General features: G+C 32.2%; 4 protein-coding genes and 2 long non-coding RNA genes across 6 annotated transcripts; all 6 read right to left on the minus strand.

The window, feature by feature from the left end:
* Nucleotides 1–46,648: 46,648 nt before the first annotated feature.
* LOC143203025 (G-protein coupled receptor Mth) lies at nt 46,649–62,575 on the minus strand. The gene is made up of 9 exons (XM_076415119.1): nt 62,184–62,575; nt 61,100–61,389; nt 58,489–58,687; nt 56,673–56,908; nt 55,381–55,459; nt 53,032–53,216; nt 49,982–50,159; nt 48,211–48,350; nt 46,649–46,888 (listed from the first exon to the last, which is right to left on the minus strand). The coding sequence occupies exons 1-9, from the start codon at nt 62,546–62,548 to the stop codon at nt 46,746–46,748; spliced, it is 1,815 nt and encodes a 604-aa protein (XP_076271234.1). The 5' UTR covers nt 62,549–62,575; the 3' UTR covers nt 46,649–46,745.
* Nucleotides 62,576–62,854: 279 nt separating this feature from the next.
* Nucleotides 62,855–63,414, minus strand: LOC143203032 (complex III assembly factor LYRM7). The gene has a single exon (XM_076415130.1). The coding sequence runs from the start codon at nt 63,405–63,407 to the stop codon at nt 62,976–62,978; it is 432 nt and encodes a 143-aa protein (XP_076271245.1). The 5' UTR covers nt 63,408–63,414; the 3' UTR covers nt 62,855–62,975.
* A 763-nt stretch (nt 63,415–64,177) lies between these two features.
* Nucleotides 64,178–84,373, minus strand: LOC143203024 (G-protein coupled receptor Mth). The gene is made up of 7 exons (XM_076415118.1): nt 83,581–84,373; nt 75,660–76,100; nt 73,188–73,266; nt 70,887–71,074; nt 67,323–67,497; nt 64,559–64,701; nt 64,178–64,511 (listed from the first exon to the last, which is right to left on the minus strand). The coding sequence occupies exons 1-7, from the start codon at nt 84,257–84,259 to the stop codon at nt 64,345–64,347; spliced, it is 1,872 nt and encodes a 623-aa protein (XP_076271233.1). The 5' UTR covers nt 84,260–84,373; the 3' UTR covers nt 64,178–64,344.
* Nucleotides 77,708–78,113, minus strand: LOC143203034 (uncharacterized). The gene is made up of 2 exons (XR_013007271.1): nt 77,975–78,113; nt 77,708–77,915 (listed from the first exon to the last, which is right to left on the minus strand). It is a non-coding gene; the product is annotated as an uncharacterized LOC143203034 (long non-coding RNA).
* Nucleotides 84,374–89,778: 5,405 nt separating the features above from the next.
* On the minus strand, nt 89,779–118,399 carry LOC143203185 (putative G-protein coupled receptor Mth-like 6). The gene is made up of 8 exons (XM_076415319.1): nt 118,334–118,399; nt 111,415–112,222; nt 97,823–98,260; nt 93,783–93,861; nt 93,392–93,579; nt 92,022–92,193; nt 91,812–91,957; nt 89,779–90,212 (listed from the first exon to the last, which is right to left on the minus strand). Exons 1-8 carry the CDS (start codon nt 118,397–118,399, stop codon nt 90,028–90,030), a joined length of 2,082 nt encoding a protein of 693 aa, XP_076271434.1. The 3' UTR covers nt 89,779–90,027.
* A 385-nt stretch (nt 118,400–118,784) lies between these two features.
* LOC143203274 (uncharacterized) lies at nt 118,785–121,127 on the minus strand. The gene is made up of 2 exons (XR_013007300.1): nt 120,913–121,127; nt 118,785–118,940 (listed from the first exon to the last, which is right to left on the minus strand). It is a non-coding gene; the product is annotated as an uncharacterized LOC143203274 (long non-coding RNA).
* Nucleotides 121,128–121,896: the final 769 nt, after the last annotated feature.

The following is a 121,896-nucleotide window of genomic DNA, read 5'->3' on the forward strand; positions in this document are numbered from 1 at the left end:
ATATTCGATCTGCTCTGCTGCAAGTTAGCCATGTTGCCAAATGTCTGCAAAATTCTTCAAAACCCTAGCGAATACCAAAATATTTAAATTACACGGCAACACTACAACGTGCTGACATCATTAATTTACGTTGTTTTACTAGACTACCAGTTTTATATAAAATTTTGGTCATATTCTAGTTCCTTGAGGAAACTTCGTAAATGATAATATGAACACTAAATGGTACCAAGAAAAACAAATGAAATTATAAATAATCCACTTCCAATAATAGATCAAATATGGTTTTAAAAATATATTAATGATAATATTAATGACATTCTGATCTGACAATTGTTGATTTCTTATATAAGTTTTATGTAGCATACTTCCTAGAATCCATCCAAAGTTATTTTATACATACGTCATCAATATGTTTAATGTATTGCCTGTTGCAATTTGTCGATTCGTTTCAAGATCTGATTGACGTTAGCTCTATCAGAGATTAAATATATGAAATGTATAAACACAGTGAATATTGGATAGAGTGTATAATTATTTTTTACTTCCTTAAGCCATAAGAAACAGCTGCTTTTGATTTGTTTGATCAATATCCCTAGGTAGAAATAAAGAGACAAAAAGTGTCCAAAAAAAAACCAAAAAAAACATTGGGACGAATGGCTAAGGACGATGGTTTTATGTTGTTATTGAAAAACTATATACTTGCTAATAGATAAAAAAAATACAGAGGATTACGAAAAATACAAGGACTATGGAAAAAATCAAGTAGAAACTTGCCAATACTCTTTTATGGATTATTCAGCCATTTAAATATTATGTTAATAATAAGAGGTTAATAAGTTAACCTATTATTTTTGAAAATGTCTGGAAGGTTATTTCATAAAAATATTATGAATCCAATCTATTCGCCAGACTGCGAACAAAAAGATGAAATGTTCAAGTTCCACTTTTCATTTAAGTTCAGGATATTGAAACCACTAGAGACACGTTGCAATATTTCGTGCTCTCCAAGTTTTCATATTAATAATATTTAAAGTTTTCTACCTTGTTCGGTTTTAAAACTTATGCGTTCCCGAAAAGATTGAGCAAAAGTTCTCGAGGAAATGGCGAAATCTAATTAATTTCAGCGATAGACGACACTAACGTCTTCGCCGACAACTTACAGCCGGAACAATTATTTGGATTCCCCGAGATTTTTCGGAGATTTATCCGTTCGAAAGATCGAAAAAATGGAGGTTTCCTTCTGGACGGTCTATCGAGGAAAAAGGCACAAAATTGGAATCTTAATAAATGCGAACTCATTAAAAGCTACATTGAAAAAATGTACAGTAAAATTTAATTTAGGTCTAACAAATACTTTATGTCACATTAATGATTCAGTTGAATATTAATTATATACAAATTTTATATAAAGTTTGGACTTTTATTACAAAATTAATGTTAACATTTTATGAAACAATTTATAGCAATATCGATATATATTTATATTTTCAGACTTCCAAAATATTGTTTTCGCCCATACAGATTTTTAATGAAAATTAAAATATAAAAAGCTTTTTTATAGCGATAAATGTCTTTACAGCTTCAGCATTTAAGTTCTGTTATAGACCATCTGTTGTTTTTGTTGGTATGGTAAATATAGGAAATCGTATTGCACAATGTAAAAGATTTATGTGCAAAGATATATGTGTAATTGTTCAGAATTTATATGAGCATTTGGTTAAAATGTGTCAGGAGAGAAAGAATAGTAACTGTTTTGCAGGTATGGTAAATTAATTAAGGAGAATACAGTGATTAAATCTACTTTTATTAAGAAAGGTATATATAAGGAAACGCTGTACCGAAGGACTGTCTAATTAAAGTTAAATGTATTAGTTGGATATAACAGGTTAATTGAAAATTCCCCGCCCTACCATAGTAAAACATATTTTGTGGAAATTTTTTTCGTTCAACATAATTCCCTTCAAGAGTGATACACTGATTATAGCAACCCTCAAACTTTTCGCTACCATTTTTGTAGTGCGATTTGTCCTCTGCTTCAAAATAGGCCTCAGTTTCGGCGATCGAGGTGATCATTCGACGAAAATTTCGTCCCAGCGAGCATTCTTTTGAGATCTGAGAATAGGAAACAGTCGCTGGGGGCCAGATCTGTAGAACATAATAGATGAAAAGCCATTCGAAGTCCAATGCATGGATTTTTCCCGTCGTTTTCACTGACCTGTGACACGATTCATTGTCTTGGTGATGCAGCACTTTCTTTTTCTTCAAATGCGGCCGTTTTTCGGCGATTTCGTCCTTCAAACGGTCCAATAACGCTATATAATAGTCGCCGTTGATGGTTCTTCCTCTTTCAAGGTGGTTAATGGAAATTATACAATACGTATTGCAAAATGCATACGCCATACCCTTGCCAGCCAACTGTTTGCACACGCTTTGGAGCGGGTTCATCGTGTGCAGTCCACTCGGATGACTGTCGATTGGACTTCGGGGTGAAATGATGGAGCCATGTTCCATCCATTGTCACATATCGACGCAAAACTCGGGTTTTTTACACTTGATCATCTTCAAACACTGCTCCGAATCATCAACTTGTCGTTGTTTTTGGTCAAAAGTGAGCTCGCGCGGCACCCACTTTGCACAGAGCTTTCTCATACCAAATATTCGTGAATGATATGATGTACACGTTCACTTGATATCTTTAGAGTGTCTGCTATTTCATTCAATTTCAATTTTCGGTTATTCAAAATCATTTAGTGTATTCTTTTAGTGTTTTCGTCGGTAACAACCTCTTTTGCGCGTCCACTGCGTTCACCGTTTTCGGTTCTCATTTCACAACGTCTGAACTTACCAATCAATCCTTAATGGTTGGTTCAAAAAGCAATATTTTATCAACACGCGAAATTCCTTTTTATCCATTTTTTTCACAATAACAGAAGTCGCTTCACTCAAAATGCTATAATTCACAAACTAATGACCCGACAGCTCTCAAATTTATATACGCATTTTTTGAGGGTTAGGGCTAACTAAAAAACATATGGATTTAATTCTAGTAGCGCCATCTATGTGTCAGACCGGGGACTTTTCAATTGACCTGTTACGATTTTTAATTAGGTTGATTAAGCTTCCAGAGCTTTAACTCTAATTGGTGGTATGGAAAAGAGTCCAGTGTAAATATAATCAGACACAAACCTAACCTACAAAGTATTTTAACTGTGTACTTAATTGTAGTTTTAAGTCTTTAGATAATGTTTGCACTATATTTACTATAATGTTAAATTATATTTAATAATAGTATTTTTGTACAATTATTTTATTTAGATTAGAATTTTGTTGCATGTCAAAGCCAAACTGTACTAAAACTCAGAGTTGATACGGCAACATAGCGACGTTTTGACGTCATAAATTTAGATGCCGTATGTACGAAATAACTTTGGATAGACTATAAATGATTCTCCTTAACATTATCTTCAGTATTTTCATTTTAATTTAGGAAATACATACTGATATATTTTTTCTACTCTGGTAATGTTTGTGTACTGATGAAGATTGAATAGAACAATAATGTTAAATTAATTTTTTATGATTATTTTAAGGCTTTACTAAGCATATTTAGCGTAAGATATAAAACGAAATCCTATCTAAACTCGTAAAGTTCCTTAATATTGATTAAGAGACATAAATAAAAATGAAAACCGGACAAATTACAGACAGAAAACGTAGAAATTCCACGAACATATAAACTACAACAAAGGACCTGCAATAAACCACAAAAAACAACCCAATATATAAACCATTCATCGATCAACACGAAATTTCAATAAGTAAACAAGTACGGCATCGGTGTTTCGATTTATTTTTTCAGCCCGATACAAAGTTTTTTCCGCGATAAGCGACGAAGTAAACAAACCCTATCACAAGGTTGGCCATGCATGAGAGGTCTCGACCCATGCCTCCCTCGTATCCGCGGCCTGAGCGAAAAAAGAGTCGGTAAAAATTTCGCTGGCGGTAGATTCGATTTATCCGTTTTAAATGTTTATCATTTGAATAGTGTGGGTGTGTTTGATTGAATTTTGTTTCGATAACATTTTTACACTTATACTTATTGTTAATTATATCTTGTATCGCAAGATGTAGAACTAATTTGTTTGGTATTAAGTTAACTTCCCTTAGGGTATATAAATGTGTCTTATATAATACTAGCGACCCGCCCCGGCTTCGCACGGTTGCAATGCTGATACTAAATTAAATACACTACAGAAAAAATATGAACGTTGTATATAAAAACATAGCGGCCCGCTCCGACTTTGCACGGGCATAAAATATATATGCCTATGTCACTCAATGAAAACATGATTAAAATCGATCCAGTATTTTTGGTTCATTCATTACTGCCCTTGGCCTGCACGCATTAAATTTGGAGTAAAACAATTCCTCTTCCCCTATACTTACTATGAAGATTTCCTGCTATCTTTGGAATATCTAAATTCATACAATTTTTATTACATTACACATTTTTAAACGCAAATTTTAAATTTGTAATATCTCCAAAAATATTTGTTTAATTTACATGCTGTAAGGAACCATATTGATCTATATTAATTGCACACTGTATTTAAGGTAGTTAATTCGATAAGGATTAATGCCGTATTGCTTAAAATAGCTTCGTAAATAAGCCATTTTCTCACGTAAAAAGTAAACAATAAAAATGGTTAATGTGGGTTATCCCTAAAAGATAAACATATACCATCGCGGACTTTTTTGTAGACCTTTTTATGGTGTACAATACTGTAGTACATTAATTTGATCTAACTCGTAGGGTTAGGCAGCGTTTTTGCTAATTGCTAAATAAGCCTAAAAAAATAGGTTAATTTACGACATCACGTTAGAAACCTCTAAAATTAGCAATGTTGCCTTAGTATATTATGCATGTATTATACATATAAACCTTCCTCTTGAATCACTCTATCTATTGAAAAAAACCGCATCAAAATCCGTTGCGTAGTTTTAAAGATTTAAGCGCACATAGGGATATAGGGACAGAAAAGGCGACTTTGTTTTATACTATGTAGTGATATTATAAAAAACATAAGTAATATATTATAATAAATATATTAATATAGATATATGAATATAAATTACAATTATATAATAACGTGACACAGTATAATTTTTTAAAAATATATTTTAAAGTCTCCTTTTTACCAATGTGGGTTTATTGACAGGATACAGGTCTATTGAGGACTGGGCCTACAGTTTAACATGGGCTCCGAACCACGGTCCTCAGCATTAAGCCAACCGACTGGCGAGTGACCAACTTAAAAATCATTCGAGAAGACATCCGGCCTTGCCCAGCCTGGTTACTGGCGTGACTGGGATCTATAAATTTTTCTATAAAAGTTTCCTTTTTCGAAAAAAGGTTTAAGTTAATAAATTAAATCAAATTAGTAATACTATTTAATTCTTATAGATATTTTCTCCGAGAAAATAAACGAGCTTCGTAATACTGACCCTTTTTTTCTTAACTAGTAAGACTTATTTTAACTTTCAAAACAAGACTTTAAATGTTATCAACGTTTTGGGACGTTCTAAATATATATCATCGTAAATAAGTACCTTAAAGGCTTGACAAAACTTCTATTATTCAATCTGAAACCTCAAAATATACGTTCTAAACAAAAACAGGACAGAACTTTCTTTTGGCGTGGTAGCTTCCTTCGGATAAAATACTGTTGATGAAATATTAGATTGAAAAATTAGTGTATCTAAGAAAAAGCATTAGTTTTTGGTTACAGTTTTATCAAAACCCAAAAGGATAACGTTGATATCGAAACTGACAGTGACAGCGTTTGAAAATGTTACCATAGCAACGACTGTTATTTCCAGCCGTTACCATGGTAATCAAGCCACCCTGACAGATATACGTCAGTTTAATTTTTATGTATTTAAAAAACGTTAAAAACTCTTAAATTTACATAATTGATTTAGAAAAAACGGTACACGTCGTTAATCAAGAAACATTTCATTTTTCAGTCAATATTGATAAACACATTTCGGCAAATAATTCTAACGGGCCCCGGTTGATCCCGAAAGACTGCCGCGTTATTTTCTTCGCGCCGATTGGTTATTCTAAAATGGCCGTAGCACTTTAATTAAATTAAAACCGAACGGTTTGTCTTTTAGTTGTTTGCTTTATTCCGTTGTAAAAGCTCTGGTAATTAAAATGGCGATTCGATTCCCATTAAAGGTTTTACTTGGAAGTCACTGGTAATTTCTGTTCAAGTTTTACTAATTAACTTTTAATATAGCCGGGCGTTTTTTTTTTAATTTAATATAATTATTGTTTTAATTGAACCAATTAATTAGAATTTACTCAATATTGACGCTGTGTTGAGGGCTTTTTGTAATCATGAATGTTTAATCACATATAATCACACACACTTCCTTCGAATCGATCTGTCGATGGGAACCATAGAGTAGTATAGTCAATTCAAAATAGTAGCGAGATGGGAAACGTCGCAGTGTTGCCGCAGTGTTTACTCGAGTTTTAGTGCATTTAGGCTCTGACATTAACCAGTTTTTAATATAAATAAAATAAATGAACAAATATTCTATTAAATAAAATTTATTTTAACACTGTAGTACATCAAATGCATTTATTATCGAAGGCATAATGCATAATTATCGAAATTATCGAATTATTTTATATCGAACAATAATTTATAGGTTAGAATTGTTTTATTATATACTAGCGACCCGCCCCGGCTTCGCACGGGTGCAATGCTGATACTAAATTAAATACACTACAGAAAAAATATGAACGTTGTATATAAAAACATAGCGGCCCGCTCCGACTTTGCACAGGCATAAAATATATATGCCTATGTCACTCAATGAAAACATGATTAAAATCGATCCAGTATTTTTGGTTCATTCATTACTGCCCTTGGCCTGCACGCATTAAATTTGGAGTAAAACAATTCCTCTTCGCCTATACTTACTATGAAGATTTCCTGCTATCTTTGGAATATTTAAATTCATACAATTTTTATTACATTACACATTTTTAAACGCAAATTTTAAATTTGTAATATCTCCGAAAATATTCGTTTAATTTACATGCTGTAAGGAACCATATTGATCTATATTAATTGCACACTGTATTTAAGGTACTTAATTCGATAAGGATTAATGCCGTATTGCTTAAAATAGCTTCGTAAATAAGCCATTTTCTCACGTAAAAAGTAAACAATAAAAATGGTTAATGTGGGTTATCCCTAAAAGATAAACATATACCATCGCGGACTTTTTTATAGACCTTTTTATGGTGTACAATACTGTAGTACATTAATTTGATCTAACTCGTAGGGTTAGGCAGCGTTTTTGCTAATTGCTAAATAAGCCTAAAAAATAGGTTAATTTACGACATCACGTTAGAAACCTCTAAAATTAGCAATGTTGCCTCAGTATATTATGCACGTATTATACATATAAACCTTCCTCTTGAATCACTCTATCTATTGAAAAAAACCGCATCAAAATCCGTTGCGTAGTTTTAAAGATTTAAGTTCACATAGGGATATAGGGACAGAAAAGGCGACTTTGTTTTATACTATGTAGTGATAGTACCTTTTTTCCACTAGTATCGGTAGGGTTCTAAACGCGTTTTTGTATGTAGTGGTATCCCCCGAAGTCCTAATCCACTTAATTAACAATTGTATATCTGTATTTTACTTTCATTAGAGAGCATATTTATGCTTTACGCTTAGTTCATGTTTCTTTTGATGCAATGTATCCTTGTAAAGTTATTATGATTGTACTACATTTCTTTTTAGTTTGTCCTGTTACTATCTGTATACATCACTTTTGATTAAACTACATTTATTCACTGCATCCTCCTTAATGCATTTGCCATATTTGCAAAACCATTAGTGTTATTTCTCTATTCATACATGTTAACCAAACGTTCAATTATATTCTGAACAACAACAAACATGTTCATAAAAGTTTGACCCTCTATAATACAATTCCCTACAATTAAAGTATATTAATTGTATACTGAAGTTTAGTGGTTTCCTCTTTCATCACCCTGTCCTGGCAATCGTCAGCATTGAATCATAAAACAACATTCATAAAGTTTTCTTCAATCACAGTCACTTTCAGAAATACTAATGAAGTTAATAACCAAGCTGTTTATTTCCAATCTATAAAAAACTTGCTCAAGATTCTACCATTTGTCAATTTCTTCTTCTATGTGTCTGATCGAGCTCATACAAATCATCTCTGGAAGTTCCCTTCGTGGGTTATCTTTACACCACTTGAATCATAGATTATCCAACAATGTATGAACGGATGTTCTACATCTCTCAAATAGCTGTATATCATTTGGATCTTTGTGGATACTTTCCAGACTAAGAATTTTCTCTGAAATAATTGTATTAAATTATGTTTCGATTGAAAGAACTACTTACTGTTTTATACATTTCGTATATTTGATCTCTGAAACACCAAGATTGATCTTGATTCATCACCTGTTTCGCATTAACACGGTTTCTTTTTGCCGAATTATTGTGTTTTATTTTTTGAGATATTTTAGTGACCGTGTCCTTACTAATATAAACTGCAGCGATTTCAAATTTATTAAAACAAAGGGTTAAAACAATGTTTGTCGGTTTATAACCCGTAATTATAATATTTTGAAGAATTTACAGAAGTTTGGCAAACGAAAAAAAAAGGACGATATTGTCTGACTGTAAAACGAATTTACAAATTTAGACAGACTATAGAGATAATACTTTACGATGGTGACTCAACAAGCGTCCAGTTCTGGATAATCCTGGTATGAGCACAAGATTTGAATTTGCAGCATTGCCAGTTGTTGAAAATTATACGCAGACTTGAATAATATAAAATAAATAGAATAAATTAGCTTGAATTCACAAGTTAACCTAATATTTTAATTGAGACCCATGTAAAAATGTTTCATATTTCGTTTTAAAATAATTTTGCAATGAAAAAAAAAAAGATATTTGGTCTGGAATTCACAAATTAACTTAAAATCTCACTTAAAACTCAAATTCAACTAGCTTTACTGTCTGTTATTTTAAGTTTATATATTATATTTAAGTTATTTGAACTTTTATAAACATATTTAAGTTTAATAGAAAAAAGAGAAAATAAAACAAATATGTAAGGTAACAAATATAATTTATTTGTTAATATTTAAAAACACAAGTATACCTTTGTATTTAAAATTAGTCAATAATACATCTTACTAGCGACCCGCCCCGGCTTCGCACGGGTGCAATGCTGATACTAAATTAAATACACTACAGAATAAATATGAACGTTGTATATAAAAACATAGCGGCCGGCTCCGACTTTGCACGGGCATAAAATATATATGCCTATGTCACTCAATGAAAACATGATTAAAATCGATCCAGTATTTTTGGTTCATTCATTACTGCCCTTGGCCTGCACGCATTAAATTTGGAGTAAAACAATTCCTCTTCCCCTATACTTACTATGAAGATTTCCTGCTATCTTTGGAATATCTAAATTCATACAATTTTTATTACATTACACATTTTTAAACGCAAATTTTAAATTTGTAATATCTCCGAAAATATTTGTTTAATTTACATGCTGTAAGGAACCATATTGATCTATATTAATTGCACACTGTATTTAAGGTACTTAATTCGATAAGGATTAATGCCGCATTGCTTAAAATAGCTTCGTAAATAAACCATTTTCTCACGTAAAAAGTAAACAATAAAAATGGTTAATGTGGGTTATCCCTAAAAGATAAACATATACCATCGCGGATTTTTTTGTAGACCTTTTTATGGTGTACAATACTGTAGTACATTAATTTGATCTAACTCGTAGGGTTAGGCAGCGTTTTTGCTAATTGCTAAATAAGCCTAAAAGAATAGGTTAATTTACGACATCACGTTAGAAACCTCTAAAATTAGCAATGTTGCCTTAGTATATTATGCATGTATTATACATATAAACCTTCCTCTTGAATCACTCTATCTATTGAAAAAAACCGCATCAAAATCCGTTGCGTAGTTTTAAAGATTTAAGCGCACATAGGGATATAGGGACAGAAAAGGCGACATTGTTTTATACTATGTAGTGGTACGGCGCGCGCTTAACTACGTGAAATCTAATTGGATTGCTTACTGAATATTATATACGTTTTTATGAGTCAATAAATATAGTCTTTTCAACTTGCCACTGTTTAAATGAGCTCGGATTTCATCCAATACAGCGACCATGGGAATTTTAGCAGATAGTTTGGCTGCAACTATATTTTTAATTGATTCTAGTAACTTTCACCTCTCACCCTTTCATAGTATTAATTTTTTACCAAAGCAGGTTGGGATTTATCTTAAAAATCTTCAGGTGAGTGAGCAGTGAGAAATTTGGTATAAGATTGAATCCAATTTACAAAATTAAAATAGAAATTCGTTGGATATGCGCCTGGATTGTATGTCTGTTTAGTGTGTATAAAATTATAATGTGTTGTATATAAAATAGTGCATAAAACAGTGTTCACAAATCAGCGATTTATCCATTACTGCCTACCAAATAAAGTACAAACAGCAAAATTCTTAACCTTACAAAATAAAACACCTACCATTAACAGGAACAAATCGAAAATGGCTGTTGCAGACCGTTGGATTCTACCTCTCGATTGTTTGTATATGGCAACGTCGCAAAATCAGAAGGAAACTATCGAAGTTTACGGAATATTGCTTAAGATTCGCCAGAAATAGTCACTATTGTGATTGTGACTGAAATAATAATTTTGAAAATAACGTTAGAACTCATATGACTGACATGTTTGGGTATTTCAGATACGCTAACTCTAAAACGTGATAGAATATTGAACAAAATTAACTAAAACATACTATCCGTATAATACTTAAGCACAAAAATGAATAATTGTAGATAATAAGACTTAACAGGTTATTTTTTTATTATGTTTTAATAATTTGTTATGTGGTTAATATATTTTTTAGTTAGCCCTAACCCTCAAAAGATGCGTGTATAAATTTGACAGCTGTCGGATCATTAGTTTGTGAATTATAGCATTTTGAGCGAAGCAGCTTTTGTTACTGTGAAAAAAAATGGATAAAAAGGAATTTCGCGTGTTGATAAAATATTGCTTTTTGAAAGGAAATAATACAGTTGAAGCAAAAACTTGCCTTGATGCCGAGTTTCCAGACACTGCCCTAGGAAAATCAACCATCAAGGATTGGTATGCTAAGTTTAGACGTAGTGAAAAGAGCACCGAAGATGGTGAACGTAGTGGATGACCAAAAGAGGTTGTAACCGACGAAAACATTTTAAAAGTCCACAAAATGGTTTTGAATTACTGTAAATTGAAATTGAATGAAATAGCAGTCGCTATAAAGATATCAACTGACTGTCTACATAATATCATTCATGAATATCACTTTTCATCAAAAACAACGACGAGTTGATGATTCGGAACAGTGTTTGAAGATGATCAAGCATAATAAACCCGAATTTTTGAGTCGATATGTGACAATGAATGAAACATCGCTCCATCATTTCACTCCGAAGTCCAATCGACAGTCATCCGAGTGGATTGCACACGATGAACCCGCTCCAAAGCGTGGAAAACACAACAATCGTCTGGTATGGTTATGGCGTCTGTATTTTTGGATCAACAGCGACTATTACATAGCGTTATTGGACCGTTTGAAGGACGAAATCGCCGAAACACGGCCGCATTTGAAGAAAAAGAAAGTGCTGCTTCACCAAAACAATGAACGGTGTCACAAGTCAGTGAAAACGATGGCAAAATCCATAAATTGGTGCTTTGAATTGCTTTCTCATGTATTCTCCAGATCTAGCCCACAGCGACTATTTGATGAAAAGAATGCTGGCTGGGTAGAAATTTTCGTCGAATGAAGAGGTGATCGATGAAACTGTGACCTATTTTGAAGCAAAGGACAAATCATACTACAAAAATCGAAAAGTTGGAGGGTCCCTATAATCACTGTGCCACCGTTGAAGGGAATTATGTTGAATAAAAAAAACTAATTTTACTATTTTAAAATGTGTTTTACTATGGTAGGCCGGGGACTTTTCAATTGACCTGTTAATCGTAACGAATGGTAGCACATTCTTCAGGTGGGAGTTCTCCGACTATAAGAAGAACATTATTGCAATTAAGTGTCCTATATTTTCCAAGATATATCAGAAATTCTATTAATGGCAAATATACTGAATTGTATGATAATAATTTGAAGATACAGATGCAAATGTATTTCACAGGGCTATTAAAATGTTATTTTTACATAGTTTATAGTAACTACAACTTAAAAGAGTTTAAATTATAAACCTTTGATGATGGATGTTTGAATTTCTTAAACTTCTAACAGCTTTGAACTAAATTACCTTGTAATGTTTGGATAAATTAAATACACAAATTGTAATTTTGAACTTTATTTTAATAATAGCCTTACAAACGTACAAGAGCTCATACAACTAAAATACGTGATGAGGTATTTTACAAAATTTATACTAGCCTTTAAAATTGGCGATTTATAAAACTGCTTTTATATTTCATAGAAGCGTGCTAAGTTAACCGAAAACCTCTGACAAAAACGCGTCCTTTTTCCCAACTAAACGTCCGCTGCTATCAGCTGCATTCATCTCCAATAACACAAAACTTAATTTAATCAACAACATTTCCCTGCTTGCCATAGTTAAGAAGCGTAGCCAGCCGCTTTAGCGTCCAGCCGACATCGCCGAAGAACAAGAAGAAATAGGAAGAGGCGAAAAAAAAGAGCTAAATTCCCTTTTTGATCCAGAACGCAGCTCGCTTTAGTTTCGGAATCCTTTTGGCTGGAAGTAATCCCGCTCGCTAAACAAACTTTCTATCTTAGGTTCGCAATCCCTCGCAAATCTACGAAAGCTCGTGAACGTTAAAGAGGTTTAGTGTAATTGGAAAACATATTTTAATCTTTTGTCACAGCATTACGCTGTCCCTTTTTGGAGAGTTGAATATGTTAAGCCAGATCGCGTCAAACTCCGAAGCCAAACTAACTGTGGGATTTCCAGACTGTCTTGGTGTGTCGATGAGAACAGAAACCAAACTATTTGTGACCTTATTATATCTATGGTGTTGATAAAAAATTATTCGAATTAATGTTTTTAGACAAAATATATCCAATGTAAAAAAGTAAAACTTATTTTCACTTTCAAAAGAAGACTTTAAATGTTATCAATGCTTTGGGATATTCTAAATACATATCATCGTAATTAAGTATCGTAAAAGCTTAACGAAACTTCTATTATTCAATCTGATACCTCAAAATATACGTTCTGAACAAAAACATAATAGAACTTTCTTTGGCTTGGTAGATTCCCTTGGATAATGAATATTAAGGTACAATAAGAAAAAGCATTAGTTTTTGGTTATTGCTTTATCAAAACCCGTAAAGATAACATTGATATCGAAACTGACAGTGATAATGTTTGAAAATATTGTTCATAGTAACGACTGTTATTTCCAGCTGTTACCATGGTAATCATGTCACTCTGTCAGATATACGTCAGTAGTAAAAATGTTAAAAACTGTGGGATTTCCAGACTGCCTTGGTGTGTCGATGAGAACAACCAAATTATTGATAGTGACATTTATGTCTATGGTGTTGATAAAAAATAATTCCAATGATCGTTTAAGTTTGTAGAAAAAATGAAAAGGTCCTGCATAAAAAAATCCTATTTCCCTTTCTAGCATTTGTCAAGTAAATATATTTTATATGTAAACTATTTCATCCTTGGTATTTGTATGCACAAAATTTAACAATAATAACTATTCAATATAAAACTATCAAGTCTTTGAAGGCAGAGATACAACAGGACTTGATATGGACAGTAAAAATATAGAGCGGACTGGTATAAGAATAGAGCAATTAAGATTGAAATGAGGCTGAGGAACAGGATTCATTATAAGAATGAAGCGAAATTGAGAAGTAATATAATAATTCAAGGATTAGTTGTGAAGATAAAGAATGACACTCAGCCTTTCCAATTTCAACAGCCATCATTCAGCAAAGTAGCCGCAATGCCTGACGATGCAATCTGTTCTGTTGTGATGGTAACTTGATCAGAATCAACGATGTTATGTATTAAATGAATCAATGGTGTTCTATATTACGGTGACATGTGTCCATTGTTATTTTGAGTAGACTAACAGGTCAATTGAAAAGTCCCAGGCCTACCGTAGTAAAACACATTTCTTTGGCAAATTCTTTTTATTCAACACAATTCACTTCAAGGGTGATTTCTTCCCAGCAAGCATTCTTTTGAGATCTCAGAACAGGACATAGTCGCTGGGGGCCAGATCTGGAGAATTCGGTGGATAAGGAAGCCCCAATTCATGGATTTTGCCATCGTTTTCACTGACTTGTGACACGGTACATTATCTTTGCACAGACCATTCTCATACCAAAATATTCGTGAATGATACGATGTACACGTTCAGTTGATATCTTTAGACTGTCTGCTATTTCATTCAATTTCAATTTACGGTCATTCAAAATCATTGTATTTTCCACGCTTTGGAGCGGGTTCATCGTGTGCAATCCACTCGGATGACTGTCGATTGGACTTGGGAGTGAAATGATGGAGCGATGTTTCATTAATTGTCACATATCAACGCAAAAATTCGTGTTTATTATGCTTGATCATCTTCAAACACTGTTCCGAATCATCAACTCGTCGTTGTTTTTGATGAAAAGTGATATTCATGAATGATATTATGTAGACAGTCAGTTGATATCTTTATAGCGTCTGCTCTTTTATTCAATTTCAACTTACAGTCATTCAAAACCATTTTGTTTATTTTTAAAATGTTTTCGTCGGTTACAACCTCTTTTGGTCATCCACTACGTTCACCATCTTCGGTGATCTTTTCACCACGTCTAAACTTAGCATACCAATCCTTGATGGTTGATTTTCCTGGGGCAGTGTCCGGAAACTCGGCATCAAGCCAAGTTTTTGATTGAACTATATTTTTCCCCTTCAAAAAGCAATATTTTATCAACAGACGAAATTCCTTTTTATCCATTTTTGTCACAATAAGAAAAGTTGTTTCACTCAAAATGCTATAATTCACAAACTAATGATCCGACAGCTGTCAAATTTATACACGCATCTTTTGTACGCACTTTTTTGCATGGACTAAAAAACATATGGATTTTATTTTAGTAACGCCATCTATGTATCAGGCCGGGGACTTTTTAGTTGATTTGTTATATGACAAAAATAATATCGACTGCATTCGTTCACTTATATATATTAAAATTTTATAAATAACATTTTATTAATAATTTTTGAATGATTTTGTTTTACTTTATTAATACAATATTATTTTCATGTCGATTTACTTCTGAAAAATTGTTTCATAACGTAAATATATAATTCCGCACCAAAAACAAATGGCGGTTTTTAAATGTTGATTCAGAACGTGGCCCGTTAATAAATAATAATAATAAATCGCGTAATTAAACTTGCGCGAATGTGTTTCGAATAAACAACCATCAAATAAATACGAAAAACCGTCGGCCGTTCCGGGACGGGGAAATAATCGAAAAAATATCCACCCCGTTCCGAATGAAATATTTTAGTTTTATACGTTCGCTATTTGGTTTTCGGTTTTCGCGTTTTATTTTTATGTCGGAACATCGTTCGCCGATGAATTTTGATATCGGCCGCGAAAAAATATTCGGGGTTCTGCCGAATAAATTTGCTTGTTTAGCAACCGATGATGCACTGGCGGCGTTTCGAGAGGATCATCCGCCACCAACCGGGAGTTCGGTTAGTTGATTTCGGTTTATGTTTTTTGTCTGGTCACGCGTTTTTTTATTTTCAGGATTTTTCCATTTGTCGTTCTTGTTTTAATGGTAATCGCGTGTAATGGGCATGAGGACAGTATCCAAAAAATCACAGAAATAATGGTTTATAATACGGTTGATAACTCCGACCGTTCTGTTTATTGGCGTGGCCACTGAGAAGAAAATGGGCTTCATCGCTCATTACCAATTTAGACGAAACATGTCTTAACACACCATCCTTTCGTTGTCATATCATATGATTATATCTAATGCTATGCTACGAATTAATTACTTCCCTAGTATCTGGAAGGTAGCTAAAATATTAATGATACTTAAACCAGGAAAAATACCAGAAGATGTGACCTCCTACCGTCCTATAAGTTTATTACCAATAATCTCAAAGTTTTCGAGAAATTATACATAAAAAAGCTAAACTATATAATAGAAAAAAGAAAAATTATTCCAGATCATCAGTTTGGCTTTCGCAATAAGCATGGAACTATAGAACAAGTGCATAGACTTGTAAACAAAATAAACGCTGACCTAAATGCCAAAAGATATTGTTCGGCTGCTTTCCTAAACATATTTCAGGCTTTTGACAAAGTATGGCAGACGAGCTTGCAGGTTAAACTAAAGAAACTTCTCCCTCATCCGGACTATCAGCTACTAAAATCGTATCTCACTGACAGACATTTTATTGTAAATCAAGGCGATGAACATACCGAATTAAATCCCATATATTCAGGAGTTCCGCAAGGTAGTGTACTGGGTCCAGTACTGTATCTTCTGTATACGGCTGATATGCCCACCACAAAAATAACTACCGTGGCAACAAATGCAGACGATACAGCAATCTTAGCATTCCATGAAGATCCAGTCACAGCATCAATAAACCTACAAACCCACCTGGAGCAAATACAATTATGGTTGAAGACATGGCGCATTAAAGCCAATGAATCAAAATCCACGCATATAACGTTTACCCTGCGTAGAAGAACATGTCCACCAGTGAATATCAATCATCTTCAACTCCCCCAAGCAGAGCATGTTAAATATCTTGGTATGCATTTAGATCGACGCCTAACCTGGAAGAAGCACATACTCTCTAAACGGAAACAACTGGGACTAAAATTATATCAAATGTATTGGCTCATTGGGCGCAAATCCAAGTTATCATTAGATAACAAGGTATTGCTGTATGAGTCTATACTCAAGCCCATTTGGACATATGGAATTCAACTAAGGGGTACCGCCAGCAAATCTAATATATCCATCATTCAACGGTTCCAAAATAAGGTGTTGCGTGCAATTGTTGATGCTCCGTACTATATTTCAAATAAAGTGATACAACGCGATATTCCTCTAGAACCTATAACGAGTGTAATTCAACGTGTTTGTGTGAAGTACTTCGAAAGAGTGTCAGTGCATCCCAATGTACTCGCTAATCAGCTAAATATGCGACGTGATAGTGAAGTGTGTAGACTAAAACGTTTAACACCACCTGATCTGATTACTGGACATATGTAGACTTTAGAATAAGCATTAGAATAAGACTAATTAATTAAGATAATATTTTATACAGAAGATTGCTAATGAAGTGATTTTCTACATGCCATGTATATGTAATATAGACAGAAGAAATACTTATTGCCAATAGTGCAGATTGTGGATTCACGAAGAGTAATAAAAAAAAATATCATATGGAATATCAAATTTATGGATTTACCTTCCGGTTCAAATTTTGCGGTACAACGTTGTCAGATTTTGATATTAAAACTTACACGTCTACAGTTGATTTACGTACAACAGAAACAGCGTTGGTCAGGTCCAATGAAAATAGAGCATAAAAAAAAACATTTGTTTATATAATTTGTTTCCGCTATTCCTGGTTGCTTGATTTGAATGTATTTCGTATTATCGGAATTTATTTATTTATATTACACAAATATTTTAAGCATAATTTAATGAAATCGAACGGAACGACGCATACACTGACATCAAGTGAAGTGATTCTGAAAATCTGAAGGGATTGAAAGGGACTTATCTGTTATTAGGTGTTCTAAATTGGTTAAACTATTAATTAGCAAACCTCTACTATCAACGGTAAGGACCAATTTTGGTGGGAATAATCACAATTAATTAGTTACAAGATTAAGTAGTCTTGTATAATAAATAGTCGATACTGATGCATTTAGGAATTCCTTAAAATGTACATAAACCCTTTGTAATTGTTGCCACTTCATGGCAGATTTTTTTTTCAGGCACGGGGTGTGAAATTCAATATTTTTATCATAAAATGTATGAATTTTTCAAGCCTCGAATAAGCGCAATGCTAAAGGCGACAGGACTGTCCTCGTACTGTTGCGAGAATCGCGGGTTCGAATCCTGCTTGGGCATGGTCGTAAAATGTATGAGTGTGATTGTTTAACATTTGTGATTCTTTTGGGCAAGACTGTAAAGTCCGACGAAGAAAATGATCCCAGTCACGCTAGTAACCAAGCTGGGTACGGCCGGATGTCTTTTGGGGTAACAATAAATTCTATAACAATTTAATATATATTTTCGTTTTTCTTTCGACCCAAAATACTTATATTTTGGGAAATTTATTAGATTTATTATTATTTTACGCTAAATCGAATAATGCTATTATAATTTTTATACATCTTTTGGTTTTTAAGTTATGCAACGAAAAGTGAATTTTTGAAAAACGAAGAGGTTTCTGTTTATCTCTCATATATTAAAAGAATATTAATTTTACGGCAATATAATATGTATTTTTGTAGATTTCCTCTCAGAATACGTATATTTAACCAGTTTAGTTTCTATATAAGAGATGATAAATTTTGGTATTTTTTTCCTGTATATAGTCGAAAAATTCTCCATTTTTTCCAATTTTCAGTAATTTTAGTTGAAACATTTATACATTATTGAAAATTACAGGGTTTATAAACAATTATACGCTGAATTCAATTTAAATTCTTGTTCCCTTGGCCTCATAATACGTATATTTTGACAGTCACATTTCCACCCAAGAGAAAAAATGTTTTATGTATGTAATTGGCGATTTTTGGATATTTTCAATATTTTTTTGTCATTTTGATGGAAATAAATATACATTATTGAAAATTATAGGTATTATAAAAAATTCTATAACAAATCGAATGGTGGTATTACAATTTTTCATAATATGCAGGTTTCAAGAGGTAAAATGGAAAATAAATTTTAAAAAAACATATGGTTTTTTTATATTATATATATGAAATATTTTAAATTCTAGACCAGAATAATATGGATTTTAATTTTTTTTGTCTCAATTTTTTATTGTTATTATGGATATTTTTGCTGTCACATTTATTCAATTAATTATACATAAATTCTAGGTCAATTCGACAAGTCAAGTATATATACAAAGTAGAGTAACAGGTCAATTGAAAAGTCCCCGGGCTATCAGAGTAAAATACGTTTTTTGGCAAAATTAGTTTTTTTTATTTAACATAATTCCGTTCAATATAATTGCGTTCATTCGACGAAAATTTCTTGAGAACAGGAAATAGTCCCTGGTGGCCAGATCTGGAGAATACGGTGGATGAAGAAGCAATTCGAAACCCAATTCTCAATTTTTGCCATCGTTTTCACTGATTTGACGCCATAACCTTACCAGCCGACTGTTTAGAGCGGGTTTATCGTGTGTAATCTACTCGGAGTGAAATTATAGAGATATGTTTCATCCATTGTCACACATCGATGCAAAAACTCGGGATTATTACGCTTGATCATCTTCAAACACTGTCCACACGCATCTTTTGAGGGTTAAGGCTAACTAAAAACATGTAGATTTAATTCTAGTAGCGCCATCTATGTGTCAGGCGGTGGACTTTTAAATTGACCTGTTATCACATATTTGAAAAATTATGGTCACAAATCCTTCCCTCGAAAAATCCAAAGAAAAATCGAACCCTCTAAGGTTGGAAGATCTTCCAACTTATACAATATATAATTTGATTAATGACCCCCAATCATCAGTTAATGGAAAATAACCGAAATATTATCTAATGTTTCTAGATACATTAGCGTGCCGCTCTAGTTGTTCTTTGTCGGCCCGACAAGCGAGGACAATTTCGAAAAAGTTTAAATGCCGTAATCAATTTCGGCTTCGGCTGAACTGACAGATCATTTCTCCCCTGTTGTGAGAACGTAAGGGTTCCCTCTTGACGCCCACGCCGACATCCCAACAGGTACGGTAGGTCTAGGGCGACAGGAAGAATGAACGAGAGAGAAAGACAGGAAAGGGAGAAGGGTCGAGGAAGGAGGTGAAAAGATTTTTCTTCCTCTCCCGCTAGACAGAGAAAGGGCGGACTAGGTAACGGCACGTCTTCCCGCGACCAATCCGGTCCCGGACCCATGTCGAAATAAATTCAATTATTTATTAATTTGAATAATACCAATTTGGCGTTCGCGGGACCGTTCGACGAGGACTAGTTCGGGATGAAATTTTTAACGTGCCGAAACGCCAGACCGGGACAAGGCCGCTAGTTAAGAGATAATTATTCGGGTCATAATTGCGGGGCTGCTGAAGGCGGAGATATCCTTTAGTTGCACCTGTGGACGTTTGGGTTCAACTAGACGTTCTCTGACGAAGTATTAATGAGAAAACTTAATGTAATAGTATATCTACGTCGTTATCTGTTATTATGTAGAACTACCATTACTTACTCATCTATATATTATTCATTAATTAATAAAAGGTTTCTGAAAAATAAAATATCACTACATAGTATAAAACAAAGTCGCCTTTTCTGTCCCTATATCCCTATGTACGCTTAAATCTTTAAAACTACGCAACGGATTTTGATGCGGTTTTTTTCAATAGATAGAGTGATTCAAGAGGAAGGTTTATATGTATAATACATGCATAATATACTAAGGCAACATTGCTAATTTTAGAGGTTTCTAACGTGATGTCGTAAATTAACCTATTTTTTTAGGCTTATTTAGCAATTAGCAAAAACGCTGCCTAACCCTACGAGTTAGATCAAATTAATGTACTACAGTATTGTACACCATAAAAAGGTCTACAAAAAAATCCGCGATGGTATATGTTTATCTTTTAGGGATAACCCACATTAACCATTTTTATTGTTTACTTTTTACGTGAGAAAATGGCTTATTTACGAAGCTATTTTAAGCAATACGGCATTAATCCTTATCGAATTAAGTACCTTAAATACAGTGTGCAATTAATATAGATCAATATGGTTCCTTACAGCACGTAAATTAAACAAATATTTTCGGAGATATTACAAATTTAAAATTTGCGTTTAAAAATGTGTAATGTAATAAAAATTGTATGAATTTAGATATTCCAAAGATAGCAGGAAATCTTCATAGTAAGTATAGGGGAAGAGGAATTGTTTTACTCCAAATTTAATGCGTGCAGGCCAAGGGCAGTAATGAATGAACCAAAAATACTGGATCGATTTTAATCATGTTTTCATTGAGTGACATAGGCATATATATTTTATGCCCGTGCAAAGTCGGAGCGGGCCGCTATGTTTTTATATACAACGTTCATATTTTTTCTGTAGCGTATTTAATTTAGTATCAGCATTGCACCCGTGCGAAGCCGGGGCGGGTCGCTAGTATCTAATAAAAAAAAGTATTGGCATTTTAACACTGATTTACAAGACCTAAAACTTTTATTATGGCCAAATCAATAAAACAAATGGTTCAACAGTAACATAGAATTTTTATATTATATTTCAAACATATTAAGACTTTAGTTTTTCGATTTCCTTTTTACAAATTATAATTATATCAATGTAATTCTTTACTATTATCACTAAAATAGGTTTATAATATTTCTTTTGGATCTTTAGTACATATAACATCACATAAAAAAAACAGTTCTAATGTTATATAGAAGGTGTTTTACCATAATGACATTCCTGTTATCTGTAATCAAAAAGTTTTCTGAAATATCAAAAGAAAAATTAAACGTATCTGTCCAATTATTTGGTAATTTATAATAAACTAATTCAACAAAAATACTTCTTTTTATATATAAATAATAGTTTTTAGAATAAGATCCATGTTAATTAAAAAACGTTTAAACAAGTTTATCGATAATGTAACAAGATAAAACGTGCATCATATTAAGACATGTTATGAATTCTTGTTTAACTAATTTTCTTGTCATATATTATGTAATGTAAAGGGTTTTACACATGTAGAAGAAAATTTCTTCCTAGCGAGCATTCTTTTGAGATCTGAGAATAGGAAATAGTCGCTGGGGGCCAGATCTGGAGGAAGACGGTGGATGAGGAAGCAATTTCAAGCTCAATTCATGGATTTTTACACGGTGCATTGTCTTGGTGAAGCAGCGTTTTCTTTTACTTCAAATACGGCCGTTTTTCGGTAATATAATAGTCGCTGTTGATGGTCCTTCCATTTTCAAGGTAGTCAATGAAAATTATTCCATGCACATCCCAAAATACAGCTGCCATAACCTTGTCAGCCGACTGTTGCGTTTTACCACGCTTTGGAACGGGTTCATCGTGTGCAGTCCACTCGGATGACTGTCAATTGGACTTCAGAGTGAAACGATGGAACCATGTTTCATCTATTGTCACATATCGACGTAAAAACTCGGGTTTATTACACTTGATCATCTTCAAACACTGCTCCGAATTTTTGGTCAAAAGTGAGCTCGCACGGCATTGCACAGAGCTTTCTCATACCCAAATATTCGTGAACGATATGATGTACACGTTCACTTGATATCTTTAGAGTGTGCTTTTTCATTCAATTTCAATTTACGGTCATTCAAAATCATTTTGTGGATTTTTTAAATATTTTTGTCGGTAACAACCCCTTTTTCTTCGATGCTCATTTCACCACATCTAAACTTAGCATACCAAACCTTGATAGTTGATTTTCTTGGGGCAGTGTCCGGAAACTCGGCATTAAGCCAAATTTCTCCTTCAACCGTATTTCTTACCTTTAAAAAGCAATATTTTATAAACACAAAATTCCTTTTTATCTAAAGTTGCTTCACTTAAAATGTGATAATTCACAAACAAATCATCTGACAGCTGTAATATTTATACACATATCTTTTGAGGGTTAGGCAAACTAAAAAACATATGGATTTAATTCTAGTAGTGCCATCTATTTGTCGGCAGGGGCCTTTGAAATTGACCTATTAATTGGCATCATTGTTATAGTTACCCTTACATCCGGAGAATAAAAATTTCAACCATAACTACATAATAAAGTTAAATGTGTCGCTCAAATATCCAATCAACTCTATCGCTGACCGTCAAATAACGATTGATAATACTTTTTATAAAGTACAATGCACCAATTTTGCAAAATGAAAGTTCAAAGTTATATAAAATCATTGAATACCTATTTCGTTCAGCGTCAAATATATTTATTGTTATAACGTAAAAATATTCTTTTGTATGTACAAAGTCGGAATTAAGCTCCCATCTACTGACTTACTCTGGTTAACAAAGAGCGAGTTTAAAGAAAAGTTTAATTCTCACTAATTTATACAACACTAGTTCTTTCCGCTCTCTAAAGTTTTGATTTCATTTAAATAAAACTTGTTCCGTTTCTATGGCGTTCAAAGTAGAAAAACTTCTGGCGAGAATGCAAATCGTCCTTTCCATCCAGTTCCAACAGTCGGTCCAAACGTTCATTATAGCCGAATTAATGCTACACTGCATTCTTAACAAGCGAGAAATTTGTATGTACGGATTGCACTAAGTATCTTTGAAATCTCGATTAAATTTATGAGTTTTCCCAAGTGTTAATTGGCCCTCTCTTCTGGTTGCTCCTCATGCATTTATTGGACTTGCAACTACGTCAAAGTTGTACTAATTAATGCTCTAGTAGAAAATACTATACGCATAACTTTGAAGCCGCGTTACTTAACGTAACACAGGTTTATTCAGAATGTATAAAATATTAATATTTTTTGCGTAGTATTTAGAATACAAGCGGACTCAATAGATATTTATAAATACAATAAGATGAACACAACAACATGCAATTAGTAATTCTATTGTAATATGTTATCTCTCTACTTATCGCCATAACTAATGTGCAACTTATAACATAGGATAAAAATTTAAAGGACAGCGCGATATTAAAAATATCTTTAAGGTCATAGTACCATCAGCATAAAGTTTATCATTTATATGAGAATATAATATCAGGTAGACTATGTTCGTTATTGATATACTAACGTCAAAATAAGTTACTGACTAATAATTTCCTAGGTACATCGCTGGAAAGCATACATTTATTTGCCACATCTGGCAAAAATATTTTATAAATCGTAACTTTATAATATATATGTTAGATTATATAGCGTAATACAATAGTAGTAATTTTGTCAATAATAATCATCAAACAATGAATGTGTCTTGATTCGCAATGAGCATATATATATGCCATTACTATTATTAGCTTTAAATAATAATTATTAACAAATAAATACTTTAATTAACGAACTACTTATATAACCATATATAATAGAATAATATTAATAAAAATAATAAAATATATCTTCTCAATTCCTCAACAAGTAATAAATTAGTTCAATGTTAAAATAGAACAACAATTATTATTTTTATAAATAAACACTAACTGTAATAACCCGTAAAAGTATTTATTATGTAAAATTACTCATAATATAACAAGATAATACGTGCATCATATTAAAATAAGTTATGAATTGTTATTTATTTATTTAGTTTTAGTTATTTAGATTATATTTCGTGATACCTACATTCTTGGTATCTGCATTCAAATATTTCCTAGAATGTCAAAATAAAATAATCAAAAGTATCTCATACATATCAATTCTATTATATCATCATTTGAAAGCCAAAATAAAACACCAATGATTCTACTTATACATATATTGAAGGTTTTAGAATAAGAGCAATATTAATTAAAAAATATTAAACAAGTTTATCGATAATGCAAGAAGATAAAACGTGCATCATATTAAGACATATTATGAACTTTTGTTTACCAATATTTCTTGTAATATATTATGTAATGCAAATAATTTTACATATGTAAATAACAGTCCTACTGTTACGAAGATGTCGGTTTACTATACTAAGATTCTTGTTATCTGTAATCAAAAATTTTCTAAAATGTCAAAATTAAAAACATCAAACATATCCTCAAAAAATACCTTTATTTCAAATCAATGCTTCTATTTATATATAAATAATATTTTTTGTATTAGAGCAATATTAATTAAAAATCGATTGATTAAGTTTCCTTAAAATTTAACAAGATAAAACGTTCGTCATATTAATAGATGTTATGAATTCTTGTTTACTTCAGATTTTTTGTTATACATACATGTAATTTAAAGTGTTTTACATATATAAATAATACTAATGTAGTTATTTGGATTATATTTCGTCATACCCACATTCTTGTTATCTGCATTCAAATATTTCCTAGAATGTCAAAATAAAAAAATCAAAAGTATCTCATACATATCAATTCTATTATATCATCATTTGAACGCCAAAATAAAACAACAATGACTCTATTTATACATATATTGTAGGTTTTAGAATAAGAGCAATATTAATTAAAAAATATTAAACAAGTTTATCGATAATCCAATAAGATAAAACGTGCATCATATTAAGACATATTATGAACACTTGTTTACCAATATTTCTTGTAATATATTATGTAATGCAAATAATTTTACATATGCAAATAACAGTCCTACTGTTATATAGATGACGGTTTACCATTCTGAGATTCCTGTTATCTGTAATCAAAAATTTTCTAAAATGTCAAAATTAAAAACATCAAACATATCTTCAAAAAAATACCTCTATTTCAAATCAATGCTTCTATTTATATATAAATAATATTTTTTAGTATTAGAACAATATTAATTAAAAATCGATTAATTAAGTTTCCTTAAAATTTAACAAGATAAAACGTTCGTCATATTAATAGATGTTATGAATTCTTGTTTACTTCAGATTTCTTGTTATACATACATGTAATTTAAAGTGTTTTACATATATATATGATATTAATGTAGTTATTTAGATTATATTTCGTCATACCCACATTCTTGTAATCTGCATTCAAATATTTCCTAGAATGTCAAAATAAAAAATCAAAAGTATCTCATACATATCAATTCTATTATATCATCATTTGAACGCCAAAATAAAACACCTATTATTCTATATATATATATATATATATATATATATATATATATATATATATATATATATATATATATATATATATATATATATATATATATATTGAAGGTTTTAGAATAAGAGCAATATTAATTAAAAATCGATTAATTAAGTTTCCTTAAAATTTAACAAGATAAAACGTTCGTCATATTAATAGATGTTATGAATTCTTGTTTACTTCAGATTTCTTGTTACACAAACATGTAATTTAAAGTGTTTTACATATATAAATAATATTAATATAGTTATTTAGATTATATTTCGTCATACCCACATTCTTGTTATCTGCATTCAAATATTTCCTAGAATGTCAAAATAAAAAAATCAAAAGTATCTCATACATATCAATTCTACTATATCATCATTTGAACGCCAAAATAAAAGAAAAATGATTCTATTTATACATATATTGTAGGTTTTAGAATAAGAGCAATATTAATTAAAAAATATTAAATAAATTTATCGATAATGCAACAAGATAAAACGTGCATCATATTAAGACATATTATGAACTTTTGTTTACCAATATTTCTTGTAATATATTATGTAATGCAAATAATTTTACATATGTAAATAACAGTCCTACTGTTACATAGATGACGGTTTACTATACTGAGATTCTTGTTATCTGTAATCAAAAACTTTCTAAAATGTCAAAATTAAAAACATCAAACATATCTTGAAAAAAATGCCTCTATTTCAAATCAATGCTTCTATTTATATATAAATAATATTTTTTAGTATTAGAGCAATATTAATTGAAAATCGAGTAATTAAGTTTCCTTAAAATTTAACAAGATAAAACGTTCGTCATATTAATAGATGTTATGAATTCTTGTTTACTTCAGATTTCTTGTTATATATACATGTAATTTAAAGTGTTTTACATATATATATGATATTAACGTAGTTATTTAGATTATATTTCGTCATACCCACATTCTTGTAATCTGCATTCAAATATTTCCTAGAATGTCAAAATAAAAAATCAAAAGTATCTCATACATATCAATTCTATTATATCATCATTTGAACGCCAAAATAAAACACCTATTATTCTATATATATATATATATATATATATATATATATATATATTGAAGGTTTTAGAATAAGAGCAATATTAATTAAAAATCGATTAATTAAGTTTCCTTAAAATTTAACAAGATAAAACGTTCGTCATATTAATAGATGTTATGAATTCTTGTTTACTTCAGATTTCTTGTTACACAAACATGTAATTTAAAGTGTTTTACATATATAAATAATATTAATATAGTTATTTAGATTATATTTCGTCATACCCACATTCTTGTTATCTGCATTCAAATATTTCCTAGAATGTCAAAATAAAAAAATCAAAAGTATCTCATACATATTAATTCTACTATATCATCATTTGAACGCCAAAATAAAACAACAATGATTCTATTTATACATATATTGAAGGTTTTAGAATAAGAGCAATATTAATTAAAAAATATTAAACAAGCTTATCGATAATGTAACAAGATAAAACGTGCATCATATTAAGACATATTATGAACTCTTGTTTAGCTATATTTCTTGTAATATATTATGTAATGCAAATAATTTTACATATGTAAATAACAGTTCTACTGTTATATAGATGACGGTTTACCATACTGAGATTCTTGTTATCTGTAATCAAAAATTTTCTAAAATATCAAAATTAAAAACATCAAACATATCTTCAAAAAAAATGCCTCTATTTCAAATCAATGCTTCTATTTATATATAAATAATATTTTTTAGTATTAGAGCAATATTAATTAAAAATCGATTAATTAAGTTTCCTTAAAATTTAACAAGAAGAAACGTTCGTCATATTAACAGATGTTATGAATTCTTGTTTACTTCATATTTCTTGTTATATATTATGTAATCTATAGGTTTAGCATATGTAAATAATAGTTCTAAAGCTATTTACAAGACATATTACCATGCCAGCATATTTGTTATTTATATTTAAAACTTTTCCGACTGTAGGACCAGCAATAACAAACTTACCTTCTCAATTCCCGGATAAGTAAACGCAAACCGTCCAAACACAAATCCTCAATTGTCACATAATCGCCGCGTAAAATAAATGATTCTCCGCTTCCCCTCTCGCGAGGCCGAATTGATCACGTCAAAAACGAAATCGGCCGTCGGGGCCGGGAGACACGATCTCGGACGCGACGTCGTCGTCGTCGTGGCCGCGAGATGGCGTCGAGGTCGACTCGCACTTGTTCGCGTTTCTTCGGCCGAATCGCGACTGCCGCATCGCCCGGGCTGGTCCAGGATGCTGAGTATGTCTCGTTCATGTCCCGTGACTGCGCGACGACTGCGCACACCGCCGATCGATATTATGTCAGGCACCACGACACTCGCAGTCTCCTTGTGGACATTGACGGGCTGAGAAGTAATGGATTTTTTCTTTTCAAATGAAAAGAAGAAGAAGAGGAACGGCGATGGTGGGGGAGGGGGGGGCGTGGGAAGGACAAGAAAACAGAGGTGCCACTCGACGGGCGCAGAGGAGCTTTTAAAAAGAGGTCCGGGGGCGATTTCCTCGTCCGTAACTGGTTGTTTGCGTGGTCTGTTTGTCTCGCCACTTCAAGCTGACCGATGTAAAGTTAACCCTTTCAATGTGCTAGATTGTGGTCGACTCTTCAAAGCTCAGCTGCATTTTTTGTTTATATTTCCTCAATAGATCGCCTTTCTCTTCTTTAATGACAACGCAACAATATATTTCACATACCAGGTGATCGGGAAAGTGCATTATCTCTTATAGTTTCCGAGATATGGACATCGACCTCTGACAATATTGGCTCTGCTTCTAAATTGGGCCAGAATTGTAAAATGGTCTTATGAATTAGCGATTTCGTTCCAATTCACATTCCAAGTAATATTCGGCATGCTAATTACGTTACCGATTGCCAAATTGCATTATCTCTTATAGATTCCGAGATATGGACTATCGACATCTTACAATATTGGCTCTGCTTCTAACTTGGGCCAGAATTGTAAAATGGTCTTATGAATTAGCGATTTCGTTCCAATTCACATTCCAAGTAACATTCGGCATGCTAATTACGTTGCCGATTGCCAAATTGCATCATCTCTTATAGTTTCCGAGATATGGACTATCGACATCTTACAATATTGGCTCTGCTTCTAACTTGGGCCAGAATTGTAAAATGGTCTTACGAATTAGCGATTTCGTTCCAATTCACATTCCAAGTAATATTCGGCATGCTAATTACGTTGCCGATTGCCAAATTGCATCATCTCTTATAGTTTCCGAGATATGGACTATCGACATCTTACAATATTGGCTCTGCTTCTAACTTGGGCCAGAATTGTAAAATGGTCTTACGAATTAGCGATTTCGTTCCAATTCACATTCCAAGTAATATTCGGCATGCTAATTACATTGCCCGTTTCCTTTCTTCGGAAAAAAAATTGCGCAATTTTCAAGAAAACGCTAAAATTTATTGTTCACCTATATCTCTAGGCATAACTCAGGATTTTGGCAAAGTATGGCATACGGGATTGTAGGTTTAATTAAAGAAACTTCTCCATCGCCCGCATAATGATCGATCTTACCATAGAGATCGTCATTTTACTGTAAAACAAGGCGAATTATATGCAATATGTTCAGGTGTTCCGCAAGGTAGTGTACTGTATGACATACCTATAACAAAAATAACCAATGTGGCAATAGGCCAACTGAAAAGTCTCCGGCCTGACACATATATGGCATTAGTAGAATTATATCCATATGTTTTATGCTAACCCTCAAAAGATGCGTGTATAAACTTGACAACTGTCGGATTATTAGTTTGTGAATTATAGCATTTTTAGTGAAGCAGCTTTTGTCATTTGTGAAAAAATGGATAAAAAAGAATTTCACGTGTTGATAAAATATTGCTTCTTGAAAGGCAAAAATACAGTTGAAACAAAAATTTCGCTTGATGCCGAGTTTCTGGACACTGCCCCAGAAAAATCAAGCATCAAGGATTAGTAGGCTAAGCTTAGACGTTTTGAAATGAGCACCGAAGATGGCGAACGCAGTGGACGTCCAAAAGAGTTTGTTACCGACGAAAACATTAAAAAATCCACAAAATGATTTTGAATGACCGTAATTTAATATTGAATGAAATAGTAGACATTATAAATATATCAACTGAACGTATGCATCATATCATTGATGAATATTTGGATATGAGAAAGCTCTGTGCAAAGTGGGCGCCGAGCGAACTCACTTTAGACCAAAAACAACGACGACGAGTTTATGCGTAATAAACCAGAGTTACAATGATGACAATGGGTGAAACACGGCTCCATCATTTCACTCCGAAGTTCAATCGACAGACATTCGAGTGGACTGCGTACGATTCACCTGCTCCAAAGCACGGGAAAATGCAACAGTCGACTGGCAAGTTTATGGCGTCTGTATTTTGGAATGCGCATAGAATAATTTTGATTTTCTACGTTAAAAAAAATAAATATTATTGTAATGTATGATTTTAATAGTTCAGTGCGTTGTTTTGGTAGCATTTTGTGTAGTTTATGAACAAGGCCTTCATGCCAAACCTTATCGAAGGCTTGTGCTACATCTAAGAATATAGCTGAGCATACTTTTTGATTTTCGTAGGCTTTTTTCATAACATCTGTTGTTCTGTGGACCTGGTCAATTGTTGAGTGCTTGTTAATAAACCCAAACTGGTGTGTTGGTATTAGGTTTTTTCTATCTATGACCAGTTTTATTCTTTTCAACAGGAATTTTTTAAAAACCTTAGATATTACTGGCAGTAGTGATATGGGTCTATAAGATTTTATTTCGTTTGGTGACTTCCCAGGTTTTGGGGATGTCATCTGATAAAGATGCCATCCGATGATGAAGCCATAATATTTTGACAAAACATCTGTCGGTGAGCACGCGAAGACTTTTATTTCAGCAACAATCAAGGCAGTCGCTATTACTATTGTCGAAAATTATCATAGATAGATCTAGCTGATACGAATTTCACCAGATCATCTAATTCTAAATAAAAAAACCACTGTTACAGATATATTATATTGAACAATAAACAATACATGAAACTAAGCAAATTTTAATCACGCCACTATTTAAAATAACACCATCTTACGCATGCAATAAAAGCAAGACCAAGACAAGTGTTGCGGTTTTCGAATGCATTTTAAATAACTTGTTTGCTCTAGGATATTACGTGGTGAATTTTTAAAAACCCATTAGGGCCGTTCGTTATTTTTCACGGCGCAATAAAAGTTTGCCTTTAGAAAATATAATGGGTTCTTTTATTTAGCTGAATAGTCGAAAAAAAAGAAGAACAAGAAAAAAACACTGAAAAGATTTCAGGTTCGTAGCTTTGGAACGGTGAGCTTTGCGTCAATGCGAAGCTGTTTACCATGGTAAACAACGAAAAGCTCCGGCCCTGAATGGGAGAAAATTCATTCGAGCATCTTAAACTGTTATGTTTACTTAATATCAGGCGTATAATTATACATTATTTAAATTATTGTATATGGTTTTTAATTCGTTTCGAAATATATAAACATGTAACTCTATACTCTGAGTTCAACTATACTCTATTCAAAGTTATTTTGTTCATACGTCATCTAAATTTGTGACGTGAAATGACGTCGCAATGTTGCCGCATCAACTCCGGGTTTTAGCTTAGTTGGGCTTTGATATACAACAAAATTCTAATCCAAATAAAGTAATTGAACAAAAATATTGTCAAATATAATTTATTTTAAAATTATAGTACATCTAAAAACTACAGTTAATTATACAGCCCCAATAGTCCGTAAGTCCTGATTCTAAAGCGAATTTACAAATTACGACAGGCAATACATTAAACATCTTGATGACGTATGTATAAAAAACTTTGAATAGATTATATGTTGGTTTAATTAGCATTTGCTTCTGTAAAACTTTCTTAATGATATAAAAAGACTAAGAAAAATGAGTTGGTTTAGTTTTTTTACAGAAATATGAAATAGGAACAATGTATTGTGGAGTTTTAGTTCGAATTGTTTTATAAAGAATCTTATACAAAGTTCTGATCCTATCGTTTTAACATGCACTTTACACTTGTTCTTGGCGTTCAATGTCATGCCTATATATAGTTATTTGTATAGTAGTATTGTATGGAACTAGTCTAGAACCAATTATGACTAGCAGGTAGTATTTTTTTGTATATGAAATCGACCTGTGTACTTCGTTCATTCAATTTTATTCACCACTCCTTATTTCATACTGTAATGTTATTTGCAGCTAGTTGACCTAGATCATCAAAGCAAATGTGTCAATTGTTACTCCTTCACATTCCGATATTTACATCAATATCGGTTCAAAGACAATTCTTTATGGTACACACAAATAAATGTGTGTTAAATTTCAATATTCCTTACACGATCCTATTTTAAAATAAACATAACAAACGTAGATTATCTTTTTTAAAGACTTTACAATCGGGCTCACAGAATAATAGATATTATTAAAAAATCCTACGAAGGTAAAAAAGTATTCTCAGCTATATTCTTGGATGTAGCACAAGCCTTCGATAAATTTTGGCATGAAGGCCTTGTCCATAAACTACAGAAAATATTACCAAAATAACACACCGATCTATTAAAATCGTACATAACAACCAGAATGTCTAGAGTTAAACAAGAAGAAGCTTACTCTACAATAAAAGAAGCTAAAGCAGGTGTACCACAAGAAAGTGTACTGGGGTCAATGCTTTATCTATTCCACACTTGTGATATATCACAAATGGATAATATTACGATGGCTACATTTCCTGATGATACTGTGATTATAGCTGACGGGGACAATAGTGAGGAAGCCTCACGAAAATTACAACAGGCAAGTGACAATATAAATAATTGAATACAAGCTTGCAAAATAACAATTAAGGAAAGTAAATCTGTGCATGTGCAATTCACCTATAAACAGACAAGCACCGATACCATTAAATGATACTATCATTCTATATAGCAGCAACGCTAAATATCTCAAAGTCAAAGTCCTGAGAGGTATTGTGGGCGCACCCAAATACTATAGGACTGATTACCTACATCAATACCTTCAGATACCCACAGTCAGGCAAGACATCAAGAGAATTGCAGGGGGCATGTGGAAAGACTCCATTTTCATGAGAATATTGAAGAACTGCTTTTAGATACCACCAGAACAGGACACAGACTCAGAAGAATCAAACCATCTGATTTTGTGTAATGTTGTGTAGTGAGGTGCATATGATAAAAATACAGCAGTGACATGTATAAACATTATTTCTTCAGAGACTGAGATAAGGGCGATAAGTCCTCCTAGATATATACCTAGGTTTAAGTTATCATAAAGACAAATTGTAGGTTAGACGGAAACGACTGGTTACAATGTAATATTTAAATAATAAACAGAAGACTTTTCAATTACAATTATAATACGCGTGTACTTGATCAATAGTGCTTTCTTCCAAAACTCCTTTAAGGCTTTCTAAGAACAACTCAAATAATTTAGATATGATTAGTAGCAGTGATAATGGGCTATTTTATGGTCTGTTGATTTACTTTGTTTAGAGATCATAATAATTTCTGCAATGCTCTACTGCATAGCCACTTCGCCACTTATTAGATCATACCTGGGACATTTTTAGGTTGAGAACTTTATGAATTTCGCTAACAATTTCCTTGGGTTGTTGGACTCTATCTTCATCTCAATTTGGAATAGGAAAGATGCTTTCACTCATCATCAATCTGCTTTGTTGTAATTTTTTTGTATAACGCTCTGTTGTTATGAGCTCTTTAATTTCACTTGCGAAGTATATCAATTATTTTTATAAGCTCTTATATCTAATTGTTTTTAAAGAAGTTCTCATTCTCAAAACAATCTTTGGTCTATATTCTACAACTTTGCACATGCCTTTATATATAAAATAGTAAAGAATAAAATATTACATAATTTTTAAAGGTCCGTATTAATTAAAACCGGAACAAAAAACTCATAAATAACTTAAATATAGCGGAATTATTCAACTTCCGTTTTTAGTTCTGGAAATAAATGGCGACCAACTTGTTAAATAAATGTCCTTGTAGTAAGTTCTAAAAAGTATTTAAGCAGCGCTCTCCTTTTAGTTAAGAAATATAATAGTAAAATTTGTTCTTATTAGTGCGAGTGAGCCCAGAGAAGTTCTAAGATGGGGTTTCATTAAGGATTATCCACATTTCCGCCGAAGTTCTCTAATTCACCTCAAGCATATTCAATTGAGAAGTTCCCGGTGATATTTGATGGGAGCTAAGAGACTTTTAAGGCGTCTAGATTTTCGCGTGAACTATAAATACGTACGTATGAAAGCTTTATAATCTACTGTACGTTGCGTTTTTAAAATCTTACTCAGCTCTAATGAGCTAAGTATTATCTTAATTTCGATAATATAGGTTATCCGAATTTTAACCGTAAATCTTTTATGAATCACAAAATACTTCACGGTATCAATCCAAAAACGCATTTTATGATTTAGCAACACCATTTTAATATAAAACTAGCGACCCGCCCCGGCTTCGCACGGGTGCAATGCTGATACTAAATTAAATACACTACAGAAAAAATATGAACGTTGTAAATAAAAACATAGCTGCCCGCTCCGACTTTGCACGGGCATAAAATATATATGCCTATGTCACTCAATGAAAACATGATTAAAATCGATCCAGTATTTTTGGTTCATTCATTACTGCCCTTGGCCTGCACGCATTAAATTTGGAGTAAAACAATTCCTCTTCCCCTATACTTACTATGAAGATTTCCTGCTATCTTTGGAATATCTAAATACATACAATTTTTATTACATTACACATTTTTAAACGCAAATTTTAAATGTGTAATATCTCCGAAAATATTTATTTAATTTACATGCTGTAAGGGAACCATATTGATCTATATTAATTACACACTGTATTTAAGGTACTTAATTCGATAATTAATGCCGTATTGCTTAAAATAGCTTCGTAAATAAGCCATTTTCTCACGTTAAAAGTAAACAATAAAAATGGTTAATGTGGGTTATCCCTAAAAGATAAACATATACCATCGCGGACTTTTTTGTAGACCTTTTTATGGTGTACAATACTGTAGTACATTAATTTGATCTAACTCGTAGGGTTAGGCAGCGTTTTTGCTAATTGCTAAATAAGCCTAAAAAAATAGGTTAATTTACGACATCACGTTAGAAACCTCTAAAATTAGCAATGTTGCCTTAGTATATTATGCATGTGTTATACATATAAACCTTCCTCTTGAATCACTGTATCCATTGAAAAAAACCGCGTCAAAATCCGTTGCGTAGTTTTAAAGATTTAAGCGCACATAGGGATATAGGGACAGAAAAGGCGACTTTGTTTTATACTATATAGTGAAGTGTTATTTTTACTTTACTTTTTACAAATTAAGAGACCAATTTGATGAATCGGTAAAAACCCTAATCTTCTGAAACATGTAACAGTATCCATAGAGACATTTTAATGTAAATTTACACAAATTTCAAAGAATGTGACCAAACGTTCTTAGAGTGTAAAACCACTAGTCACTTTACTTTTAAAATGACTATTTGTAGAATGGTCATGAAATTTTTTGGAAAAGAGATCAAACCTTCCACAATTGTACGCTTTTTTGAGTACTTTTAAAGCTACCTTCTAGATATCAATAAACTTCACCATGAGCCATGTGTCTTATTTGTAATTAAATTATGTAGAAACAACCGCGACAAAACTTTAACACACTAGCTTTTTTGGTATTTTAAACGAATGAAAGGAATTGAAAACGTTTCTTAAATTTACTATTCGAGTACACTTACACGTTATGTAACTTATCTCAACAATTTTCAATACAATACTATATACAGGTAAAGAGCTCTGGCCACTTTAAAATTTGAATATTGTATTGTGAAAAATAGCATTTATCTTTTAAGAATAGAAAAACAGCAGTATTATCATTGCTGAAATATATAATTCTGCCCAGAAATTTGAAGAGAAACGAAATTTATTTCTGTCTTTCCTTCAAAACCTATAGCAGACCAATACATATTAATTTCTGCACTCAACTGTCTGTGACTTAAGATCATCTGACCTTTTCTTAACTTTTAGTAAGTTAGTAGACCTGTAACTAAGATGTAATAGAGGCTTACCTTCAAATGCTAATTAAGTTTGGGTATGAAATTTTAAATCTAATCTTAGCAAAAAAATTTTTTTATTACTCCTCGTGAGTCCACAATCCGCCCTATTGGCAATAAGTATTTCTTATGTCTATATTATATATACATGGCATGTAGAAAATCACTTCATTAAGAATATTTTGTATAAAATATTATCTTAATTAATCAGTCTTATTCTAATGCTTATTCTAAAGTCTACATATGTCCAGTAATCAGATCAGGTGGTGTTAAACGTTTTAGTCTACGCACTTCACTATCACGTCGCATATTTAGCTGATTAGCGAGTACATTGGGATGCACTGACACTCTTTCGAAGTACTTCACACAAACACGTTGAATTACACTCGTTATAGGTTCTAGAGGAATATCGCGTTGTATCACTTTATTTGAAATATAGTACGGAGCATCAACAATGGCACGCAACACCTTATTTTGGAACCGTTGAATGATGGATATATTAGATTTGCTAGCGATAGCAAAAAATATGAACGACAAATTACCTACTAGTGGTAAATATGTAACATATTATTTTCAAATAAATAAAACCTAGAAAAATCATAATCCTAACAGTTAAGCTGCTGAAAATATTAATAATCTGCACCTTCCGATTCGAAAGCACTTTAAATGGGCCTATATCAGCGCTATAGTGGATTTTGTACAAAAACTTAATACAACACCCCTATAAAAGATGATCAAACAGATGAAAGAATTAAATATCCCAGGATGCACATCATTGCATGCATTTTATCTTAACACATAAGTAAACAACAACAAGTAACTGGTCAGTACTGTAGTGCAATAAATCGAAAGCGCACACTTTATGTATGAAGTAACAGGTGCGGCAAAAGGCCCACCACTATTTTAGTTGCTGACGTTTAGCTCAGTTTTGCTTTAACCATTGTGTTGTGTAGACGTCCAAATTTTGTTATGGATAAATATATGATATAAAGAACGATGAATCGTTCCATATTGCAACTCAGCAAAAATTGCATAAAAAATATCCTAATGGCCTAGACCCTTAAAAAACCACAATTTATCGTTTACGTACAAATTTTCGACAGTAAGGTACGACATCAGACAGGCCTCATTCTGGAAGACAGCGGACGCGTCGTAACGCTGAAAATGTGGCTCTGGTGCGCGATAGTGTTGCAGAGTTACTGCTGAATGGTACCAAAACATGATTCGAAATTTTCTTGTGCCTGAAATGGAAGAGCAAGGACTAGAAGACATGTGGTTTCAGCAAGATGGGACCACAGCACCCACAGCTCGTTCAACAATTCAATCATTTAATGACCTTTTTCCACGAAAACTACTTTCGTGAAGTGGTGATTTAGCATGGCCAACCAGATTTAGGGATTTAACAGCACCAGAAATTTTCTTATGGGTCTTTTTTAAAATCAAAATTATATGTAAATAAGCACCAAACGATTCAACATCTTAAAGACAACATTCGTCACGAAATAGAAGAAATTCAGCCTCAGATGTTGCAGGATATCATGAAAAATACTTTAAAAAGCGCGAAAATCATAACAGAAAAACAATGTAAAGACCAAATAAACTTTTTATGAAATCCAAACTTACTTATCTATTTTTTGAGCAAAGTTACAGGCGATCAAAACAGTTTTTGGGTTTTCTGCCCCACGTTGCATTAAGATTTTATCATTTTTGCATATTGTCATAACATTTTTTCAATAGATGATTTAGTTTTTATCCAATCAATTATATTTATTAAACCAGCGACCCGCCCCGGCTTCGCACGGGTGCAATGCTGATACTAAATTAAATACACTACAGAAAAAATATGAACGTTGTATATAAAAACATAGCGGCCCGCTCCGACTTTGCACGGGCATAAAATATATATGCCTATGTCACTCAATGAAAACATGATTAAAATCGATCCAGTATTTTTGGTTCATTCATTACTGCCCTTGACCTGCACGCATTAAATTTGGAGTAAAACAATTCCTCTTCCCCTATACTTACTATGAAGATTTCCTGCTATCTTTGGAATATCTAAATTCATACAATTTTTATTACATTACACATTTTTAAACGCAAATTTTAAATTTGTAATATCTCCGAAAATATTTGTTTAATTTACATGCTGTAAGGAACCATATTGATCTATATTAATTGCACACTGTATTTAAGGTACTTAATTCGATAAGGATTAATGCCGTATTGCTTAAAATAGCTTCGTAAATAAGCCATTTTCTCATGTAAAAAGTAAACAATAAAAATGGTTAATGTGGGTTATCCCTAAAAGATAAACATATACCATCGCGGACTTTTTTGTAGACCTTTTTATGGTGTACAATACTGTAGTACATTAATTTGATCTAACTCGTAGGGTTAGGCAGCGTTTTTGCTAATTGCTAAATAAGCCTAAAAAAATAGGTTAATTTACGACATCACGTTAGAAACCTCTAAAATTAGCAATGTTGCCTTAGTATATTATGCATGTATTATACATATAAACCTTCCTCTTGAATCACTCTATCTACTGAAAAAAACCGCATCAAAATCTGTTGTGTAGTTTTAAAGATTTAAGCGCACATAGGGATATAGGGACAGAAAAGGCGACTTTGTTTTATACTATGTAGTGATATAAACTTTATTTTGAGACACCCTGTATTTAATATTTAAATTAAACCACGTAACACACAAAATTAAAATGTTATATCCAAGACAACACAATATAATAGAGCAGTAGAAACAAATACAGAAAAAAAAAACAAACTGCAGAAACCCTGTTCTCGTCTGTTTTCCCATTTCTTAAAAGGTTACAACATGCCCGACATCGTCAACGACAAACCTGCATAACGTTCACGAGAATCTCATCGCTACGAATCTTAATAATAGAAGAGACACTTTTGTCTAAATGTTTACCGACAATATTCAGGACGCGATTGCATATTAGACGTGCTTTGTCGCGTCATCAGAAAAAAAACCCACAAAGCTTCCATTCAGATTTCACAAACAACCCTGGCGCTTAAGTGTTTGGACTGCGCGAGTAGTTTCTTTGTACCGTCGAATTGCCAGCGTAGTATGGAAACAAAACAACCGCTTAAAAATACGTTTTTAATATTTGTTTTAAAATGATAAAATGTTTTCAGCTGCTTATGCTTACATAACAAGTCAATTGAAAAGTCCCCGGCATGGAATATAGATGGCGCTACTAGAATTAAATCCATGTGATTTTTAGTTAGCCCTAACCTCAAAAGATGCGTGTATAATTTTGACAGATGTCTGATCATTAGTTTGTGAATTATAGCCAAAGAATAAAAAAATTTAGAAGTGAAAGTTATACGAAAAATCGGGTTCCACGTTTAAGCTTCCCGGAATCTCCGTTACGCGGCCAAATTTAAATGAAAAATGCAACAGCTATATGTGTGTTTCTCTCTCGTTCGACTTCGGTTTTAATAATCCTAACCTAAGCAGTTAACGGCCATTTTTAGGTGATATAATTTATGTTGTTTATTTACGTCAAGTTTCCCGGTATGTGTTTTTACATATATTTGACAATTACTTTAGATTATTCTATGTATTTTAATTTATTCGTGTAATTAAAAGAAAACCTTAAGGGGATCTCTTGTGATCGCCTATGTGGGTCCAGGAAAGTTTGTAATCATTTTAAAGATGAAGACTATAGACCAAAATGTGGAAAGCCATGGCTGAAACAAGATGTAATTCCTACTAGTAATTTATAATAGTCAGTATTTTGTTAAATAGTAATGATTTATTGCATTGAAATAATTAAGCAATATTTATTGAGATTCTTTACCTTTACTACAAGACAAGGAAAGTATGCCCCCAATGGCAATATTACAATCATACAATCAAATTTTTTGAGTCTGATAAATATAAAGGAGATTCTTCTACCCCAAGACCCGATAAGTATATAATAAGAAACTTATATTTATTATTAGAGAATAGAGGTTCTAACTTGAAATTACATTTATATGTTTCTTTGCAGATTATCTACAGATAACTCAGACTGTCCCATCAGCTACTAATGGCTTTATTCGTATTGAAATGCAGTGGCAGAGGATATAAGCTGTTATCGAAAATATTCTGCTTGCCTTCTAGAAGAACATTAATGCAGATACTGAATAAGGTTCCTTTTTGCTGCTGGACTAGTAACCTCTAATTTTGGTCGTTAGTTTAGAAACTTGAATGTATAGATCGAACTGTTGATATATTTGATAAAATATACCTCAATTTAGATAGGTTGTTAATTGAGTTGATTCTAAAAAATAAAACAACAGAACCATTAATAGTTATATTATCTTATTTTAATGTTTGTTTTAGGTTTGTTTTAAATATTATAGAGAAGATAATATCAGTGGATTACGTGTTTTGGGTAGTGGAGATATCTCTGTGATTACATCAATGTCTTTATGATCAAGGAAAATTAATGTAATTGTAATATTTAAATAAAATATATTTAAATATATTTATTTTTTAATTTTCCCAGTAAAATTAAAAGAACTGTTTTAAATATCCCGCTAAAATTTTTAAAATTCCCACTAAACATTTTTAAATATCCCGCCGTAACTAACTGTCATACGGCGCATGCGTAAGTACCCTCACACATCACATAAGTTTCTTTATTCTATAATTATAGCAATTTGAGTGAAGCAACTTTTGTTATTGTGAAAAAGTGAATAAAAAGGAATTTCGCGTGTTGATAAAATATTGCTTTTTAAGAGGAAAAAATACACTTAAAGCAAAAACTTAGCTTGATGCCGAGTTTCCGGGCACTGAGCCAGGAAAATCAACTATCGATGATTGCTAAGTATGCTAAGTTTAGAAGTGGTGAAATAAGCACCGGAAACGTAAAGTGGACGCTCAAAAGGGGTTGTTACAGACGGAAACATTAAAAAATCCACAAAATGATTTTGAATGAACGTAAATTGAAATTGAACGAAATAGCAGACAAAGATATCAACTGAACGTGTAAATCGTGCACGAATATTTGGGTATAAGAAAGCTGTGTGCCGCGCGAGCTCACTTTTGTCCAAAAACAACGACGAGTTGATGGTTCGGAGCAGAGTTTGAAGATGATCGAGCGTAATAAACACGAGTTTTTGCATCGATATGTGACAATGGAGGAAATATGGATCCATCGTTTCACTCCGAAGTCCAATCGACAGTCATCAGAGTGAACACCACACGATGAACCGGCTCCAAAGCGTGGGAAATGCAACAGTCGGCTGGCAAAGTTATGGCGTCTGTATTTTGGGATGCACATGGAATAATTCTCATTAACTACCTTGAAAAAGAACCATCAATAGAGACTATTACATAGCGCACGGGCGCACTTGAAGATAAACAATGTGCTGCTTCACCAAAACATTGCACCGTGTCATAAGTCAGTGAAAACGATGGCAAAATCCATGAATTGGGCTTCGAATTGCTTCCTCATGCACCGTATTCTCCAGATGTGGCCCCCAAGGACTATTTTCTGTTCTCAGATCTCAAAAGAATGCTCGCTGGGAAGAAATTTTCGTCGAATGAAGAGGTGATCGCCGAAACTGAGGCCTATTTTGAAGCAAAGGACAAATTGTACTACAAAAATGGTGTCGAAAAGTTGGAGGATCACTATAATCAGTATATCACCCTTGAAGGGAATTACGTTGAATAAAACATACTAATTTTGCCAAAAAAATATGTTTTACTATGGTAGCCCTGAAACTTTTCAGTTAACCTGTTATATTCTAGTAGAGGTTTAATAACAGTGACCCGTAGTTGTGATACTAAAACTATTGATGATAGTGTGATACTTCGTATTTTGAAAACAAAATTGTGGTTTCTATTATTTGCCTCACAAATTTTCCACCTTTTCTCACCATATAAACGTTTCCTGATCTTCCGTAAATATATCAAAACCACAATTTGCCAAATCCGTCCAGCTGTTCTCGAATTTTAACGAGACTGATAAACAACAATTCTTTATTACCTTATTACTAAGTAAGTAACAAAAATCCTGAATTAGTATTTTATTATTTAAATACTCAAACCAACCATATTGTCCGGTTAAAGCAAAATAAATCCTCACCTTTGATTTCTACCATAAAAGCACGTGAAATATATAGTCGTGATGAGAATAACCCCAAGTCGTCGACCATTTCAAAGGCGCGTTATTTCTATTATTCATAATCCTAACGACGGAGCTTTTTCGAACGTAATGCAGGTCTGTCTTTTCAACGATCGTCTTCGTTGCAACGGTTGTTTTTCAAAAAAAGAAAAACAGCGCTCACTAGTCGAGCCTTTTAAACCACCTTTAAAGGGTTTCCTTTCTTAGTTTTTGTCCCGTCTTTCTTGTAGGTGGTTTAAAAATAATGAAGCCATCTACTGTGTTGTTTCGTTCGTTGTGTAACTCTTTTAATAAGTCCAAATACACTTTAAATTTAAAATATATCTTAAAAACAGTATAAAGATCAACTTAATTATAATAGGTCAAATGAAAAGTCCCCCGCTTGGCACATAGATGGCGCTACTAAAATTAAATATATATGTTTTTAGTTAGCCCTAACCTCAAAAGATGATTGTATAAATTTGACAGCTGTCGGATGATTACTTTGTGAATTACAGCATTTTAAGTGAAGCAACTTTTGTTATTGTGAAAAAAATGGATAAAAAGGAATTTCGAGTGTTGATAAAATATTGCTTTTTGAAGGGAAAAATACAGTTGAGGCAAATATTTTACTTGATGCCGAGTTTCCGGACGCTGCTCCAGGAAAATCAACGATCAAGGATTGGTAAGCTAAGTTTAGACGCAGTGGACGCCCAAAAGAGATTGTTACAGACGAAAACATTAAAAAATCCACAAAATGATTTTGAATGACCGTAAATTTAAACTGAATGAAATAGCAGAAACTCTAGAGATGTCAACTGAGCGTGTACATCATATAATTCATGAATATTTAGGTATGAAAAAGCTCTGTGCAAAGTAGGTGCCGCGCGAGCTCACTTTTGACCAAAAACAACGATGAGTTGATGATTCGGAACAGTGTTTGAGGATAATAAACTCAAATTTTTGCGTCGATATGTGACAATAGATAAAACATGGTTCCATCATTTCACTCCGAAGTCCAATCGAGCGTCATCCGAGTGGACTGCACACGATGAACCCGCTCCAAAGCGTGGGAAAACGCAACAGTCGGCTGGCAAGGTCATGTCGTCTGTATTTTGGGATGCGCATGGGATAATTTTCATTGACTACCTTGAAAAAGGAAGTACCATCAACAACAACTATTACATAACGTTATTGGACCGTTTGAAGGACGAAATCGCCGAAAAACGGCCGCACTTGAAGAAAAAGTAAGCTCTGCTTCACCAAGATAATGCACCGTGTCACAAGTCAGTGAAAACGATGACAAGAATCCATGAAGTGGGCTTCAAATTTCTTCCTCATCCACAGTATTTTCTAGATATGGTTTCCAGCGACTATTTCCTTTTCTCAGATCACAAAAGAATGCTCGCTGGGAAGAAATGTTCGTCAAATGAAAAGAAGATTGCCAAAACTGAGACCTATTTCGAAGCAAAGAACAAATCATACTACAAAAATGGCATCGAAAAGTTAGAAGGTCGCTATAATCAGTGTATCACCCTTGAAGGGAATTATGTTGAACAAAAAAACAACAAATTTTTCCAAAAAAATTTATTTTACTATGGTAGGCCGGGGACTTTTCAATTGATTTGTTAGCAACTTGAATAATATCATCTTCAAGTGTCATAAATAATTATATATAATATTTTATTTATCAGAAGAGGGTGTCAGTTAATGAAGAAATCTACTAGCAAAACTGTATTTAACATTAAGGGGGTATTACAATCTAGAAATATTTAAAAATGTTTGCTCCTTTGAGAAGATCTTTTAAAATTTAAACTATTTTGGAAGATATAACATAACTGTTGTTTTAGTGTTGCGTCGTCTAAAACTATTATGTAAAAATTTAATTATAATATTACTTTTGACGATAGAAGAATGTACAGAGAATACTCACACCAAATTCCTTAAAAATCTCTTTAAGCACATAAAGGATTAAGCTTTCAAAATATCAAAAAAACGATTATAGAAATTTATTTTGAATTTCCCCGAAGCTTAGTTAAGAAATCCAACAGCTATAGAAGAGCAGAAAGAGCGAAATTATTCTGAGAAACAACCAAAAGAAATAAGAGACCTAAAGTATGTATCTGAGCATGAGTTAGAAACCATATAGAATAAGCAGAACTCTTTATTAAAGGTATATACTCCCAAAATAAGAAAAGGTGAATCATACCTTAACTAATAATGAATTCTAAATATGTCACACTTGTTGCCCTAACCAAGGAGCTAACCAGAAAAGCTAAATTCTCGCAATTACATATATTAGGTGTTAGTTAAAAGGTTAAATTTCCTTAAGAAAATCAGAAATGAGCGAAATTACTTTCACACCAACCCGTTATATTATAAAAATGTCTCTAAATAAATCATAAAATTATATAAAGAAAAAAATAGATCAGAAAACAAAGGAAAGTGGCGTTGCAATTCAGACATTAGAGACGACACTTTTGTCTATATAAATGTCAACTGCGCTTAAACCACGATTACATATTATACGTGCTTTGTATGTTTAACAAAAAACCACAAAGCTTTCATCCCGTGTAAGCAAACAGCGTTGATGGTTAAGTGTTTATCCCGTGCAAATAGTTCCTTTGTAAGTTTAAATTACTTCTCCGTCAGACACCACCCTCGCAAAAACTATTTAAGATTTCCAACAGTCTCGCAACGCCACTGCAAGGATGTATCGAAAATAAATAAACGGAAACAATTTAGTTAATTAAAACTCGGTTTTATTGTAATCGCTAGTAAATACAGTTAAAAATCAAGATAGTTAATAATATAATCATAGAGTAACAGGATCTGAATATATTTTACGTGTTTCGTATGCTCTTTCCTCTCGAGCTGGTTCTTCGTGATGAAAAGGACAAGCTCTTCAATTTTTGAAGACCGACGTTCAGTTTTAATGCACTGGCTATTTCTCGTTAACATATAAATATCACAAATATAAAAGCACCTACAAAGAAACAATACAAAGGTATAATAAAGTAAACTTTTACCAATTCATGGTATGAAAAAATCTCACAGAGTATACTTAAAGTAACATATAATAACACTAACTGATCAGAAACAACAGAACCGAAATCTCAGAAGAGGGTGTCAGTTAATGAAGAAATCTATTAGCAAAACTGTATTTAACATTAAGGGGATATTCCAGTCTAGAAATATTTAAAAATATTTGCTCCTTTGAGAAGATCTTTTAAAATTTAAACTATTTTTGAAGATATAACATAACTGTTGTTTTAGTGTTGCGACGTCTAAAACTTAAAAATTTAGTTATAATATTACTTTAGACGATAGAAGAATGTACAGAGAATACTCACACCAAATTCCTTAAAAATCTCCTTAAGCACATAAAGGGTTAAGCTTTCAAAATATCAAAAAAACGATTAGAGAAATTTATTTTGAATTTCCCCGAAGGTTAGTCAAGAAATCCAACAGATATAGAAAGAGCAGAAAGAGCGAAATTATTCTGAGAAACAACCAAAAGAAATAAGAGACCTAAAGTATGTATCTGAGCATGAGTTAGAAACCATATGGAATAAGCAGAACTCTTTATTAAAGGTATATACTCCCAAAATAAGGAAAGGAGAATCATACCGTAACTAATAATGAATTCTAAATATGTCACACTTGTTGCCCTAACCAAGGAGCTAACCAGAAAAGCTCAATTCTCGCAATTACATATATTAGGTATTAGTCACAAGGTTAAATTTCCTTAAGAAAATCAGAAATGAGCGAAATTACTTTCTCACCAACCCGTTATATTATAAAAATGTCTCTAAATAAATCATAAAATTATATAAAGAAAAAAATAGATCAGAAAACAAGGGAAAGTGGCGTTGCAATTCAGACATTAGAGACGACACTTTTGTCTATATAAATGTCAACTGCGCTTAAACCACGATTACATATTATACGTGCTTTGTATGTTTAACAAAAAACCACAAAGCTTTCATCCCGTGTAAGCAAACAGCGTTGATGGTTAAGTGTTTATCCCGTGCAAATAGTTCCTTTGTAAGTTTAAATTACTTCTCCGTCAGACAACACCCTCGCAAAAACTATTTAAGATTTCCAACAGTCTCGCAACGCCACTGCAAGGATGTATCGAAAATAAATAAACGGAAACAATTTAGTTAATTAAAAATCGGTTTTATTGTAATCGCTAGTAAATACAGTTAAAAATCAAGATAGTTAATAATATAATCATAGAATAACAGGATCTGAATATATTTTACGTGTTTCGTATGCTCTTTCCTCTCGAGCTGGTTCTTCGTGATGAAAAGGACAAGCTCTTCAATTTTTGAAGACCGACATTCAGTTTTAATGCCCTGGCTGTTTCTCGTTTACATATAAATATCACGAATATAAAAACACCTAAAAAGAAAAAATGTCTTTAATTGATGTATATAAATACTTGTTAATAAAAAGATATCAAGAAGTAAACTTCAAAAACCAATTCATTGTATAAAAAAATCTTCCAAAGGATGACTGTACTCAAAGGAAAATATATAATAACATTAACTGATCAAACAGAAATGAAATATTAGAAGAGGACGCCAGATTTAGTTAGCTAGCTTAGTTAGTGTTGCGACATCTAAAACTGTGAACTTTTGTTATAATTTTACTTTGTACGATAGAAGAATGTTCAGAAAAGACTCACACAAAATTCCTTAAAAATCCTCTTAAGCACATAAAGAGTTAAGCATTCCAAATATGAGAAAACCGATTATAGAGATGTATTTCGAATTTCACCGAAGGTTAGTTAAGAAATTCAACAGTTATAGAAAGAGCAGAAAGAGTGAAATTATTCTGAGAAACAACAAAGAGAAATAAGTGACCTAAAATATATATCTAGGCCTGAGTTAGAAACCATATGGAAAAAGCAGAGCTCTTTATCAAAGGTATACACTACCAAAATAAGGAAAGGTGAATCATAACTTAATTAATAATGTATTTGATTCATACTTGTTACCCTTACCAAGGAGATAAGAATAAACATAAATATTTTAACAGCTATCTAAAAAAAGATATCATATCGGAAGATAGAGGAAGTGATCATAGTACGAAAGCCTGGTAAGCATCCAAATGATATTAAATTCTCTATATCTCTAAGAACAAATGAAAATCTCTTCAGAAAATATGTTTAAATATTCACAAAGGAATATGAAAAAATATTACAAGACTAAAAGAGAAAAAGAAATCATGGATACGGTAGGATACCTATTTTTAATAACAAAAAAAATTATAACGAGAAAAATATACATCTGCATCAAATATTTTTGTTTTTAAATATTTCCTCACACTACCAAACGCATTAAAACTATTTAGTAGTCATAACCTCTAAATTTCTTCAAGTTTTTTAGAAGAAACTATCTAAATAATGTCTGCATTAATTTTCTTTCCATGGAGCACTGCAACTTTCAACAGGAATCAATAAAATAGAGGACTTAGGCATAATTTAATATATAGGGTGGGACAGAAGTCCCGCTACCATTTTGATTGCGCCCCATTTTGGTTATATGACGTTTAACTCAGTTTCGTTTTAACCATTGTGTTGTGTGAACGTCCATATTTTATTGTGGATTTTATATGGTCAATGGTAGCGGGACTTTTGCCCTACCCAACTTATATAAATTATACTATATTTTAAAATCAAAATCAAAAGTTTACATATAGTCACGAATTATTTCACTTACCTTGCAAACAATTGAATATATCCCAGGTAATTTCCACGTATTTTGTAATTTTCGTAGCATCGAAGTCGTAAAAGGAGGACACCACTTCAAATACGTAAGATATGCCCATAATAATTGACAATTTCGTACACAAGAGAAACCTGTAAATATAAATATTTATAGTCTATTCAAAGTTTCTTTGTGCATACGTCATCAAGATGTTTAACGTATTGCCTGCCGCAATTTGTAAATTGGTTTTAGAATCAGACAATATTTTCTTCCTCATTTTATTCTAGTTAAAAAGAGACACAATGTTGTTTGATTAGTTCGAACACGTAAACGAATGAGCCTGTCAAGTTCGCCCGGTTGCCAGACGTATGCAAAATTCTTGAAATCAATAGTGATAAGACGTTATAACTCTAACCTATAAACTATTGTGGCTGTATAATTAACTGTAGTTTTTAGATGTACTATAATATTAAAATAAATTATAGTTGATAACATTTTTGTTCAATTAGACTGAATGACGTATCTACTAAATAACTTTACGAACAAACTATATGCATTGTAGTTTTATTAGTTTTTAAAATTTGAAATATTTTCGAAAGATATTATTTTTTGTTATTACAACTGTTATTTTAACCAAAATAACCCGCAATCAAAATGATAGCGGAACTTTTACCCCACCTTAGCGCCTAATCAAAATAGTAGCGGGACTTTTGCCCCACCTTAGTCCACAACTGACATTATATCTCTATTTCTACTAATCCGATTTATTTGAAATTTAGTATGATATATTCATTATATATTTTCCTATAGAAAATATGCTACCAAAATATTTTTTCGACGAAATATCAAACGCGTTTTTCATCAAATACCATTTCCGAGAAATTTGACGTGTTATCCCAAGTTTTACTGAAACCGTTTATCTAAAATTTGGTGTAAGTCTTCCCCACACATTTAAAATATTAATATATTTAAAAAAAGCAAAGAAAATTATTTTCACCAAGTTACTGATGTTCAGGAAAAACTAGTAATTTTGTTATAATTTTTTTGATATCTTCAAATGTTTTTATAACAGTAAAAATCTAAATTTTGTTATAATTTTACTTAATACGATAGGAAAATATATAATGAATATATCATACTAAATTTCAAACAAACCGGTTTAGTAGAAATAGAGATATGATGTCAGTCGTGGACTAAGGTGGGGCAAAAGTCCCGCTACTATTTTGATTTGGCGCTCAGGTGGGGCAAAAGTCCTGCTACTATTTTGATTTGGCGCTAAGGTGGGGCAAAAGTCCAGCTACCATTTTGATTTGGCGATAAGGCGGGGCAAAAGTCCCGCTACCATTTTGATTTATCGATAAGGTGGGGCAAAAGTCCCGCTACCATTTTGATTTGGCGCTAAGGTCGGGGCAAAAGTCCCGCTACCATTTTGATTTGGCGTTAAGATGGGGCAAAAGTCCCGATACCATTTTGATTTGGCGATAAGGTGGGGCAAAAGTCCCGCTACCATTTTGATGTGGCGCTAAGGTGGGGCAAAAGTCCCGCTACCATTTTGATTGCGTGTTATTTTGGTTATGTGACGTTTAGCTCAGTTTCACTTTAACTATTGTGTTGTGTGGACGTCCAAATTATATTATGGATAAATATACGCCACAAGAACGAGCAGAAGTAATGACAATATTTATTGAAAATCATTGGTAGCGGGACTTTTGCCCCACCCTATACTTAAAAACAAAAACTAGTCGGGATTAAATGAGCTATATTTCAATATCTCAGTCCTTACCTCTCCCTTTCGACCAGGAATCGTTTTTTCTTCTTGGCCTTATTGTCGTTCATCTTCTCGATTTGTTTACTGACATCGATACAACATTTCACCGTCTTCACGTACAAAATCAAACTGATCGCCTCGATGACGGACACGGGCACGGTCCTGAACAACAGATCGGCGTAATTGCCGTCAACTGAAAATATCAGAAAAAAAAAACGGAACGTTCAATTTCATTAAGAGCGAAGACTGAACGCGGCATCGACGAAAACAAAAGAAGAACGGGCGGGTTGCGTCGCGTATACTAACCGTAAAAACAAACGATTGTTCGACAACTATAAGGCCCGAGAATGGGGGAGTGAATATTCGATGCCTACTTAGTTTTAGAATCGATAGGAAGGAGTAATGGCTTATTGTTATTATTAAACAAGATCTATAAACGAGATGATGGATTATACAGGGTGTTTTTTTTAGGAAATAATTTATTATATCTGTTTTAGTTCCAGGGTTACATTTTCTCTAAAGTTGTTAAAAAAAACAATTTATTCAATCATTCAATCAACCTTTTTTAACTATAGTCTATCAAATCTTTTCTATTCTTTTTATTTTCTACGAACAAGTACGAACGTGTAACCGAACTGTTGTAACCAAAGTCGTCCCGTTGTCAAATGTGTGCAAAATTCTTCAAGACAATAAAGAAAATGCCGAAAAGCATCGAAGAGGTCTAATAGAATTTCCTAATATTGCTTTTAAAAGAATACAATTTTAAAAGCATATAATAAAATCAAGGAAAACATATTATTTCATTATTTGTGTATTTAGATGAGACATGGATATTTCAGAACGGAACCAATATATCCGATGATCACTCATGGCAAGATGATAATAAAAATAGTAGTATGATAACAAAAGTTGATGGAAAAAGGTAAACGTTGGAATAACTATCGATTAGGCTTTGTTAGTCATAATATTTATTAATAATTCATTGCAGATATATTGTTTTTTATTCTATAATTCGGTTTGGACGAAGTCGATAAGACACATTGAAGAAGAAATTGACGAATAATGGAATTCTGAACAAATGTTAGATAGATTAGAAATTAACAGCTTAGTTATTCACTTGAATGAAACTTTTTGGATATGGTATGACTCAAGGCTGCCTATTTCTAAGACAAAGTGATTAGAGTGGAAGCAAGTAAAGATGAGTATATAATTAACTAGAGACCCGCCCCGGCTTCGCACGGGTGCAATGCTGATACTAAATTAAATACACTACAGAAAAAATATGAACGTTGTATATAAAAACATAGCGGCCCGCTCCGACTTTGCACGGGCATAAAATATATATGCCTATGTCACTCAATGAAAACATGATTAAAATCGATCCAGTATTTTTGGTTCATTCATTACTGCCCTTGGCCTGCACGCATTAAATTTGGAGTAAAACAATTCCTCTTCCCCTATACTTACTATGAAGATTTCCTGCTATCTTTGGAATATCTAAATTCATACAATTTTTATTACATTACACATTTTTAAACGCAAATTTTAAATTTGTAATATCTCCGAAAATATTTGTTTAATTTACATGCTGTAAGGAACCTTATTGATCTATATTAATTGCACACTGTATTTAAGGTACTTAATTCGATAAGGATTAATGCCGTATTGCTTAAAATAGCTTCGTAAATAAGCCATTTTCTCACGTAAAAAGTAAACAATAAAAATGGTTAATGTGGGTTATCCCTAAAAGATAAACATATACCATCACGGACTTTTTTGTAGACCTTTTTATGGTGTGCAATACTGTAGTACATTAATTTGATCTAACTCGTAGGGTTAGGCAGCGTTTTTGCTAATTGCTAAATAAGCCTAAAAAAATTGGTTAATTTACGACATCACGTTAGAAACCTCTAAAATTAGCAATGTTGCCTTAGTATATTATGCATGTATTATACATATAAACCTTCCTCTTGAATCACTCTATCTATTGAAAAAAACCGCATCAAAATCCGTTGCGTAGTTTTAAAGATTTAAGCGCACATAGGGATATAGGGACAGAAAAGGCGACTTGGTTTTATACTATGTAGTGATATATAAGAACTGTAGGACTTGTTATTGTAGAGTGTAAACAATGTATGTGCACAGATATGTCTGTAATTGTATAGAATATACAGGAGTATTTGGTTAAAATGTGTCAGGGGAGAAAGAATAGTAACGAAGAGAAGAAGAACGAGAAGAGTGTTTTGCAGTTATGGCAAATGCATTAAAGAGAATGCAGTGACTAAGTCTAGTTTTATCAAGAAAAATGTATAAAGGCATTAACACAACAAACGAAAGATAAATACAGTAATATCAAAATGTCTTTACAAGAAAACACTGTATCTAAAGGCACAAAAACTAAGGGTAAAATGTAGATATGCTCTATAATGAGAATAAAATATATTACTTGGATATATAGTTGTTAATTAAGTGGATTAATCCTCCAGCGGATACCACTACATAACACAACTCCCCTGGAAATCTAACTCATAGATGTTATAGGAAAAAATCAATGTAAATATAATAAAACCCAGCCCAAACCTACAAACTATTATAACTGTATAATTAATTGTAGTTTTAATTTCTTTGATAATACGTGCATTATATATACTGCAATGTTAAAAATAGTTTTAATTTAATAGAATAACTTTGTACTTTCAATAGTATAATGATTTTATTTATAGAATTTTGTTGTATGTCACAGCCAAAATGAACTAACACTCAAAGTTGAAGCGGTAACATCGCGACGTTTTTTGACGTCATCAATTCAGATGACGTGAATTCACTGCTATTTTGAATAGACTACCGACATCAATTAAATAAACATTTTGAACTTGTTTTTATTACTGAATTATCAAAATGCGAGAAATTAGTGAGTCATATGACTTTTTTTTTGTTAATCTTGTTGATATTTTATGTTCTTTATTCAATAATTATATTTTTTAGTATAAAATTCAATTTTCAAGGAACGATTTAAATAGCAACATCCAATACCCGTAATATATTATATCGTAGTGAATACTTACAGCGGTCTATGGCACATCTATACAGTCCAATTTGAATCTGAATTGGTCTAGGTAACACGTCCAAGTAGGCGAGGCTTAAAGGGATAAGGGTGACTAATAAGGGAAGTCCCCAGCCGTAAACCGAATAGCAAAGGAACCGTTTAAGATTATCGCTCCCCAGTGGTCTGTTACGAATTTTTCCGGTCCTGGAAAATTAAAATTTTTATTAGGCCACTATTTCGCAACACGGTTTTCGGTTAGTATTTTGGCAACAAGCGCGTGTCGCTCGTAATTCTTTTGTAAATGCCTGTTTGTGCTGAAATTTGTATTAGAATGTATGCTCTTCTTTTATTTTAAGAAAAAAATTGCTCAATCGAAAAGTCCCCGGCCTAATACATAGACACTTGAATTAAATCCGTATGTTTTTAGTTTTAGTTTCATTATTAGTTTGTGAATTATAGCATTTTGAGTGAAACAACTTTCGTTATTGTGAAAAAAATGGATAGAAAGGAATTTCGCGTGAACGCAGTGGACGCCCAAAAGAGATTGTTACCGACGGAAACATTAAAAAAATTCACAAAATGATTTTAAGTAACCGTAAATTGAAACTGAATGAAATAGAAGAGACTTTAAAGATATTAACTGAACGTGTACATCATATCATTCACGAATATTTATGTATGAAAGCTCTGTTCATCATTTCACCCCGAAGTTCAATCCAAGTGGACTGCACACCATAAACCCGCTCCAAAACGCGGGAAAATGCAACAGTCGACTGGGAAGGTTATGGCGTCTGTATTTTGAGATCCACATAGAATAATTCTCACTGAGTATCTTGAAAAAGGAAGGACCATCAACAGCGACTATTATATGGAGTTATTGGACCGCTTGAAGGACGAAATCGCCAAAAAACGGACGCATTTGAAGAAAATAAAAGTGCTGCTTCACCAAGAAAATGCACCATGTCACAAGTCAGTGAAAACGATGGCAAAAATCCATGAATTGGGCTTTGAATTATTTCCTCATCCAGCCTATTCTAAAGATCTAGTCCCCAGAGACTATCTGCTGTTCTCAGATCTTAAAAGAATGCTCGTTGGAAAGAAATTTTCGTCGAATGAAGTGATCGACGAAACTGAGGCTTATTTTGAAGCAAAGGACAAGTCGTACTACAAAATGGTATTGAAAAGTTGGAGGGTCGCTATAAACAGTGTACCACCCTTGAAAGGAATTATGTTGAATAAAAAAATAATAATTTTGCCAACAAAATATGTTTTACTATGGTAGGCCGGTAACTTTTCAATTGACCTATTATTTATCGTATCATATAGTTATTTGTAAATTAAAACTTCACTACATAGTATAAAACAAAGTCGCCTTTTCTGTCCCTATATCCCTATGTGCGCTTAAATCTTTAAAACTACGCAACGGATTTTAATGCGTTTTTTTTCAATAGATAGAGCGATTCAAGAGGAAGGTTTATATGTATAATACATGCATTATATACTAAGGCAACATTGCTAATTTTAGAGGTTTCTAACGTGATGTCGTAAATTAACCTATTTTTTTAGGCTTATTTAGCAATTAGCAAAAACGCTGCCTAACCCTACGAGTTAGATCAAATTAATGTACTACAGTATTGTACACCATAAAAAGGCCTACAAAAAAGTCCGCGATGGTATATGTTTATCTTTTAGGGATAACCCACATTAACCATTTTTATTGTTTACTTTTTACGTGAGAAAATGGTTTATTTACGAAGCTATTTTAAGCAATACGGCATTAATCCTTATCGAATTAAGTACCTTAAATACAGTGTGCAATTAATATAGATCAATATGGTTCCTTACAGCATGTAAATTAAACAAATATTTTCGGAGATATTAAAAATTTAAAATTTGCGTTTAAAAATGTGTAATGTAATAAAAATTGTATGAATTTAGATATTCCAAAGATAGCAGGAAATCTTCATAGTAAGTATAGGGGAAGAGGAATTGTTTTACTCCAAATTTAATGCGTACAGGCCAAGGGCAGTAATGAATGAACCAAAAATACTGGATCGATTTTAATCATGTTTTCATTGAGTGACATAGGCATATATATTTTATGCCCGTGCAAAGTCGGAGCTATTTTTTTATATACAACGTCCCTATTTTTTCTGTAGTGTATTTAATTTAATATTAGCATTGCACCCGTACGAAGCCGGGGCGGGTCGCTAGTATAATATATAAGTTATATATAACATGGTTATATATATAAGCCATCATCAAGGAAAAATGCATCATTCTATTGTACAAAAGCAAATATTATAGCTTCAGTATTCAACTTATCAGTTATTTTTAATATAATCGGCAATAAGTATATTGTTCTTACCCAAATGTTAAATATATATCAAAACCCAACAACAGTAGCCATAAGAAAGTACTATATTCAGCGTATAATAACAGAAATCCTAAAACATTTTAAAAATATACGTAATTTTTTTTATATATAGTCTATTCCAAGTTTATTTGTATACGCGTAATCAAGATGCTTAATGTATTGCCTGCCAATATTTGTAAATTCGTATTAGAATCAGACATTATTTTCCTTCTCATCTTATTCCAGTTCATACTTCATAGACATATTATTGTCAAACAGGGTGATAAAGACACTGACCTACACCAAATATATTCGGGTGTTCCGCAGGGTAGTGTTCTTGGCCCATTGTTATATCTTATGTATACAGCTGACCCACCGACCTCAAGAAACGCTACTTTTGCAACAAATGCTGACGATACAGCGGTTTTATCATCACACGAGGATCCAATATCAGCTACAAGAAACCTCCAACTTCATCTTAACAAGGTCGACTGGTGGCTGAAAACGTGGCGTATCAAAGCAAATGAGACAAAATTTACTCAAATGACATTCACCCTTTGTATAAGAACATGTCCCTCAGTAAAATTGAATAATCATGAGTTTCCGCAAGCAGACAATGTTAAATATCTGGGAATGCATTTGGATCGACCTTTGACATGGAAAAAACATATAGTGACAAAACACAAACAGCTTTGGCTTAAACTAAACCAAATGTATTGGCTGTAGGGCGTAAATCTAAAGATTTTGCTGTATAATGTCGATACTTAGACCCATTTGGACCTATAGTATTGAACTGTGTGGCGCTACTAGCAAATCTAATATAGATATCCTCCAGAGGTTCCAGAATAAAGTGTTCTGAGTCATCTCGATGCCCCATATTACGTGTTCAACAAACTGATTCAACGCGATATCCCCTTAGAAACTATATAGAGGCTTAAATGCAAACTGCCATACGAACTGATTAATAGACACACAGAGTCAGATTTAATAACCTCTAGAATAAGTGATCTATGGAAATCATACAATAATACTTATTGTCCACGGGCAGATTGTTGACGCTCTAAGTTAATGTTATGAGCTCTAAGCTCTATGTTAAAATAAATTATATTTAATAACAGTTTTGCTCAACTATTTTATTTAGATTAGAATTTTGTTGTATGTCAAAACCAAACTGAACTAAAACTCGGAGTTGATGCGGTAACATTGCCAGGTTTTGACGTCACAAATTTCGATGGCGCATATACAAATAAACTTTGAATTATACTATATTTACCAAAATTACTACAACGAAAATGATAACTTACCGATAATTCGACAAGTATATCCTCCTGGTTTCACGGATCCAAAATAAAATGTCGTATAAACCAACAAGAAAAAAGTGAACATCAAAGAACAACAAAAACTAATTAATATTTTCCCGAAGAGCTTCCTGGTTTCTCCCAGGACGACGTATATGACCACGGTTGCCAACAGGAATGCACTGGATACGATCATAATATATCCGTTTATAACGTATTTTACTTCTTTTTCCGGAAGTTTTCTAAAATATATAAAAAATAGAAACTGATTAATACGAGAGGTATCGCAGAACTTATTAAGATAAGAATTTGACGAAATATTGTGAATAACTAATAAAGTAAAAATGGAGCTCTATGCAGAGAACAGTGTGTTTCTATAGTTAAATAGCATTTCAAAGAATGACAGATTAAATTTCGTAAAAAATTACAATAAAAAATCTTCAGTAATTTATGGGACATTCCACAACAAAATTATTCGAAACATTCAAAGGATTTTTTCCAGTAGAAATACTCGAGCTTGGGAAAGTTAGCTTGGATAGAGATCAAGATACAACTAATCACTATTGAGATTTATATTTTTTTATTATTATTATTTAATTATTACATTGTTCCTAGTCGTTTTTATAACAGGTCAATTGAAAAATCCCCGGCCTACCATAGTAAAACACATTTTTTGCCAAAATTAGTTTTGTTTATTCAACATAATTCCCTTCAAGGGTGATAGACTGATTATAGCGACCCCCCAACTTTTCGATACCATTTTTGTAGTACGATTTGTCCTTTGCTTCAAAATAAGCCTCAGTTTCGGCGATCACCTCTTTATTCCACGAAAATTTCTTCCCAGCGAGCATTCTTTTGAGATCTGAGAACATGAAATAGTCGCTGGGGCCAGATCTGGAAAAACGGTAGATGAGGAAGCAATTCGAAGCCCAATTCATGGATTTTTGTCATCTTTTTCACTGACTTGTGACACGGTGCATTGTCTTGGTGAAGCAGCACTTTCTTTTTCTTCAAATGCTGTCGTTTTTCGGCGATTTCGTCCTTCAAGCGGTCCAATAACGCTATGTAATAGTCGCTATTGATGGTCCTTCCATTTTAAAGGCAGTCAATGAAAATTATTCCATGCGCATCCCAAAATACAGATGCCATAACCTTGCCAGCCAACTGTCCCTCGCTTTGGAGCAGATTCATCGTGTGCAGTCCGCTCGGATGACTGTCGATTGGACTTAGGAGCGAAATCATCAACTCGTCGTTGTTTTTGGTCAAAAGTGAGCTCGCGCGGCACTCACTTTACACAGAGCTTTCCCATGCCCAAATATTCGCGAATGATATGATGTACACGTTCAGTTGATATCTTTAGAGTGTCTGCTATTTCATTCAGTTTCAATTTACGGTCATTCAAAACGGTTTTGTGGATTTTTTAATGTTTTCGTCGGTAACAACCTCTTTTGGGCGTCCACTGGTCGTCTAAGCTTAGCATACCAATCCTTGATGGTTGATTTTCCTGGGGCAGTGTCCGGAAATCCAGCATCAAGCCAAGTTTTTGCCTCAACTGTATTTTTTCCCTTCAAAAAGCTATTTTTCATCAACACGCGAAATTCCTTTTTATCCATTTTTTACACAATAACAAAAGTTGCTTCACTCAAAATGCTATAAATAACAAATTAATGATCCGACAGCTGTTAAATTTATAAACGCATCTTTTGAGGGTTAGGGCTAACTAAAAAATCATATGGATTTAATTCTTGTAGCGCCATATATGTGTCAGGCAGGGAATTTTCAACCGACCTGTTTTATACCGATAAAGTACCAACTAATATACCTGAAAAGTCGATGACCGAAATCGATGCCGTTCTTGGTGGCGTGCTCGATACAGTAAGTGTCGTCAGTCGGTTCATAAATTTCGTTCCCAATTTTTTCATCGAAAAGGCGAAAGACGCCTCTGGAATCTAAATGAAACTCCCAATCCGACGGCTGTAGATATATCTTGCCGCTGTAGCCGTGTATTATGGCGAACTCATCTAAAACGTGTTAAACGTTGATTATTAGTAGTTGATAAATTATTTACTAAATAAATATAAAAAAGTATTTAACTTATCAGCAGAGAAACACAGGGTATTGACTATTGTATTGGCACCAATTCTTATTAAGTTTACGAAAATGAAACGGAAATAATTTTTTGTCAGAGTCAAAAGGAACTAAATCTGTCGAATAAGATGTATGTGAATGATAATTCGTATTTTACCACTTTCAATCGCTGAAATTTAATTGAATGTCCTTTATGGTATGAACAAAATCTTTTAGTGCCATTCCTTACACAAAATTGATCCAAAACGTTTAATTGGTGTATAAAAAACAACACATCCCAAGATATTGGCTTCTATTACTTTCAATGTCTATATCCAGATACTTAAATACATCAACTTTTTAATTTTATATCCTCAATTTCTATATTTGTCCCAGTTGTTTTTTCCCTGGTTGTTCCATTACCATTACTTATTTTCTTTTATTCGTTATCATACTGTAGTCTATTCAAAGTTATTTTGTGCAAACGTACATCTAAATTTGTGACGTCAAAACGTCGCAATATTGCCGCATCAACTACGAGTTTTAGTTCAGTTGGACTTTGATATACGAGGGTCACTATTTATATTTCCGGAATAGGAAAAACAAATAGTTAAGTTGCGAATATATTTTTATTGTTTTTCAAAATACACGCCACGATTATCGATACACTTTCGTATATGCTTAAAACAATTTTCAAAGCATTTATTCCATTCCGAATGAGATATCTTCAAAACGTGATTTTTGGACGTTTCAATGGCTTCTTCGGGCGATGAAAATCGTTGACGACGCAGTTTATTCTTCACGGATGGGAACAAAAAGAAGTCATTGGGTGCCAAATCAAGGCTGTACGGCCGATAACCCATCAATTCGATGTTTTGAGTGCTCAAACGATCTCTTGTTTGAGCCGATGTGTGAGAGCTCGCATTGTCAGGATGAAGAATAATCCGACGTATCTTGTTCGTTTTGCTTATTTCACCGAAGTCTTCTGCCAAACAAATAGTTGTCTATCAATCAGAATTTACTGTTCTACGATCATCTAGAGGCATTATTGCTACATGACCAGTTTTTCCGAGGAAGCAGGCCACCATTTTCTTTGAAGTACTTCGTGCGCGAACAACTTTTTTTGGATTTGGTTCATCTTGGAACACCCAGTACAGTCGACTGCTACTTATTTTCGGGCTCGTACGAATAGATCCATGATTCGTCACCTGTCACGATTTTATAAACGTCTTACGAAGCACCGCGATTGAATTTCTTAAGCATTTCTTTGCACCAATCGACACGAGCCTTTTTTTTTGAGCGATTTGAAAATGTGTGGGATCCAACGCGAACATAACTTTATATGCTGATGGAACTAATACTTAGGGATGCCTCAATCTCAAAATAGATGACATGATGATCTTGCTTAATGATTTCGCCCACAGCATCGATGTTTTCTGGCACAACAGCCGATTTTGGACGACCTTCACGAAACTCGCCGGACAACGAACTACGACCACGATTGAATTCATTAAACCAGCGATACACGGTCGTTTTTGATGGAGCTTCATCGCCAAAAGTCAAATTAAGTTGATTGATGCACTCTTGTTGTGATAATCCACGTCGAAAATCGTAAAAAATCATCGCACGAAAATGTTCGCGATTCAGTTCCGTTTTTTGCCGAGACGAAACTTTCAACTAAATATAAAATAAACGAATAGCGTTCGTACGACAAAATGTTCTGAATACAAAACAAAACTGAGTAAAAGAGTACGCTTGAGTGTTTAGATCAAGATTAAAATATGTAATTTACCAATAATCGCACTCTACAAACTGCAATAATGACATAGGTCAGCTAACATTTTTAAATTAATAATTAGCTCAATAACAATATCATTATATTTTTTTAATCACAGTGTACCAATTTGATGTCAAACTCCAAACACAATATGAAGCAGGCGCTGACTCATATTTTGCGTCATATATTTAAAATAAGTTTTAATTAATACAATATATTTTCCAGGCTTCCCATGCAGCATGTACAAGGCTAACAATATTCCATATTATATCACGAATCTCTAAAGTTATGTAATGTCTGAAGGTATTACTTTAATTTATTTGTATCGTTCTATTATTTTCAGTAATATTAATTATAACTCTCATTTATAATAAACAGGTGATAGATTAGAACACGAATAAATTAAAAAATCCTCCAATTTTTTTATAGCAAATGACTTAAAATATGAAACAATTGTTTAAAATGATAATTAAAATAATAACGATAAAGGCGTTGTTTCTTCAGCAATAATTTCATAAATCTTAAAATATTTACGGAGAACCGACACTGTGAAGAATTTGTTCTGTACTACTACAACTTAAATACCAACCTGTATGATCAATGAACTCCGAAAAGTTCAGATCTAAACCGTGAACAAAGGTGGCCTCGCAGTGGGACCCATTAACGAAACTATGTCCATCAGGGCAACATTTTCGAATGCAGCGCATGGTATCGCACACCTCGAAATCGTTCCTGCATTCCCTGAAAATCTCCGAATGGTTTTCCGTTCTGTCCAAACAATAGCTTTCCGCATTTAGTTCGGATAAATCCTTTTCAGAAACCCCATTACTATCCACGATTATTTTGCAGTTAGGTAATCCGATACGAACGAATCTGGAACTGCACAATCATAAAATGGTGAAATCTAATAGTTTTATTATTATTTTTTTGGTTCTACTTTACTAATATAATCAGAAACACGTTTTATTAATTTAAGGGTAAAAAACGCATAATCCAAATATTTAGGTATCATAAAATATTCAACAAATAACAAATGAATAATTAATGTCAGCCTAACAAATAACCGATGTTTTTTATTAATTGATATTCCTTATATCAAAAGTTATGTCATATTATGACACAGTCAATAATATGACATAAGTGAAATAACTTTATAAAACATACAAATAAAAATAAAAAAACGAAGAGGCCTATTTTGCGAATAGTCACTGTTTAATTTAAAATATCTGTCAATACCTTCAAAAATCAGTGATTTTGATTTAACTTAACCTGTTTTTTATTTTCTTTTTTCGGAGATTTGAACTTTTACTGAGTTTTTTTAAACTGTTTTACTTCTTTCATTTCAGGAAATCTAGAGTAGTAATGACTTCATTAAATTTCAATAAGTTTAATAATTATTTTCTTTAAAAAAAGTTATTTGGTAATAATAGATTTTTGCCATCAACATAATCTTTAAATAGTTAAAATTTTCTGTTCTGCGTTACATATTTCCCTCTCTATTATTTAGGTACTTAATTTCTGTTTTACTTCTTTAATTTGAAGAGATCTATAGACTGATATTTTCTAGATTTTGACCTAACTGAAATAAGTTGTCGCCAGTGGTTTCCATAGCCAGCTGTTAACCCAGAGCCAAAGGAAATATTACAAATAATAGGAATTACAAATATACATACCTTGAATTCTTAGTTCGATTACTAGAGACGTTTTCGTGGCACGTGTGCAACTGTGTATTGTAGAAGTGATTCAAAGGACAACATTTGTTAAAATATTTTAAAGATAAGGATTTTATTTTGGTAAAATTAGATTGCCCTTCAAACAAATATGCTTCGTTTTCGAATACATCTAGACAGAAATCACCAGTAACCTGTTTGTCACTAGGTAAAATTTGTATCAAACTATTGACTTCATTACCGCATATATAAGTACTATTTTCGAACACTATAACACTATTAATAGGACAACACTTTATCAAATCTTCATAAATTAATTGTGATTGACCCAAAACAAACACACCGAATAGAAAACACAAAAGCAGCATCCTTTTCGATTCGCTGCAAAACCTCACTGTCTCTATGAAATTGAAATATATTAGTAACATGTTTATTAAAGTGAACAAAAGGAATATAAACAAAACATTTCCCATGTATAAAAATACCGTGTTTATTTTTCTAAGATGTCATGTTCCATATTGTTCTAACTAATTTAATCTCCTGGCATTAGATAATATCTCTATATCTATAAACAAAAAGGATTCAGTCAAAGATCAACAGAACAATGTTTATGTATCTTTTGAAAGATATACGAGGTTATAAAATTCTAATGAAATATAAAAGAAACACGTCTGTTTTTTGGAATAATCATTAATAAGATTTATTAACTATTATGTCATTTTATAAATATTACTATTATCACATACTTTTTCTAAATATATATTGTACTATAAATAAATAACTATATTACAGAATTTAGTTGCTACCACATTTTTTCGCTTTATTAGTCTTCGGTTCAGGACTACTGCAACAAGCTTCTGCATCAAAAGGAATATTATCCAACTTAGCTGTATCTTTGGTTATTGTAGCTTGGTAAACACCCGGCTTGACTTCTTGCGCTTGTATAACACAACTCCTCAATTCATGTTCCACTTCCTTGGAATAATTAATTAATTCCCGTATAGATTCAACATTCTGAACGTGTTTCTGTTTGGAAAATTCTTCATTAATTTTCTTCCGACCTTCTGTAAGCGCCCGTTCGTCTCCATGAAAGACACTCTGTCTAACACGATGTAAACTCTTAAAACAATGCAACACTTCTTGTCTTAAACTATTAGACATCATTAAAATAAATTTTGTTAGATAATTTTCATTTAATAATAAAAAGTCATAACCTATAATTTTCATGTAACATGACGACGTTGCCAGCTAATCAACGCAGTGTATTTAGGGTTGTATATATTATTTACTGTAAAATAGAGTACCATAATGTTTTCTTTTGATTTATTATTACTTTGTATAATTAATTTTTTGTGCATATATTTAATAAGAATTAAAAATAATTTACGATATATATGCGCCATCTAGGACAGAAAACAGAAACTAATATGTACTGATTAATATATATATTTTGTAATATACAGTTACCTTTTATTTTTATATTTTTTGTAAAGAACTATTACAAAAACGAATTTAATAATACTTAAATAATTAAATCAGGTGAACAAATATTTAACATATGAAATATAAAGATCCGGATATAGGCAACCAAATATGACACATATATTAGGGATGTACTATAAGCTATACATTTAATTTTTTACGTTTAAAATAATAAAGCTTCCTCCAGTATTCAGTTTGTTTTATATCAATATATGTTTGTCTAAATTCTTGTTTGTACATACATTAACTAATACCGTGTACATTGATCAATATATATTTTGCAATATACAGTTTCTTTTTGATATATTATTTTAAATTACTATATTTGAAAAAATTCATTATTCTTTTGATTTACATGAAACATTTATTAAACTTTATCTATTACTGCCTAAATAATTAAATTAACATAGATTTTATATAAAGAATATAAATATCTAGTTATAGTTAACCAAATATTTTGAAATATTACGAGAGATGTCATATGGCAACATCGCTTTTAACGTTTAAAATATTAATGCCAATTTTTAAAATTTTATTAGAAAAATAAACTTATACCATTTCATGGCTACATTTATAATATATGACAATACATAAACATTTTTCGTGTAATATCTAAAAATAGATAAGTGTTGTTTCAGTTTAACTGGTTACAAATAAGAAAATACACAAAAGTATCCAAATTCTAATAAGTGATACTCATGCTTGTTTGTCTCTTCTGTATTGGATATAGTTGGCTGGTTTGCGTTAACGAAGTCGAATATCCCAGGCTTCGATTTCCGAAGCCTAGCTTTGATTTAATTCTGCCGATGGTTTTCTTCTTGCAAATGAATATAATAAAGATGTATATACCTAAAATATATCTTGTGAGTTTATATATTGCTTATTTTAAAGCTTACCTTGTAATCCTGTGATAGTATCGAGTATGATTTCTAGAGTTTTCGTAAATTGACTGTAGGCGCTGAGATTGAAAAAAGCTGTACCGACTTCGAATAGCCAGAAGCATCCCATAATGATGGCGAGTTTGATAATTAGAAATAACCTACGATATTAACAAGTAATTAGAACTTTGTTGGAACAAGATTTCATTATGTTTTGCATTTCATTATTTTTCTTAAACATTCCTTTTATTTTTACAGATTTTTTTACTTGAATTGATTGAGTTTGAGAAGTATTCCTCCAACTTGTATGGAATTAAAGAATCGTTTCTTTTCATGAAACTACTCATGAAATCTTTAGTTATCCTCGTTGAATAATATTGGCATATCTGTTAACTGTCAAAATACAAATAATCTAGTTTTTTGAAGATTATAAACATTGATATTATTACAGTGACAGAATATTTTAATTGGATTGTTTTAAGTTATACAGTTTGCTACTAACTATATGCTACGGACATGCGTAAGTCTTGTGATCCAAAAGCACAATTTTGTTCAACACTTCTACTCAATGGGGCGAATTATAAAAAAAGCCAGGAATGTCTTGTAGATTGTGATAAAATACACCTACTTGCTTATTTATGGAAGCAGCTTTAGTAGTCTGTAACAGGTCAATTGAAAAGTCCCCGACCTGAGACATAGATGGCGCTACTAGAATTAAATCCGTATGTTTTTGAGTTAGTCCTAACCCTCAAAAGATGAGTGTATAAATTTGATAGATGTCAGGCGAGTTCACCTTTAACCCAAAACAACTACGAGTTGATGATTCAGAGCAGTGTTTGAAGATGATCAAGCTTAATAAACCCGAGTTTTTGCATCAATGTGTGACATTAGATGAAACGTGGCTCCATCATTTCACTCCGAAGTCCAATCGAGAGTCATCCGAGTGGACTGCACACGATAAACCCGCTCCAAAGCGTGGGAAAACACAACAGTCGGCTGGTAACGTTATGAGCATGGAATAATTTTTATTGACTACCTAGGAAAGAAAGGACCATCAACAACGACTATTACATAGCATTATTGGTCCGTTTGAAGGATGAAATCGCCGAAAACCGCCCGCATTTGAAGAAAAAGAAAATGTTACTTCACCAAGACAATGCACCGTGTCACAAGTCAGTGAAAACGATGGCAAAAATCCATGAATTGGGCTTCAAATTGCTTCCTCATACACCGTATTCTCCAGATCTGGCCCCAGGCGAGTATTTCCTGTTTTCAGATCTCAAAAGAATACTCGCAGGGAAAAAATGTTCGTCAAATGAAGAGGTGATCGCCGAAACTGGGGCCTATTTTGAAGCAAAGGACAAATCGTACTACAAAAATGGTATCGAAAAGTTGGAGAGTCGCTATAATCAGTGTATCACCCTTGAATTATGTTGAATAAAAAAAAAACTAATTTTAAAAAATTACCTGTAAAGATATATGTTAATAATGTTACATTAACATATTACATAAGGAAAAAGTTTTTTTATTTCATTCATTAACAATTACATCTGATTATTTTTAATATATGAAGGAATGTAAGGTCAGCCAGTCTAATTCTTTTATTATTACCTGCTATGTTATAAGTCAGTTCGTTCATTTTATTGATAGAATTTCATATTTTTGTTATACACGTTTTGTTTACATCAACACTCAATCTATAGGTTGTGAAATATATTTCAGAGATAGTCACAAAACTAAGAAATTAAAATTATAATATAGATATTTTTTAAAAAGTGGCCGATTGTCACTACAAACACTATAAAACAAAGTCGCCTTTTCTGTCCCTATATCCCTATGTGCGCTTAAATCTTTAAAACTACGCAACGGATTTTGATGCGGTTTTTTTCAATAGATAGAGTGATTCAAGAGGAAGGTTTATATGTATAATACATGCATAATATACTAAGGCAACATTGCTAATTTTAGAGGTTTCTAACGTGATGTCGTAAATTAACCTATTTTTTTAAGCTTATTTAGCAATTAGCAAAAACGCTGCCTAACCCTACGAGTTAGATCAAATTAATGTACTACAGTATTGTACACCATAAAAAGGTCTACAAAAAAGTCCGCGATGGTATATGTTTATCTTTTAGGGATAACCCACATTAACCATTTTTATTGTTTACTTTTTACGTGAGAAAATGGCTTATTTACGAAGCTATTTTAAGCAATACGGCATTAATCCTTATCGAATTAAGTACCTTAAATACAGTGTGCAATTAATATAGATCAATATGGTTCCTTACAGCATGTAAATTAAACAAATATTTTCGGAGATATAAATTTAAAATTTGCGTTTAAAAATGTGTAATGTAATAAAAATTGTATGAATTTAGATATTCCAAAGATAGCAGGAAATCTTCATAGTAAGTATAGGGGAAGAGGAATTGTTTTACTCCAAATTTAATGCGTGCAGGCCAAGGGCAGTAATGAATGAACCAAAAATACTGGATCGATTTTAATCATGTTTTCATTGAGTGACATAGGCATATATATTTTATGCCCGTGCAAAGTCGGAGCGGGCCGCTATGTTTTTATATACAACGTTCATATTTTTTCTGTAGTGTATTTAATTTAGTATCAGCATTGCACCCGTGCGAAGCCGGGGCGGGTCGCTAGTTAAAAATAAAACTTCATTGATCATTTTCGTAATAATGTTTGTCATCAGCAGATGCTTTCTTGGTAAAAAGTCCGTTTTCATCGTATTTTTTTGTTTCATTAATTAATCATTTTCACTCACCTCTCCTTATCAGCTGACAATTTCCTTTTCTCGTTGCGGTTCGAACTATGGTTCATTTTATTTATTTCGTTCTTTACTCGTATACAGTAAATTATCGTTTTTATAAACAGTATGGTATTTGATATTTGAAAAATGAGCTGAGGTACATGGGAAAAGAGTAAACGGCCGTAATTTCCTAAAACAAACGAATTTATAACAATAAAACCAATTATATTTGAGAAATAACAACGCAGGCTTCAGTCGGTAATCTTCAGTGACGAAGTCTATTTTCATGTAGAAGTTTTAGTTTACAACAATGAAATCTGTAGTTGTGTATGTTAGTGTTGCTAGAACTGGCTGGACCGATGTGGCTAATTTTGTTTCGAAATATTTATAGGAGTTCAGAAAAGGTTAATAATGTCTTTATTAGAACAACGATTTATTCAAAATATAGAAAAATAGCATTAAATCTGACAGCCATAGTATACAAAAGTCCCGCTACCATTTTGATTGCCTATAACTTTGCTCAAAGAAAAGATAATTAAGTTTGGTTTTCATAAAAAGTTTATTTGGTCGTTAAATTTTTTTTTCGTTATGATTGAAAAACAACATCGACTAAATGGTGACCGAGATTCGCTATGCAATTTTCGGTTCATTTTAAAGCATTTTTCATGAAATTCTGCAACATCTGAGGCTGAATTTCTTAAATTACGTGACGAATATTATCTGGTTGAAGATGTTTAATGTTGAGGCTTATCCACATATACTTTCCAATAAAAAAAAAACCAATAAACAAAAGTCTGGTGCTGTTAAATCCGGAGATATGGCTGGCCATGCTAAATCGACACGTCGCGAAATTAGTCTTCGTGTAAAAACGTCATTCAACAATTGAATTGTTAAACGAGCTGTGTGTGCTGTGGCCCCATCTTGCTAAAACTACATGTCCTCTAGCCCATTTCAGGCACAAAAAAAATTCGAATCATGTCTTGGTTCAACAGTAACAGTAACAGCAACATCTTAGTCATTTTCAAAAGAAAAAATACGGATCAATGATGTTTCCAGCATGAATATTATACCGTACAATTGTTTTTATGATGATGGTGATGATGCAATGCAATGATGCTTCATGAATTGAGGATTCTAGGTTCCCCAAAACCAACTGTGCTGTTTATTGGCGTGGCCACTGAGAAGATAATGGGATTCATCGCTCATTCATCAATTGAGACAAAAAATCTTCAATTTCACCGAACAGAACATTTGAACATATCGACCAAAACGTTTTTAGAATTAATATAAAAAGAAACATGTAGCAATTCGTTTAGCGACTATTACAGATTGTTCAGTAAGTTTTGTCTCTTTATAAAGACTTTTTGACTTTATAAAAATTTAGTTGTTTTTTAAGTATATGTGTAATACGGTCCAGACAATTCATCCATTTGTTTGGCTACCTCATTGGTGAACGAGTGAGACGGGTTGATCTATTTTTACCCTCAGTATTGCTTTCAATAAATCGCCTTTTCTTTCCATTAAATAAAATAATTAGAGAGAAAAAACCTAATACCAACACACCAGTTTGGGTTTATTAACAAGCACTCAACAATTGACCAGGTCCACAGAATAACAGATGTTATTGAAAAAGCCTACTAAGTAAAAAAGTATGCTCAGCTATATTCCTAGATATAGCCCAAGCCTTCGATAAGGTTTATCATGAGGGCCTTGTTCATAAACGACAGATAATGCTACCAAAACAAGACACCAAACTATTAAAATCATACATTACCACCAGAATGTTTGGAGTCAAACAAGAAGAAGCTTACTCTACAATAAAAGAAGCTAAAGGAGGTGTACCACAATGAAGTGTACTGGGACCAATGCTTTATCTACTCTACACGATGGCTACATTTGCTGATGATACTGCGATTATAGCTGTCGGAGACAATAGTGAAGAAGCCCCACGAAAATTACAACAGGCAAGTGACATTATAAATAATTGGCCACAAACTTGGAAAACAAAAATCAACGAAAGTAAATATGTGCATGAACAGTTCGCCTATAAATAGACCGTACAAGCGACAATAACATTAAATAATAATATCATTCCATATAGCAACAACGCTAAATATCTCGGAATGAATCTTGATGCAAAATTTCGCTGGAAAGATCATATAAAGAAGAAAAGAAAAGAACTGGAATTGAAATATAGGAAAATCTACAGGCTAATTGGAAGAAAATCTCAATTATCAGTACATAATAAATCGCTATTATATAAGCAAATACTGAAATCTATATGAACATACGGAGTTCAATTATGGGGATGTTCTGCAAAGAGTAACATAAATAAAATACAAATTTTTCAGAACATAGTCCTGAGAGATATTGTGAGCGCACCCAAATACTATAGGACTGATTACCTACATCGAGACCTTCAGATATCCACAGGCAGTCAAGAAATTAAGAGAATTACAAGGGGGCATGAAGAAGACTCCATTCTCATGAGAATATTGAAATATTGCAGCTTTTGGATCATCTGAAGCTGAATTTCTTAAATTACGTGACGAATATTATCTGGTTGAAGATGTTGAATATTGAGGCTTATTCACATATACTTTAGATTAAAAAAAACCAATTAACAAAAGTCTGGTGCTGTTAAATTCGGAGATATGGCTGGCCATGCTAAATCGACACGTCGCGAAATTAGTCTTCGTGTAAAAACGTCATTCAACAATTGAATTGTTAAACGAGCTGTGTGTGCTGTGGCCCCATCTTGCTGAAACTACATGTCCTCTAGCCCATTTTAGACACAAAAAAAATTCGAATAATGTCTTGGTTCAACAGTCACAGTAACAGCAACGTCATTTTCAAAAAAAATACGGATCAATGATGTTTCCAGCATGAATATTATACCGTACAATTGTTTTTATGATGATGGTGATGATGCAATGCAATGATGCTTCATGAATTGAGGATTCTAGGTTCCCCAAAACCAACTGTGCTGTTTATTGACGTGGCCACTGAGAAGATAATGGGATTCATCGCTCATTCATCAATTTAGACAAAAAATCTTCAATTTCACCGAACAGGCTCTGGAAATTCTGCAACCAAAGCCACATTTTCAGCGTTACTAGACGTCCGTTGTCTTCCAGAACGAGGCCTGTCTGCTGTCGTACCGTACTGTCGGAAATTCGCATGTGAACGATAAATTGTAGTTTTGTGAGGCACTGGATGATTAGGATATTTTTGACGCAATTTCCGCTGAGTGGCAATAAAGGAACGATTATTTTCAATAAATATTGTCACTATTTCTGCTCGTTCTTGTGGCGTATAGTTAAATATATCCATAATAAAATTTGGACTGTACACAACACAACGATTAAAGCCAAACAAAGCTAAACGTCACATAACCAAGATGGCGTGCAATCAAAATGGTAGCGGGACTTTTGCTCCACCTGTTATCATCATCTGACCTTACAGTCGCTGTTATTATTGGTAGAGAAAACTTGCAACATAGACATAAGTGGTACAAAGTCCACCGAGTCATCTAGTCCATCATAAAATAGAGATTACTAAAATACATTGAATACTTACTGTTTTCAATAATGCAGTAGTGTATACCAATATATGGATGAATCGTATTCGGTAGTATCTCCAACCTTTCAACCAGAATTATCAACAGCAGATATACCAACGGCAATCCCCATCCATACAGACAATACAACAAATACTTTTTCAGATCCTTTCTTCGTTGATCGCTACCGATAACTCTTTTCTGCGTACTGAAATTACGAGAAAGACAATAGAATATCAAATATTGATAAAACATCCGAGTATTCTTGCCCGGCCGTAAATATTTTGAACAAATTTAGATTCGGTTAAAAATATTTCTTGTTATTGTTCCACATATATAGATCGAATTCTCGTAAATCGATTGTAAATCGAACAAAATATTATTAGTAAACGTCGGTTTTTCTTTGCAGCGGCATTGTAAGAATAAAATGTTTATAATACGGGCATACGTTCGATTTTATTACGTACAAATATTTTTATAGCTTGATATGTTTGAGAAAATAGTATTTTTGAACATATCGACCAAAACGTTTCTAGAAATAATATAAAAAGAAACATGTAGCAATTTGTTTAGCGACTATAACAGATTGTTCAATAAGTTTTGTCTCTTTATAAAGACTTTTTGACTTTATAAAAATTTAGTTGTTTTTTAAGTATATGTGTAATACGGTCCAGACAATTCATCCATCTGTTTGGCACCTCATTGGTGAACGAGTGAGACGGGTTGGTCTATTTTTACCCCCAGTATTGCTTTCAATAAATCGCCTTTTCTTTCCGTTAAATAAAATAATTAGAGAGAAAAAACCTAATACCAACACACCAGTTTGGGTTTATTAACAAGCATCCAACAATTGACCAGGTCCACATAATAACAGATGTTATTGAAAAAGCCTACTAAGTAAAAAAGTATGCTCAGCTATATTCCTAGATATAGCCCAAGCCTTCGATAAGGTTTATCATGAAGGCCTTGTTCATAAACGACAGAAAATCTACCAAAACAACACATCAAACTATTAAAATCATACATTACCACCAGAATGTTTGGAGTCAAACAAGAAGAAGCTTACTCTACAATAAAAGAAGCTAAAGCAAATGTACCACAATGAAGTGTACTGGGACCAATGCTTTATCTACTCTACACTTGTGATATACCACAAATGGAGATTATTACGATGGCTACATTTGCTGATGATACTGCGATTATAGCTGTCGGAGACAATAGTGAAGAAGCCTCACGAAAATTACAACAGGCAAGTGACATTATAAATAATTGGGCACAAGCTTGGAAAACAAAAATCAACGAAAGTAAATATGTGCATGAACAGTTCGTCTATAAATAGACCGTATAAGCAACAATAACATTAAATAATAATATCATTCCATATGTAGCAACAACGCTAAATATCTCGGAATGAATCTTGATGCAAAACTTCGCTGGAAGGATCATATAAAGAAGAAAAGAAAAGAACTGGAATTGAAATATAGGAATATCTACTGGCTAATTGGAAGAAAATCGCAATTATCAGTACATAATAAATCGCTATTATATAAGCAAATACTGAAATCTATATGGACATACGGAGTTCAAATATGGGGATGTTCTGCAAAGAGTAACATAAATAAAATACAAATTTTTCAGAGCATAGTCCTGAGAGATATTGTGAGCGCACCCAAATACTATAGGACTGATTACCTACATCGAGACCTTCAGATATCCACAGGCAGTCAAGAAATTAAGAGAATTACAAGGGGGCATAAGGAAGACTCCATTCTCATGAGAATATTGAAATATTGCAGCCTTTGGATACCACCAGAACGGGACACAGACTCAGAAGAATCAAACCATCTGATCTCGTGTAGTGTTGTGTATTGAGGTGTATCTATTTAAAGTTTTTTATAGATACGTCATCGAGATGTTTAATGTATTGCCTACCGCAATTTGTTACTTAAAAAGAGACACAATGCTGTTTGATTAGTTCGAACACGTATTGAATGAGCCTGTCAAAATTGTACCGATTGTCAAACGTATGGAAAACTCTTGAAAGCAACAGTGACAAGAGGCTATAACACTAACCTATAAAATATAGTGGCTGTATAATTAATTGTAGTTTTTAGATGTACTATAAGGTTAAAATAAATTATATTTGATAATATTTTTGTTCAGTTGTTTTATTCCAGTTAAAAATATCGAAATAATCATTCATAAAAGCACTTATAAGAACTTTACAAGATATTAAGGCATTAAAACGAATATATCTTGACAATAAAGGGTGTTATAGTAATAAAATAAAATAATTAATTAATCTTAAATGTTATATTTACCTGAAAGTCCACCAAATATCCAGTGACATAATATTTACCCAAGCAAATGTGGAAAAGTGACAAAATATGGTTATGTATGCTGAAACAGATACAATATATCAATTATTTAGTGTTAATAATATTTATTTTTTAATAATTAATCGTCATTAAAATTTTGACGGATCAATTAATAAAATTTTGACAGATTTGTAAAATGGTTTAAGAAAAAATGAAGCTGCATATGAGATAGTAACGAAATTCTTTTTTTTTTACTGGTAAGCGAAAATTTATTGAACTAACAACCCTATAGAATGTGACACAAAATAGCTAAATAATCAATGTATTAAAAAAAATAATATTTACTTTACTAGTTATCATATAAAATACAAAATTAATAAATAAGTTTCAGTATATAAATAAACATTTGTGTATTAACGTCACTTAATAACTGGAATCATTTTGTGTTATTTTATAAATACACATCTGAAATTTCCCATATGTAGCCCTATATAAGCTAAACCGAAATTATACTGGAACGAAACTCTGAATGATATACAATGATGAAAAGTGGATTACGTAGACCATATAGTGCGTAAAGAAATATGTTCGAAGCTTAAAGAAGTTTTGCAAAAACCATTCTAACACCAAGAAATTTGTTTGTAGCATTAGGCCAGAATTGCAGACTCTCTACTGCAGAAAGAAACAGGTAGATAGGAACCATCGACACAGACCACAGCTTTAACGGCTCAGCAATATTTGTGCGAGATTAATTGGAACGTTTTGTTGCATCCATCATATAGTCTAGACCTTGCTCCATGTGACTACCACTTATTTTGGTCTCCGGTAGTAATACAAAGATGGCTTCAAAAGCGGTTTACAAATATAACTTGGTTTAGTTTTTCGCCCAAGAATCAGTGCTACAATGATATAATGCTGGTTTTACCAGAAAAGTCATAAAGGGTCATCGATCAAAACGACTCAAATATAATTAATTAATGTTTGAAATTGATATGAAAAATTAGAGAAATGCACAAAAAGAAAATTTACGAACAAAATGTATATTATTCGGCCAAGTCATAAGTCACCGACCGAAACAGGTGGTAGTGAAAAGGAACAATGTCTGGTTAATACGGTAGAATTATCAATGAGATATAATAATTACACAAAAAATAATCCTACTGAAAAGACAAGTGTTGACTGGCCATTACACTTCAAATAACCCTCGAAAGATACGTGTCTAAATTTGACAGCTGCCGGATCATTAGTTTGAGAATTATAGCATTTTGAGTGAAGAAATTTTAGTTATTGTGGGAAAAATGGATAAAAAGGAATTTCGCGTGTTGATAAAATATTGCTTTTTGAAGGGAAAAAAATACAGTTGAAACAAAAAATTGGCTTGATACCGAGTTTCCGGACACTGCCCCAGGAAAATCAACTATCAAGAATTGGTATGCTAAGTTCAGACGTGGTGAAATGAGCACAGAAGACGGTGAACGCAGTGGTAAAAAGCACGCCCAAAAGGGGTTGTTACCGACCAAAACATTTAAAAAATCGACAAAATGATTTTGGATGACCGTAAATTGAAATTGAATGAAATAGCAGACTCTCTAAAGATATCAACTGAACGTGTACATCATATCATTCACGTATATTTGGGTATGAGAAAACTCTGTGTAAAGTGGGTGCCGCGCGAGCTCATTTTTGACCAAAAACAACGACAAGTTGGTGATGCGGAATAGTGTTTGAAGATCATCAAGCATAATAAACCCGAGTTTTTGCGTCGATATGTGACAATGGATGAAATATGGCTCCATCACATCACTCTGAAGTCCAATCGACAATCATCCGAGTGGACTGCACACGATGAACCCGCTCCAAAGCGTGGGAAAACGCAACAGTCGGCTGGCAAGGTTATGATGTCTGTATTTTGGGATTCACATGGAATAATTTTCAATGACTACCTTGAAAAAGGAAGGACTATCAACAGCGACTATTACATATTACATTATTGGACCGTTTGAAGGACAAAATCGCCGAAAAGCAGCCGCATTTGAAGAAAAAGGAAGTACTGCTTCACCAAGACAATTCACCGTGTCACAAGTCAGTGAAAACGATGTGAAATATCCATGAATTGGGCTTCGAATTATATTCTCCAGATCTCGTCCCAGCGACCATTTCTTGTTCTCAGATCTCAAAAGCATGCTCGGTGGGAAGAAATTTCGTCGAATGAAGAGGTGATCGCCGAAACTGAGGCCTATTTTGAAGCAAAGGACAAATCGTACTACAAAAATGGTATCGAAAAGCTGGAGGGTCGCTATAATCAGTGTATCGCCCTTGAAGAGAATTATGTTGAATAAAAAAGTTTAATTTTGCCAAAAAATATGTTTTACTATGGTAGGCCGGGGACTTTTCAATTGATCTGTTAAATAGAGTCTAGGGATCTTATAATAAACATTAACACTACCTAATAACCACACATAATAAAGTACTTACCTCTTAATTTACATTCTACTCCTACATACGTAAATCGTATGTTAGATACGATTAAAGTAGCTAGCAAAAAGAACACGGTGGTGCAATAGCTGATTAATATCTTGCCAAAAGTACTTTTAGTCTCGCCGAGGAACACGTAGATGAGTACCGTGAAAACCAAAAATACACACGACAGGATTTTGACCCAAAATGTGTACGTAAACTTCGCAGATATCTCGGGTGTCTTGTAACACATGAATAAGAAATAGCCGACTAGTTTTCCTTTTGTGGCGTGTTCGATACAGTAATTGGTAAAGGACAGAACATCTTCTTCTATGAACGATTCGGTGTAGTTCTTGTAGTAACGGAAATTTCCTGTCTTGGTGATGCTGTACTGGATGGTATTTCTTGGCATTAGTGATACTCCAGGACATTTGGTTCCATAAATTAGCTCGTAATCATCTAGAAAATAGATACATAAAAATGTAATTTTAATTCGACACATAATTTTATGTTATACAGTTGCAGCCGACTCTGCTGTCCTTTGCAATTCCATAGCACATTCACAATCATATTAACTACATTTTTATCAGTGAAAATGCAACTTTATGATTTTTTATATATATTTTAAGGCCTCCTTTTACCAAGAGTTGAATTATGGGTATGTTCATCAAAAAGTAACATAAATAAAATACAAATTTTTCAGAACAAAGTCCTGAGAGGTATTGTGGGCGCACCCAAATACTATAGGGCTGATTACCTACATCGAGACCTTCAGATACCCACAGTATGTCAAGAAATCAAGACAATTGCAAGGGGGCATGAGGAAAGATTCCATTCTCATGAGAATATTGAAGTATTGCAACTTTTGGATACCACCAGAGCAGGTCACAGACTCAAAAAATCAAACCATCTGATTTTGTGTAGTGTTGTGTAGTGAGGTGCATATAATAAAAAATACAGAAGTGACATGTATAAACATTATTTCACCAGAGAGTGAAATAGGGCCGATGGGTCCTCCTAGTTATATACCTAAATTTAAGTTATAAAGACAAATTGTAGGTTAGTCGGAAACGACTAGTAATAATGTGATAATTAAATAATAAAAAAATTATTAGTTTGTTTATAAACTTTAAGATTAGTTTAAGTATCCACGATTTAATGAAAATTCTTCAAAGCTTCAAAATCATGTACTATTTCTACTATTTACACAACGCAGCTTCTACAAAATAATCTACATTAATAAATTACGTAGACGTTGTTAAATAGTTTTTATTTATTACATTTACAGTTTACGAATACTTTACAAAATACGAATAAAGAACAATATATACATAAATAAAATTTTAGCAAATTAAATCAGATCTATTACATTATCTTGATAAATACTAAATTTTAAAGGTACTTGCGAAATTCGTCTAAATAACAGGTAATATATGAGGCAAATACACAAAATCATTATCAACATACACATTCGATATCATCCATTTATCTTTATTGGAGTTAAAAATTTAATTAATTACCTTTTATTAATATTTATAAGAAACTTACACCGAAATATAAATGTTCTGGGCAAAACTAAGAAGGAATTTTAACAATTTTAATAGCCATAAATGTCTTATGGTTAATTTTTTTCTTTTATGTGTAAATAGATCTTATGAACCATCAATTGTTTTATTAATCCATCCACTTATTAGGTATTTTCTTCAACAATTTAGGATGTCAACTTGTTTGTTGGACAGCGTTATAACACCAAAAGATCTTGATTTAATTTAGAAGAGAACTTCTTTTTATTTTTCTGTTAATACATTTAGTAGAAAACAGTTGAAAACTATATATAAAATATAATGCACATTATCGAAAGTATTGATACATATTACAGATATAATAAAGATATTTTATTCGTTTAAGATAAAATATATAGTCTATTCAAAGTTTTTTTAGTAATGCGTCGTGGATATTTGTGACGTTGAAACATTACAATGTTGCCGCATCAACTCTGAGTTTTAGTTCAGTTTGACTTTGACATACAAGAAAATTTTAATTTAAATAAAATAATTGAACAAAAATGTTATCAAATATAATTTATTTTAACATTATAGTAGATCTAATACATATATTATCGAAGGACTTAAAATTACAATTAAGAACACAGGTATTATAGTTTGTAGGTTAGATTTGTTTTGTTTACATTTAACTTTTTTCACACCATCCATGATGTAAAATTTCTAGGCGGGTTTTTTTATGTAGTGGTATCCCCCTGATGGCCTAATCCACCTAATTAACAATTGTATATCTGAGGAACGTATCTTACTTTCATTCAAGAGCATATTTACTTTTTATGTTTACTTCTTGTTTCCTTCGATGGTGTGTTTACTTGGCAAGTCATCTTGGTATCACTGTATTTTTATTTCTTCTGCTACTACCCGTGTACACTATTCTTGATAATATTAATCACTGAATTCTGTCTAATGCATTTACCATATATACAAAACAGTTAATATTCATTCTCTCCTCAAACGTTCTAACCCAATGCTTATGTGTAATTTTGAACAATTACAATTATATCTGTGCACACAAATCTTTCACGCCCTACAATACCATTTTCTACAGTCATATTCAACTAACTATATGCATACCTTCAGTTGTTTCCACTCTCATCACTCTGTGTCAGGAATTTCCAGCATTATCACATATCCTGAAAGTTTCTTTCAGTCACTTTCACTTTACTACTCACTGTCCAATTCAATCACTAAACTGTTAATTTCTAATCTGTATAAAACATCTTATCGTGTAAGGTGTTATGTTCATATAATGACCAACAAAACCCAATTGCTATTGTAACTTTTACCTTTTTCCATCAATTTTTATTCTCTTTACACTTTTTTTGTTACTGTCTTGCCACGAACGCCACAATGAACCATTTTGAAATATTCAAGTTTCTTACATTATTTTATGCCTTTAATTGAATTCTTTTTAAGGTAATGTCTGGAAGTTCCTTTAAACCTCTCCGAGGGTTATCTTTACACCATTTAAACCTTATGCCCTGTAAGATTCTATGAAAGGATATCTTACATCCCTCAAAAAACTGTATGTCCCTAATTCTTCTATGTATACTTTCCAGAGAGACAATTTTCTTTAAAATAATTTTATTAAATTATGTTTGTTCGATGAAATAGGTTGTGTACTTAGACATTTCGTATATTTGGTCTCGAATAGAGCCAATATCAAGATGATCCAGATTCGTCACTCACTTTGTAAGTAGACAAGTTTCCTTGGGTGAATCTAACGTATTATTCTTAATTTTGTAAGCGATATTATTCACAGTACCCACAGTAATATTTAGCACGACAGCAACCCGCTAAAAACATTTTCAATAAAATTGTAGGGACTTATATTATTTAATATCATCAATAATTACCTCTCTAACGGAAATTACCAGCAAAAGGGGGTCTTGGTTATCTCGTTCATTTTCAAAATAACCTATTAAAACCGCAATCAATTTGTGATCCTGAATATGCATTGTTTTCGGCATTTTCGAACAAAGTAATATGATATATTACGGAGCCACTTAAAATTTATCAAAATAAAAGGCTAAAATAATGTTTGCCGGTTTATAACCTGTAACTAATATTTTGAATAATTTAGCGTACATCTGACAACAGGACGGCGACCAGCTGTCGGACGTATGCAAAATTATTTAATGCAATAGTGATAACAGGTTTTAACTCTTACCTATAAATTATTATGGCTGTATAATTAACTGTAGTTTTTAGATATAGTATAATGTTAAAATAAATTGTATTTGATAACATTTTTGTGCAATTATTTTATTTACATTAGAATATTTTGTGTCAAAGCCAACTGAATTAAAACTCGGAGTTGATGTGGCAACATTGTAATGTTTCGACGTAACAAATATCCACCAGGCAATACTAAAAAAACTTAGAATGTACTATACGTGTGCCGGTCCAATATATTTCGAAACTGGAAATAAAGAAATCCTTTTACTCTTTTAAATCTCACATATCGCCCACTTTTAAAATATAAAATCAACACATACACCGATAACATTAGATAAATTAGATAAAAAAATAGTCTGCCTGTCTCTTGTTATTTTAATAATAAAAACATTGCAAAAATAAATTATCGTTAAAATTTCATCTAATTATCATGATATTTATACACTTATAAAGGATTGTTCTTAAAAGATCTTGGTTTGAAGGTTTAAAAAATATATATTTGTGCTAGATTTATATTCGGAAGATTGTGTACAATATTGTATATAGATAGTCATTGCTTTTTTCCATTTTTCACAGAAGTTTTTAAATTCTAAGTAAATCGATAAATTCAAATAATCTTAATTAACTTGATGAGATATTAGATAAAAATTCCATTATGATATATGAAACTAGGCAGCAGGAATGAATTATGAACGGTTTTAAGTAATTGATTTTTATAGTAGTAGGGGATATATAATTTAGTTCTTTCTTTCGAATTCAAAGCAAATTTATAAAAAGTTTAAATACTAATCGGCAATTATACGACAACAATATAGCAATATATGACAGGTCAATTGAAAGGTCCCCGGCCTACCATAGTAAAACACATTTTTTGGCAAAATTAGTTTTTTTTTGTTCAACATAATTCCCTTCAAGGTGATACACTGATTATAGCGACTCTCCAACATTTCGATACTGTCCTTTGCTTCAAAATAGGCCTCAGATTCGGAGAAAATGTCTTCCCAGCGAGCATACTTTTGAGATCTAAGAATAGCAAATATTCACTGGAAGCCAGATCTGAAGAATACGATGGATGAGGAAGCAGCTCGTAACACAATTCATAGATTTTTGACACGGTATCTTGGTGAAGCAGCACATTCTTTTCTTGAAATGAGGCCGTTTTTCGGCGATTTCGTCCTTCAAACGGTCCAATAACGCTATGTAATAGTCGCTGTTGATGGTCCTTCCTTTTTCAAGGTACTCAATGAAAATTATTCCACGCGCATCACAAAATACAGACGCCATAACCTTGCCAGCCGATTGTTGCGCTTTCCCACGCTTTGGAGCGCGTTCATAGCGTGCAGTCCACTTGGATGACTGTCGATTGGACTTCGGAGTGAAATGATGGAGTCATGTTTCATTCATTGTCACATATCGACGAAAAAACTCGGATTTATTACGCTTGATCATCAACTCGTCGTTGTTTTTGGTCAAAAGTGAGCTCGCCAGGCACCCACTTTGCACAGAGCTTTCTCATACCCAAATATTCGTGAATATTATGATGTACGCGTTCAGTTTTGGGCGTCCACTGCGTTCACCGTCTTAGGTGCTCATTTCACCACGTCTAAACTTAGCATACCAATCCTTGATGGTTGATTTTCCTGGGGCAGTGTCCGGAAACTCGGCATAAAGTCAACTTTTTGCTTCAACTGTATTTTTTCGCTTCAAAAAGCAATATTCCTTATAACAGGCGAAATTCCTTTTTATTCATTTTTTTGCACAATAACAAAAGTTGCTTCACTCAAAATGCCATAATTCACAAAGTAATTATCCGACGGCTGTAAAATTTATACATGCATCTTTTGAGAGTTAGGTCTAATTAAAAAACATATGGATTTAAATCTAATAGTCAGTTGACCTGTTAGCGCTGTGATCTGCAACTGATGTGTTCTGGAACTACTGAAGTTTCTATAAGAAATGCCCAACCAAGTGATTCTCATGAGCTTCTATTGAACGCAAATTTACACCATTAAGATCGAAGCAAATAGTAGTCCAACGGGGCAAGGTCTGGTCTATACAGTGTGTGTATCAAGACTCCCTAGCAAATTTCTCGCAATTTTTGCCGAGTCACTAAATATATATCATAATAAAGAACAATGCCTTTCCCATTTATCAACTGTGGCCTTTCAACGTAGCCTTTCAAGTACGCTGTGATTTGGTTTCATTAAATGAGCTTTACTAAGGATGCACGACTTCAAAACCACCAATTCGTATAAAATAGAAACTACTTTTCCCTCGACCTTCTATTATTAAAGACATTATCTCACTTATTAGTGGATAAAAATATAATGCGTCAATATAATCTATTTAATGGTATGCATACTCAGATAAGTTATCTATTACGGTGTCAAATGTGGTAAATCTAATCTGTTTACTGAAAATATCGTAAAACTGTAGTTAATGGCCCAACTAATCCACGCCAATTAACAAAATACTGATAAATATATCTCCTTATACGTTTTATTTTGATTTACAATTCACAACTTCTCTAAATAGTACCCAATCTTTCTTTTCTTTCTTTTCCTTTTCACTCATTGTTACCTCGAAATTGAAATTTAAAATAAGTTTATGAATTGCTGAATTAGCTTGCTGTTCAAAATTCCCTTTCAATTTAGATTCTGATAAATGAAAATGTTCTACAACTTCAAACACCTGGTCGCGGAGACTTGCCCTGGAGTGACAAGTTGGACCGGGTTATCTGACACTGCCTCTCCATTTTATTCATACATAACTGACCGATACTTCAGAGTTAAACAAGAATAAACCCATTCTAACTTAAAGAAAATACAAGCATGTATATCACAGGAAAGTGTATTGGGACCAGTCCTTTATCTGCTGTACGCTAGAGACCTGTCAACATTCATTGAAAATGTTTTGGTATATTTGCAGACGACACTACAAAAAGAAAAAGAAACCATTGTTAAAATACAATTATGGGTAGAAGACTGGCCGCAATATATAAATCAACAAGTAACCAAATATCTTGGCATAGCCCTTGATATTAAGCTAAGATGGAAGCCATATATGAAGAAGGTCAAGCTGATGTACAAAAAAAGGTACTGGTCATTGGGTAGATTTCAGTCCTGTTAGTATATATTCAGTTTTCACTTTACCAACAAGGCTTGAAACCAGTGTGTGCAAAGATTACTAACAAGGTAGTGCGAAGTAACAAGTCAATTGAAAAGTCCTCGGCCTACCATAGTAAAACACATTTTTTGGCAAAATTATTTTTTTATTCAACATAATTCCCTTCAAGGGTGATACACTGATTATAGCGAACCTCCAACTTTTTGATACCATTTTTGTAGTACGATTTGTACTTCGACTTCGGAGTGAATTGATGGAGCCATGTTGATCATCTTCAAACACTGTTCCGAGTCATCAACTCGTCGTTGATTTTGGTCAAAAGTGATCTCGCGCGGCACCCACTTTACACAGAGCTTTCTTATACCCAAATATTCGTGAACGATATGATGTACACATTCGGTTGATATCTTTAGAGTGTCTACTATTTGATTCAATTTTAATTTACGGTCATTCAAAATCATTTTGGGGAATTTTTTAATGTTTTCGTTGGTAATAACCTCTTTTGGGCGTCCACTGCGTTCACCGTCTTTGGTGCTCATTTCACCACGTCTAAAGTTAACATACCAGTCCTTTGATAGTTGATTTTCCTGAGGCAGTGTCCGGAAACTCGGCATCAAGCCAACTTTTTGCTTTAACTATATTTTTTCCCTTCAAAAAGTAATAATTTATCAACAGGCGAAATTCCTTTTTATCCATTTTTTTTCACAATAAAAGAAGTTGCTTCACTCAAAATGCTATAATTCACAAACTAATGATCCGACAGCTCTCAAGTTTATACACGCATCTTTTTAGGGTTAGGGCTAACTAAAAAACATATGGATTTAATTCTAGTAGCGCCATCTATGTTTCATGCCGAGGACTTTTTAATTAACCTGTTAAATGTTAAACCCAAAATGTTTATAGCAGAATAAGTACTCTACAGTTTTCAAACCATAGCAAATTAGGATTACAGGATAATTTACTGGATTGCTATAATAAGTAATTAAAAAAAAACTAATCGATAATGGTTTTTAATATTTTCACGGAATTAAGAGTAATAATCACAAACAAAATCAAATATAATAGAAAATTACCTTTAGGATCTTCAATGTAACCTGAGTAATGTTGATCGCTGATGGTAAATCCATGAACGTAGGTGTCCTTGCATATTCCTCCGCCGAAAAAACTCTGCCCGTCCGGACAACATTTCTTGAAACATCGTTTTTCTTTGCAAATACTCATGTCTCGCTCACATTTCCTGATAATAAAATTCCCGGAATGTTGACGGTCCAGACAGAAACTACCAGGCTCTAGCCCACTGACACTGTCTTGTGCTTCGGTAAAGTTCTTCACGCTCGTGTCATTGATGACTTTACATTGTGGCAAACCGATCTGGACTAAGTTACGTCCGAGGAAGGCTTCGCTGAAGTTGTCAGCTTTCATACAGGACCTCCTATCGGCATCGTAGACGTACTTCAAAGGACAACACTTATAGAAAGTGGTGTTGCTCTGCTTCTTCGACACCAACTTGCCTCCGATGACCTCATAGCTGAAGAACCCCTCGCTGCTCGTATCCACGCACTGTCCATCGTCCCCGTGATACAGAAAATTCACCGCGTCCGTGTGTACTTGATACCGAGTCACCGCCTGGGCCTGACACACCAAAGTGTCGTTCACTGTATGCGCCTCCTGTTGATCGTCGCAACATTTTCGCCATTCGATCGCATCGCACGTCTGATAACAAATCAGCAGATAAAACACGACGATAAGCATCGTGTTGTTATGGACCTGACGCCTCACTACTCGCGAAACGGCACCGAGTACGTTAAAAAAGCGATTAGGAGAATGCGGGACCGCGCGGGATATACCGAGGGAATATTTGCTCTGTTAATGTAATGGCTGGCAAATAGATGAAATTCAGACGTACGTTTTAATTGGTATCGGATTATGATATAAAAGTGTGGAATATCAACGGCCAACATTATATAGATTACCAAACGTATATAAAAACGATCATAATAGTGCATTATGTTGATTAAAGAAACGGTTCTAACTAAGGATAGCTGTTTAATTGTATTGCTTTTTATTATATCTTATATTATATCTTATATTAATCACGATTTTTGTAAAATATCATTTTTTGTTCTAGAAGTCTATATTTTAGATGCTTTTCTCCAAATGGGATAAAAGAAATTTAAAACATATTTGCTATCCACTTTAGACAAGATGTTTACTTACATATCAGTAAATTAAAAAAAATTATATAATAAAGACGTCGCTATGACTCGTACCTTCAATTAGCGTTGGGAACTATCGACTGAAATCTGGTCAAAAATCTAGCCTTTTGTTCAATTCGTGATGTCAGACGAAGATATACGAATCCTTTCCTGTATAAATTGTGAGAGATGAAATAATAATTTTGAGAATAATTTTAATATGATAATTGCTATTTTTATATAATATACTAGCCGGCTTGGTGACACAGTAGTAAAGGCGATAGAACGGTCCTCCTACTGTTGCGATAGCCGCGGGTTCGAATCCTGATGGGACAGGGTCGTAAATGTATGTTTGTGATTCTCCTAGGCAAGAGTGTAAAATCCGATAAGGAAAATGATTCCTGTCACGGCCGTAACTAGACTGGGTAAGACCGGATGTGTTCTGGGATGATTTTTAAAGTTATATTCTAAAGTAGGTCCAGTCCAGATAAACCTCTAGTTGGTAAAAGTAGAATTTAAAATATATTTAAAAAAATAATAATATACTATAATAAATATAGACAAAGCGAAAACAAAACCTAAAAACTACAGATGTGAGCAGATGTACAATAACCATTAATATCAAATAATAATTAAACATATAATTAATCATAGAAAAAAAAAACTAATTCATTATCATTCACAATTTTAATCTTTTTACCCTATTACATTAACAATCTTGAAAAATATCGTTCTAAAATGCAGCTATATTAGTATACAATATATTGTTTTTTTACAAGAAAACTACCCAAAAAAGTCATAAAACTATATATAATACATATATATATATATATATATATATATATATATATATATATATATATATATATATATATATATATACTGTATGTGTAAAAATGTAAGCATAAATTGAGTACATTTTTGTCAAGGTCGCGGCTAGGACGACAGAGCCAGAACGTTAAAAATCAGTCGAATGAAACTAGTAAAACCAAAAATAGCGACTGAAACAGTCGATACCAAAAAGTAGTCAATTACTAAACAGTCGACAGTCGATTTCAGTCGATAGTTCCCAACACTACTTGAAATTAAAAAATACATCAATAACCGGTTACCGTTTTGGTTTAGTGAATATTAAGTGAGGGGATTGGCAAAATAATATGAACACAATGCAACTTTAACCTTTTTTTGCATTAACTTTTGTTGTCTTTAAACTCTTTTTATTAGCTTCTTACCAAGGGTGGTTTAATATTCCATTTTGAAATACCTACACAAGTGATGACTTATATTCCTCAAAGAACTGCATATCCCTAAGTTTCCTACGGATACTTTCCATACTCACAGTTATCTCTAAAATTTGCATAAAACTATTTTTATATTAAAAAAAAAACTAATCACCGCTTTTATATATTTCACAAATTTAATGTAGTAGAGACCAAGGCATGGTTACTTTCTTTTCGATGAACTCAAAATGATATTGTTTCTCTTTGTTTGGGAGGTTAGTGACCATACTAATATACAGTACAGCTGTAACGCACTGGTAAGAACGGGCCCCACTACTTCAAACAATCATTAAAGTATTGAAAGCAAGCTATGCATTAAAATAACGATTTATAACCTCTTATCATAAATGTTTTGAAGAATTTTGCAGACATTTGGCAACAGAATTTTGCAGGCTGTTTCGGTTGCATGTTCGAAAGTATCAAACAGCATGGTATCTCTTTTTAATTGGAATGAAATAAAACGGAAAATATCGCCTGGTATTAAAATGAATTTACAAATTATAATAGGCAAAAAATTATGTAAATTTACTGCTATTTTGGATAAACTATAGATTATATTTCAGTGTATTATACGCTTGATTGTCAAAAACAATCGATGGGTGAAATGTCTGATCTCGCAGACTTCTAAAGAAGGCATATCGTCGGTGCGCGGTCAGTGAAACAGTCTATGACGAAAACAATTGAATTGTTTAACATGTTACAAGCGACAGCATCCACGGTAATAACAGAATACACAAGACATGGTAAAACATCATCGACGAAGACGAACAGAGAGCGAAAAAAACCATTCAAATAAGTCAATAACACTAATCAATTAAATATGTGCTGTTTTGATTGGTATTTTTTAACTATTCTGACAGATAAAACCCGTAATTCGATACAATAAAATTTCTGAAGCTTTCTGAAGGCTGTTGAAGCTGCTTTACACTATCAAAATACTCATAGACTGAAACAAATACATAAATAACATAATGTAAACGCACTAGTATGTCACTGCCACATTTTTATCAAAATTAGTTATGATGCCTATTATTTGTTTCTCTATAATTTTTTTTGCGACATATTGAACAATCCTCGTAGCATCAAATATTCAAGAACAGTTTTCATAACCACCTTAGAATCGAGATATTTCCTGATGAAGTCATATGTGATACTAATAAACTGTAATTAACGGCTTTGTGTTCATATTTACGAATTTCGAATTTTAACTGGATAGGAAGAATCGATTCACTTAAACACAACGGGCTTGATGATTATTTACCCAGTCGTTTTATGGGTTCCACATTCTCGCATGATTACAAGCTGGGAATTGTAAACGGAAAGTTAAAAAAAAAGGTAACATATTGTTGGTTTATACTAAAATATGCGCGCTTTACACTTCTTTTAAAAATATCGTTTAACGTACATTCACTAGAATGGCAAATGTTTAAAACTTGCCATTTCGAATTTGTTTACTTCTATAGAATGGATTTATTTTATATTTACAAAAGTTCCTATAATATGGTGAACGCGCTTTTTAATCGGTAATGGTTTTTTGAAAAAATGCAAACAGTATAAATATACCATAGATGGATAGTAATAAAATTTAGTGTGCAATGATAATTTGGTGAATGAAAATTAATATTTGTATCAGAAACCCGATGTGAAAATATTAATGAAACAGAACTGAATACCAATAAATTATAATCTCCATGAGCAAATAGTATTCTGATTATGTTAAACAATGTTAATATAAATTATATGAAATTAATTGTAGATAATATGGTGAATGGTATTAAAATCACTGTAATATTTTATTATAAAACTAAGCAAAAACAAATGAAAATAAGAGAACCATTAATAAAATGATATTAAAAAAAAATTGTTACAGTAAAAGTTCTGTATCTCTGTAACATGTAAATCAATTTTATTATTTTTAGGTTTCGTCTTATTTAATCTAATGATATTTTTTCCAGTGGCTTGGGTTCTTACTAGCGACAACAACAATTAAATACTTTAATTATATATGGGACAATTTGGCGAAGGTATTTTTTTAAATATTAAATTACGCCACAGCACATATTACAAATATTGGTAGATGCACCTCCGTCCTGGCACCTACACCAACGGCCTAAACATTATTTCAAAATATGTAAAATAAAAAAATTATTAATTTCAGATACATCATATAAAATAACATATCTTTGATAGGAAATTATCGGGATGGAAAAAATATTTTATTATAAAATAATAAAATAATATGGGGAAAAAAAACTTGTTACAGTAAAAGTTCTGCATTTCTGTAACATGTAAATCAATTTTATTATTTTTATGTTTCATATTATTTCTTCTTATGATATATTTTTTCCATTGGCTTGGTTTCTTACTAGCGACAGCAACAATTAAAAACTTTAAAAATATATATGACAATTTGGCGAAGGAATTTTTTTACATATCAAATTATGCCACAGCACATATTACAAATATTGGTGGATGCGCCTCGGTCCTGGCACCTACACCAGTGGCCTAAATCATTATTTCAAAAAATAAAAATTAAAAAATGATTAATATCAGATACATCATATAAAATAACATATCTTTGATAGGAAATTATCGGGATGGAAAAAATATTTTATTATAAAATAATAAAATAATATGGAAAAAAAACTTGTTACAGTAAAAGTTCTGCATTTCTGTAACATGTAAATCAATTTTATTATTTTTATGTTTCATATTATTTCTTCTTATGATATATTTTTTCCATTGGCTTGGTTTCTTACTAGCGACAGCAACAATTAAATACTTTAAAAATATATGTGACAATTTGGCGAAGGATCATTTTTACATATTAAATTATGCCACAGCACATATTACAAATATTGGTGGAGGCGCCTCCGTCCTGGCACCTACACCAGTGGTCTAAATCATTATTTCAAAATATGAAAAATAAAAAAATGATTAATATCAGATACATCATATAAAATAACATATCTTTGATACGAAATTATCGGGACTGTAAAAATATTTTATTATAAGACTAAGCAAAAACAAATTAAAATAGCAGATCCATTAATAAAATAATATAAAAAAAACTTGTTACAGTAAAAGTTCTGCATTTCTGTAACATGTAAATCAATTTTATTATTTTTAGGTTTCATATTATTATTTCTTCTTATGATATATTTTTTCCATTGGCTTGGTTTCTTACTAGCAACAGCAACAATTAAATATTTTAAAAATATATATGACAATTTGGCCAAGGATTTTCTTTTACATATTAAATTATGCCACAGCACATATTACAAATATTGGTGGAGGCGCCTCCGTCCTGGCACCTACACCAGTGGTCTAAATCATTATTTCAAAATATGAAAAATAAAAAAAATTATTAATTTCAGATACATCATCTAAAATAACATATCTTTTATACGAAATTATACGGACGGTAAAATAAATTATTATTTTGATTCTGCCCATCATATCTTAAAATAAGAAAATAATGTTGTTAAACTGTTAACAATTGCATTATATTAACTTCACCATAATAGTGATTTATATACATATAAATTTTAAATTTAAAATCAAATAGTATATTATTATTATGCAACCATTTATACTGCAAATTAAGCTCTGTGGGTCTGTGAAATATCCCTAATGTTACATGAAAAACTATTAATGTATTTATAAAATGTCAAAACCATCGAGTTGTTCAAGTTGACACTTTCACCAATGGGTATCGCTGATAAGAATACACGCAGTACCAATTATTTTTAAAAAATTAAAAAATATAAAACAAAAAGGTAATAAAACATAAATCTCTATGTAAAGACATATATTTCAAAATATATTGTTACATCAAATACATTTATATCGAGTTATATTTAATATTAATGTTTCAATTAATAAAAAAGAAACATTTTGTATATATTACGTCCCTGCAGATTAATAAATAGTTGTACATCAAAAACATCAGCATACAGACACTCAAAGCGTGCTTATCACGATCCAACTCAGATGGCAGCACATAATATTCGTACTTTTAAACAGATACTTAGATGCTCGGTGTTTACGCTTTACTTTCAATGGTTTCGTTCAAACTTATTTTGGTGGGCTGTCTTTTGTTCAACAATTGAAAGCTTGTTTGAGTGGATGACATAGATTGAGAGGTTTTTCGCTGTTGGATGTGCAGTTTCTTTTTCAGTTTTTCAACGGTCTTCTTCTTGCAAATAAATATGGCGAAAATAAATATTCCTGGAAAACGTAACTTTTAAATTTTAAGATTGCGAAAAAAGCAATTAAAAAAAAGTTTCTTCATTCAATATTTCAATTTAATTTTCAGAGCTATTAAGAACATTCCCTTAAGAGGTTCTTCCAAAATTTAAATTAATTTCAGTTTTATAGATGTTTAGAGACGCCGTATCTAAATTCGAAACTTTATATACGATATCTTAAGTTCTACCGATCCGATTTATTTAAAATTTAGAGCCTTGTCAATGTAGATGTAGAATGTAGAATGTAGATGTAGAATGTATATGTAGAATGTATATGTAGAATGTAGAATGTAGAATGTATATGTAGAATGTGGAATGTAGACGTAGAATGTAGATGTAGAATGTAGACGTTGGATTTAGAAGAAAAATGTAGCTGTAGAATGTGGATGCAGTAGTAGATGTAGGTGCAGAGCGCGGATGTCGAATGTAGGTATAGACTGTAGATGTAGAATATAGGTGGAGAATGTAGAATATAGAATGTAACATGGAGATGTAGAATGTAGAATGAAGAACGTAGATCTAGAATGTAAATGTGGAATGTAGACGTAGAATGTAGATGTAGAATGTAGACGTTGGATTTAGAAGAAAAATGTAGCTGTAGAATGTGGATGCAGAAGTATAGGTAGAGCGAATGTAGATGTAGATGTAGAATTTAGGTGTAGACTTTAGATGTGGTATGTAGATGTAGAATGTAAACGTAAAATTTAGATGTAGAATGTAGACGTAGAATTTAGATGAAAAATGTAGCTGTAGAATATGGATGCAGTAGTAGATGTAGATACAGAGCGAATGTCCAATATGGTATATACTGCAGATGTGGAATATAGGTGGATAATGTAGAATATAGAATATAACATGTAGGTGTAGGATGTAGAATGCAGAATGTAGGTGGTGTAGAATGTAAATGTGGAATGTAGAATGTAGACGTAGAATTTAGATGAAAAATGTAGCTGTAGAATGTGGATGTGGATGCAATAGTAGATGTTGGTGCAGAGCGCGGATGTCGAATGTAGGTATAGACTGTAGATGTAGAATATAGGTGGAGAATGTAGAATATAGAATATAACATGTAGGTGTAGGATGTAGAATGCAGAATGTAGGTGGTGTAGAATGTAAATGTGGAATGTAGAATGTAGACGTAGAATTTAGAAGAAAAATGTAGCTGTAGAATGTGGATGCAGTAGTAGATGTTGGTGCAGAGCGCGGATGTCGAATGTAGGTATAGACTGCAGATGTAGAATATAGGTGGAGAATGTAGAATATAGAATGTAACATGTAGATGTAGAATGTAGAATGAAGAACGTAGATCTAGAATGTAAATGTGGAATGTAGACGTAGAATGTAGACGTGGGATTTGGACGAAAAATGTAGCTGTAGAGCGAATGTAGATGTAGATGTAGAATTTAGGTGTAGAATGTAGATGTGGAATGTAGATGCAAATGTAGATGTGAAATGTAGATGCAAAATGTGAATGTAGAATGTATATGTAAAACCACGAGAGAAAAACGAAATTAGTTTTCCCCAACTTATACAAGACATTCATTGACCGATAAGAATTCGAATTGTTTGTAGTACTTACCTTGTGAGGACAATATGGAATATAAGATAATCTCGAGTATTTCAGCAATTTTACCATATTTCTCTATGTCGTTGAAAAACCCAGTTGCCACTTCAAATATATAGATAACACCCATCACAGTCGCCAACTTAATGATAAGACCCAATCTGAAATCAAACATTTTAAAAATTAAACATCTCGTAAAATCAACTGGGTATAGTAAAAACTTACTTTTCCTTTGTGGCGGCAAATTTGTGATTATCTTTGGTCTTCACTTCGTTCAGTTTATTGATTTCGTTTTTCACCCTGATGCAGTAAATGATTGTTTTGAAGAAGACCACGGTGTTTATGAACTGGAAAATTAACTGCGGCAATAGATAAAAGAGAAACGATGAGTAGTTTCCTGAAAAAAAGCACAGTTACATATAGAAAATAGTATGATATCAATACGGTCAGTACTACTAAGATACAAAATATATATTAGGCCTCGAAATTAACAGTTCTTATACAACAGGTATTCTCTAACTAAACTTATCCGTTTTATTACACCCCCGGACAAATATTTGTATTTAAATTCAAGAAAATTCAGTTAAATTGATTAAGAATTATAATTTTGTTTATAAATAGATGCTCGAAACACTAATTAAGTTTTGGTCTGAAATTTTTTATCTGGGCTTTAAGAGTAATATTAGAGAAAGATTACTAGATAGTAAATAATTATAATAAGTGTGCTGTCTGACGTTTAAATAAAGAAACAGAAATTATGGTAATTAAAATATCCAGAATAGAATGATTAAGCTGGTTGTAAAATATTATCACAATTCTTAATAGCACTCCGATTTTGATAAAAAGAAATTTTCGTAGAAATTGCAAATGCAAAATGTTCAAATAACTTAATGACATTAAATGATATTGACATTGTTAGAGATAACGGTTAGTACTCAAACTGGTAAGTTAGATTATTAAAATACAATAAATTTGCAAAAAAAATATAAGAAAAGTATTTATTTGCTGTATTAATTTTTTTTATATTTTAAAGTCTCCTTTTACCGATGAGGGTGTATCTGGACTGGACCTACAGTTTAACGTGGACTCCGAACCACGGTCCTCGGTATTAAGCCTACCAACTGACGAGTGACCAACTTAGAAATCATCCCAGAACACATCCGGTCTTACCCAGCCTGGTTACTGGCGTGACTGGGATCATTTTCCCTGTCGGATTTTGCACTCTTGCCTAAGGACAGCCACAAATGTAAATCAATGAGGAATATAAATTGACGACCACGCCCCAGCAGGATTTGAACCCGCGACTATCGCAACAGTAAGAAAACGGTCCTATCGCCTTTACCACTACCAAGCCACTGTATTAATTTAATAATTTATTTAGATTAGGTTTTCTAGCAAAAATTGGCTTTATCTACGTTATCTATCGCCATTTTTAGCACACAAAACTTACTGAAAAATAGCATCCCAAGTACTGGATTATAAACTTTGCCACGTAGTCCAAATTTTAAAACATGAACTTCCCCAATGAACACCCACTACACTTTTTAAATAAATTTGCAGACCTAATAGTAAATACATGAATCTCTACTACTTACTTTTTTCAAACATACAGTAAAATATTCCAACGTATGGATGGATAGGTTCGGGTAGACATTTCGTAAATTCCAATACAAAAATGATGAATACTATCAAAACAGGCACTCCCCAGCCATAAATGGAGTACAACATAAACTTTTTTATGTCCCGTTTCTTTTGACTGTGCCCGATAGTCCCCTGAGGCTGACTAAAAAAGAGTTAAGGCATTAATTATTGCTCTGCATCTCCTAATTTTCGAGATACAGGCCAACGTCAGACAAAACTACGTAAGATTTAGATAAATTGATGTAAAAAGTTTCTACACATTTTTTCGGTTTACCTGTATAAACAGTGCAATAAAACACATTGACAAAATGTATCACATTATGCCTATATATAGATCAAACTTACCTGAACGTGCTCCAAATATTAACTGACATAATATTCAACCAAGTAAAACTGCATAGGGTTAGCCAAGTGATAAAGTAACCTAGAACAAACAATCAATGTTTGAATTTGGTTATTGTTAAATTAAAACACACTTGTATTACGCTTTTTTTATACGGTGTATCTCACAAACAAATATTGAAATTGTAAACAAAGTATATGTCAAGTAAATAGAAGAAAGGTAAATTACGACGAGATTTTAATTTTATAGCCAAGATATTCTAAATAATATTCTTTTAATGAGATGTTGTGGTCCATAAAGCTGAAATTCATAGATAAATTGGGATTGTGGCACCCTTTATAACGGCGGATATATTTTTCTACATCTCTGAATTTGGTGCGTGCGCACTGTCCTGCAAATGTGAAATTCAGAGAAGAAGAAATTAGCCAGCATTTTGCTAAAATATAGGAACAGTGTACAGTGATAATTTGAAATAATTAAATTTGCTAACAAAAGTAGACCTGGATCAAATAAACAAATTATAAAACTATCAACGACACCCTAATGATCCAATAACAATGAAAATATAATGCATTCCTATATAAGAGTATAGGTAAATAAATTATTGATTTGTAAATATAATGATGTATTGACTGAGATGTTTTTCAGCTCTAAAATACAGTCATCCATTCGTTTTAGGCTAGTAAATGTACAATATGTTAATCGAAAGCTCAAGATAGTCAACTCTTTAAGGGGGTTTGTGGATCAAGATAATATCTGGAGATTTTTAAGAAAATTTTACTGCTTTCATATATAGTGGTGGCTTTTCCATTTGGTTTTAGCTATATTGGCTGGGTTTGATCTAAACGATTTTGGTATTTTTATGGTAATGTTTATTTCTATGGTTCTTGGAGTTCTCGTTAATTATTCAAACATGTTAATTTATTTAAATAAGGTGTTTTTATAAAAAAAGAAAGGCATATAGGAATTATTTTTATTATTTAATTTTATTCAATAATTTTTTAAATAAAGTGTGTTATTTCAAAATATTTTCAATGTTTTATTTCTGTCGTTATATATAGTTTCAATATTAAATCAATTATTTATCATATTTGTGTACATTTATTTATAAAAAATAATGATGTTTTTATAAAAATAGTATAGTTGGACCTATATTAATTATATTTTTATTATTTCGTTTTATTCAATACTTTTTTAAATAAAATATATTATTTCCAGAATTTTACCATTTTTATTTACCTCCTGAAACTATTTACCTGCTTAATACGTCCGACATTAAATTTAATAATAACGATAAAAAAATTTAAGTAAATAAAACCGTATGTACGGATGAGCCAAGCTCAGGTTATTCTGTTTTAAAATTAAATGGAGCCAATATGTGCATGCGCCAAATCCGAAGATATTGTGGAGCAATCTATCCTTTATAACGGAAGGTAAACTCTAAGCTGCCAAAGAAGTGCTGCAAAGCTCATGAAACCTCTTAGTGATTGAAAAAATTTGTTATGATTTATATTGTTTCCTTCAAAAGGCTTGATTTGCATATGTAGAACCCCAAAAGAAGCCTTATTTGGAGTATCTCTTCCTACAATCAAGCATGGGAGACGTTTCGTTTTAATTTGAGCTAGTCCCCTAATTCAGAACACTGACTGTATTAGTGAGAATGAATATCTCAATATTTGCAATGATATAGTTCTTATTCTGAACAGCTTTTTTTTGTTCTGGCCTAAAACCAGGCGGTGAAATGCATGACGCTTACCTGGTCACGGAGCCTTGCCCTGGAGTGACAAGTTGAACCGGGTTATGTGACCTCTACCCTGGCCTTACCAATATATGGCACCCGCTGATCGGGCAGCCGTTATTCGGCACGAGGACCCGGCGATTCTATTGATTCGCGAACTTGAGTTAACACACGACTGGATACCGTCGTATGGGGCAAAAGCATTATGACCACAGCGACAGATGAGGTTGTTTCAGCCTGGAAAAGGGGGGAGAGGTTAGCGGTGACGCGGTGCTAAGCTCCCAGCATGTCGACCAGCTCGCAAACAAGCGCGTTTTCAGAAAAACTTGAGCTGAGTTGTTGTTTGTGGAATGATTGAGATATGTACGGCTTGATTTCTGAAGTGTTAGTTTCCCTACGAATTTTGATTATTTCTGACAAACCATGGAGCGTCTAAGATTCTCCTGAGGAGCTTATTTTGTCAAATCTGAAGTGGGAGTTAGATTCGTAGAGGAGTACCGACCGAATTAACATATTGTTGCATTTGATGGAGGTGGGAAGACTGCTAGAAGGGCAGATCAGAGAAGATAGCAGGTTTGCTATCACCGAACCTTTCTGGATTGCTTTCTGGATTTGGGAATGCCAACCGAACCGTCAGTCGAAGTGGAGACCTAGGTACGTGACGTTATCCAACAATGTAATTATTGCGTTGTCGATCTTAAGTTGCGAGACGCGCAGTGCGTAATTCTGATTACCATGATGTTGCTAAACGTTACCGTATTCCAACATGATAATGTTTCCATAGACACAGCTAAAATGGTTCAGTCTATTGAGAAGAATCCTATAAATATTTCAGAAACTATTCAGACACTTTACGAAACTATTGAAGAAGGAATTGTAACTGGTTTGAAAGAAAATTGTGACTGTATTAATAAATAAATATTGTATATATGTCAGGTGTTCATATTATACTGTCCATCCCCTATATCTATACCATGGAAAGAACCTCTGGAGAACTTAATACTTTGAGTTTACTATAGAGGCATTTTCTGACTAGATTAACATAATTTTTAGGGAACGTTCCCAATGGACACCCTGTATTTAACTTCAAACTAAAAAATAATAAAAATCCGAATGGCTAGAGCCGGGTTAATTATACAACAAATACCGAACTGATAATTTAAATTTTCGGTTCCAAAATATACCGAGCTCATCCAAATTGTTATAATATGTATGTTATTATGCAAAGGATGTTTACATGAATGATGAAAATTTAACAAAATAAATGTAAGATTTCAGTTTATGTAAGTTTGGTTCATCTTCGTTTCGAAATATATATATTTGTCAACAGTATGAGTTCACTATAAATTGCAAGTTTACTTTATTTCATTATAAATATACTACTTAGAATATATATATACATTTGTTAATATCGTTCAGACATGTACTCATATCATTCTCGGAGAACTTTGCGCATAAAATTCAATGATATCATAATTTATTTTCTTTTTTTTAATCTTTATGCTCTTGTTCATTCATAATTGAGAAGTCCCCGGCCTGAAACATACATGGCGCTACTGGAACTAAATCTAAAATAACCCTCGAAAGATGCGTGTATAAATTTGACAGCTGTCTGATCATTAGTTTGTGAATTATCGCATTTTGAGTGAAGCAACTCGTGTTATTGTGAAAAAATTGAAAAAAATAGGAATTTCGCGTGTTGATAAAATATTGCTTTTTGAAGAAACAAAATACAGTTGAAGCAAAAACTTGACTTGATGCCGAGTTTCGGGACACTGTCCCAGGAGAATCAACCATCAAGGATTGGTATGCTAAGTTTAAATGTGGAGAAATAAACACCGAAGACGGTGAACGCAGTGGACGCCCAAAAAGAAGTTGTTGCAGACGAGAATATTTAAAAAATCCACAAAATGATTTTGAATAACGGTAATTTGAAATTTAGTGAAATAGCCAACACTTTAAAGATATCAACTAAAAGTGTACATCACATCATTCACGAATATTTGGATATGAGAAAGCTCTGTGCAAAATGCGTGCAGCACGAGCTTACTTTTGACCAAAAACAATGACGAGTTGATGATTCGGAGCAGTGTTTGAAGATGATCAAGCGTAATAAACCCGAGTTTTTGCATCGATATATGATAATGCATGAAACATGGCTCCATCATTTCACTCCGAAGTCCAATCGACAGTCACCCGAGTGGACTTTATTTTTGAAATCGGCACAACTTCTAGGGAAATTAGTTGAAACTGTTGAAGAACTTCATCGTTTGTCTGACCATTACATTTATTTACTACACATACCTCTTATTTTGCATTCCAACAATGTCTGATTCAAGTTCACATGGGCCACCAACAAGGTAATCATCAGAAATAATATCGACACGCAATAACTGATCAGTATTTTGCCGAAAATATTTTTCGTTTCCCCCGTGTAGACGTAGATAATCATCGTCAGTAGCAGAAATACCGCCGACAATATCTTGAAACCCATGGTGTAAGTGTACTTCTCTTTGACCTCCGCTTCATAACAGTCAAACAGGAAGTAGCCCTGCATGTTTCCCTTTTGCACGTGCTCGATGCAGTAACTCTTAAAGTTGAGCACGTCCTGCTCGACGAATTCCTTGGTGTAGTTGTAGAAGTAACGGAACGAACCGTTCTTTGTTATTTGGTACTGGAAGTTGTTGTATCTGATTACCGATATCCTGGGGCATTTGGTTCCATAGATTATTTCGAAGTCATCTGAAACAATCAATAATTGAATGAGTAACGTTCAATATAACGAGAAAATATGAAACAAATCATTAATAGATCAGAAAAATGCCTAAATATTGTATTAAGGGCAAGATTGATCAATTGTTTGGCAAAAATAAGACTACGAAATGAACATGTGAATCATTTTTATTTCCATTTACAGTGTTCCGTAGTTTTTAAGCATATTCGCAAACGAAAAAGTAGCTATTTGGTCCATAGAATTCACCAGATAAGAAGCCAAAAAGCTTTAATTATACCAAGAGTTGACCACTGTGGCCACTAGGACAGTTTCTGACATGAAACAAGACTATCGTTCAACAATATTTAGAAATCTCAACATTCCAACGCTAAAATATTAGTAATGCTCATAAAATCAATCTCAAATGTTGAATATTTTTAAAATTAGACCGGATCTTGTCAGTTAGACCGGATCAGTTCGACTACTCCTTATTACAGTCCTTGCAAAATTATCTTAATAAGGCTCCAAAAGAGGCTTCAGAAAATAATTTCACTGAATATTTCGTCCAAAAATATCAGAAGTTCAAAAGGGCACATGTATGCTTAGTTAATGTTTGAAATGTATTTGAGGAAATTCACTTTTCCAACAGGGAAGAAGACTTTTTCTTAAAACAATCATATAAAAGACATCCAAGTTTGATAAATATTTATATAGCTTCATTTAGTACAAGTTTTATTGTCACATATCATATTTTGAAATAAAAAAAAATCAAACAATTTACCATCTTTGCACTAGAAAAATAATTTATGACTCTTTATAAAACTCAGTTAATGAATTAGCACAACAGATAAATAACACTAATATTGAAAATACTCATTTATTATTTATCAGTAAATTTAAATGGTAATTGGCAAATTATCATTAAATAAACATAAAAACAGCTGGATAAACAATTTCCTAAATACAATATCCAATTCCCAATTATTTACAGATGTTTCTATATAAATTAAAAAACAATTGAACACGCCTTATATTGGGTGTGATATTAAACAATTAGCAATTCCCAAAGGTGAGAGAATATCGGCCAATTATTAAAAACTTTATTAATTAAAACAGGCATATATTGACTGTAATCCCCTGGATAAAATAATTATTATAGAGAGATGTGTTTGCGAAAATTTGCAATATTATTTAGGGAGTCTAGAGAACATATTAATGATATAACTTAAAATACATTTTTAATAGCGTTGGGAACTATCGACTGAAAACAGTCGAAACAGTCAATAGTTGCAAAACAGTCGATAGTAATACTAGTCCATAGTAATTACTATATTCATTGAAATGCACGGTTCGACAGTTTTTTTTTTTAATTCACGATCTCGGACGAAGATGTACGAATCCTTTCCTGTAAAAATTGTGAAAGAAGAAAGGACGGAGATAATTGCTTGAAGCAGTTAATTTTATATGTGCTTATATTTTCCAACAGTAGTATAAGCGAGATGGAGATATACATATTCCTTCACGTACTAACGTTAAAAAGAAAAGAAAACAAATAATTACTGAATACTATTAGCATGCAATTAATAATTTAATTTTAGACGAAGTTGAACTACTTTTAAATTTGAATGTTCTGTGGACCTGTAAAAAGGAATGGAATTTTTCTAAAGAATGGAATAATAACCCACAAATATCTTATCGTATTTTAATATGTAAATTGCTATTTTTAAATAATATACTATAATAAACATAGACAATACAATAGAACAAATCTAAACACTAAAGATGTACATTAACCATAAATACTAAATAAAAATTAAACATATATCTAAACGTAAAAAAAAACTAATCCATGACATAACTAGAGCTTTTTTAACTAAAATAAAGACTTTATTTATTGCTGAAGGGAAATATTTTTTAACAAAAATCGAGAGCGTTCGAAAATCCAAATATTACCTACTATCGCTATAAAAACAGTCAAAAGTATTTTACTATTTATCATTCACAATTTTAATCTTTTTACCCTGTTACATTAACAATCTTGAAAAATATCGTTCCAAAATGCTGCTATATTAATATAAAATATATTGTTATTTACAAGAAAACTACCAAAAAAATTAAAAAACTATTTATCACTACATAGTATAAAACAAAGTCGCCTTTTCTGTCCCTATATCCCTATGTGCGCTTAAATCTTTAAAACTACGCAACGGATTTTGATGCGGTTTTTTTCAATAGATAGAGTGATTCAAGAGGAAGGTTTATATGTATAATACATGCATAATATACTAAGGCAACATTGCTAATTTTAGAGGTTTCTAACGTGATGTCGTAAATTAACCTATTTTTTTAGGCTTATTTAGCAATTAGCAAAAACGCTGCCTAACCCTACGAGTTAGATCAAATTAATGTACTACAGTATTGTACACCATAAAAAGGTCTACAAAAAAGTCCGCGATGGTATATGTTTATCTTTTAGGGATAACCCACATTAACCATTTTTATTGTTTACTTTTTACGTGAGAAAATGGCTTATTTACGAAGCTATTTTAAGCAATACGGTATTAATCCTTATGGAATTAAGTACCTTAAATACAGTGTGCAATTAATATAGATCAATATGGTTCCTTACAGCATGTAAATTAAACAAATATTTTCGGAGATATTACAAATTTAAAATTTGCGTTTAAAAATGTGTAATGTAATAAAAATTGTATGAATTTAGATATTCCAAAGATAGCAGGAAATCTTCATAGTAAGTATAAGGGAAGAGGAATTGTTTTACTCCAAATTTAATGCGTGCAGGCCAAGGGCAGTAATGAATGAACCAAAAATACTGGATCGATTTTAATCATGTTTTCATTGAGTGACATAGGCATATATATTTTATGCCCGTGCAAAGTCGGAGCGGGCCGCTATGTTTTTATATACAACGTTCATATTTTTTCTGTAGTGTATTTGATTTAGTATTAGCATTGCACCCGTGCGAAGCCGGGGCGGGTCGCTAGTATTACATATAAATCTATGTAAGCATAAATTGTACATTTTTGTCAAGGTCGCGGCTAAGATGACAGAGCCAGAACGTTAAAAATCAGTCGAGTGGAACTAGTAGTAACAAAAATAGTAACTAAAAGTACATTGATACATGATATTGGAGTCAAATAGTGACTTGATAAGCGTTATAGAGATTGCACCAATTCTAACAACCAAGTGGATAGTTGACTAAAATCGCTGTTACCTTAAAAATACGCAAAAATGTTGCCCCTTTACAATTTAACAAAAAATTTTAAGCATGTATAAGTTTATTTCACACAGTATTATTCACGGACCCCCTCGATATAGGAAAGCTTTCACTAGCAGATATTACATCAGCTGATTGAAGAAATAAAAGGAAAGGGGCATACATATGATAGAAAATGTAGTGCTTCACCAAGTGCTCTGATTGGTATAAGAAAGAACACTATTATTTATTTACACTCTTATTAATATTTTTTTAAATTATAGTTATCTCTACAATAATAAGACATATCTGAAAATCTAATAATACAGTGCTAACTTTACGTAGTCTATTAGCGATCGTATTTGCTTTTATTCACGGTGTAAATTAATGTCTATATCTTATCTGGCTGTGAATAATAGAACAGCCAACAATAGTTGGAAATTGGTAAACATTCCGCTATTTTTGAAACTGCCTGTTTCCATTCAAAACGGTCGTATCAATAGATTTTTAGAGCTTAGCAAATATAGATTTAAGAGAAAGCACCCATTTGGAATAACAACCAACAAGTTGTCTGTTACGGTTATAATAAATTAGTAACTAACCTGAAGAAACACCAAAGGGACATCGTTCGCTTTTTAACTGACCGCTAGGTGCATCCTTACCTGTCTTAAACAAGTGTCCAGTTCTTAGTATCTACCTGATTTAATTCGATAGTGTCAGGTGAAGAGGACATCTTTGGCACTTTTATATTTACTGTTAAAAACCCGACAATATGAGAATGACCATTACAAATTTGTATTAGATGTTTTCGTCGGAATATTCGTAACAGTGATATTGGTCGAGAAGATGTATTTTTCTCGTCTCTGCACACTGTGCAGGTAGCTCCCTCTCGTTCCACTTGCTGACAAGCACCGGGGACTTTCAACAGTTCGGAACTCTGACTCTCAGAATAGCTTTCGTACTCGTCAGGACTGTAAGGTTTGTATTCGAAATCCTTCTGTCTTTCGATCTCAGCAGCTTCTTGCTCCTTTTCGAAATCTTCATAATACTTTTTGCTTCTGGAGGCTACTTCGAAATACGGGTCTTGACTGTAGGATCCTTTAGCGGGGCTACGTTTGAACCTAAAGCTTCCTGGAGCCTTCGCGGGGACTGAGAACCTCATGGAACTGGCGGCGTATTCGTTGATGGGGTCCTCACTGGCTGAGTACTGTACTGTAGTAGCTAAAGACACTGAATATATATTGAATATATGTCTCTCAAATATAACCATCAGTATATATTTTATCTAATAGTCGATTACAAGACGTGTAATCTAAATAATTTTACAATTACTTGTATAACTGTTTCTTGACTTTAACCCTTATTTACTGACATTCATCTATTATCTTCTAACCTAGCATAATTGTATGAATTATGTTATTGTCAGCCAGTAAATGAAAATACAAATATAAACCTGAAATTAGATTATCCTTTTAATAGCAGCGGAATGATAAACTTGAATAAATAAATAAATAAACTTATTCAATAAGTTTATTTAGTTAAATCACATAATTTAGATAACAGTTTATTTCAATATTTGTAACAACAATATAACGTTCATGAAAGAATATTATTCTTTTACTGATTCATAGGCTGAACTGGATTGATTCTAATCTATTTATATAACCTAACACCTGACTATTTTATATTTCAAATATATATAAAATTTAATTCCAAATATAAGCATGTATTTTGTCCACGTCTGAAGACGAAAAATGAATCATTAACTGTACGCTAATTTTAATAAATAATTTAATTAAAAATAAATGTACACCTATGTTAATAATAATAAAACAAATTTGTGACTTTTATGCTGATAGTAAAATGTTTATAGATTATCTAAAAACAATCAAATTTTCAATGACCTATATGTCCGATTTCAATATCATTAAAAGTTTTTTAAGTCTCATTATTTATTGTTATTATTTATAAAAATTAATTATTGCTAGATTAAGCCTACATTCTCATTAAAATATTAACCAATACCTTCGACTATTGGAATTATGATTACTTACATAACTCGTATAAATAATTTAATGGTTATGACGAAAATATAAAATTAATTAATATTACATCAATATGAAGAAGAGTTGAAAACATTTATCACAGAGCTTAGCACACAAATATAATATTAATGACGTTAAGCATAACTGTTTTTAAAAGTTATTTTAGTTTCAACAAAATTTATTTTATTTTAAATTAGAGTTCATGAATCCGTTTATATTTAAAATAATTTAACATGTGTAAAAATAGTCGGTATTTATTTAAGGAATATCCAAGTTTAAGTCTAAATAACCTTTGGTATAATCAACATATATTTAAACAAAATTAGGAGCGATTATATATTTCAGTGAATTTCTATTTCAGAATTTAGGTTATAGTTAAAATAAATTTGAGACATAAGTGGAAATATGTTTAGAGTTATTATATTATGTAAGAATTTGTATAATGCTTTGCCAAATTACAGCAAATTCGAAATAAATCGGATTAGTAGAACGAGATATGTCTCGAAAAAAGTAGTTTTTAAACTATATCTTCGAAAATAATTTAAATTTATGAGCATATTCTTAAAAGGTTAATTTTTTAATCATAGTATTCTAAAAAATCTTAAAATATCTTCAAAAAATGTAATCTTTAACATATCATTGATGAAGCAGTCGAATAAAACGATCGAAGTATAATATCTCAACAAACTGTTGGCGATATAGGTAGTATGTTAATCTCTAAGTTATCCGGCTTGGTCGGCGCAGTGGTAAAGGCGACAGAACGGTCCTCCTACTGTTGCGATAGTCGCGATTTCGAATCCTGCTGGGGCATCATGGTTGTAAATTTATGTTTGTGATTCCCCATTGGTCTCAGTCACGTCGATAACTAGGCTGGGTAAGACCGGATGTCTTATGGGATGATTTCTAAATTGGTTACTCGCCAATCGGTAGGCTTAATGCTGAGGATCGTAGTTCGGAGACCACGTTAAAACAGTAGTGGGTCCAGTATAGATAAATTTTCGTTGGTAAAAAGGAGACTTTAAAATTTAGAAAAAATATCTGTAGGTTAAATACCGCGATATAATTAATATAATCCTTTTAGTTCCTTTTAAAGTAATTCACAGAAATAATTGAATGTCGAAAATGTGTCATTCAGTGTATCATATATAAAATAAAGAGATCCTTAAAAAGAATTCTGACAAATTCAGTTAAAAAGAATATCCTGCAATGTTGCAGAACACCTATGGTTGATCGTGAATAACTATAACAAAGGCACATGAATAGTTCCAAGAATTCAAAACCGAGAAATGGTAATTTATTTATCTCGTTCTAGTTGACCTTCAAAAGTTGACCTACAATAAATATATCGACACAAGAAGAAGATGCACAATTGTCTAGATTAATTTGAATAAAAAGTAGACTAAAGAGATAATTGATAGTACAGAGTACTAGTATGGAAATTATTCAATTTTTTATTTTAGTTTTTAACCTCAGCTTCAACTGACTTCAAAAAAGGACTGCGAAAAGTCACTTACACAGAAAAGTGGCAAAAAATCAACGATAGTATTTGTGATTTCCTTGAATAAATTCGTTTTGAAGAACATGAAAAGAAAGAAGTAACTTATTCCACAAACTTACATTTATATATAAACATTATTATTTAAATTTCAAGTGATTTAACACCCAATGAGTGACCCCCACCCATTGAGACCCAATACAAAACATTCAAACAATATTTCAAGGAGGCACTTTACTTTTTACTTTCTTTCACTTTTCCGAAAGACATTCTTGGATCGATCCAAAATAACACTCAGTAATCCAACGTATCACTACATAGTATAAAACAAAGTCGCCTTTTCTGTCCCTATATCCCTATGTGCGCTTAAATCTTTAAAACTACGCAACGGATTTTGATGCGGTTTTTTTCAATAGATAGAGTGATTCAAGAGGAAGGTTTATATGTGTAATACATGCATAATATACTAAGGCAACATTGCTAATTTTAGAGGTTTCTAACGTGATGTCGTAAATTAACCTATTTTTTTAGGCTTATTTAGCAATTAGCAAAAACGCTGCCTAACCCTACGAGTTAGATCAAATTAATGTACTACAGTATTGTACACCATAAAAAGGTCTACAAAAAAGTCCGCGATGGTATATGTTCATCTTTTAGGGATAACCCACATTAACCATTCTTATTGTTTACTTTTTACGTGAGAAAATGGCTTATTTACGAAGCTATTTTAAGCAATACGGCATTAATCCTTATCGAATTAAGTACCTTAAATACAGTGTGCAATTAATATAGATCAATATGGTTCCTTACAGCATGTAAATTAAACAAATATTTTCGGAGATATTACAAATTTAAAATTTGCGTTTAAAAATGTGTAATGTAATAAAAATTGTATGAATTTAGATATTCCAAAGATAGCAGGAAATCTTCATAGTAAGTATAGGGGAAGAGGAATTGTTTTACTCCAAATTAAATGCGTGCAGGCCAAGAGCAGTAATGAATGAACCAAAAATACGGGATCAATTTTAATCATGTTTTCATTGAGTGACATAGGCATATATATTTTATGCCCGTGCAAAGTCGGAGCGGGCCGCTATGTTTTTATATACAACGTTCATATTTTTTCTGTAGTGTATTTAATTTAGTATCAGCATTACACCCGTGCGAAGCCGGGGCGGGTCGCTAGTTATATATATTTGTTTTTGTCCAGAAAAATGTTATGAAAATTCTGAACATATTTAAAGATAATTCAGGTCTTGTTTTTCTTCTTGAATTTTGAGATACAACAAATATGTTTTGTGGAAAACTCCTATTCTGCAATGTATTTAGCATCCGGTATAGATATTTTTATTTTACTACCGTTATATGTAAAAAAAACAGAACAAAAAACAAAAAAAGATTAAAGAGCTTTCTGGATTTAGATAGAAATTTACTGTATCACTATGACATATATGAGTCTAAAAACGGAAAATAAAAAATAGCTTTGAAAGGATGTATATAAATATACTAGCGGTGTATCAGAGCTATAGAGTTCCGGTTGCGTCCATTTGCACAATATATTTACATCAGAGAAAGTCTGAGGACTTTATTAAAAAGACTAAAGACTATTATTCCAAAACTTTGATTCTAAATCAATTTAATGTCGGACAAAACTAGACGTAATGAGAACATAACATATGAGAGAATGTCAACGCCAAAAAAGTAATAATAATGCACACAAATACCGTTTGTGATATTTTGATGTTAAAATACATATGAGGCGGTACAAATATATTTTATTTAGTGTTGGGAACTATCGACTGTTTAGTAATCGACTACTCTTTACTATCGACTATTTCAGCCGCTATTTTTGGTTCGACTGATTTTACTACTTTTTACCAGTGACTGTTTAAGTTGACTGTTTTCAGTCGCTATTTTCGGTCCGACTGATTTGGTTACTATTTACTATCGACTGTTTTAGTCGTGGATTTTTAGTTACTATTTTTGGTTCTACTAGTTTTAACGTTCTGGCTTTGTCGTCCTAGCCGTGACCTTGGCAAAAATGTACCCTATTTATGCTTACATAGATTTATATGCAATATATATAGTTTTATGATTTTTTGGTGGTTTGCTTGTAAATAACAATATATTGTTAATTAATGCAGCAGCATTTTAACACGATATTTCACAAGGTTGTTAATGTAATAGGGTAAAAAGGTTAAAATTGTGAATGATAAATAATAAAATACGTTTAACTGTTTTTATGGCATCAATAGGTAATATTTCCATTACTCTCTCGATTTCTGTTCAAAAATATTTCCGTTCAATAATAAATAAAGCATTTATTTAATTTAAAAAAGCTTTAGCAGTTATTTTACGATCATCTATATTTATGTCATGGATTAGTTTTTTTTTCTATGACTAGTTATATGTTTAATTTTTATTTAGTATTTATGGTTATTGTACAACTTTAATTTTTAGGTTTCGTTTAACTTCTATTGCATTGTCAATATTTTTATTATTACATTCCACAGAAGAATTTCTTTCTTTTTTACAGATCCACAGAACATTCAAATTTAAAAGTACTTCTACTTCGTTTAAAATGAAATTATGTTATGTTACTAGTATTTAGTAATTATTTGTCCCTTTTCTTTATTAAAGTTATTACGTGAAGAAATATGTATATCTCCGTCTTGCTTATACTACCGTTGTAAAATATAAGGACATATAAAATTAACTACTCCAAGCAATTATCTCCGTCCTTTCCTCTTTCACAATTTACACAGGAAAGGGTTCGTACATCTTCGTCTGACATCACGAAATGAATAAAACAGCCGAACCGTGCTTTCGACTGGTTTGCGACTATCGACTGTTTGGAATGTTTTCAGTCGATAGTTCCCAACGCTAACTACATTATATATAGTGTAGTCTATTTCTAGTCTAGAAAATTAAAAAAAAACACATATTTCAATATTTTCAAGGTTTAACCACTTAATGAATAGATGTAGCAGTTTCAGTGGGCTGTTTTTTATTACATACAATTGATTAATAAAAATGATCAACAACTGGTCTTATCAAAACTTACACAGTCTACAGTATCTTCCTTTCGTTTTGTATAAGGTCGAGTAAAAGTCCCTCTACCATTTTGATTGCGCGCCATCTTGGTTATGTGAAGTTTAGCTCAGTATCGCTTAACCATTGTGTTGTGTAGCTGTCCAAATTTTATTACGGATAAATATACGCCACAAGAATTAACACAAATAGTGACAATATTTATTGAAAATAATCGTTCCATTATAGCCACTCGGCGGAAATTGCGTCAATGGTAGCGGGACTTTTGCCCCACGTTGTATAATGATTCTTAAAGAACCCCTAGAAATTCTATATTTTATTTCTCATTGTTATTCATACCATTCGTTGCATTCTTAACAATAAAATCTTCAATAATTTTACATAATAAACATTGTTTGTATTTAGATGTATACAAATAAAATGTACATTCTTCTAAATTATTTAAATTTGTTTATAGAACTGTCGGCAAAGATTGTATTATCTATTTTATTAGATGTATAGCTTTGTTTTAGTTTAATTTAAATTCTTACACGTGTAAGACGAATAATATTAAGAATGGTAATCCTGAGGATAATATATTTGGTATTTGCGAATTGTATATGTAGAATGTTTATACTTTAAATACCAAAGAACGATTAGAAGACATTATTCGATATATTCGAAGAAATAAAACATTTTTGAAAAAGATAAAACGGATTTATAATAATAAAAATGATTTAAACTTGCAAAAAAGCAGAATAGAAATAAACTATATTGAAATAATAATAGATAGTCGGTTGAAACGATTTTGATAACATTTTTTGTATGTATAGTGTCGAAGCCAAGAATGATTTAAGTTCACAACTGGACCCAGTAGGTGGCGCTACGCTAGGTTTCCATTTGTTTTATCTTTAAAGATTTTTAGTACATATCACAACAAAATCAATACTTTGGACTTATTATAATATTTCATCAAACAAAAAACCAACGCTTGGACAGGGCAACGTCTGTTGGGTCCGCTAGTTTTCTTATATATTCTCAAAATTTTAATTATTTTCATCGATATTAAATTTTATCGAATAATATTTAAATTGTCTGATTTTTTTTGGTGTTTTATTATAAAAAAAACTGAGTAAATATTATTTTTAACATCAACATTTTAGAATCGTTTACCTTTTACTATACATTTCCGATTTCAAAAGCATAGAAATTGAGATCCAACACCTATTCATCAAAACGTTTCCTCTATCGACGTTTTTAGTTCAAACATTGTTATCGTAACATGTATTGAAAAAATAAACCAAACAAATATGACCAGCGTTACAATTAGATAATATCAGATGTAAAAATTGTTTATAATAGCAGGCTATTACACATTTTTGTATATGTTAAAGCACTATAATTTGAGAAACAACTTGGTGGGCGAATACGAATCATCTGTAAGCGTATACATAATGAAATGAGTCGTCGTTAATATTTGTCCATGCTGTCCTGCAAAATTCCTGTGAATTATTCAATTGTTCGTATCACCAAGACATGATTTTCACCTCATTTAAAATGGGAATATTAAAGAATTTTAATTGTATTCATTATGCATGTTTAAATTTATCTTCTGCATTATTCAAAAGGTGCCGATTATCTCTAACTCTAAAGATACTATTTATATTTTACATATTCCACGATTCAATTTTGATGGAAATTCTATTTTTCTATGTTGGTACCTGTTAACTGTTTTCGATAAACCATATAAATGTTAATAAAAATAAAACAATTACACTAAATATTGTTAGCATACAAAATTAAAAAAATTATAAATTATATAACATCGAGAAGCTTTCATACATTATTTATGACAAAAACTAGAGCTAATACAATTTTTATCACATTTGCTTTATATTTTTATCTCAAAATTATTAAAAATTGACTCGTTGATGGTGTAAGACAAGCTTCATAAATTAAATATACGTACACAACATTTAACATGTGTTAAATAGCATCAATTATATTTATACTATCTGAATTTTATTATTGTTGATAATTGTTCGTCTATATATTTTAATTAAAAATATTATGTGGTCTATAAAACGAATATTAAGCCATTTATTTACACTATTTATTTTATGAAAGAATAGTAATTAATCAAAAAACGCTATAATTATATTGAATATTAACTAGATTTAAATAATATAAACATAATAATATATCTGCTAATAATGCAAATTGAATTATTTGATTTTAATTTTATCATTGTTGATAATTTTTCGTCCATATATTTTAATTAAAAATATTATGTGGTCTATAAAACGAATATTAAGCCATTTATTTACACTATTTATTTTATGAAAGAATAGTAATTAATCAAAAAACACTATAATTATATTGAATATGAACTAGATTTAAATAATATAAACATAATAATATATCTACTAATAATGCAAATTGAATTATTTGATTTTAATTCCGTATAAAATGAAATTCTCCACCAAGATTTTTTATGGTTATACATTGTTTATATTTATATCGAATGTTTTGGTCATTTTTGGATAAAATTTTTCGTAATAATTTGCGTGTATTCTTACATCAAGATAAAAGAAACATATCAGGTTTCTAATACAATATTTTAGGTTATAAAATATTTTGATTGTGAATAAACAAAATATAGTACCTCATTTGGTAACTTTAGCTATTCTCTTCATAAAATAATGGGAAAAAAAGTAATAGGCTATAATTTATTATTGCTTACATAGCTCTGAAAATTATTTGCTGATGATTGTACTATTATATTCAAAGTTCTTATTTCTGGAAATTATTTAATAAATGCTATTGCTGTTATACTGCCTGTTCTCGCCTAAAACTCGGGAAAGCAGAATTTTTACAAATTTACAATATTTGGACCTTTGTTATTTAGTAGTTGCCATTTTTAAGGAATCTCGAATTGATCGCTGTGAACTGCGAGGTTATGTCGCTATTAAAAAAAGCTAGCACAGTTCACTTAGCTGAAAGAATTTCAGAAAATATTAATTTTGAAGTAGAAGATACCCAACATTTAGATTAGGAATCAATCACATTTGGGTATTAAGTACGATATTAAAATTAATCCTTGTCTCAAACTTTTTAGACGCCATTTTATGAAATTTCTTATTGCGGCAGGATATCTCAAGTTCTGCTTAAACAATTTGCTTGAAATTTAGTGACAATATTCTTTGTATATCCTCCTGTATCCGGTGGCATAGATTTGAGAATTTTAAGAGAATTCGATAGGTTAATAAACATTTTTTTATCCGACAGTATCCTCTTAAAATAATTGGTAATTTATTTATTAGTTGGTAAATATGGGTTTTTACTGTATATGTTTATCTGTAATACCCCGTAAAAATTATACTACAATATTATTACCTTCAATATCGTCGATATAACTGGAGAAATATTGGTCTTTCGTCTCGATACCGTGGGTCCAAGTATCGTGACATCTTGCTCCACCAACGAAACTCTGCCCGTACGGACAACACTTCTTGAGACATCTCTTCTCGCGACATATTTCCAGGTCTTTCTGGCATCTCCTGATTATATAGTCGCCATCAACACTTCGATCCGAACATATCTTCTCTGTTTTCCAAAATCGCCTGTAATCGACATCGAAATCCTCGAATGTCCGGTAGGTGTGGTCGATGGTAAGCTTACAGTCCCTCTCCAAGCCGATAGTCATCAAGAAACTTCTAATCAGAAGGTGGTTGGAAAGATCACTTGGTTGACAGGCCTTGAGCGTTTTGTTGTAGGCGAAACCGACCGGACAACACTTAACGAAATTGGGTAAAAGGTAATCGGCATCGGTGAATACCCCGTTATCAGCTTTGAACGTGTAGAACACATTGTGGGAGACCTCGAAGCACTCGCCTCGGTATCCCGCGGGACTGGGCGGCAGGTAAACCTCGAACCGCCTGGATTTAGTCGAGCGAACGCAGGTAGAATTACTAACTTCGTAATTTTTATCACAACACTTCAGCAGGTCCTCGAAGGGCAGGCAGGCGACGACTGAGACGAGGAGAAAAATCACGACACGCGAACACATAGCGGGGAGACCTTGAATGCTCTGAGCGCGCCAACGACGAATGAATGCAGCTCGCAGCTGTTTGAAAGTTTGGATCGTCGGATAGGGTGCGTTATGGCGGGGGTAGATAAGTTCATTGTGTTGGTAGATCGTGCGCTAACAGAAAAAACGAAAAATTCGATTAATAAAAAAAACCACCACCATCGAACATAAGATTGAAACGATAATTACAAAATACCGTCTCGCCAAGTATTTAATATACGAAACACAGTTTTTATTTAAAAAAAAACACAATACGAATTACTAAATACAGGCAGGTGTTTAAAACTAGTAGTTTTAAACGATATTTCTAAAAGAAACATCGGTACAGTCTATTTTGTTATGTCTATATGGAATAATCTTACAAAGCATTGCAAAAAAATGGGAAAAACACCTCAAAACTAATTCACGATCTTTATGATTAAAATTATTAAAAGTAAACATAATGAAAAATAAAGTTACAGTCTGAAAACGTGTTAAATTTCAGAAATAACTGATGATAAAAACTTTTGGACTATTCCCATGTTCTTTAAAAGATTAGAAATGGTTTCTTCTGTTGCTCTCAACAATTCTGCATATTCGTCTTGCATTTGGTCATTCAAGTGTTGTCCATCGATAGTCGCTGTTTTTTCCTATATTTCAGGAAATTTACACATTCCATCTCGAAAAAACTAAAATATGAGCCAATATATGGAAAAAGCCTACAAAACACAGCAAAATAATGGCGAAAACCGCTTCGAAACTAATTCACAATCCTTATGATTATATTTATTGAAAGTAAACATAATAGAAATTAAAGTTACAGTCTAAAAACGTGTTAACTTTCAGAAATAACTAATGATCAAAACTTTTGGACTATTCCCATGTTCTTTAAAAGATTAGAAATGATTTCTTCTAGTGTTGGGAACTATCGACTGAAAACAATCGAAACAGTCGATAGTCAAAAAACTAGCGACTGAAAATCGTAATTACTATTTTCAGTCAAATGCACCATAGAAAAAAAACTAATCCATGACATAATTAAAAATGATCGCACAACAACTACTAGAGCTTTTTTAAACAAAAAAAATGCTTTATTTATTACTCTACGGAAATATTTTAAAAAAAAATCGAGAGAGTTATATCCAAACCAAAAAGAAAATAAAAAAAATATCACTGCCATAAAAACAGTCAAAAGTATTTTACTATTTATTATTCGCAATTTTAATCTTTTTTAAAAATATCCTTCCAAAGTGCTGCTATATTGATATACAATATATTGTTATTTACAAGCAAACTACCAAAAAAATCAAAATCAATATATATATATATATATATATATATATATATATATATATATATATATATATATATATATATATATATATATATATATATATATGAATTGGGTACATTTTTCGCGGCTAGAACCAACAATAGTGACTAAAAGTACACGACTGAAACAGTCGATAGTAAATAGTAACAAAATCAACCGAAAATAGCGATAGTACAAAGTAGTCAATTACCAAACAGTCGATAGTCGATTTCAGTCGATAGTTCCCAACATTAGTTTCTTCCTTTCCTCCTAAAAATTCTGCATATTCTACTTGTGAACATCTTGCAAAGCATTGCAAAGAAATGTTAAAAAGCCTTTCAAAACGATGGACTGTGAATCCTTATCATTATAATGACTGAAAGTAAACATAATATGAATTAAAGCAGCAGTCTAAAAACGTGTTAAATTTCAGAAATAACTGATGATCAAAGCTTTTGAACTATTCCCATGTTCTTTAAAAGATTAGAAATGGTTTCTTCTGTTGCTCTCAACAATTCTGCATATTCTTCTTGCGTTTGGTCATTCAAGTGTTGTCCATCGATAGTCACTGTTTTTTCTTATATTTCAGGATATTTTCACATTGCATTTCGAAAAAACTAAAATATGTGCCAATATATGGAAAAATCCTACAAAACACTGCAAAATAATGGCGAAAACCCCTTCGAAACCAATTCACAGTCCTTATGATCATAATTATTGAAAGTAAACATAACAGAAATTAAAGTTGCAGTCTAAAAACGTGTTAAATTTCAGAAATAACTGATGATCAAAACTTTTGGACTATTCCCATGTTCTTTAAAAGATTAGAAATGATTTCTTCTAGTGTTGGGAACTATCGACTGAAAACAATCGAGACAGTCGATAGTCGCAAAACAGTCGAAACAGTCGATAGTCAAAAAACTAGCGACTGAAAATCGTAATTACTATTTTCAGTCAAATGCACCATAGAAAAAAACTAATCCATGACATAATTAAAAATGATACGCACAACAACTACTAGAGCTTTTTTAAACAAAAAAAATGCTTTATTTATTACTCTACGGAAATATTTTTTTTTTAAATCGAGAGAGTTAGATCCAAACCAAAAAGTCAATAAAAGAAATATCACTGCCATAAAAACAGTCAAAAGTATTTTACTATTTATTATTCGCAATTTTAATCTTTTTTAAAAATATCGTTCCAAAGTGCTGCTATATTGATATACAATATATTGTTATTTACAAGCAAACTACCAAAAAAATCAAAATCAATATATATATAATTTGGGTACTTTTTTCGCGGCTAGAACCAACAATAGTGACTAAAAGTACACGACTGAAACAGTCGATAGTAAATAGTAACAAAATTAACCGAAAATAGCGATAGTACAAAGTAGTCAATTACCAAACAGTCGATAGTCGATTTCAGTCGATAGTTCCCAACATTAGTTTCTTCCTTTCCTCCCAAAAATTCTGCATATTCTACTTGTGAACATCTTGCAAAGCATTGCAAAGAAATGTTAAAAAGCCTTTCAAAACGATGGAATGTGAATCCTTATCATTATAATGACTGAAAGTAAACATAATATGAATTAAAGCAGTAGTCTAAAAATGTATTAAATTTCTGAAATAAGTGATGATCAAAACTTTTGGTCTATTCTTCTTCTTTTGGTCTATATTTTGGTTCTTTCAAAGATTAGAAGTTATTAGGAATGATTTTGCATGGATCATCCTCGAATAATGACTTCAAATCCTCGGGTTCAAATTTTGTTGACTGCCCAGTACACTCTTTGTCTTCCAGAAACCTGTTTTCACATGCTGAGTCGATGGAACATAGCTGTCATAAACTTCATACATCATTCGATGGCCTTCAGTCGCCTGTTTCTTCCTATTGAATTAAAATAATAAAACTTACCACAAATGCGATTTACTCGGCATTTTCAAATCACTGAAAACATTTTTTGTTCACACTTCGACAAAGTGAGGCATTTTAAAAAATGAAGCCTTTGAGACTTCAACATAAAGTTAATTACAAATGCACCTAATGAGACTTAATACACATTAACACTAACTTTTGTAAATCCTTTAAAATTAGTTTATATTTCTGTTGGGCTTTTTGATTTCATGTTATCTACAATAACAGCACTGGTACAATTACAACTTTGTTGTTACTTACTCTTTGTTGTAATATAACACACGTAATATTTGCTCAGAAAGAAATTTAATTTATTCGAGTACGCACAATGAAAATGCTTGCAGATTTTGTTGTGCAAGGCGAGGCTTTTGTTATATAGAGACTGGTCTCTATAATCATAGTCACTTTTGTTCGTTATTTCATTTTCACAATGGATAAGCGTATTAAACTATATATTTAATATATAATCACAGAACAAAATAAAAACAATATTCTTGCTATTAATTTGTTTCCTATTACGTATAGTAGATAGATTAAACAAGGTTTTGTTTATTTTTATTTAATTATTACAACGATTATTATGAACGTATTCTATTTTAAAACATTTTTTTTTGTGTTAAAAATCTTAGTTTGGTCATTTTTTAATTTTTAGTGAGTTTCTTAATTATTTGTTGAAGTCGGTTAATTTTTTTTTGTTAAAAATATTGTGTTTCTCTTTTTAGTATTAGATATTTGCTCAGTAAATTACACAGTTGTTTTATTAAATATTACAATGGATAACCAAAGCAAAATACAGCCCGTATGAGGAAAAATAGGAATAAAGAAACATTGATTGAAAATAAGGAACGCTTCAGGCCCCGGGATCAGCTACCTAACCTAGGTGATTTGTTAAATGTTCTAGTTTCAATAAAGGAATTTAATGTATTCGAGCACGCACAATGAAAATGTTTGGAGATATATATAATCACAGAACAAAATAAAAACAATATTTTTGCTATTAATTTGTTTTATTCGTTATCTACGTTACGCCTTTTATAGTGGTTTTTACGATGTTGTAGTTTATGCAAAACAAGTCAATACACTTCAAAATTTTGGCTAATGTTCAAGAAAGCTATTTCGAACTCGTTAACTGATCTATTATAGTAGAGATTAATGGTCGTAAACTTGTTGAACCACTTTCAAATCTTCACTTAGTCGGATATTATTTATGAACGAGAATGAATTCATTCAATGAAATTTATAGTAAATTAAAATACGTTTAACATAATCTCACACTGTAAATAATACCTATATTGTTGATGAATTATTTTCATTGGCGGCATGTGTATAACTTATTTTTTATTATTTAAATCATCATTACAAGTTACATGATTGGGCAACACGTCCAAATGATCAAATTTACATAAACTTCATCAATAAGAAGTAATGGGTGATAATAATAGTCAACAATATTACATACAAATGCATAAAAGATGTTAGCTCTATTTTAAATGGTCTAGTATGAGATTTAGTATTTATATTAATATTTCATCCAGCTATATCATCAATTAACCTATAAATACACTTAAATCAAATACAAAATGTAGCTGAAAAGTCATATAACTTTTACGCTACGTAAGGGAACATGTCCATCAGCATATATCAATAATTGTCAATTCCCGCATACAGAGGATACTAAATATCTTGGTATTCACCTAGGTCGATGCCTATCTTGGAAGAAGCAGATACTCGCCAAATGGAAACAACTTGGACTTAAACTCTACCAAATGTATTGGCTTATCGGGTGAAAATCCAAGTTATCATTAGATAACAAGATATTATTGTATAAATGTATACTCAAGCCTACTTGGTCATATGGAATCCAAGGGGAACCGCTAGCAAATCTAGGCTGTTGCGTGCCATTGTAGATGCTCAGTACATTGTAGACTTTAGAATAAGCTTTAAAATCACACTAATTAAGTAATTAGAATAGTAATTCGTACAGGAGATCACTAAATGAAGTAATTCTTTACATGACATGCATATATGTTAATATTAACATAACATATACTCATTGCCCTCTGAGCAGATTGTGGAACTACTACGAGTAATTAAAAAAATATATTAATATTTATATCACCATTGATATTTATACACTAAAAAGAAGACTCAAGTCTCCATAAGAAGTTAATAACCAGTATTTTGAATGATATTTTTCTCTGACAAATGATTCTTATCACACATATTACTTCTATGAAAAATTTGAAACGTTTAAACTGTATTTTTTTTTTATTTTTTAGTTTATTTATTACATTATTACAAGTAGAACAGGAACAAGAATTGGTGCTAATACACTTCCTTGTGGTCGACCTGATTTAGATTCTTTTGCTGTAGAGTAAGCTTATTTGTGTTTAACTCTAAACATTCTGGTTGTAATATAAGAGTTCAATAAGTGAGTGTATTATTTTGGTGACATTTTCTGTAGCTTATGAACAAGGTCGCTATGCCGTACCTTATCGAAGGCTTGTATCACATCTAAGAATAACAGGTCAATTGAAAAGTCCTCGGACTACCATAGTAAAACACATTTTTTAGCAAAACTAGTTTTTTTTATACAACACAATTCCCTTCAAGGGTGATACACTGTTTATAGATACCATTTTTGTAGCACGCGTTCACCGTCTTCGGTGCTCATTTCATCATGTCTAAACTTAGCATACCAATCCTTGATGGTTGATTTTCCTGGGGCAATATCCGGAAACTCGGCATCAGGCCAAGTTTTTGCTTCAACTGTATTTTTCCCTTCAAAAAACAATATTTTATCAACTGGCGAAATTCCTTTTTATCCTTTTTTACAATAACAAAAGTTGCTTCACTCAAGATACTGTAAATCACAAACTAATGATCTGATAGCTGTCAAATTTATACACGCATCTTTTGAGGGTTAGGGCTAACTAAAAAACGTATGGATATAATTCTAATATCGCCATCTATGAATCAAGCTAGGGACATTTCAATTGATCTGTTATAACTGAACATACCTTTTTTCCTTGATAGGTTATTTCAATTACAACTGCTACCTGTGAACCTAATGACGAACCAATCATCGAATGTTTATTAAGAAACGCAAACTGATGTGTAGATATTTAAAGTAGGTATATTAAATAACCAATATAAAACCATAACTAATATAACTATCATTCATAAACATTGAAAAATTATCATAAGAACATTATCAATATTTGGACCATGTGTTGTGTAAAATTTTCACCGACAAATTGATATTTTCCATATATAAATACAATTTATGTAATCCCTATTATTATTATATAGGATATGAAAATATTTTGAAGCAAAACTCGTTGCAAATTATGAACTTAATAACATAATTATCGATGTGTCCCCAGTTATTCGGTTGATTGAGAATTAAATGAATGGAAAAAGTTCATATCGACGGTGGCTTGAATGTGTACAGAAAATTGCCAAAGGTAATAAAGCGGACACAAAATGAAGTTTATTGTGTGCAGAAAACAAAGTTAATTATACATACGACCTTGGGCATGTCAATTTGTTTTTGTCTGTAAATTTGTTCCAGTATCCTTTGTTCCAAATTTATATTTACGAGAGTGTGAACTAGATATGTTTGATCTGCAACAACGATAATAAAACGTTAGACTTTATTTTATTTCGGATAAAATAATCAAGATTTCTCCGGTTTTATTAGAATTATAACTTAATTTCTCGAGATTGTTCGATAAGGAGCGAAAATGAATTGAAAACGAGTATTTTTCTTCTTCATACTTTTTCGGAATTTTTTTTGATCACCAACATCATCATCAGTCCTTTCGGAACTGTTCTCTGCCTCTTCAAACCAAAAGGCTAGTTTCTCCGAATCATTTTAGTTTGCTTCTTTAAATTTGTCTCTCAAATGGCACTGATTTATTGCCCACGGATTTCTTCTGACTTCTCTCTCACCAGTTTGGTTTCAGGAATGCCCACTCAAGAATTGACCAAGTACATGGAATTATAGAGGTAACTGAAAAATGTTTAAAAAATAAAATTATGTGCTCTGTTGTCTTTCTCGATCTTGCACAAGTTCTTGACAGAGCATATCATGAACAATTTCTATATAAAAGAAACCCACATATCACTAAGCATTTCTACCTGCTAATAAAATTTTATTTAATTAATCGATACTTCCGTGTTAAACATGAAAGGGGGGGGACAAGTGCTTTATTTCCTTTACATCAGTGATCTTCCCAGAGCATTATGTAGCAGAACTGCTACATAATGCTTCCATCTTCTCTTGATAAAGTTGCTAGCTGGACAAAGATAAAGGTCTATGAAGATCATACAAAAGAGAATTCAAAAAGCTCGAGAGGAGGCAAGTCGAGAATAGCTCGTGGAGGTCTGTCAAATGCGATGCTTTTAAAATTAGTAATACAACCAAAGATTGACTTTTATTTGACTTGACATACTAACAGGCAAGTAAAATTAATATATTTGAATAATCACTGAATAAATGTCACATATAACAGGTCAATTGGAAAGTCCCTGGCTTACCATAGTAAAGCACATTTTTTTGGCAAAATTATTTATTTTATTCAACACAATTCCCTTCAAGGGTGATGACACTGATATAGCGACACTCCAACTTTTCGATACCATTTTTGTAGTGCGATTTTGCTTGAAAATAGGCCTCAGTCTCGATGATCACCTCTTCATTCCACGAAAATTTCTTCCCAGCGAGTATACTTCCTTTCTTCCTTTTTCTTCAAATGCGGTCGTTTTTCGGCGATTTCATCCTTCAATCTGTCCAATAACGGTATGTAATGTCACTGTAGTCCTTTTCAAGGTAGTCAACGAAAATTATTCCATGCGCATCCCAAAATACAGACGCCATAAACTTGCCAGCCGACTGTTGCGTTTTCCCACGCATTGGACGGGTTCATCGTTTGCAGTCCACTCGGTTGACTGTCGACTGGACTTCGGAGTAAAATGATGGAGTCATGTTTCATCCTTTGTCACATATCGATGCAAAACCTCGGGTTTACTACGCTTAATAATCTTCAAACACTATTCCGAATCATCAACTCATCGTTATTTTTGGTCAAAAGTGAGCTCGCGCACCCACTTTGCACAGAGCTTTCTCATACCCAAATATTCGTGAATGATATGATGTACACAATCAGTTGATATCTTTAGAGTTTCTGCTATTTCATTCAATTTCAATTTACGGACATTCGAAATAATTTTGTGGATTTTTTAAATGTTTTCGTCGGTAACAAGCTCTTTTGGGCGTCCACTGCATTCACCGTCTTCGGTGCTCATTTCACCATGTCTAAACTTAGCGTACTAATCCTCGATGGTTGATTTTCCTGGGGCAATGTCCGGAAACTCGGCATCAAGCCAAGTTTTTGCTTCAATTGTATTTTGTCCTTTCAAAAAGCAATATTTTATCAACACGCGAAATTTCCTTTTATCCATTTATTTCACGATAACAAAAGTTGCTTCACTCAAAATGCCATAATTCACAAACTAATGATCCGCTAGCTGTCAAATTTATACAGGCATTTTTTGAGCGTTAGGGCTAACTAAATTATATATATGACCAACTGACCAACTAAGAAACCATCCCAGAAGACATCCGGTCTTACCCAGCCTGGTTACTGGCTTGACTGGGATCATTTTCCTTGGGATTTTGCACTCTTCTCTAGAAAAATCACAAACATTAATTCACGACCATGCCCCAGCAGGATTCAAACCCGCAACTATCGCAGCAGTAGGAGGACCGCCCTGTCGCCTTTACAACTGCGCCAACTAAGCCAGCGAATATTAACATTACATAGACATGAATAAAAACAAAATATGACACGTGACGGTTTCTGATCAGTAAATACCGGTAGTACATACACGCAAATTAAATTAGACCACAATTATGTTATATTCAACAAACAAGCTCATTGTTTCGAGCCTACATGCTAACATAATTGTTGAGGAGAAATCTCAACAGAACTCGCCTTGAGAGTGTTAATGTATGCCTGTTGTTAAATCACAGCGAAGACGCAGTTTTCTCACGCGTGACATCTGTTGATTTATTGCAAACGATGAAATAAACTAAAGAAATAAATTATAATCGGTTTAGTGTTGATTGCATTAGATTTAATTGGTTTGTCCGCGAACTTTTTTCGCGTAAATATTTATGAACGTTTGTTTACGCATTTGTGGCATTTAATTTAAAATCATGAATGACGCCTAAAAAATATCTTAATGAAACTAAAACATTGCCATTAGATCTTTGTACATACTAGTGAGGGCCCAGTGGTCGAAATTGATCCACGATCTGTCAAGTCAATCAAGTTTCTCTTATGATAGAACGAACAAAATAACGTAAAAATGATAAGTTATACTTTTAAAACTTAGTTTGGCAATATTTTCAACATAAAACCAGAAATATAATAATTATAGTAATATTTGTCTGTATATTTAACCATATTAAAATATATACAAACTATTTCAAGAACTAACAGTCACTCACATATTTTAAATTGCATTTAGTTACATCAAATTTATATTAAGTTTCAATAATCAACAAGTTTAAATT

Source organism: Rhynchophorus ferrugineus, unplaced genomic scaffold (assembly GCF_030347505.1).
Source record: "Rhynchophorus ferrugineus isolate W39M unplaced genomic scaffold, kcgeb_rfMv2 rfM9, whole genome shotgun sequence".
NCBI classification, from domain to species: Eukaryota; Metazoa; Arthropoda; class Insecta; order Coleoptera; family Curculionidae; genus Rhynchophorus; species Rhynchophorus ferrugineus.

Bases quoted from the DNA above. Each gene is read 5' to 3' on its own strand.
- LOC143203025 (XM_076415119.1), bottom strand. From the start codon at position 62,548: ATGCTGCTTTTGTGTTTTCTATTCGGTGTGTTTGTTTTGGGTCAATCA. The intron at 56,909-58,488 runs GTATATTAGTTG...TATATATTTTAG, and splicing joins TTCGGTCATCGACTTTTCAG to AAAACTTCCGGAAAAAGAAG. The intron at 48,351-49,981 runs GTAAGGACTGAG...TTATATTTACAG, and splicing joins TTCCTGGTCGAAAGGGAGAG to GTTTCTCTTGTGTACGAAAT.
- LOC143203032 (XM_076415130.1), bottom strand. From the start codon at position 63,407: ATGAAAATTATAGGTTATGACTTTTTATTATTAAATGAAAATTATCTA.
- LOC143203024 (XM_076415118.1), bottom strand. From the start codon at position 84,259: ATGCTTATCGTCGTGTTTTATCTGCTGATTTGTTATCAGACGTGCGAT. The intron at 71,075-73,187 runs GTAAATATAACA...TCGTAATTTCAG, and splicing joins GATATTTGGTGGACTTTCAG to TACGCAGAAAAGAGTTATCG. The intron at 67,498-70,886 runs GTAAGTATTCAA...CGTTTGTTTTAG, and splicing joins CTACTGCATTATTGAAAACA to GAAATTACGGCCGTTTACTC.
- LOC143203185 (XM_076415319.1), bottom strand. From the start codon at position 118,399: ATGATTGGTTCGTCATTAGGTTCACAGGTAGCAGTTGTAATTGAAATA. The intron at 98,261-111,414 runs GTAATAATATTG...TGATTGTTTCAG, and splicing joins TTATATCGACGATATTGAAG to ATGACTTCGAAATAATCTAT. The intron at 90,213-91,811 runs GTAAGTACTACA...TACGTTTTCCAG, and splicing joins TTCCATATTGTCCTCACAAG to GAATATTTATTTTCGCCATA.